Source organism: Telmatherina bonti (genome assembly GCF_933228915.1).
Source record: "Telmatherina bonti genome assembly, chromosome: 7".
NCBI lineage: Eukaryota > Metazoa > Chordata > Actinopteri > Atheriniformes > Telmatherinidae > Telmatherina > Telmatherina bonti.
In genome coordinates, this window is record NC_136625.1 from 35,550,588 (window position 1) to 35,694,766 (window position 144,179).

The window sequence follows — 144,179 nt, forward strand, 5'->3', positions numbered from 1 at the left end:
ATTTTAAGGCAGAAAGGTGCTGGAGAAGCGTGAGAAAAATCAAACGTGTAAAAAAAAATAAAATAAAATGAAATGAATAAACTGTCCACTGTAACTATGTACTATGTAATCTGTATATCTATCCGGGTCTCAAAGATTGTCTGTTAGTTTACTCTCTTCTTCAGCCTGTTTATCTGATTGTCTGCCAATCTATTACTCTTTCATGTATATATACATATGCATATATATATACACTATCTACCATATTTACTTAATTCACACTGTATTTTTTGTCACAAAAACACAACGTGTGTGCACTGTAAAGAAATAATCATTTAAGCAAAGATTTACAGGAAATGATCTTATTCAAAGCTATGTTTACACAGTCTTAAAAGGAGCCCACGTCTGAAAGAACAACATGTGACATCTCTTCAGGGTGCCTTAAGACCTGATGAAATAAAATGTGGAATAAAAGTGATTTTGAACAATTAAAATGATTTTCTTCTTCTTGATTTGGATCATTACGATAAAAGGGGTGAAAATCCTTTTTCATTTCGTCCTGCGGCCGAGTTTAACCCCCAGTTGCTGTTAACCAAGTCGCAACATAAGAATTTAATCAGTCTCGGCTGTTTCAGGCTCTTTTCTTTGCTATAAAACTTGCTTGTAATTATAATTATAAATGATGACGGCAAAGTGGAAACGTTCAAACACTTTCAGGTTGAATATTTCTGTGAAATGAAGCAGCTTCAGCTCCAAACATCCTGCAAATCGTAGTAAAATGTACGAAGATTATCTGATAAAGTAAAAACAAAATTAGAAGAAACTTTAACTGTCTTAATAAAAACAGAAATTGACATTTTGTCTGGGCTGCTGAAAGGTTCATATTAGTTTGCTCGATTAAAAGTAAAGTAGTTTATCTGCATTAAAACTAGTGGTCGTGAAAACAGATGAGTTTATGTGGAAAAGGGATGAAAAACTTATGTTAGGTTTCATAAATCCATCACATGACTCACCAGGACATCCTCAAACTCCTTCAGGTGTTTAATCAAACCTCTTTTTTACCTCTTTGTGTGAATTTAACACATTAACTCCGATTTCTGATCTGCTTCCAAAGGAAAAAATAGTTTTTGCTTCGTAAGAATAAAAACACATATTGAGGAGGTTTGTAGCAATCAGTGATGACCAATAACTTACCATTAGTTTAATCATATTTTATGAACAAACTGCACAAAATAAGTTGTCTTATTTATGTGTTATTGCATAATCAGCTGCAGTTGTTGCATTTTTGAAGCATTTTCTGCAGACTTGGCCTGTAAACCTGAAAATAAATTTAAGTGGGAATGAGACGATTAGAAACATAAAAGTGTTTCATTCTGCTGCTGTGCATCAGACAGAGATCCCTGTCTCCCAACATTCAAGCTCAAAAACAGCTTAATCCAGTTTTATTAAGTCTTTTTTTTTTTTAGCTCTGTGCACATTTAACGTGTGTAACCACGACTGTCAGGTGTGAAAGGAAAAGCTGAAAGTTTATTTCCTGGAGCTTTAATGAGACGATATGGAAGAGTTCTTCATGGTGGATGTGGACTGCAGCAGGAATCTGTTGCCACATGAGGGAGCCAGAAACAGCAGCGTGGCTCCAACATGGCTGCGAACAGAGGAAGAGATAACCTTGGTGTGTGTGATGCACATGCCGGGACTTTTCTTCTCCGCTCCATCAGCAGGGGACGACAGACTGAACCATGTTCCAGCTGCAGTGCAGCGAAGGGAAGGAAGCTCTGCAGCATCCGCTGCAGGAATGAAAGAACTCCTAATGTAAAGTCTACATGCGCTGAAATGGCTGCTGAAGCTGAAAACACAGGCGGTGTTTTCAGCAAGTCTGATCACACCTGTCTGCTATGCGTTTCCAGCTCCTCCATCTGTGCAGTTCCTCTGAAGCCCTGAGGCAGCAGCAGCAGCTCTGCCCTTCACTGGCAACAGCAAGGCCTGCTAAATGTGAGATAATCTCCTGGGGTTTAGCTGCAGCAAGAATCCACCTTAATGTCTTCTAAGCTCTTACCGTCCTTGGGTTGGACTGCAGTAAACAGGTGAAGCGATGCATGGCAGTGACAGGCTTGTAGAAATGACAGCTGGAGCTTCTCCACCTGCCAGAGATGCCACCAGCATCCTGAGCATGTTGCTCCTTTCTGCGTTTCTTTCCACTAAATTCCTCCTTTATTCATCCATTCATGCAAAATAATAAAACGTAGCTCTTTGTCCTGCAGGGAGACATTCAGGAGGCGATTTAAGCATAAAAGATGCCAAAAGGCTAATGCTGATTATCACCTTATGAGCTAAGAGTTGAAGCTGCCAGAGTGTGGTGGAGTCCAGCCTGCAAGCAGCAGTCTGCATGCTGCAGGCCTCTAATGCAACCGATATTCTCAGGTTTTACTCCGGAGCCTATTAATAACCCAGAGAACATACGTAAAACGCCACATTAGTGGGCTTCTCGCTGGAAGGACTGTCTGGATGCCTGGAGATGACGACAAATCACAAACACACACCAGTAAGAACAAACACGGGTTTTAAAAGACATGTTTTAATTTATTCCAATGATTGAAGATTGAAGGAAAATCCTGATTTACATCTGACATTCCTATGTTTTTTACCTCTCATATTTACAAGTACATGATCATACATACATTATATATATATTTATATATATATAATAGCAAGATTACCTGTAAAAACTCAACTCTGCCGAAAATCTGTCAGTTTAGAAACTTTTACCCTGAGACAAGTAAACAAGAAGAGTAACTTTATTTTATTTTATTTTGAACTATTCCAACAGACTCTTATGGCTAGTTTGAGTTTTTCTCTCCCATCTCTAAGAAAAGATCCCTGAATTTGCTGTTCGCTTTCAGGGCCGTGCACAGAGATTTCCTGGTGCAGGAATAAGTTGCCCGACTCCTCTAAAAGTTTGTTCCTCCATCTGGTGCAGCGTTGAGCTGCTGTGTCTGCTGTCGCGTCTTCCTCCGACATCCCAGGGCTTCAGACTCCGTTCTTCTGCAGGTTGGGCTGCCAGAGCGCCAGTAGCCGAGGGACTCGTTGGGAAGGTGTTTCTGTCATTCATTTGTCTGTAAAATTACCCTAAACCTCATATTACTTACATGTTTACCTTTCCTCTGTGCGTAGATATAGATATATTTCTTTATGTACAATACATACAGTTGCTTTTTATTTCCTTATAAAACTAAGATACCAGGCGGATGAGAAGCCGACTGGATGCAAATGCTGCGATGCTGCGAGGTTTAGGTTCAAAACGTCTGCCAGATGTGGTTAAAAAGCACTTTTTCATCACAGAAACAAGCGTGGCTTTACGATGGCATCAAGAAAGTGCTACAAAATTCCACATTTCACTAAAACTCATCCATTTTATAATGTTTTTTTTTACAATATAATCCTGAATAAAACGTTGCTTCAGAGAGCAATCCTGCAAAAACTGGGCCTAGATTTTCATTTTTTAAAATTTAATTAATCTTTATTTAAACCAGACGAGCCGTTTTGAACAACGGCCTGGTAAAAACTCCTCTAGCTCTAGTTTCTGACTCCTAGCAGTCGTTATTTGGTCAAAGCAGTTGCAGGTCTACAACATGAGATACGCATGTCTTGAAGAGAAGCTGTGAACCAGGAAAGATGTGTAAAAACGCCTCACATCTTCCGTATTTGACTGAACCTTGGCTTGAAAAGCAGGTGACCTGTAAGCCGCGAGCATCGTCACACAGGAGGGGTGGTACTTCGTCCTCCTGGAAGACGCTCGTCTTCGCCTCTCACCAAACGCGATCCATGTTCTTACATCAATGTTAACTGGGACTGAGAAAACAAATTACTGAGTGTGAGCGGGTGTGAAAAGAAGGACAGGAAGCGCCTTCACAGCAGCGTACACGTGCCGGACTTCTTCTCGTCGTCGAGGCCGCCGCCGCCCTCTTTCCTGTTGGGGTCGTTGAGCTCGTCGAACAGTCCAGTGTCAATCATCTCCTGCTGCCAGGGAATGGGGACAGCGCCTGTGCTGAACTCCTTAAAGAATTTGTCGTCCTTTGCGTCAAACTCGATCCCCTTGATCTCGGAGAACTCGGCGATGTCGCCGGTGTCCTTGGCGTAGACCACATTGGGTTTGGGGACCCAGGGAGGATCCACCAGCCCCGCCTCCAAACGGGGAAAGTTGATGGTCTTGAACCATTCGTGCTTCCTGGGATCCTCCATGTTGTTCCTGTTGGAGAAGAAGAAGAAGACGATCTGACACTCTGAGATCTGAGACGACAGCTGGTCACCATAGAAGAAGAAAGCAACCTCACCTCATCCCCAGACGTTCCTCTATTTTCTTCTTGAGGAACAGCTGGATGATATCCTTGGTGGCAGCGTCAAAGCACTTGTGTTCCCACTTTGGCTCCTCGTTGAGAATGCGGCGCTGCACCTCCTCCTTCTCCACCTTCTCCTTTTTGCTCTCGGGTCCTTTGAAAGGCGTGTAGCCGGCCACCATCTCGTAGATACTGCAGCCCAGGGCCCACCAGTCCACCGATGTCCGGTACGGGGTTTTGCTGAGGATCTCAGGAGCCATGTACGCTCCTGTTCCAGCCTGCAAAGAGAGGAGGGTGATGGGAGGAGGGACGAAAACCGAGCGAGGGACGCAGCGGTGAGATGGGATGGTACAAAACGCCGCTTGTTGTTTGACTTCAGTAACTTTTGTCATTTGTGGAACTACAAACGTTAATCAAGACTTTCTCTTCTTCTCACTTTCTCCCTGCTCTTTGTCCTCACCCTTGCCCCATCATATCCTCCCTCTCCCTGTATGACCCCACCTGCAGCCTCAAACCAGAAGCTTAATCCTAATGCTAAGCCTACTACCTGTCAAGAGTTGTGTGTCTGCACACTGAAAGACCTCTCCAGTCTCTTATATAAGGCCTGGAGCAGAAATACCTTCCAGACATCATGTACCCGCTGGTGTCCAGCTACCAGGAGGTGTCTGTCGCCTCCTGCCAGCCACAGGGAGGATCAGATTCTCCTTGCATCATCACACACCTCTACGAGCTCCTGTCTGTACTCTGCGCTGATGAATCTGTCAGTGTGTGAAGCTGTGTGTGATGCAGACATCTCTCTCATCTCTGCAGACTGATGGTTGGGATCAGCACATCTGTCCTCTCACTTCAGCTCCTCTTTCTCATTTCTCTGTTTCCTTGTTTGCAAATGATCCGGTCTCAACATACACGTTGCAACTTTTACCTGGGCCTGTCGATCTAATCAGGGACAGACTTGTGTAATGCCAACTAAGAGGATTACGCGACCAAAGCCAGCCTTGCCTGTAGGAGGTTAGCCCAGTCACTTTGGCTGGCTGAGGAGCATTGGAGTGCTGGATAATGAGCTTACTGGACTTTCAAAGAGCCGAGAGCTTACTCTTTGCTCCTGCAGGCAAGTTCCGAAGGAACCGTGCTGCAGAATTCTTCATGCATATCTTTGTATAGGTGAGGTGGTAATAATGCTTCCAGTATTATGACAGAAAACACAGTGGAATAGAACACATTTCCGCCAGAACGGGACCATTTAAACCATTTTAAAATGACCATTATGAAAGAACCGTCTGAAGACTGGGAAGGTATCTTCATCCTGAGCAGCCAGTGCGACCTTTTCTTAAAGAGATGAAGAAGAATCATGTCCCTGGATATGGGATATGATGGATGTTACCAAGACTTGACGGGGAAAAGCTGCTGATGCGCAGCAACTGGCTCATCCCTGTTGCAAATGGCGGCCTATTAATGGCCGAGCTATAAACTGACCGCTAAAGGCTCAAATGAGTTATATAATGGATCCAAAGACTCTCATTGCAGCGATCTTTAAACAAACCAGTAATCCCTGTCCGGATTTAAAGGAAAAACCTCACCAGAGGGTGACAGTATGTCCAGAGCCCCAGATCAGCTCAACCTTGTTTCTAAGTCTCCCTCCCATCCAGCGGCCTACACGTACTCCAGGTTGTGTTTGTGTGTGTGTGTGAGTGTGAAGATGATGAATTCATTGAAACATTGGTGGGTTTAAGCAGAGGAGCTTCCTTGCACTCACTTCTGTGTTTAACTTTAACAACATTTTACCCAACCTGGAGCAAAACCTGCAGTTGTTCGTGGGGTCTACTCACCATCTGGGTGACGGTCTTTCCTGGAGTGATCTCTATCGCCAGACCCAAATCTGACAGTCGACACTGGCCTTGACTGTCCAGCAACACGTTCTCAGGCTTCATATCACGGTAAACAATATCCATGGCGTGCAGATGCAGGATGCCGGTGGTGATCTGCGCCGTGTAGTGGATGATGCGCTTCATCTCCACGCCCTTGTCCACGCCCTTGCCGTCGTAGCCGATGTTGTAGATGTGGTACTTGAGATCTCCTCCATTCATCAGGGTCATGACAAGGCACAGGTGGGTCTTGGTGTCGAAAGCGTAAGCCAAGTTGACCAGAAACAGGCTGTTCACCTTCTCCAAGATCTGCTTCTCCAGCAGGGCCATCTTCTCGCCGCCCTTCTTCTTCAGCCGCTTTTTACACAACTTCTTGCAGGCGTACATCTGGCCGGTGTTCTTCACCTGAACGGCACATACCTGGAGGGAGAGGCCGTGTTAAGAAATGAAAGAGGAAGATGTTTTCTCAGATTTCTTTCATATCTTTAGACGGTCTCAGTCCAGGCCGACAGCTGAAAACATGTCCTTTAGGAGAACATGGAGGTCTTGTTGTTCTTCATCATCAGTGTATAAAACGAAATCTGACTGATGCTTTGAATAAGGGGATAAAAGAGAAATCCATGTTTGATTATGCTAAAGAATCCCCACCTGGGGGGGGGGATTTGTTAGCCCTGGTTCTGACCCGGATATAATCACTGGTGGCACTTATGCAAGGAAATTAGATCAAGAGGTCAACTTAGCTTGACTCTTGCCAGTGGTGCCTTGGTATCCAATTTACCATCTGTCTCACTCACATCTTTAACTAACACTCAGTTTTCATATCAGCCATTCTCTGCAGAAACAACCAGAAAGTCTGATTCCTTGTTTCACATCTCAGACCCTGACAGTAGACAGAAAATGAAAAATAACATCATTATAGCGAGCAGCTCCAGCAGTTTCTTTGTTTTTAGGATTTGTGTTCGATGACAACCCATTGAATGGAGGAGTCGCCTTCTCTCTCTGCACGTAACTCAGTTTCTGCATGATCTTATGCAAGACATTAGCCGCTGTACAGAACTTTATAATCAGCAGAAACTCACTGTTCTAATCAGAGTGTGTGTGGAAACCTTTGCAGCTGAGTGGGTGCCGAAACATTTCTCAGATAAAAGCCGACCAGATTGGCGTGCTTACCTCTCCAAATCCTCCTTTTCCCAGAGTTCTGAACTCATAGAAGTATTTCTCACCGATGGGCTGTTTTTCGTACTCCTTCCACTGCAGGAATTTATCAAAGAATGGACTGGCCTGGAAATCTGAGAATGGTTTGCCTTGCAGGAACTCTCTGACACCCTCCTGGACCTTGGTCTTCATCACCTCCTCAAAGTTGGCATCTGTGACGGACTTGCATTTCTCAGCAGGCTCCCCGGTCAGAAAGGTCAGGAAGGTCTTGGAGTCGGGTTTGCAGTACTTGTTGATGATGTTCTGACGTGCCTTGTCTTTGGCTGCGCCTTCGGACAGATCCCAGTCGTACAACTCGTCCAGGAACTCGGCTGCAAGCTTAAACTCGGAGTTATTTGCCAGGAAATCACGGAAAAACTTTTTCCCTACAGGCTGCCTTTCACAAATCGATGTGAAGTCCTTTTCAATGGAACTTCTCACGGCGGTACACTGCTCCGGCTTGGGGAGAGACAAGCTGCGACGGCGCTTTTTCATCTCCTTGTCATCGCCACCTTGAGCCTTCAGGTAGGCCGTGTTGGCCACCAGGTTATCCAGTCCCCCCATGTCACACATCTTGGCGGCTGTTTGTTGACTGTCCCCTCCTAAGAGACTGGGATCTTCAACAGCTTCCTAAGGATTCCCACTCACTTTCAGATGGTGTGTGTCTGTATGAGAGTGCAATTCCCTCCAAAGCCAGTGTGCAAATGAGCTGCTTCACCCTGCCTACCTGCAAACCTAAGACACACTGACACACCCAGTAATTACTCATTTAGAATTAAATACCAGGGAGGGATTTTAGCTTAAGGATCTTTGTGTGGTCTATTCAAGGATGCTGTGCACGGAAAGGGAATCGTAAGCGGGCTCTGTCGTAAGAGGCTTTGAAGGGCTCTGTATTTGCTCCTGATTCTCAATAGTCTGACAGTGGTCCATTTGGTTCTGTTGACTGTGCATTTAACCCTCCTGGTATGTTGCAGGGCAAACTGACCCATTTTAAAGCTTCATAAACCTTTAAAAAAGAAGATTAAAAGTTTTTTGTTGTCATTTCGGTTTGGGTTTTTTTATTTTCGGTGTGAAACTTCTTCTGCTTGGTTAGGTCAGTGTGAGCAACGTATGAAATGAACATGGATCGTTATATTTGCAGCTCTTGTTGCTTCCTGGTTCAGTATTAGAGGTGTGTGAAGGTTTGGCTGCCATGTTTCTGCATCTGCACACGTGGTTTCACGTTTTTCCACCAACGAAGAGTGAATATGGAGATAAAATAAATAAATAATTCATGGAATTTATGCAAACTGCCTTAAAAATGTTGCATAGCCTGAACGTATTCTTCTTGGTCTTCTTACTCTTTTTCTTGTTATTATTATTATTATTATTATTGGTGTTTATGTTAATATTTTTAAAGGAGATCATGTATTCAGTGGTGCTGGTTTGTCCGTCTGTCTGTCTGCAACATAACTCAAAACGTTATGGACAGGTACTAATGAAATTTTCAGGACAAGTCAAAAATGGAATGAAACACAGGCGATTATATTTTGGCGGTGATCCAGATCACCACCTGGATCCAGATGTTTTACAAAAGGCGACGGGGATCATTTCGCCATTTGAGATTCTAACTAGAATAAAATGCAATAATGTTGACTATTGTTGGACAAAACATCACAGTAGCTTGATGGACGTCTGCTTTGTCTTAATGCTTCCAACTGTTCTGTGTGTGTGGGTTTTCCGAAGGTTCTCCAGCTTCCTTCCACTGTCCAAAGACATACCTCCTAGGGTAACTCAGCGGTTCCCAAACTGGGACATGGCAGGTTGGGCTCAGCAAGGCTAAATAAAACCTGTAATTTGGGCACTGGACAAGTTTGTGAAAGTACTAACAGGCAACAATGATAAATCAACAAGAGAGACTTCACCCAGAACATTTCACCCAGACTGTCAGACCTTACAAAGCTAAATTACGTCCCTCTACTTAAAACAGTTGGGGATGATCTCAATCGGTGGAAATCTTTACTCATATCACTGATGGGAAGAGTTGCCACCATAAAAATGGTGATTATCCCAAAAGTCAATTATCTGTTTTCAATGATCCCCATTAAACCTCCATCCACCTGGTTTAAGTCGCTGGACTCTCATGTCACTAGATTTCTCTGCAAAGACAAACCACCATGGATTAGTCTAAAAACACTCCAAAAAACTAAAAACAGCGCTGGCTTAGACTTGCCTAATTTCCAAAATTACTTTATAAGTAACACACTACACTACATCTCTAAATGGTTTAAACCTAGCTATCTAGATGAACCATGGCTTAATATAGAAGAAGCTATATGTGAGGATATGGCAATTTCAGACCTGCCATTTATCAGCAAAGCTGTCAAACGCCAAAAATGCTTTAAAGCATCAATATCAGCTCTTCTCTGATGGCCTGGTGGGAATTTCTTAAACTAACCAAGTCCTTGCTTATTCCATGCAAACTTACACCTATTTGGAGCAATCCCGACATCCAGCAAAACAGGAAGATGATAAACTTCCCTCAGTGGAAGAATAAAGGAGTAAAACAGTTAGAACATTTCATAGGAAATGGAAACTTTCTCCTTTTTAATGTAATTACTTCACAATATGAAATCAGCAGCACAAAATTCTTAGAATACCATCAACTTAAATCTATTATAGGCAAGAAATACACCCCCGATCAATTAAACTTGCAGCTACCTATTAGGATTGCAGAATTCTTAAATCTCAATGCCTTGGAGCTGTCATCCAAAATATATAGATTACTATGAATGCTGGAATATTCCATACGTCTCCCAACTTCTAAATGGGAAGCAGACTTATCCAGTAACTTAAATCAAAATGAATGGTCACAAATCTGTTCAAATACATTTACAATGACTAAGAATTCAAACATGCAACTAATACAATTTAAAATTCTGCATAGAACTCATTACACAGGACACAGGATGTTCAGGATGGGTCTGTCACAATCAAATATCTGTTCACACTGCACTGGCAACTGAACTGACAGCTACTATCATGCTTTATGGTCTTGCCCACCTGTCCAGGAATTCTGGATTCACTTATGTAAAGATCTGTCAAAATTGTTTAAATGTAATATCCCTGCAAACCCCATACTGGGCCTACTGGATCACTTGGGTGAAATTAACACAGGATATAATTCTGCAAACTTAATCCTCGCCAGTTTATGCATCGCAAAGAAAACTATCCTTGTGAACTGGAAAAGCAAACAGAAGCTGTGTATTCAGCAGTGTAGAAATCTATTATTAGATTACATCAGCGTAGAGAGGATGTCTGCCTCCTCAAAGGATCAATCAGCTGAATTTCATTCTCTCTGGTCCCCTGTGATCAGCTCCATCACTTAGTATGGGGGGGAGAATCTGACCTCATTGCACTCGGGGTTGGTGGCCGGTTGGGGGTTTCTGGTGGCTACAGGTCTGTGGTGGGCTCATAGATCGTATATGAAAGATGGACGGAGTGATTAAAAGTGAAGCCTATACGGAAGTGTATCAAACTGCAGTTCCCCCTTCATCCACTAGGGGCTGCAAAACAGCGCAAATCCCCAAAGACTCCTATGTTAAAAAGACCAACTTCACAGCAGAAATAAACATGTTTACAGCCTGGTACAAAAATCCATATTAGGTTTAATAGGTCAGGTTTACCTTCATGACAACTGTAGGGGAAGTGAATTTTTTTCTAACTCGTCCGTTTAAAAGTAATTTAACCTCGAAGTTCGGCATATTTAGGGGCATTTCCTTTTGATTGACAAGTACCCGATCTCTGGCTTCAAGTCAGAGGAACGTAGAACAACCACAGTTTTTAGCCGGTTAACAACATGACTTAGCTTTAGCCTGCTTACCTCTGTTAGCTGGTTTAGCTCCTGTTATCTCCGGGTTAGCTTGGTTAGCTCTTAGCTACAGGCAGGTAGGAGTTCGCTCAATGTCAAGCATCCACTATGACGCACACAGCCCCCCTCTCAGCTCCACCTCTTTGTCCATATTTGTATTTTTCCATATTTGGATTGGGGAGGGGTGTGTGGATTGGGGTTGGAAGGGGAGTGCGTGTCAGGGGAGGGAGGGAGTGTATGCGTGTATATGTGTGTGTGGTTTGGGGGGAGGGTGTCTTGTGACCGGTGAGTGCGGCTGATGCACTGGGATGGGGTCTCGCTGCCACTAGGTGGCAGTCTGGAGATCCTGGCCCTCCGTTGGTGTGGGCTGCGCCCTCTGCCTGTGGGGGTGGGGGGCTGCTTTCGGGGTCTTGGGGCCTACGCTCTGTCTGCCATGGGCGGCTGGTGCCTGGCGGGGTCGGCCCTTGCCGGCCTGGGCCTGCTGGAGCCTGTTCCCTCTGAATACGAGGGACTGGGGCCCTCCTTCGCCACCTCCTGGGCGGATGCATGGCTGGCTCCAGAGAGGGGTGGTTGCAGTCTGTGCCTGGGGTGACTGCCGGTTGCCCAGGTCTCTGGATTCTCCTGCCAGCCTCTTGCCTGTGGGTGGGCGGGGTCACATTGGCATAATCACTCTTCTCTGAACACGTTCCACTCTGAATGTTCAGCATTTGTCACAGCCACCGATTCATCCAGCATGTTTATTCATCATAAATATATATATATATATATATATATTTATTTTCTGTTTTGTTGTTTCTAAAGCAGCTATGTATTTGACAGAAATTATTTCCATACATACCAGTGTTGTATCTTTATTAAATGTACTGCATTAATACAGTGATATTAAAACCCTAATATGTGTGTCTTGCTTATAGAAATGAAAAAATAAGTAGCAGGGAATTAAATTATATATTTGTATCTAAACTGGCGAATTTGTCGACATATTGATGAATTAACAGAGAACCAATGTCCATCAATTGATGATCAATTAGGGGTCAAGTAATCACATGAATCATCATTGAGATCATCATTAGTTCATGATGAGCAACAGGAATTCATGCTGAAGTCTTTATAAATTAATGCATTATATTGCATTATATTATACATACCCACCCACATACATATATATATATATATATATATATATATATATATATATATATGCTTTAGAAACAACAAAACAGAAAATAAATAAATAAATAAACCAACAATCGACCTTTATTAATAGTCACACAAAGCACTTTTATATCTATGTTCACACAGATGAACCTCTTTGAGTGCATCTTGCATAAATAAAAATGAAAGAAAAATGTCAGTAGAATGGAGATAAATTATATGTTTCTATTCAAAATGGCAAATATGTCAACATATTGATGAATTAACAGTGAACTAATGTTCATTAATTGATGATCAATAAAGGATCAAGCAAACATATGAATCAACATTGAGATCATCATTAGTTCATGATGAGCAAAGGGAATTCATGATAAAGTCGTCATTAATAAATCCATAAGTTCATCATGAGTTACATTTTACCTAAATATATGATTTGTACCATTATCGCAACTCTTTTTTTAAAAAAGAATGAATAAAAGAAAGTAGCCGAGAAAAACGCTGTTTCAGGAAGAAAAAATAACTTGCAAGACTACTTTGTTTCGAAAAAAACAATAATATATAAAAATACATCAGTATATTTGCTCATTGTAACATAACTTCTGTTCTTCGGTTTCAGGGAGGAAGAGTTATGAAATGACTAAACCAGTACTGGCACAAAGACCGGTGAGAGACTGTTTCATAGACATATATCTCTATTATATCTATGTTATAATAGCTGAGGGCTAACTGCACCAGTGTAGCATACTGGTAAACCTTAGCTGAGCTGCTGGGAAATGTAGCTACATGTGTAGGGATGTTTTTCATTGTAAAAGCAGCATCTCAGGGGGGTTATTAGTGGGTATACTCAATGCTGACTGAAAAAGAAGTGTGTATACCCTGTATATCCTGGACGACACCGCTGATGACTTGGAATTGTTTAGATAAGCTTCTGTCATGTCACAGGATTTATTTCCATCCACTGTTGCATCACATTTTCACCAACATCTTGTTTTTAAGATGGGGAGTAGGACCACTGCACATCCAGGTCTGGACTCTGTGCAGGCTAATCCATGTGTAAAACTCATGTCTCCTGTTTCCTCTTTCACTCTTTCACAGTCTGAGTACCATAAATCCTGGTATTGTCATCTTGGAATATGTCCATGCCATCAGAGAAGAAGGAATAACCTGCTTATTCAGAACATACAGGTGTCTGCTGACCTCGTTCGTTTGACACATGATGTTGCTGAATATAGAGCCGACCGTATGTAGCAAACCCAGGAACCCAACACTTCTAGTTTATAAAATCTGTAGGGTGGCTTTTAACCCAGTTTTAATAGTTTCTGTAGCTCCTTAGATGTTTTCTCTGCTTAATGCATGCAGTCAGGTCCTGCCTCAAGTGGAGGAGTTAAAATATCTCGGGGTCTTGTTCACGAGTGAGGGAAGGATGGAGCGTGAGATCGACAGACGGATCGGTGCGGCGTCTGCAGTAATGCGGGCTCTGCGCCGGTCTGTCGTGGTGAAGAAGGAACTGAGCCAGAAGGTGAAGCCCTCGATTTACCAGTCGATCTACGTTCCTACCCTCACCTATGGTCATGAGCTGTGGGTCGTGACCGAAAGAACAAGATCTCGTATACAGGCGGCTGAAATGAGTTTCCTCCGCAGGGTGGCCGGGCTCTCCCTTAGAGATAGGGTGAGGAGCTCGGTCATCCGGGAGGAGATCAGAGTAGAGCCGCTGCTCCTCCGCATCGAGAGGAACCAGTTGAGGTGGCTCGGGCATCTGGTCAGGATGCCTCCTGGACCTCCCTGGTGAGGTGTTCCAGGTACGTCCCTCTGGGAGGAGACCCCGGGGAAGACCCAGGACATCCCCCCCCGCAGAGTTGGCAAATGTGGCTGGGGAGAGGGAAGTCTGGGCTTCCCTGCTTAGGCTGCTGCCCCCGCGACCCGACCCCGGATAAGCAGTGAAGATGGATGGATGGACGACACTTCGGCACATAGTCAGGGAAAGCCTGGAATCAATCCCAACTTTCAAGTTGAAAGACAGCTCCTCTTCCTCCTGAGCTACAGAAAAAGGTTGCAACTCATTTAGAAGGGAGGATTGAACCTTTTTCTACATTAAATAAATAAATAAATAAAAACATGCCTGAAGTAAAACTGACCCTGGAAATCTCTAACTGTTACTCATAAAACTATTATAAGAGGAGGCTTAACGCCCCCCGTGTTTTCGTATCTTGGAGACTTTGCTCCTAATCTGTCTGCGTCTTTAGTTCTATCATTCTGGTTATTTTCTCTCTTTCATCAATAATCAACCCTTAGCCATAAACTCCAGCTTGAATATTTCATCCTATAAACCCAAGCTGATATATTTTCTACATAGTTTCAGAGATACTTTATGGATCTATATTTATATGTGTGTGAAAATCCTTTTGGAGACTTGTTTTTCAACCTCTAATAAATACCAGAAAGCAGAAAAATTACATTGTAATAATTTTGACAATTCACATGTTAAAAAATGTAAAATTCCCCACAAAAAATTGTTAATTATTTTTTTAATGGGACAAATAAAAAAATGTGACTTTTCTCATCATTTTATTTATAGTCCTGATTATTCATGGCAAAAAAAAAGAAACATTTTTTAACGTTTATAAGTAATATTTATGAACAAAATATTGCCTCCACATGGGTGTGAATCCTCGTTTGGATGCAAACAGATGCTCACAGATCATATTTAAACTGAGCTTTGATGTGTGTGTCTGGATATATTATTTGGTACATTAGTACTACAGCTACAGAAATACACATGGCTTTTATTAGTCAGGATGAATTGTTAAACACAAAGCTAAAAAACAAATAAATTCCCTTCTCTTGTTGGGTGTTTGATTGCACCGAGTCAACCCAGAGACCAGATTAGTGGGAGGTGGTGCCACAAGTTGATTAGTGGTTCATTTATAAAAAGCCTTGGGAGTAAGACCTCATTCATGTGACGGACTGCGGTTAGACAGAGGCCTGCGCAGACATCTGATACCGCTGGTGATACCACACACAACATAGAGGAAATGAAGGTCAATGTATTTTTACAACATCCACCAACAACACATTCATCCTTAAACTTTATTGCTTACATCTTTAAAAACTGGACTTTTCTCATCTCAGACTTTTAAAGCCAAATGTGTCGTAATTGACACATAAAGTTTCTGAGACCTTTTCAATCACTCAACGGTAAAATTTGTTTTAAAACTCTATTACACAATCTGAATTTTATCTGCTGCCCCCTGGTGGATAGAATCATAACACAACAATGTGCCACAGTCAGTTTGACATATAACATGTTCAGAAATGTATTTTGTTAAATAACCAAATAAAAACTTCAGACTAACACATTTTGAATTATCTCTATGGTTTTTCTTGGACAAGGCTTTAAATGATTAATATCTAAATATATATGTTTAATGTGGTGACTGGCAACCTGTTTACCTGCATTTCGCCTGCTAGTTACTGGGACAAGCTTCTGCTCCAGGGACAGAAAATGGATGGTTGGATAAAAGGATCTGTTTTCTTTCCTCGGCTGCTCCTTGCAGTAACTATATGATTACAGACTACAGCTATAATGATGTGTTGGCTAATTCAGTACGATAAACCTTGGATAATATTAGCTAATCCTTTCTCAAATAGTCTCAAGCTGTCACTGTCCTGCAGAAGATCAAGGACTTTGCAGTCTCATCCGCCGGGCTCACAATCTCAAAACCTTTGACCCACAAAAAGCCAAAGAAAACCAATAAAATAACAACAAAATATGCCTATAAATGTAAATGTTATCATGTGACCATTGTTTATATTTTTCCAGGAAGGAAAAGAAGACGCTCCTCTAAAACCGCCCCTGCTTCCTGTCTTACCTCTTGTCGAGATTTAAAAGAAGTTTTTTTGTTACAGATGGTGTGAACTTTTACCACGAAAGATGTCGCTCATGCTGTAAATGGATCATAGTGTCAGTGAAGCGCTCAAGCCTCCTGAGTGGATGACAGGAGGCCATAAGTTTCATTTGTTTCCAGGTCAGGGAGGGCTGAGGGAGGTAAGCTGAGCACTCACAGATCGCTCCACAGGTTTCACATTCACTCCACGGAGGATTCCCACTAATCTAAGTAACAGTCACAGAGTACCTCTCTATGGTACATGGCTTCATTCAAAACATGTTTATGATACAAGGAAAGTGTTGGAGAAGGAAATCTGATTAATCAAGAGTGGAAGAGAATAAAGCATGCATGCTATTCCTGCTCTTCTTCTCTGTTCTGCTCATGCATGTGATCTTTTCTGGTTTAGATGTTTAACTCTGAGCTGCCTGGTGCTTTAAACTTGAGATGATCAGCCTAGGCTGCAGCCAGGGTTAGAGAAGGTAAAGATAAAGGAAGCTTTCTCCTCCAGTAAACCACATGGTCCATTATGAGGTCTTTACGTTGTCAATCCTCTTATGGCCTCTCCTAACCTTTCTACAAACAGAGGCAGGGAAGAAGTGGGAAGAGGAGGCAGAGAGTTCAACAAATATTTATTTCATTTTGTTTTAAGATACAAAAGACAAATAAAAAACTAAAGAACAACTAACATAAACCCAGGTGCTAAATCTGGAGAGAAAGTTAACAGAGAACAAAGGTCTGTGGGGAAACAAAGCAGAGAACCATCAGGAGCACCTGCATGTAGACGGATCAACAAACACCAGCAATGAATTTATGAAAGCATTACTGTCTACTAGCTGTGCTTCCATTACAGTTTATCTGAAAATAAAGTGATATTTCTCAAATTTTGGCAAAGTACAGTTGAAATTTGTGAGTGTTTGAATGGTGTGAATCTTGTCCTGCGAGAATCTGCTTTGAGGCGGATGGACATGAAAAAGATTTTGTGTTTTTGTCATGATGTGATGTTTCTTGTTCCCTTTAGTTCTTGGTTTCCTGCTTCATTTTCTAGTTTAGTTCTCTTGTGTCTTGTTTCGCCTTTGTTCTTGTAAATTAGATTCACCTGGTCTCGTAAGTTTTATCCATCTCACCTGTTTCCTGTTCAGTGTTTCAGTATTTATATGATTTATACCCACTGATTTCTGTTCCCCATTGCTGGTTCATTTTGTTAGTCATATGTTAGGTTCTTGTGTTTTCATGCCACCTGTGTTCTCTTGCTTCAGTTCTTGGAATAAACCGTCTAGATTCTGCATTCCTGCCTCCCGTTCTGCATTTGGGTCCACACCTCCACCACTCATCATGACAGTTTTGGAGCAAAAAAATGGATGTTACATTTTTGTCTTTATCTGTAAAAAGATTTCCATCTCCTCCTTAAAACATCCACATGCTCTAAATGAATGGATCACATGACCTCAGTACGCCCAATGATGTGCAAATTTCTATTTCATTCATTCATTCATTCATTTTCCGAACCGCTTATTCCAATTCAGGGTCGCGGGAATTTCTATTTCACTTCAGTTCAATTAAATTCAGCTTTATTTGTATAGCGCCACTTCACAACAATGTTGTCCCAGGACACTTTACATACACATAATTTCAAAACAGTTCATACATATCCTATAATAGAAACCAACTGATTGCATCGAGTCGTGACTTGGATCCAATCCCCCATCCTGAGCTGCATGCGGCGACAGTGGGAAGGAAAAAACTCCCCTTTAACAGGAAGAAAACCTACGGCAGAACCCGGCTCAGGGAGGGCAGCCATCTGCCTCGACTGGTTGGGGTGGAGACGACAGGAAAGACAGAACAACATGTACAACTGCACTTATTCAGGAAGACCTGCGGAAAAAAGGAGAAATACGTTAGAGATGGCAATATTGTTATATATTTAAACATTAATACATTAGAGAAATAGAGTGAGGTACTTCTCAGTGCATCAGGTAACATCCCCATTGCTACAAAAGTAAAGGTTGGCTAGACTACCCATAACTATAAGAGCAATGAGCAGAACCTGGACAGTTGGGTCCCGTACATGCAGACTCCAACTCAGGAGATGCTCATATCCTAACTATAAGAATCATGGAAAAGAAAGGTTTTCAGCTCCATCTTAAAGGTGTGGAGGGAGTCAGCCTCCCGAACCCGCGGTGGGAGCTGGTTCCATAAGAGAGGAGCCTGATAGCTAAAGGCTCTTCCTCCCATAGTACTCTTTGAGACTCTGGGAACCACCAGTAAACCTGCAGTCTGAGAGTGAGGTGCTCTATTTGGAATATATGGAAGTACAAGATCTTTTATGTACATTGGAGCTTGGTCATGGAGAGCTTTATATGTGAGGAGAAGAATTTTAAACTTTATCCTGGATTTAACAGGGAGCCAGTGTAGAGAGGCTAAAACTGGTGAAATATGATCTCTCCTGCTCGTCCTAATCAGAACCCTCGCTGCAGCATTTTGGATCAGATGGAGACTTTTCAGGGCTTATTTGGGACAACCCATAAATAAGGAATTACAGTAATCCAATCTGGAAGAAATAAAGGCATGGACTAATTTTTCTGCATCTTTCTGAGACAAGATGCCCCTAGTTGTTGCAATATTACGCAGGTGGAAGAAGGCGGTTCTAGAAACCTGTTTTTAATGTGAGCTAAAAGACAAGTCCTGGTCAAGAATAACTCCAAGATTTCTCACAGTGGTACTGGAGGTCAGATTATTGCCATCCAGATTAATTACATAACTGGATAATTTTGTTCTAAGTTTTTCAGGCCTGAAGATAACGACCTCTGTCTTGTCTGAGTTTAAAAGGAGAAAATTCAGTCATCCAGGTCTTGATGTCTGTAAGACATCTTTGTAATCTAAGAAACTGATTGGTTTCATCTGGCTTCATGGAGAGGTAGATCTGAGTGTCATCCGCATAGCAATGAAAATTTATACCATGCTGCCTGATGATATTTCCTAAGGGAAGCATGTATAATGTGAAAAGTATTGGTCCAAGCACAGAACCCTGAGGAATTCCATGACTTACCCTGGTGTGTGAGGAAGACTCATCATTTACATTTACAAACTGAAATCTATCAGATAAATATGACTGGAACCCGCCTAATGTGGTCCCTTTAATCCCAATAACATGTTCCAGCCTCTGTAGCAGAATATTGTGATCAATAGTGTCGAATGCAGCACTGAGATCTAAAAGAATGAGTACAGACAGAAGTCCTTTATCTGAGGCCATGAGAAGATCATTAGTGACTTTCACCAGTGCTGTCTCTGTACTATGATGAGCTCTAAATCCTGACTGAAACTCTTAAAACAGATTGTTTCTGCGTAGCCCTGCAATGGACCGGCGAGCTGTCCAGGGTGTACCCTGCTTTTCAGCCAAAGACTGCTGGAACAGGCTCCAGCTTCATTGGATTAAGCAGTTAGGATAATGAAAGTTTTGTGTTTGCTCCTATTTCTGATTATTGCACTGGTGTGCCTCAGGCTGGCAACAACAAAAGGCCAGTCTAAAATGTGTGTTTTTATCACACAGCACAATGCCGCAGATGTTCCAAGTGTTGAGGGTGCGTGCAGTTGGCTTGCTGACTGCAGGAATGTCCACCAGAGCGGTTGCCCCTGTTCAACCGTAAGCTGTCTCCAAGACGTTTCAGACAATGTGGTAGTACATCCAACTCACAACCACAGGCCACGTGAAACCACAGCAGCCCAGGACCTCCACCAGATGGTCTGATACCAGCGGTAAACCCAGACAGCTGCTGAGACAATCTGTTGAAGTTGGTCTTTTTAACATGGGAGTCTATGGGGATTCGCTTTGTTATGGAGCCCCTTGTGGATGAAGGGGGAACTGCAGTTTTATGCACTTCCGCATAGGCTTCACTTTTAACCACCAGAGGTTCCATCCATCTTTCATATGCAGTCCATGTGGCAACCCATGGCCCATAGTGGTGGAGGTGGGGAGGTTATGGTATGGGCAGGCATATGTTATGGACTACTGACTAATGTGCATTTTGAATGCACAGACACACCATGACGACATCCTGAGGCTCATTGTTGTTCTGTTCATCCACAAGCATCACCTCATGCTGCAGCATGATAACGCACCGCCCCCTGTTCCAAGGATCTGTACTGGAAGCTGAAAACATCCCAGTTCTTGCATGACCAGCATACTCACTGGCATGTCACCTATTGAGGAGGCTCTGGATTGGTGTATACAACAGCGTGTTCCGGTTCCTGCCAGTATCCAGCAACTTCACGCAGCCATTGATGAGGAGCGCACCAACGGTCCACAGGCCACAATCAACAGTCTGATCAACGTATTGCTCTGCAAGAGGAAAGTGGTGGTCACACCAGAAAATTGCTACGTTTACATGGGAGTTTTAATTCCAGTTTAATTTAGAATAAAAGTTATTTTCGCTTTAAACTGATGAAAAAAGTCCATGTGAACACTTAATTCCTAATGCTAATTTCTATTCGGGATTAAACTTAACTCCGATGTAAGTGTCTGGTTTATTCGCATTTTAATTCAGAACTATTTAATTCCTCTGTTATGTAAACCTTCATTCCGCTGTAAGTTAATTCTGGTCGTTCTGAGCATGCTCGTTACCTTGTCCTGTCCCGATGACGCGCGTTGTTTTACCTCCCGTGTTCGGTGGTCTATCTTTCCTCTCCTTCTCAGTTGCTGCAGAAAGTGAAGTAGTATGCTGGTGTTTAGCTGCTACTTCACATTTATAATAAAAATAGCGGCGAAACTGGTACTTATTATGTAGTTTTTACAAGTTATGACTGAAAAGACGAGAAGCTGGGAGCCAACTTTGTTTCGGTATACGTCATACGTCACCTGCACCCTCTGTCCAATCAGAACCCTTCCCAACCCGCCGCTCTAAAGAGGAATTAAAAGAGGACATGTTTCATGTAAACCTTCATTCGGAATTATTATTTTCATGTAAACTCGTAGGAGAATTAAGTTAATTCTGAAAATTTTAATTTTGAATAAAAATTTAAAAAAAAACATCATGTAGCCACTAACAGGTTTTCTAACCCCCCAATAAAGAAAAACTGCACATTTTAGACTGGTCATTTATTGTTTCCTGTGCAATAATCATGCTGTCTAGTCAACATCTTCATACGCCACACCGGGGAGGTGGGATGGGTTATCTCTGCAGAGGAGAAATGCTCACTAACACACATTTAGACAGATTCCTGAACAATATTTGAAGAAAATGTTGTTTTGTGTTTGTAGGAAAAGTTTCAGGTCTTTGAGTGCAGATGGAACAAACACAAAAGTGTTGTGTTTATATTTTGGTTCAGTGTAGTAAATATTTTAACGGTTTTGCATATTTATCACAGCATCCAGATCCCATGAATCCATGTAACACCACTATAAAGAACTGGACTGAGTTAAAGTGGCTTGAGATGAGACTGAGCTGGACTGGTACAAACAAGGCTGATAGGAATCCATTTTCATTTAAAAGTTTCTACAAATTCACAGTTTTAACAAGAAGTGTTAAAATGAATACAGCAAAGATACTATCCTCTGCTACATACTTTGTCATGTTGTTGGAAAATTCTGACATTTAACCCTTTCATGCACAGCGGCCATATAGCGGACACCTGTTTACAAGCTTTATTCTTGCATATTCATGAATAAAAATGGTATTTTTTGTAAATAAACCACTTCAGTGGATGTTAGTGACTCATCCAATATGTTTCCACTCACTGGAGAATCAATAAATATGTGATATAATGGAGCATTATGTAATTACACAAGTTTGTCTTTGTCTTATATTTTATAGAAGGTTTACATTATATGATCTTGATTATATATTATTTTAGAAATTATATGTAGTATAAATTAAATCATAAATGATGATAAATTCAAAATTTCACTCAAACAAAAAAAGTATAATTGCATATGTCTGCAGAGATAAAATACTGTATTTAAAAAAATGTTGCATTGTTTTTCATTAATTCATGCATGAAAAGGTTCAAGTTTTACAGCAGATGATTAAAAAAAACTGCTTAAACTCTAAAACTTAACATGTTCTTGTGTCGTATTCAGATATTTCCAATATGTGCTTTAGTCATCTCCAGATTTATTCAATCGAATCAAAGACAAACGAATGACATGAAAATGAAAATGAAAATAAAATAAAATAAAATAAAATTGCTGCCATCAGATCTAGAATGGTTTTTATTATATGACAGATATTATATTATATTTTACATTTATTATAGAGCATAGAAGATGGTCAACATGTAAAAGTCTGCAGAATAATATTTACTTCCAAATAATTTTCTTTAGTTTGTTGGGAAAAAATAGAAGTAAGAGTGAGAAGAAAAAATGGGTCAAGTATTTTACAGTGATGCATACTTAGACAATCTCATTATGTACAAAAGAAGCGCTTCGGTACATATAGCGGAAGGATTTCTGGGAAGAAGATGAAAAGGATGATGTCAGCTACCCAACCGAGAGCGGAGCGTTGGTGTGAGCAGCTTGTGGCCCCTGGACGACTCTCTCTGAGTTCATTACGCTCATAATCCCATCAAAACTCACATACACTATCTGTCCATCCTGAGGATCCAGATCATGACGTAACGCTAATCCACTTATGAAATACAGACACGACCGAGCTGCTCCTCTCACACCTCCATTTTACAGTTGTGTTCATATTTATTCACCCCCTTTCATTAAAGAAGAAAAAAAAAGAGCTGTCTGTAAAATAAGTTGAAATTGACAAAAGTAATAATAAATAAAAATTTGATAAAAATCATGACATTATTTTTTTTAATTCTGGTTCAGTAGAAATATCTTTTTTAAAAGCAAACAAATAGGATAATTTATTACATATTCCACCAGTCATAAAGTAATATTTAGCTGAAGAATCCTTTAATGTTTCCGCTCCAGTCAGGTGTTTTCTGTTCCTCTCAGTCAGACTTCTGCACCTGTTGACAGGTATTTTGTCCCACTGTTCAACAGAAAAGTCTCTCATTTGTCCAGGACCCTTTTTTGTTCTTTCTTTCTTCAACTCAAATAAATGAAAAAACAGTGTCTTATATTACTAAATTCTATTTTTGGAAATTTTAAGTTATTGTTCCTTTTTTAAGTCTCCAGTTATTTGAGTGACTGTTGTAAATTCAGCTTTTCTTTAATGAAAGGGGATGAAGACATATGAGCACAACTGTGTGTGTGTGTGTGTGTGTGTGTGTGTGTGTGTGTGTGTGTGTGTGTGTGTGTGTGTGTGTGTATATATATATATATATATATATATATATATATATATATATATATATATATATACATATATACATATTTACATATATATATACATATATACATATATATATACATATATACATATATATATACATATATGTATATATATATATATATATATGTATATATATACATATATGTATATATATATATATATATATATATATATATATATATATATATATATATATATGTGTGTGTGTGTGTGTGTGTGCATTATGTTGAAAGCAGCTGGAGATGATGTGAGCTTTGTGACATGGTGCATCATCCTGCTGGAAGTTTCCATCAGAAGATGCTCCACTGTGCTCAGAAAGGGATGGACATGGTCAGCAGCAGGACTCAGGTAGGCTACGCTGGTTAAACCATGTCATGTTGGTACTAAGGGGACCAAAGTGGGACAAGAAACTACGTCTGACACCGTTCCACCCTCAGCAGGCTGAACTCTTGGTGCTTCTGTGGTTTTTAAAGCAGATTCAGACCCTTCCATGTGAAACAGACTCATCAGACCAGCAATGTTTTTCTTCTCTTGTCCAGTCTTGGTATTTGTTCTGTGGTGGAAAATACTCTGGTCTTGAGAAGTTGTAATACATCTAAGAGTCAACTGTCTTCTTACAATGAACATTTTATTATAAACTAATACAAGCACACGCTGGAGCTTGGAGAGAGAACTCTCTGCAGATGCTGAAGTAACACCCAATTATAAACCATGCTTAACTCCTCCTAGTTGCTGAGCACACCATATGAAACAATCATTATCTCTTATTTAAGACTAAACTGAACTCACTAAGCATCAATCACTCACTATATTACTTTATTACCTTTAACCTCTAACCTTTAGACAACTGGTCAACCAAGCAGTTGACAAAAACCGATGCCCTGCAGGAAACTCTTCCTGTCTCAGACTTTGTCTGCACATTCCAGACAAGGATCATATAACTTAAAGAAAGCTTTGTGCATAGACACAAAACACAGCAGGATCACAGCAAATCAATGCATATATGTCTAATACTTAATACAAACCAAAGTCATAACAATTTTCCCCAACACATTCCCTCCTCTTGGTCCTACAGGACCAACAATAAGAAGAGAAATTGTTATCAGAACGCAAAAATACATACAGAAGACAACATTCTCAAAACATCAGGAGCCTCATGCCTATCAGGTTTTAAAAGAATCTTTCAGAAATTACAATAGTGAGGAGCCATTCACTTCAGCTTCAAAATCTCAGTCTAACAATAAATGTAAGAAAAGTGGAAACAAATCATTCCTCTTAGGTGGTGACAGAGGTGTAGTGAAGACACTGTCGGCGTTCTGGTGGGACTTGGCATATCACAGTGGCAGTGGAGCGCTTCTTTCACCTCTCACTGATCTTGCTTGAGAGCGAAGGCTGGTCTTCAGGTGTGAGAGTAGACTATCTCACTTACCCACGCAACCACAGGGATTATTCTGCCCTTTGTTGGGTGGTGCGTTATTCTTCTGTAATTTCAGACTGAAGAGCTTCAGGAGGTTCAAGCAATCTGTAGTGCCAAGCAGCTCACTCTGCGACCTTTACCGCTGTCTGGGTCGTCAGGAAAACCTGAAATGGCCTAAACCATCGATGTTGGTTCCAGCGCTGATGTTTAAAGCTTCCCATCAGGACAAAATCTCCAGGCTGAAGTGAATAGAGCTGCGTAGATGCTGATTCATGAAGGGCAGCTTTCACCTGTGTGCAAATGCCTGAAAAGGGTTCTTATGAGGTTAGGACAGTATGTTAAAACATTACTTTCACACAGAGCTGTGTCTGAACAGGCAGTCTTGGAAGGAACCACGCCCACTTGGGTGAGGGTCCTGCAAAAAGAATCACAAAAAAGCCCATGTTTCCATGTTACGCATGCGCATATACATCAGAACCAGAAAAAGTACTTTTGGTCCAAGGAAGACCTGAAAAGAGAGCCAGAAGGAAATTTCCCCGTCTGCAACCTGTGGGAGGAAAACATTCAGGAAAATGGCATCCAGAAAGTCATTCATAAGAGAGCGCCAAAACATGGACTTGTTTTCAGCTAAAGAGTAAGCTCAAGTAATGAGAACTGAGACGGGAGAGCTGCAGCCTCCACCATGTCACAGTCAGAGCAAACAGCATCAAAAGGAAAATCAAGTCAGGGTCAACTAGAGGTCGGTCAGGGGCCAGGCCTGGGGGGTGCAGAGGATAGTCAGTTTCAGCTAAACAGTCATGGAGTAAAACATGAACAATACAAAGCAACAGTTAGGGCCACTCAGTTATCTGGTAGGTAATCATTCAAAGTAACCAAATTCATTTAATTACTTATTGCAAAGTTCCTATCAGGTAGTCTCATCTTAACCAACAACCAGAAAAAATCCTCGAGCACTGCATAGCAGAACATGTGTCAAACTGGACTCCCAGCAGTCTGACCAACACTTATCCATGCTGGAATTTCCTTTCTGATTTACTGCTCGTGTTGTTTATGTCATGTCTGCTAAATGACAGAAGCAGAACCACACTGAAGAATCTCTGCATATATTAAATAAAGCTCATTCAGAACTGTTGATTTAATCAGTAATGTAGTCTAGTTTAGTCTCATGATTTACTCTGATTTGTCTCTCTCAGACTCCAACAGACCCATTCAGGAGCAACACACACAAAACTGAGATCATAATAAGACTGGCTTTCTATTCCAAATATATTGTAAACATAAGCATAAGCATAAAGCAACAAGATGTAAACCCATCTTTAACAGCTGGACTTCAGGTACTGAACAGCCAGAGACCTTCAGGTCATAATAAAGCTGTTTGTTTTCTATCTACATTTGAACTTAAGCAGCATTTAGAAACAAACTTCTAATACTGATGGTAAAACTGTTTTCATCTACAACAACACGACGCACACATGCACGTACACACACTCACAGCAGCACTTCTTCCTTAATGATTTTAATGCAAACGTGTGTAACAGGAAAGGCCAAGGCTAACGGTTTAGCATAGTTAGCTTAACTTTGGAAGTATCAATACTGTTACAAATAATCTGCCTCATATTCATGTTATTTTGAGGACATACAGGGCTTAAATGACTTGTTTGTTTACTTATTAAGCGTGTTAACTAAGAGACTGGTCTGTTTACTGGCAGCCATCGCAAGAGTTGGTTCTACTCTTTAAACAAAAATCATCTGATGTGTATTTTAACCACTGAGCATACCTGCTTTAATTCAAAATAATGAATTCAGATTAGGGATAAAACACCAAGCTGTCAGCAAATAAAACACGGAGATTGTTGTACTTGTGTTGCATTCACTGAAGTCAGGAAATTACAAAGCTACCTTCTTATTTAATGTCATATAGCGGCTTATTTTTTCTCTTTTGACATCTATTCTGTCTCAAACATTAAAAACTTAGTATTCATCACTTTTTTTTTTCTTTTTTTTTTTGAAAAGGCGACAGAATTTCACACCTTATTTTTGTTTTTTATAAGGCACAGCGTGCCAGAAGTTGACTAGTCTGTATGAACTGTTCAGCTTCCCTGCAGCAGAGCAGAGATGTCTGTGTCATTGTTCAGTTGCAGAAGTCTGCAGGAGTGCGAAATTTTATGCATGCTCATAAATGTGGTATAAAGCTAAGCAGAAACAGTGAGTAAATGTTTGGTTGTAAGGCCTCATTCCTTGGCCTGGTCTTGTGGATAATCATTCAGCTCGTATCACTCGATCTGCTCAGGAGTCAGACGCGCCACAGCCACCATGCTCTCCTCCAATCAGCATACAATCAGAAATTCATGCCAGGAAGTGCCCGACACATGTTCATCAAAGCTTCCTGGTAGATAAATCAGATTCATATGTGTAATTAATTAAGAGTAACATGTAAAGGATCAGAAAGTAGGCAAAAGTTCAAGGAAGGAGATCCAGGTTTTCCACAGAGAACTGAGTGAACCGAACAGTCTTTCTGACAGAATCAGGGTGCAGCTTATTCCAGAAAACATCATCTGATTCTGTAGTCGGGGTGGGATTTGTGCTGCCTGCCGGCCACATCCGTTAGTCTTTTACTTCCAGAAAATCCCACAACTGAAACACAGTCTGAGGACAAGGAGGATCCATCACCTCCAGAGGTCAAAGGTGAAAATCCAGCTCAAATGTCCACCATAGAAGCCATATCCACACTGTTCACAGTCACAACCAACAGGGCTCTGCCAGACCCTCTGGTTCTGGGATCCCCAGGCCATCAGCAGCGGCCGGGTCCATGCAGCCACATCTGCATATCAGGTTCTGCTCCAGGACTTAGATCGGTCACAGAAGGGAGGTGGAATGATGCTGTAGGTTGTAGGGACCGTTTCTGCTCCAGTCTCCTGACTGACCACGCGTGTCACCCAGAACTCTGCAGTGACCCGGATCAAGAACTCACTCTCCCCCAGCCCCTCCTCTGAATCCCCTCAGGCAGGATAGACAATTTTAGGTCCCTGTGGACCAAGCTGCATGCTGACAAGGGTTTAGAAGGGAACGCTGCAATGTGTCCAACACCATACAGCAGACGAGCTTTTGAGACTGAACCATTTGGTCATGTGGTGTATTTTCTTCTCCAGTAAGGGGAAACTAAAGATCATAGCCTCATAATTATAATAGTTTTCTTCTGAATCCTGTGGCAAACATATTATGTGGACCATGTTCTGTGCTGTGAACATCGTGTAACTTGAATATTACATTGTAATTGTGTGTGTGAGAGACTATATTATCAGTGGATTCATAACTCAGTTCTCTCCTGGGAAAGCTGAACATGATCTTGCTAAGAAGATACACTTGTTCTGAGAACTTCTCTTCTCGCCATTAGCTCACATTTAGCTAAAGTGAACTTATTGCAAGGGAAATTTACTCTAGCAAAGTTACGTTGGTTCACCATTCCTATTTTAAGGTCAAGAATTTTCTTTTTTTCCTAACATTATGCTTATTTTCAGCATCCTTCAGCTGCATTATTTATTTCCAGTCTATCTAGATTTATTTAGACATGCTAGGCATAAATTAATAATTGCAGTAGTAAAGGAATAAAAATCACCTTATGAATGTCTGAAAGGGAACAGACAGAAACCTAAGCTTATTGCCCACACAATGTACAGTAATTTAACATAGTAAGTTCCTAATACTATAAATCAAATCTCTCACATTTCAGATTTTTCGTTCTTAATATGTTGTTGCTCTTTAAAATGTTCTCAGGTGATAATAAAGAATGCTTTTCCTCAGGAAAAGGTTTCCACATTCATACAGGGAGTGGCTTTTATGCTCTTATAAAAGCTTTAGGAAGAAAAGCACAAGCAGCTATTTTACACAGGATTTATATGTTTGTTTCTGCCTAACATGCTATGACATCATCTCCTTCAGTGAGCAGAAGGCCTTTAATGAACACTTTTTTCTCACTTCCCTCTCTGGACTCCTTCATATCTGAAACTCTCTCATACATTTTTGTTGTTTGTTTTTTTTCTTTTTTTTTTTCTTACTGCAGTAAATTAGATTTTACACAAACAATTCACTTCAACAGTTGGATGAATGCATGTGAATGGGTCGTGCCCCCACGTTTGTCTACCCCCACACAAGCTTCTAGGCTCTCCTGCGAGAGTCCGGTGTGGCTTCACAAGACGTGGTTTTAATTCTCCACACAATCAGTCCAATCAAGTTTAACACAGGAAATTTTACACAACCACCCCAGTTTCCCCTCACATGAAGACAGAGATTTCAGCTATTTAATGGTGCTGTACATCAACCTCCTACTGCAAAGGAACTAGTTCTGTTTGCAGCGGATGTACACAGAGGGTCAATCCCACACCTTTGTAGAATTATCAGGCAAAATTCTCAATGTCTCCAGAAACCAGCCCACACAGTTTCTTCTCTGTTCCTCCTCACTCAAGATGGCTTTCCTCTCAGTCTTCTAACTCAAGGTTGGCCTGGTCTTGCTTCTCGAGCTCACAGGACTTACTGACTAATTTACTGGTCTCGGTCTTGTAACTCACAAGATTTACTGGTCTGGTCTTGCTACGTCTAGCTCACAGCACTTACGACTTGGTCTTGTTACTCACGATTTTTAACTTAAACTTTAACTTAAACTTAACTTAAACTCACAGGATTTTATTTATGACGTCAACCTGATCTCGTCTTAAGTTATTCTCTTATCCCTTGAGTTATTCTTTCGATGAGGAGGTGAGGAGGAGAATCCCTGTCACAATGAGAATAATGAAGACAATTGACCACAAAACAGAAAAATATTGTGATTATTAATTAAGATATTGATTATTAATTTGTGATAAATTTCTAGTAATGTTTGACTCCAGTTTGAGTCTGAAAATTAATGTAAATTTAGAATAACACTTCTCACCATTGTCTTTTCACACTGGTTCAGAAGGAGTCCTGGCGTAGTCGACCACGGGTGGGAGAAAGACGTCCTGTCCTCTGAAATTCTCTAATTGAGGTTCTTAGGATGAATCTGTGGATTCAGGTGGCCAACCCGTCTATCCCCAACCTGGGCGGACTGACGCAGGATCCCGGACGAGCCTCCAAAAACTGTGGTGGAAAATACTCTGGTCTTGAGAAGTTGTAATACATCTAAGAGTCAACTGTCTTCTTACAATGAACACTTTATTATAAACTAATACAAGCACACGCTGGAGCTTGGAGAGAGAACTCTCTCTGCAGATGCTGAAGTAACACCCAATTATAAACCATGCTTAACTCCTCCTAGTTGCTGAGCACACCATATGAAACAATCATTATCTCTTATTTAAGACTAAACTGAACTCACTAAGCATCAATCACTCACTATATTACTTTATTACCTTTAACCTCTAACCTTTAGACAACTGGTCAACCAAGCAGTTGACAAAAACCGATGCCCTGCAGGAAACTCTTCCTGTCTCAGACTTTGTCTGCACATTCCAGACAAGGATCATATAACTTAAAGAAAGCTTTGTGCATAGACACAAAACACAGCAGGATCACAGCAAATCAATGCATATATGTCTAATACTTAATACAAACCAAACTCATAACAATTTTCCCCAACAGTTCCCTGACTGGATATTTTCTCTGTGAACTCTGTGAGACGGTTGTGTGTGAAAATGTCAGTAGATCAGTCGTTTCTGAAACACTTAAATCCCCGTTCGTCCTGCTTTTATGCTGCTTGAACTCTGATGAGAACATTAACAGATTAATCCAAAACCAAACTGAACGGACCGACGGGGATTTGGTGGCACCTCCTTCATGTCTGTTCCACTTAGTGAGATAACGCTGAACTTTTGGCGCTCACTCAGTACTCCAGTGAAGGATTCAACACCAGCATGACCCAGTTGCTCCATTCAGTTGTAGGTCATCATCAAATCTAGTCTGTTGCTTCCCATTCTGTCTTTGCTTATTGTCACCATGTTTATGTGACTGGAAACGAATCATCATCCTCAGTTAGATAGAATATTTTATTCAGTCTGTTAACATTAACCAGACAACATGTGGTGTATGACACACCTCTAAAAAACCCACACAGTATGCTAGAAGTCGTACATTACAGAGGACCGTGTGCTGTTATTGTGCTGACTTGGCATTTTTGTTCAGTTAAATAACAACAGGGAGCTTTTAATGAAAGTTATCAACTAAAAACAAGTTTTATAAAAAGTGAAATACAATCAATCCCAAACTGGATTTTAAGTCAAGTATATCCATGCTGGACAATCCAGTAAATAAATGGCTGCAGTCCAGTGATAAAAGGCTTAACGCAGCTCCTTGGCTGGCTCTGCACTGCAGTCTCCTTCACCACTGGCCTCCAATTCACACACCTTCAGGCCAGTCTGGAGCTGCTCGGCTACCAGCTTGATGGAGTCACAGCCGGGCTCCGCTTCGAGGTCAGGGTCAGGGTCATGGTCAGGGTCAGGGTCAGGGTCATGGTCATGGTCATGGTCATGGTCAGGGTCAGGGTCACAGCAGGAGCAGGAGCCGGCATCGGTGCAGAGATGGCAGAGCATGGCGGAGAGAGAAGCTGGTTTCTCCGAGTTATCCTCGGCTTCTCTATGCGGGTCGGAGACCTTCAGCCTCCTGCGGTTCAGCAGCTTCTGCAGATGTAGCTTGTTGCTGAAGAAAACGCTGCGCCAGCCTAACTCCTGCGCCAGAGACGCCACCTCAGCCGGCACTGTGGTGCAGCGCTGGAGCACCGCTTGCTCCCAGAACTCCTCTGACCCGCAGAGCTGCAGAGCAAACACACACATGCTGGTAAACATCAACGCTGACTGGCCTCTGTCACCGGCGCTCATCCTGAAGACGTTTGGGTCGGGTTCCACCAAGCCTGTAACACACAACCAGTTACCCTGCTGTTTTCCAGATCAGATCAGATAACGTTACCAGTGTAAACAGACAAACTGAGGCTGTTTTGTGTGTTTTTATCACTTCATCATAACTTTATAAACAGTTAGCGTGTTCACGGCTAACTGGCTTATATGGTCCAGACTTACTGGGTTTAATGGTCTCTCATCTGAAAACAGGACGACAGTGAAGCTGTGCAGCTTCCTGCATGTTCTACAGACGACGACATCATCATCATCATCATCCACCGCAGCTGATGAAGGGCTTTTTGGACATTTAGACACGTTATTGTTTTAACTGTGCAGGTTCTCGGTGCTTCCTCTCAGTTTTCTCTCCTCTGTTTTGACAGAAGCTGAATCCCCTGCTGCAGAACCAGATGGGGTGTAACATAGACATAATATATACATAGACTCTGCATCGTATCACGCTGTCTATACGAGCTGACGTCTCATCGTGCCGCCATCTTGGATGGGTCTCCAAGCTCCTCCAATGCATTTATTTGTAAGGTGTAGGTCCAAACACAACAATAACTTCACTAATTTTCACCTGATTTTTCTCACCGTTTGGTTTGTTACAAAGGACAGAGATATTGTTATGATACAGATCACTGTAAACATTAAAAACGATGTGCTTTTTATGCTAAAATATGTTTTATAATGCTATTTAACTAAGACATAAGGTAGCTGCAATATAAATAAATGTATAAATGAATTTGATACTAACATGTTTGATTGTTTATTGATGCATTTGGATTTATTTATTTTTATCTGGTCAAATAAATTATTATTCAACCTTGTGAAATGTAATTCACCGGTTATTACAACCGTATGCTGAACTAAATACAGGAATAGTTGCTGCTTTCTATTGACTACGGATGACCCTTTCTTTTATTTACATTTATTAATTTATCAATATAGAGATACAGTTGTACAAAGTCTGAAAATAAAGTATTGTATCAAAACTGTGCGATTCAGAAGTTATCCAGAAAATCACCAATGCCAAGGCCTTTAAAAAGTTCCCGGATCCAAACGGTGATCCGGATCACCACCAAAACTAAATCAGTTCTTCCTTTTCACGTTTCCAACAAGTCCTGAAAATTTTATGAAAATCCGTCCAGAACTTTTTAAGACAAACAGAGAAAGCCGGTAAAAACATGACCTCCTTGGCGGGGGTCATTATGCCTCCATATAAAAGTCTCTTTGTGAAGCATTTTATATTATATTTGTCTTTTATTTATATTTTTTCAGCGTACAATGAGGCGTCTACATATATATGATGTCTATGGTGTTTAAAGTACCAGACTGGTTCAGGCTGGTGTTCGTTGCCGAATGGATGAATTATACTCAGAGAAAACGGTGTTTAAAGACGTCAGACTCCAGTGTCAGCTGGGCTGCTGACATTCAGTGTTATGTACCAGTCAGACCAGTAAATAAACTGTGTTGGCCCAAAAACACCTGAATCCACAGAGAAAACACTCGGTACATCCGACAGCCAGTCTGCTCCGGCTGTAGGCAGATACTTCTGGTCCCTTTTAAGGCTTCATATATCAGAGAAGGAACGGAAGTTTTAAAGTTCAGATGGTTGTTTGTCCATTCAGAGACACCGTAGTAAAAAAGTGGCATAAATCTGTGACGACTCATGACAAGTAAATATAAACAAGAGAATAAAACATAACGGTTGTTTAGTAAAACGATAAGATAGCAAACGAAAAAGTCATTAAACTTAGATTTTTATTGCTTTTAATATTTCTTATCTGAAAATAAAGCTGAATTGTTGACTGAGTGTTTGTGAAACTCACCTTCTTGAACCTGCGGGAGGTCCGCCCCAGCTGACCCACATCCTCGAGTTCTAGGTGTCTTATAATCTGCAGCAGCACCGAGTCCGACAGGCGCTCCAGGTAGTCATAGCGACCTTGGCACAAAGCTTTGGCGTACCAGAAGATGTTCCGGCCGAAAACCATCCTGACTTCGCCTGCAGAGAAACACGTGTTTGTTCATATTAAACCTCAGCTTAGTCTGATATCTAATATCTAAACAACAGGATTACAGTATGGAGCGACAGCTGAAACGCTGAGTGGTGAAGAGCAGCAGGAGCCAGCAACCTGAGTCACGCTGTGGAAATGACGGTCATGTTTGCAGCTGTGACCTGCCACTGGGAGGCAGCTGTAAGCTACTGGTGGATGGAAGAGGAAGAAGTAATCAGGCCCAGTTGGAACATGTAGGGGCATCCTTTCAGCTTGTTTCTTCTTCCTGCTGATGGCTGCCTTGGCGTCTGCAGCACCTTGCAGAAAGTCATGATCACGTCTCAAACTGAGCTCTGATCGAGAAACGAATGCCCCCCCCCCCCCCCCCCCCCAACCCCCAACTCCTGACCACGCCTGGTTTTATTCTTCCTCTCCTCCTCCTTTTGCTTTACCCCCTTGTCTGATCTGTCTAGGAGGTGGATGTCTCCATAAACTGTTTAAATTCCTTGGGGACTAAATAAGCGCCCTTGGTGAACGAGGTGTGGCACGTTTTATTTGAGATCTTTTGTTATATTTTATTGTTGGATTGTGTGGTTTTAAGTCTATTATTGTTAAATTTGTCTGATTAGTTGTCATTCTATTTCCTAAGGGTTACATGTAGATAATACTCCTGACTGTATATTTCTAAGACGTTTACTTTCCTCTTTTGTCATTCTTTTGTATTTTAGTTTCCACGGTGTACAATAAAAACTAGCACCAGTATGGGAATTTCCACGGCCTTTTATTGTTAAGCCAAGTTTCAGCTACACCCTGTTACCAACATCTGCAGCTGCTGGATCACCACATTTGGCCACAAATTCAATAAACTGCAAATGATGATTTTCTCTTTTTAAACTCTTCATTTTTATGCACAACGCAGGTTTTTGCTGTTAAAGGTCTAGATTTAGGAAGGTTAGAATGTTTTTTTGTTAAATCTCTTATTTGCATGTACTCCAGGTTTTTAGAGTGGGTTGTTTTGGACGAACTTGTCTTGTTTGGTGCGCTTTTTATTGGCGACTGATCACCAGAAGCCTCAGCTGTCCTGAAGAGCCGCCCACACCTGAGGCACGGATGTAAGCTCATATCAACAGAGATGCAGCCTACAAGGTTTAAGGTTAAAGGGGTCTTTTCTTTGTTTTGTTTTTTTTTACCTCTGTGAGGTATGTCACTGAGCAGCAAGCTGTAAAACAGTCAATCGGTGCAAGCACCACACAGACACATCAACAAAGAGCAAAAGGACAATAAACAGGAGCTACTTGTTCAGCAGAGGTTTGACCTGCTGGCTGGTCCCTCTCATGGTTGGTCTGCAGGACTCAGCGTTCCACAAAATTATTTTACACTTTGAAGCGTCTCACTGCAGAACAGTTCTGCCCAACGTCCCCAGCATCCAGCTTTCATGTTCGTTATTGTCCCGTACATACAGAGATTCCTACCTAAATCTTTTGATGGTAGTAGACCCTCTAAACCAGAGTCTCCAACTCTGGTCCTCGTGAGCTCCCATCCTGCAGTGTTTACCTTCAGTGTTTACCTGATACAACCCATTTGATTCAGGTGAAAAAGTTCTCCAACAACTTCTTCTGCACCTGCCTGTTAGTGAGCCATGGATTTGGGTCAGGTGTGTTGCAGCAGGGAAACACTAAAACCTGTAGGATGGTAGCTCACGAGGACCGGAGTTGGAGACTCCTGCTGTTGACGGTGGGATCTTCAGTATCCTCACAATTTTACATTGAAGAAAATTCCTCTGAAATTTTTAGACCCAGTTTGTCTCGGATTGGCATTTCTGAGAGACTCTGCCTCTCTGAAATGCTCCTTTTATACCCAGTCATATTACTGACCTGCTGCTGTTTCAACCTCTTTAGCTGTCAAACGCCTTTTCCAATTATTTTAGATCAGTGTCCTTTTTGTTTTCCAGCCATTTGTTTCCCCTGTTCCAACGTTTTACAGATCTGTTGCATCAAAGTAAGCTAATATTTTCTATGAAACTGTAAAATACTTGTTTAATCATCTGATATGTTGTTTATGAGTTGTTCTCCTGAGTTTATAAAAGTTTTAATTCTATTCTGTTCTAGTTTTTGTTTTAATTCACATCTTACCAACTATGTAGAACTGAGGTTATAAACTGTTAATCCTGGTTTGATCCTTCCTAATTTTTACCCGCTTGGTGTGTATTTGATGTTTAGTGTTTTCCTGCCGTCATTACTTGGAAAATTAGATTTTGTCTTTATATCAAAACCACAAATATTTAATAAATTTACTGTATGTGCTCAACACCCAGTATAAAAAAAAAGTCCTTACTCTGTAGTAAAGCATCGTTCAAGAAGTCTTGGTGAGAGGTCCTCTGCTCCCCGGGCCTGGAGTACCTGTAAACAGTTCTCAGAGAGATCTTCCACCATCTCCATATCACCTGGAGATGGCCAATAAGGAAGAAATCTGGTTTATATATACATGCATATACAGTATATATAAATATATATAAAACCATAACGCCCGTTATAGTTCCAGTACATAGATCTGATCATACTCCTCGTATCACACACACATACTCTCACACACACCTACATAGTACACATAATCCACCCTCTGCTTATAGATAAGTGTCTCTTCAACCAGAACATCAGTCTAAACCGTAATAGATGGTCAACATCTATGGATAAACATCTGGTTTGACACTGAAGTGATTGTGTCCACTACAGTAAACACCTATTTAAAGGCTGTTTTCTAGCATATTCATAAGTGAGGATGGTAAATTAGTCATTCTGAAACTTCAGAGGACATTAGGAGAGTCAACCAACACACTGCCACTTGCTGAAGAATAAATATAGTAGAAAATTTCTTTTGTACACAAACGCAGAATTACTCTGTTTACCTCATTGATAAACATCACAAGAAAATTATACTACTAAATTTTTTATAATAGATAAATGTTATATTTATCTTATGTTATATTGATATAGTCATTTTTATCATAACTATATTGTATTTATCATTTCATATTTTATCATTTTGTTATATTCATTATAAGTTTTTATATTATATAAATAAGACATGTTACTTTATAAATATTTCTATAGAACAGGTAAAACAAATTAAAGTCAAATATTAAAGACAAAGAAAAGCACCTCTGTAAGTTACTATATCTACAGATATATGTGGAAAAAATGTGGCAGTGATTTTGTTTTTCAATAATTATTGGATTAGAGGGTTAAAAATATTGTTCTGTGGCTTTTTCTTTTAAATGTTGTACTATTTCTAAATGTTATACTATCCTTTTTAGGGTTGCAAGTTGACGCATCTTCTGTTCATAAACGATCTTTGTCATAGTTTCGCAAACTTTGTAGCTGCAACCCGCGCGAGACTGTGCCGTTTAGTTAAAATTAGCCACTCGACCTGCTAAAGAGAACTCGGCCTCTATCGATGCCTACTCGGCTTAAGAGCAGTTTATAATTAAAGAAAGCATTACTTACTTCTGCTTTGCTGATAGAAAAATGGTAAAAGTCTTTATTAGGCGGAGGAGCCTGTCCAGATATTTCAAACAACGGCTCTGACAAAAGAGACGCCATATCAGTTTGTGTGTTGTCATGGCAACATTAAACTTCCCGTTAATGTAACCGTTTCACCGATACGACAAAAAGAACATCACATTAACACAAAATTGTAGTTAAAAATCTTTTAATTTATTTATACATGTATTTATATATCTACACATTTACTTACCTATTCTTGTAAAAACAAGAACCACATGTCAAATTCACTGTTAGTCATGGGTGGCACATCTGAGACCAAAGTTCTCTTAAAGTCACGGGAGGATCCAGTGATTTATTTAATCCCTGAATACGTGTTCTTTCCCTATGCCTTATTTTAAAAGCAGACCAGGTCAACACTTCTCCAAGTTCCGACACTTCAAATAACAAGGCAAATAAGAGGACAGATCTCGAGGATGGACGGGGAATAGAACATTTAGAGCTCAGACATTTCTCTTTTGTTTGTTCAAAAAGGAAAAGCCAACCCAAACCAAATAACCACAGCTGAAAACAAGCCTGCGGCCTCCATTACCTTTCTTTCCATTAATATTTTTCCATGTAAAATATAGTGAATATCTTAAATATGCTCCAACAACAAGCAGAACTGAGGTTACTAGTGTATACTAAACATTTTCAGTTATGACATCCATTAGACAGAGTAACAAGTCTAAAGAAATATTCCTTTCTTGCCTTTCATCCATTTGTGCTCTGAAAGACTTAACCTGTTTGGCCAAGAACCTGTCTTTGTTGGCCTCATAGTTACATTACTTTAGTTGCACTTGGTTTAAAACTTAAATACAGACTAGACTGCCACAATTTCATGTCTGTAGCCAGTAATCTTGTAGCCAATGAACCAGGATCAACCAGCTCAGGAAGTTCGTTTACATTAAAAAGATTTGGATTTAGTTGCTTTGGGTGATAGCAAACTTCCATCTTCTTGGAATAGCAATCTAGAGTTTGTGGGTTAATATAGGAAGTTCTGTAGTGCCAGTATAGTAGAGTTTATTTAAGCCTAAATAAAAAAGATAAACCCCTCTTTTGTAAATGAAACGCTAGTGTCAAACAACAGCCTGAGACTGTGGATCTGAATGAAACCCTGTTAATCTTAAATATCAACTCTTATCTAATTGGTTTCATTTTTTGTTGGTATGTGAACACACATCCTTGTTAATTCAGTCCTTGTTATACATTATATGTACTTAATTGTGAATACAAATAGTGATATGCACAGAGCTTACAGTTATTAAGAAAAGAACACACAGAAAGCATTTTAAGTCCTGTATATAGTCCCAACAGTACATTCCCCCCATAACAGTCCCTTAGTCTTTAATATACGCCTTTGTACTCCTTCATAGTGTTGTAAACTTTTATGAAAAAAAGAAAAATAAATCATACGTCTTTTTTTTTATGAAGTAAAGTACTGTCACTAAGAGCATGACAGAACAGGTGCGTTGAGTATGTGCTGCATGCTGCCCTCTGCTGGTCCAGGAGCTGTGCTACAGGAAGGGGTTTGTGGATGAACCTCCTAAAGGGAATGACCCAGCCGGCGCTCCCGCCTGGAATAACAAAATGTCTGAGGTAAGACAGAAAACATCACAAGTTTTGCCCTCTAAACCTCAGGACGTTTTTTTTTTTGTTCATCTGCATGTATATTTATACTTTCCCCCCGAAAACATGTAGTTTAAACATTTTAATCCCAGTCAACATGAACAAAATTATCTTCAGGACAGCCTCACTGGTCAGATTAAGGGGCTAAAATGACATTAAGTGGATGAACAAATTGATATAGCACCTTAAGATCAACTACAACAACTAACCAGAAGTTATTACTAACAGAAGTTTGTAGATCAACAGGGACTACGCCTTTTCTCACCTGCACATCATTCTCTCACATCTTGGCTTTCAGGAGAAAAAATCTTGGTATTGAAACAAACACAACAGAAACTATATATTTAAACTTGTTCCTCCAGATGTTTTCTGCTATTTACACTTATTTATGCTACTTTTTACAAACTATCCTCACCAATTCAGATGGTTTTAACCACCAATGTGCATCAAAAACATCTTCTTGGCTGTATTCCAGCCATGACAGACGGATATTATTATTTTCTGCTGCCTTATTTTGATCTTTCCCTGCTCCTGATTTGACATTCCCAACATTTAAAGCTCTCTGATTGGTTGATTTTTTTTTTTTTTTTTACAGGAAGTGTCTTCATTACAATTTCCAGGTAAAAATAAAGACTTTAAGTTTTTTTCTATTATTAAAATGTGATAAATAGGGTTATCATCATGGATTACTTATTGTAGGTAAGTCTGAATAAAAGCTGCATATTGTAGCTGGGTTGGAAATCTCCTGATGGGATAAAAATGTCTGGAAAACTTCGCTAGACCACCTAAAGAATAAGTTACCAATCAAAATTTAGCCCACAGCTACACACTGCTGTTCCTGGGAGACAGAAATAAAGACGTCCAGGTTTTGGAGGAGAGCTCTGAAAAGAGTAACCAGCCTTGATTTTCAGTAAAATATTTCTACCTGACAGTGAACTCACCATGAACGGATTATTGGATATGCCGGGGACAGCCATGGGCTGCCCGAAGGGCGTGATCGAGGGCTTGTTCGGCCCATAAACTGGAAATGCTGGACCTAAAGATGACGGAGGAAAAGGCATTGACAACAGGTTCCGGCTGTGCTATCCAACCATTACATCATGATGGTTAATTAACTTCCTGATCTTTAAGGAATGGGGAATACAGAGAAGACAGAAAAGTCAACAAAAGAGCCAACAACCAGCACGTCAGGTTGCATTCAGGAGTGAACAGAGCTTCATGAGTCGCATCGGTGTTGGGTTTCTGGACCAGAACAGAACTCTACAGCTTTGTACCCTGAATGCAACCTTTTATTTCTGTGCAGTAGCTGCCACTGGACAGTCGCACTCCGGTGAAGAAGACCAGCGTGAAAATACCAACTCCCAGCAAATGTCTTAAACCAGTGGCAGGTGCTGCACAGCTGTAACAAGGTCAGAGGATGGAGGACGGGTGGGGTAGGGGCACTAACCATTGGACTGAGGATGATAGGCCCCAGGCTGAGAGTAAGGGATGGGAGCCTGGCCGGGGAATTGCTGCTGGAAGTTTCCGCTGAAACTGGTCGGGAGGCAGTACGAAGACGCATTCCCAAAGCCGGCAGGCATGCTCATAGAGCCAGAACCAAATGAGGCTACGAGACACACGCAGCATGTGTGCACAGTGAACGCACACACATCCCCACAGACACAGTCAATTCTACACACAGAACTACTTGGCAATGTAACTGGGTTACATTAAAGTTACATAAATCTCTGAGAAAAAGCACAAATTCCTACAGGCCTCGAACCTGCAGCATACTCACCTGCAGCCGGACCTCTGCCGTTGGTCTGGAAAGGGTTGGTGTCCGGGGCGATCGCCGCGGCAACAAATGGGTTTGTGGATGGAACGGCTAGAAGGAAATTAAGTCGCAAAATGAGGTTAAAGATAAAAACGAATAAGAAGTCGTTTCATTGTGAAGTCCTTCTAACCACCTCCATAGCCAGGCGGCATGCTGGGCAACACAGGCGGATTCTGAGCTGGAGAAGAACCGAGGACTGGTCCAAAGAGGTTCCTGTGGAGAAAAACACATGAAATGATCCTGTTTGTTCAGAGCAGATGGGGCTTTCATTCACATAAACCTGTTCCTGAACGGAGCGCTGCTTGTTGCAGAAGCAGGGATGTGGAATGCAGACACATAAATGCAGAGTGTGACGCATAGTGTATCCCGGTGGCACCGGCGGGCCGAACTCTTCTCAGGTCCAAGTGTTGAACTTTTATCTCCCTAAATGTCTCTCTGTGTATTCTGTGTTCATTCCTTCCTTACTAAAGCTCACAGAATGACCGAATCAATTTCCATGACACAACCTCCTGAAAGGACTAAGGAAATGGTCTAAAGCTTAATAATAATAATAATAAAATAATAATAATAATAATAATATTAATGATAAATAAATAATAATATTCATGATATTAATAACTACATAATTAATAATGGTATTAATGATAAATAAATTAATAATAATAATGATAATGATGATAAATATTAGTGATAAATAAATAATAATAAATAAGATTAATAAATAAAATAATAAATAAATAGTAATATGAATGATAAAAAATAAATATTTATTAAATTAATTAAATAAAAATGATATTAATGAAAAATAAATTAATAAATAATAATAATAATGATATTGATGATAAATAACAGTGATAAAATAAATAATTATGAATAAGAAAATAAATAAGTAAATAAATAGTAATATAAAGGATTAAAAAAATTATGTTAATTATCAATAAATTAAAAAAATAACATTAATGATGAATAAATAAATAAAATGAACGTATGACCGTTGAACATCAGACAACCAGTAGGATGAGAAACGACAAACAAGTCAAATAATACTTCAAGAAGTCAAAAAAAGTGTCTGATTGTAATTTTAAAGACAAAAAAACTTTTAAATCAATGTTTTCCTGATTTCTGACAACTGGCATAACTGTGGAAAATATCCACGCAGCAGTACGACGTCACAATTTCCACGATGTGGAAAAACCAGATGGAACTGCAGAGTTAAACATTGAAACTATAATTATTTGTAAAACATGAAATACTGTGGAACTTGCTCATATGTGGGTGTTATATCCACCATTTGAATCCTCTGGGTCCACCGAAAGCATCAGCCAGACTGTTCCCACCAGACCCTACACGCAGCATTTAACAGTCCCTGAATGCATCATGACTCCGCTGCCCTCAAAAATACGCATAAGTCTGTATTTTGGAAACAATCTAAAGCAGAACGTGTTGTTCAGACAGGAAGTAAGTCGATGAAAAGCAAAGTGGATTCCTGAGGATTGGGTCGAGGTGACGGATAGTAAATACGTAACGGAAAAGGTCGACACATTTCCAAGATAAAAACATGTCAGACTTTATGTGAAATCTATATTAGAAAATGAAAACACCTGAGTTTAAGGCAACAGAAGCTGAAATAAAAATGATCATTTTCACAATACTGTTCCTGTGTAAATCCAACAACACACTTATCAAAATGGTTACCGGAGGATACAAATCACTGTCCTGAAGTGGAATGTCTTCTGTGTCTGACTAGATATGATCAGCTGATATTTTCATTTAAAGCAAATGTTACGTCAAGTTTAAATAAAACTGGGAAAAGGACAAAAACACTGTTTACCAGATGTGGAAATGTTCAGTAGAAAGAAAAAAAAACTAAAAAAGCGGATCCAGTTGATTTTAAAACGTTGTTCAGACTTTGGATCAGTTTTCCACTGAAACATCAAGTCTACGTCAGAACAGACATCTTCTGCACCAAGTCATCAGGTCTCACTTCTTACTTCGCACTGTGGATGGCAAGACGTTTATCTTACAGGTGGAAAAATCACACCAGTTTGTGCGACACCATACATCCCTGTTATTAAGCATGCGAGCCACTGGTTGGACTGGAAAAAGAACCTTTTGCTGGTTTATTGTTCTCTTTAAATGCCAGGATGTTGTGTTCGAGTTAACTGGAGAGTTAACTCCAGTTAACTCCGGGGTGGGAAAGCTCGGCGTCGCACCTCTGTTTCACTGTGACAACGACTTCTTCATGGTGTTTCAGCTAAAAATATACAAGAGTTGAATGAATTTAGATTCTGCTGCTCCGTCTGTGTGAGGTCATCTGAACTGATGGAGCTCAACCATAGACTGTATATAAAGAGATGGGCGGAGCCTCCGTGACGTCACCCGTAGGTTTCTGAAGAGCTGAATTGAAGCTCGGAGGGCGGTTCCTACCATCGCCATCTTGGCAGAGGCATGCGTGTCGTCTCACCCGGAAAATACAAATATGGGCAAAGAGGTGGAGCTGAGAGGGGGGCTGTGAGAGTCATGGTGGATGATTGACATCGAGCGAACTCCAAGCTTTCTGTAGCTAGGAGCTCACTAACCCGGAGAAACAGGAGCTAACCAGCTAACGGAGGTAAGCGGGCTGAAGCTAAGTCATGTTGTTAACCGGCTAAAAAAAAAACGCGGTTGTTTTATGCTCTTCTGACTTGAAGCAGGAGATCGGGTACCTGTCAATCAAAAGGACACGCCCCTAAATATGCCAAACTTAGAGATTAAATTACTTTTAAACGGTCGAGTTAGAAAAAATTCACTCCCCCCACAGTTGTCATGAAGGTAAACCTGATCTATTAAACCTAAAATGGATTTTTGAACCAGGCTGTAAACATGTTTATTTCTGCTGTAAACATGTTTATTTCTGCTGTAAACATGTCTATTTCTGCTGTAAACATGTCTATTTCTGCTGTGAAGTTGGTCTTTTTAACATGGGAGTCTGTGGGGATTCGCTCTGTTTTGCAGCCCCTAGTGGATGAAGGGGGAACTGCAGTTTTGCCACTTGAGCATAGACTTCACTTTTAACTGCTTGAACTGAAGGCTTCCAGACGTTCAGCAGTGACTAACAGGCCAACAGAAAATAAATTCAAGGCTACGCGGCTCCAGAAAAGTTTAAAAAGCTGCATCTCTTTGTGGTGAAACATCAGGCTGAGAAAATGCAGGCTGATAAGACGAGGAACATCGGCAGAAAGTGAGAGTTGAGCGGCAGCTGAAGGCTGGCATGGAGAACCCCACAGAAAAAATATCCATGAAACTGCTGATGGGAGAGACCACTGTGCATTTAATATAAAAACAAAAACACAAAGGTTGCAACCATAAAACAGACTTTTGGTATCACCACAGGGAAAACTTCACAAAATTCCAGTTAAGAAGATAAATCTTGAAACAAGATTAAACATAAATACATGGAAGGAAATTCACCAGAAGCAGCGCAGCCTCGTCATCCATGTAAAAGCCAGAAATGTTTGCTTTAACTCAAGTCAGCACTTTAAAGTTTTTTCTACTTAACATTTACATAAAGAGAAACAATTCCTAAACCTCAGTTCTCTGTCACATTTATCTAAATAACCACCAGTGTGTCTGGGTAATGGGTAAATCGTTAAAAACGGAGCTGAGCGTGGTGCTGGGGAAGTTTGAGGCCTTTATGTTTGAATCTGAGCCTGTTTGCTCGGAAAGTCTGCTTCGTTTGAGGGGAAATGTAAATGCACAAAACGAATCCTGATTTGGATCAAAGTCGATCCGCCTACAAACGCAGGTTTTAGTCTGTTTACTTCCTGTATGTGGTCCGCTTTAGACTACAAAGCAAAGTGCATTGTCGGCTGAGGACACACTAGCTGCAGGTAAACACAACCAAAACATTCACGCATGTGTGATGACAGACGTCTCTGGACGGGAGAAACAACCCTCGGTGCAGACGTGGAAGAATTTGGTCGGAATGAAATGTGATCAACCAGACCACCAGGACCTGGTGCTGCTCCATGTTTTCTTGCCTCTGGCGGAAGTGAAACAGGTTTCTTTGTTTTAAAAAGTCTGTTGTTAGAGACAGTGGGAATAATGTTGCCCCTCCCCAACTGGAGCGAGTCTATCAGACTCGGGTCAGTCTGCATCGCTGTGAGGCGCTGTAGGGAACGTCTGAGGGGTGTGTGAGCGTCTCACCCTTGCACGCTGCTGCCTGTGGTGACCGAGGAGCTGAGCTCGTTGTCTAACTCCGCCAGCGCAGCGTAGCGGTCCTCCATGCAGCTTCCCGTCTGAGCAGCAACGGCGCTGGACATCGACGGAATCGGCACTCCTCCACCTTTCAACAAATAACAGCAAAAACCGTCTATAAACCATCAGGATAAAGGGAGCACATCCAACAGGTTGTTTCAGGATAAACTCTAAAATGAAATTATAAAATTATGACAAATATTATAATCACGATTATTTTGACTGAAATTGAGATCTCGATTATTTAACACAATTATCCAGTATTTATAAACAACGCTGCGCATCGTGGTGTTCTAGACTCCGTGTTGTACATTATAACCGTCTAATGTACGGTTCCGAGTTGTTTAATCCGCTTTTACCACTTATATAGGAACTATTTTATGTTGGCCTGGATGTACGTTTTATACCAAACAACCGCTGTCAGGCTGCAGTGCGTTTCTCTCATTCACCTGTTAAAAGACGGCTGATCTGAACCAGCCGATTAACGCGTTGCTATGGTAACGCCCCGTAACGGAGGGATATTACAGTGTTTAACTGGCCGAACTCTGTATAGGAAACTAATGCAGCCAGTTGTCACTGACAATGGTATAAACTATGTTTAGGTGAACTTCCACAACCTACTGCAGTTATTCTACATTGACCTGCAGCCGGAGCCGACTGAGACTGGCCGCCTGGGAGTGCTTTAGGACGGGAGAGGCTCCCGCTGCTCCTTCCTTACAGTAACTGCAGAACAATATGTGCCTTCAAGTCAGTCGCCAAAACACCAGAAAAGTCTCTAATAACTCCAGTAAAAGCTGCTAGATTTGTCACTTTTAACAAAAAAAGTCTCCAGATTTAGCAAGAAAGTCTCCAAGTTGGCAACAGTGTCTGAATGAAAGCAAAGCAGCTGTGGGAGGAGTTTACAGCACAGCGCTGCAACGCCAGAGACACTCGATTAGCAGCTGAAGACAGCAGGAGAGGAAACTGCAGAGAGGAAAATTATCACACCCTTTTATTTTTATGATCGTTGAAAACCCAGATCGTAGTTGAGATTAAAATCTGATTAATCGCCCAGCCCTAGTAGAAATAACACAGACTAACGCTGAACAACTCTTTTCTCACCTGCTTAGCATTGAAACAAACACACTACAGAGACATAATTACACTTTTTCCTCAGCTGTTCTCTACAGCTAGTTATGCTAGTATCTACCTAGTCTCGTAACTAAACCAACTCAGTGGTTTTTGGCACCACCGTGGATCAAACACATTTTATTCCTGCCATAGAGGACTATTATTTTTGTTCTTTGCACACACACACAACTTCGTGCTAACCTTGTTGCTCTTTGGCTTCTCCCAATGGGACATTAGTGTTATTTAAACCATTTGACTCGCCATATTTTCCACAGTAAGTGGCTGCTTTACACTCATTCAGTCAAAATAGAAGTCTCTTAGCAACACAGTATTGATAAATTATCTTTTTTGATGAAAATGTGATAAATAATGACATTATAAATATAAACACTAGACTTTGTGGATGGCTTGTAAACCTCCTGGATGGGATAGAAAGACCATGGTAGACCTCCTAAAGGGTAAGTTAGTATCACCATTTTCCCTACAGAGTTACACACCACTGTCCCTGAGATACTGTTGACAATATGAGCAACAGAAAGGACACCTAAGGACGCTTAAAAGTGGTTAAAGACAGAGAGGTTTATTTCATGAGAAGAGTTGATATGAAACAAATAAAACCAATGAGGTAATGGTGAATGTGTGTGGATGGAATGGAGGGAAGGTGATGGTGGGGAGGGTGGTACCTGATGAAAAGGACTTTGAGGGAGGTGACGTGCTCAGATGGGATGGAATTGCAGTGTTTCCAAATGCGTCAAAGTTGGCAAAGTTGGTGTTTGAATTAACCTGAGGTGCTGCAGCCGTACATCAGAACATAGAAAAGGAATGTGGAAATAAAAATAAAAAGATTATGACGGGAAATGTGGGTGGATAATAAAGAAAAAGCAGGTAAATATTTAGCGTTTCCAGTAGGACTGAAGTGAAATATTGGATTTTTGAGGAGATGTCTTACGTGACTGGCTCGGGAAATGTGCAAAATTGGCAAAGTTGGTTGAGCTGGCAGTTTGAGCTGGTGGAGCAGCAAAAATGTCTCCTCCCAGGTCGGAGAGCAAGTCGAACTTTTTCTCCTGAACAGCGCTGTGAGCCTGGGAGCGAGCTAGCCCTGGAGACTGGGAAGAAACATGGACACTATTAGGAAAAACTGATATTGCAATGTTTTGTAACCCTGCGATTTAAACTGTGATTTGAAAAAAATGCAGGAATTTACTAGAAGTGGGAAAATCAAATAAATAAATTTAAAAAAAAAAAAAAATCAGGATTTTTTTGCTTCATAATTGATTTTTTTTTTAATTTAAAAAAAAAAAAAAAAAAGATTTTTCCCCAAATAAATAAATTATTATTTTTTGTCATTTTTATTGTTTTTATTGATCTTTTTACTCGTCTCCTTGGGCATTATAGCAGCAGGATGACGGTCTGGCTTAAAATCTAAGTTTTATACTTTTTTTTTTTTTTTTTAAATCCACAAAAATCAGCAATATAGAATAATTGTGAGAATCGCACTTTAAACTGAATCGGCACCGAAAAGAAAAAAAAAATCGGAATCAAATCGAATTGGGACAAAAGCATATCGTCACAGCTGTAGAATTTACAACAGATGAGGAAGTAACGCTGCACTGATTTTACTACATCTCCTATATTTACATATGTGTTTGAGTTATTCTAACTGTTTGCTGCTTTTATTGTCCCAGGACCTTAGTAAACTTTCCTTCTACCAGGTTTAGTTTACAGCTGCCCACATTTAAGTAGCTGTAAATAAAAATGGACATGATAAGTTCATTTGCTTCCTTCATTGCAGGACTTGCGGTGTGACTACTGCACACACATGATGACGATGCTTCAACATGATATAATGCAGCTTTACTTTTTATCTGACTAAATTTTGAAATAGCAAAGAAAAGAAATGTCAGAATGACGCGGAGTGAGGAACTTTACCTGGCGCAGGGGAGTCTTGTTAAGCTGTAGCGTTTTGAGGGGCTGGACTTCAGGGGTGCTGCCGGTGCTGCTTGCTGAGGAACCAGACACCGAGGCCTGAACGCTTGCTACTGTCCTTGCCTGGTCTGGAGGAACATACCTGGGGATTCACAGAGGAGCATCACCAGCTACAGCTCTTGCTTTTTTCTGCTGTGTTTGTTTTAAATGCTGAACTTTCCTTTCACAAAGTCTGCACCAAAGCATTTATGACACATGAGCAACGCAGGCAGCACGTGGTTAACCAAGTCCACAGCTGCACAACGGATTCTGGCAAAGGTAGGTAACACTTAACTTTCAGCATGTACAGTTTTCAGCACTTTCTGCATCTCTGCAGGCAGTAGCGAGGTTATGCGCGAGGATAAGGACGAGGTTTTAAACATCTACAGGCACAAATCAAACACTGGACCGTCATGTAGGCAGGCTGAAAAAAAGCAGTTGTGTGAAAAAGATCTGGTTTGTAAAGGAATCAACACTGAATCTAAATCTAAACAAATCAGGTTGTTGTGAAGCAAACTGATTCAGGAAATTAGTGGCGATGCCTGGACCAGGTGGAGAAAGACTTCCCAAAATGATTCGCTTTAAACTGATGTCTCTTTTCCATTAGTATCCGCTTTTCTCAACTGGTCTCAGATTGGTCCCGTTTCTTTTCCATTACAGCTTAGTACCTGGTGTAAAAGGGGCGGGTTTTGTGTGAAATCGCTGTGATGCAAGTGTTCTGCACTACAAGCTCTATAACAACGCAGGAACTAGAGGTAATCTGCTACTTGGTCTGCGGTTCGCCGGTCGCTGACCATATATCGTATCCATTTGTTGGAACCACTTCCAGTCTCGTCTGTTTGATCCATTCCAACCATTGTGGTCCTTGACCTGCCGTTGGTCCCTTTTGAGCTTTTTCAGCTTCTCTCGACACAACTGAAAACTTCTTTGCTACCCATAGCCATTGAGTCGGAAAGCTCTTGATAGATTTTTTCATTTTGTGTTGCTCCATCTTGTTCCCTCTGTATCCTTTCCTCAGCAACCAAGCAAATAAATGTCTCCTCCTCAGTGTTGGACCACGGAACACACTTTTATTGCGCCATTGCTTATCACGTAACGTAAACAACTTGCAAGTGTGAGTCGATCTTTCAGTGATATCACTCCCTGACCTCTGATTGGCCGCCTGACCAATAGCAGCATGCAGTCTGGCGTCACACACAACCCCACTCGACTCGCTTAGAAACTGGGCTGAGGGGGCGCTAGCGAGCGAGCAATGGAGTAGGGTGTGTGTTCGGTGAGCTCCGCATAAATTGAATTTAGGTCTTTTTATTTGGCGTTTTCATTAAGAGTGAAACACTACGGACTTATCTAAGACACCATTGCATCATATGGGATGGCTTTCTCTTTGGAAAATGGCGACTAACCTGCGCAAGTACAAATACATAGGCAAGGCCTCATCAAGAGAGACGAATCCTGACACGGCTAGCAATGCAGCTAATGCTAGCGCACCGTCTGGGTCAGAAGAACCAAGCGATACGGCTAGCATGTTGTCCGAGCAAAGTGAACAAACCAACCTGGCGGATTTGAAAGTGGAACTGTTGTCATCTATTAAAACTGAAATGACTGAACTTTTCCAGAGGGAAGTGACAAAAGTGCTTATGAGTGAGATCGAGGGTGTCAAGGCAGAGCTCCGCTCAGTCAAGGAGGAAATTGCTAACAACACGGTAGCCCTCCGGTCGGATTTGGACAATGTCAAGACAACTATTTCAGATATAGAGCGGGGGCTCTCTGGCTGCTCGGACGACATCACGACTTTACAAACTAAGGTTTGCAAACTGGAGAAAACTGTGGAAACGCTGCAGGAGAAATGTGTAGACATGGAGGGGCGTATGCAGAGGTCTAACATTCGCATTGTGAATGTCCCTGAAGCATCCTCATCCGCACCTGCCTCAGTGTCCAGACTACTAAGAGATGCCTTGAAAATGGATAAGGACGTGGTGATTGACAGGTCTCATCGCACTTTACAGGGGAGAAGAGCAGACGGCAAACCAAGAGCTATCATAGCAAAACTTCACTATTACCAAGATTGTGTCGACCTTCTTCGCCGTGTACGAGAAGCTGGTTCACTCAGTTACAACGGCTCAACCATCTTTATCTTTCCTGATTACCCACCAAGTGTGGCCCGTGCCAGATTGGCCTTTAATGATGTTAAAAAGCTTCTCCGCGGACGAGAAGGGATACGCTACGGGCTCCTCCACCCTGCCCGGCTACGGATCACACATAACGGCACGGAAAAGTTTTTCGAAGATCCAGCGAAAGCCAAGATGTACGTGGAGGAAAATATGTGAAAAGAAAGAGACTATAATGACTGGTAAAGTTGCCCCATTTTGATTTTAATATTATTTCGGACTCTTTATATTGATTGTGTCTTTATAGAATTATATTCCTTAAATTTTCTATGTCTGCGTTGCTGGGGCACTGTTTTCTTTCTTTCTGCCTCTTTTCTATTTGCCATTATATCTGTGGTATTCCTATTATTATTTGATTTTTGAACGCCTAAAACATATATTCTTCATTTATACTTTGGTAAAACAAAAGACTTTATTATTTTCATTGTTACTTTAGTTTTATGCGGACCTACTTGGAAAGCTAGAGTTCTGATAAGCACGCAATGTGTGGATTTTGTTGTCAAGGGTTGCTCTGTCACCATGTTCTTGTTGGTGACAATTTGGGGTGGGTACTTGTTGCACCATTTATATTGCAATTATTTTGTGTATTTCTAGTAGTGATGGGATTTCCTAAGGTATGTTCTGATTCAACTGAATATAATCTTGTCAAAACTTATACATCTCAAAACTCATGGTTAATCCATTGCTGACTTCTCCAGCCAATATATGCCAGCTGAATTTTGTATGCTGGAATGTTAAGTCTCTTAATAGCCTGGTAAAACGTAGAAAAGTGCTTTCTCATCTGAATCAGCTGAATGCAGACATTGCCTTTCTCCAGGAAACCCATCTTATTACCTTTGATCATTCTAAACTTAGAGGCGGATGGGTGGGACAGTTCTTTCATTCAAATTTTCATTCCAAATCTAGAGGTACAGCTATTTTAATTAAAAAAACAGTTCCGTTCATTATGTCAAAAGTTGAAGCAGACTTAAATGGGCGGTATGTTATTGTAGTGGGAAAACTAAATAACACTCCTGTTGTCCTTGCAAATATATATGCTCCTAATTGGGATGACAGCGCATTTTTTACTGGACTCTTTTCTCGAATACCAAATTTAGATACACATCATCTCATTTTGGGAGGTGACATTAATTGTGTACTATCATGCTCACTGGACCGTAGTTCACCTAAAAGCATGCATCCAACTCGATCATCACAAGTGGTTAACCAGCTTCTTAAAACGTACGGAATGACTGATGTCTGGAGATTTCGAAATCCTGGTCGTAGAAGTTACTCTTTTTACTCGCCAGTTCATAAGACATTCTCTAGAATAGATTACTTTTTTCTTGACAATAATTTGCTCTCACTAGTTAATAAGTGCGATTATCAGGCAATAGTGATCTCAGATCATGCACCGTTGTTGATGACTCTAAACATGCCAATTTCAGGCAGCAGATATAGACCTTGGAGGTTTAATACACTTTTGCTTTTTGATGATGAGTTTGTCAAATTTATTTCAAAAGAAATAAATGAATACTTGATACGTAATAAAACTCCAGGAATATCCTTTGGTCTGATTTGGGAATCACTAAAAGCCTATCTCAGAGGCCAAATTATATCTTATAGCGCTAAAGTAAAAAAAGCTCAAGAAGAGCGGGTCAGAAGGATTGAAGATGATATTTTACGACTTGATGAAGCCCTGACCCATTCTTCTTCTCCTGAGCTGTTCAAACAACGCATAGCTCTTCAGACTGAATTTGATTTGATTACTACAAAACAAACGGAAAATCTTCTAAATAAAACTAGACATAAAATGTATGAACATGGTGAAAAAATTGGGAAAATCTTGGCTCATCAGTTGCGACAGCAACAGGTTGACCAAACTATTCTTGCAATTAATAATAAGCATGGGGTAAAATTAACAGATCCTTTAGAAATCAATCAACGTTTTGGTGAATATTACTCACATTTATATACTTCTGAGTCCAAAAGAAATGAATCGTTGTTTAGTTCATTTTTTAGTAAATTTAGTCTTCCCACTATAAGCAATCAATCTGCCCAAGACTTAGAGAGGCCCTTCTCCAAAGAAGAATTAACAAATGCTATTGCTTCTGTGCAACGTGGAAAAGCTCCAGGGCCAGATGGATTCCCAAGTGAGTTTTTTAAAACCTTCACAAAGGAATTGTCCTCTATTTTGCTTTCTGTATATGAAGAGTCTTCAGATGCTGGCACATTTCCAGAAACTATGAGACAGGCTGTCATATCTTTAATTTATAAAAAGGGCAAAAGTAAATTAGAATGTAGTTCATATCGGCCTATTTCATTGTTAAATGTTGATAGTAAAATCTTTGCAAAAATATTAGCACGTCGTTTAGAAGTTGTTGTACCTACTGTTGTGACTGATGATCAAACGGGGTTTATTAAGAATAGATATTCATTTTTTAACATTCGCCGGCTTTTGAACATTCTTCATTATCCCACCCCACCCGATACACCAGAAGTGGTTCTTTCTTTAGATGCAGAAAAGGCATTTGATCGGGTGGAGTGAGATTACCTTTTTTATACCCTTAAAAAATTTGGCTTTGGTGTGAAGTTTATATCTTGGATCCGTACTTTATATTCCTCCCCTGTGGCTGCTGTCCGTACAAATAACAATCGCTCAAACTTTTTTACTCTAGAACGTGGAACCCGGCAAGGATGTCCCCTATCCCCTTTATTATTCTCCCTGGTAATTGAACCACTTGCAGCAGCTGTACGCAGTGATGCTTCTATCAAGGGTGTACGAAGAGGTGATTTTGAACATAAAGTCTCCCTTTATGCGGACGACACACTATTATATGTGTCTGAGCCACTTCAAAGCCTGCCAAGACTCCTTGATCTTTTGGATAGTTTTGGAAAAATATCAGGCTATAAGGTTAATATGCAGAAAAGTGAGCTTATGTCCATAAATTGTGCAGTCCAACAAAGTATGCTAAGTTCACTCCCATTTAAATTAAGTGAAAATAAATTTAAGTATCTTGGAGTTTGGATTACGAAAACATACAAACAGATGTACAAAACAAATTTTATTCCACTACTAGATTCAGTAAAACAGGACCTTGAACGCTGGATTATACCGTTGTCATTAGGGGGAAGAATAAATATTATTAAAAATGAATATTTTACCCAAATTTTTATATCTATTTCAATCAGTGCCCATATTCTTAACAAAATCTTTTTTCTCACTCATAGATAAGTTGGTATCATCATTTATATGGAATGGAAAAAGTGCATGCATTTCCAAAGATATCTTACAACGACACAGAGAAAATGGAGGATTCTCACTTCCCAATTTTCAATATTACTATTGGGCATCGAATATCCGTGCAATGTTGTATTGGTCTTTGACTTCAAATAATGGTGGCTCTAAACGGTTGATACTTGAGAATATGTTATGCAGATCTACTTCTTTACACTCTTTGCTGTGCTCAGGATTACCTCTGCCTCAGCCCTTATGTAATTTTTCCACAAGCGTTGTTGTTAAACATTCATTTAAGATTTGGGCACAATTCAGACGGAGCTTCAGTTTAAATAATATGTCAGTTTATGCTCCTATTGCACGAAACCATATGTTTGTGCCTTCCACTATTGATGACTCCTTTACTATCTGGGCCACACATGGCTTGAGGACTTTGAAAGACATGTTTGTCAAAGGACTGTTTGCATCGTTTCAACAAGTGAAAACAGCTTTCCAAATACATGATTGTCATTTCTTCAGATATCTTCAGCTTCGCAGTTTTGTGTCTACTTCATTCAGTTACTTCCCCTCACGACCGCCTGACTCACTCCTGGAAACAGTTTTGGATCTGAATGCTCGCTCCAAGGGACTGATTGGTAAAATTTATTCGGCAATTAATTCTTATAACTTGGAACCACTGGATCGTGCTAGGCGAAAATGGGCGGAGGAACTTGAAATTGTAATCTCTGAAGACGTTTGGAAAACTGTTATAAATAATATTTACTTATCCTCAATTTGTTTAAGACACAGGGTAATCCAATTTAAAATTGTTCATAGATTGCACTGGTGTAAAGTGAAACTGGCAAAATTTAAACCAGATTTGGATCCTAACTGTGATCGTTGTGGAACCGAACTTGCAACATTATCTCATATGTTTTGGTCCTGTTCAAAGCTGGCACAATTTTGGCAATCCATTTTCAAATTTCTATCGGATGCATTTGGGATTAATATCATAGCTGAGGCCAAAACTGCAATATTTGGTATTTCACCACACATTATCAGCAGCCAAAAACATAAAATAGCAATTGCTTTTGCCACACTTATTGCTCGCAGGCTTGTACTGCTTAAGTGGAAGGAAAAGCACCCTCCATCTTTCAAATTATGGTTTATGGACCTTTTTCGTCATTTAACACTAGAGAAAATAAGGTACTCTCTAAGAGGCTGCGTTAATAAGTTCTTCAATATCTGGCAACCTATTTTGGATCAGATTAAGAAGGTGGATCCGTCACTTATCTCACAAGAGTAATTTATGTTTTAAATTATTATTGTTTCTGGGTTTTTTTTGGTTTTTTTTTATGGTGCAACAGGGTGGGAGGGTTTGTTTTGGGGAGTTTATAAAAAAAAAAAAAAAAAAAAAAAAAAAAGACTATTGTATTTTCAACAATATGTCTAACAATATTTTTTTCAATAAAAAGACTTTGAACAAAAAAAGAAACTGGGCTGAGTCATTACAAAGAAAGTACCGGTAAACGGTACAAAAGCAGAGTGGAAAACCCTATAAACCGAGGCGAGGTGAGTTAAACTGAGATGAGCTGATACTGATGGAAAACGGCCATTAGTGACATCTGGTCCAGCGGTCCAGGTGTGAACAGTGGGGTGATGGCGCCTCTGCAGTGGCGGAGGCCGAAACTGTAGAAGTATCTGCCCCTGGAGTTCCTCTTCATTGTGGACCTGCCCCTGTGTAAGTCTAGGCTGCAGATCTATTTATGTAGATCAACCTTTAGCACCTGTAACATGTCCTGATGTGCACAGTTTATAAGTTTGCTACATTTTTTACTCTTGTATGTATCCATGTCCAGCGTTCTGATCAGCGGAGGTTGCCGTACAAAGAACTTTATTGAGGAGCGTTAATCAGAAAAACGTTGGTCCTGAAGGCAACGCTTCAGATAGGGTCATGTTGACAGAAACAACAAGGTCATTTAAAAATCCCAGGTGAAATTAAAAAATTCCGGCAATAAGAAAGGAGCTGTACTTGTAAAACTGGCTGCTACTTTCACACTTGTTAAATGAATCCATAGACACTGATTTGATTCGTCCCTACACTGCTTCCAGCTTCCAATTACAATCTCCTGCCAACATCCCAGCTCCATACAAGGCAGCCTTAGCTGAAGATCTGAGGAAAAACTTCCACCATTTATCCAACATATTCCACAGGAAAAGGTAAACAACTGGTTTACTTGCATTTATGTCTAAACAAAGCTAAATAAATAGAAAAAAAAGAAGCTTAACTCACCATCTTTTCTTTTCGTATTTTTCCTGGAGGAACTCTTTAACTTTCTGTGGTTCTCGGAAATCTGGAACGACTAACGTCCTGTCGTCATAAAGGCCCAACCAGATGTGTTTACAGACCTATAGGGAGAGCGCAGGAATGAGGAGGGCGTAGAGGCAGGGAAAGGGTTGAGGTGGGGGTAGGAGCAGTCGGGATAGAGGTGAGTAAGGGATGGAAAGGGGGGGGGGGGGACAAGGGACGAGGGGAAAGTAAGGAGAAAGGAATGTCCAAACGTTGACTAAAACGCTAAGACAGGAGAACCAAGCCATGACCACGAAAAGTCCAATCTGCGTGGCAGAATGTGTGTGTCGATACCTCATTGCTGTGTTTCTGTAGGAACTCGATTTCCTGCTGTGTGAAAGTGGTCATAGAGATGGATTTCACTCTGTGTGGGGGGTTCAGGCCTCGTCTGTGGGTGGAGGAGGAAAATGTCAGCTAAAGAACGAGCTGGTTGGTGTTAGAAGGTAACAATCAAACAAAAAGCCAAACCCCCCCCCCCCCCCCCCCCCACACACACACACACACACACACACACACACACACACACTTTTCAGAACAAACCAATTCATGAGTGTGTTTTATGTTTTGGACGCGCTGAATGAACATGTGATCTTCTGAAAGACATTTCTGAAGCATTCATTGCTTCTAAGGCATTTTCTGAAAGATAAATACTTCAGTTTTGCTTTAAATCACAAGTACTGTCAGCCTGACGTTATGTTCCAGCAGAAATATTTCTCTGTTAACATGACAGGAATTTACAATCATGTAGAAACCACGAGTCCTGATGCCTTTTTAGCAACAAAATCTGGAGAATCAACATGAGAACGATTTTCCAAGTACTTAAAACTATTTTTTATTCATTCTCTATACCACTTAGTCCAGTTCAGGGTTGCTGGGAAGCTGGAGCTTATCCCAGAAATTAGCAGGCGCCAGGCAGGTACACCCTGGACGGGTCGCCAGTCCATCACAGCACCAGCACATAGACACAAACAACCATTCACGCTGAGCTTTCTGACATTAAATGGTACAGACAAACTAGCATTACATAAAAATACTACACAAAATGTGTGTTATTGTGAGTGGTGCTAACAGGACTGTAAAAGTCAGGAACCAAAACAGGTGGACTGATTTATATTAACAACAATAACAATTATCATTTTACTTCATTAATCCAGGCTGGTAAAAAAAAAGACTGGATTGTGCCCATCTCAAGTAGACACTAGAGCGCAGCGGGACCCAAGTCCACTAGATAGTGTGTACATATGCAAATTTTAACTTTCCTGTCTAACATCCTTCTCAGACTAAGTTCCAGACTTATTTACGGACTTCCCAGATCTCCTCTTTAAATGTTTCTGTTTTCCGTTCTCTGCCCAGATGATGCCACGTTGTTTCAATAATGTTGAGGTCAAGCCAAGCGGCAACCTCATAGTGGTTAAAAGTGAAGCCTATGTGGAAGTGCATAAAACTGCAGTTCCCTTCTCATCCACTAGGGGCTCCAAAACAGAATGAATCCCCATAGACTCCCATGTTAAAAAGACCAACTTCACAGCAGAAATAAACGTGGTCAGGTTTACCTTCATGACAACTGTGGGAGGAGTGAATTTTTTTCTAACTCGCCCTTTTAAAAGTAACCTAATCTCGAAATTTGGCATATTTAGGGGCGTCTCCTATTGACTGACAAGTACCCGATTTCCCGCTTCAAGTCGAACGAACGTAGAACAACCGCGTTTTTAGCCGGTTAACAACATGACTTAGCTTTAACCCGTTACTCTCTGTTAGCTCGTGTTATCTCCGGGTTAGCTCGGTTAGCTCTTAGCTACAGGCAGCTCGGAGTTCACTCGATGTCAATCATCCACCATGATGCTCACAGCCCCCCTCTCAGCTCCACCTCTTTGCCCATATTTGTATTTTCCGGGTGAGACAACGACATGCGCGCCTCTGCCAAGATGGCGATGGCAGGAACCGCCCACCGAGCTTCAATTCAGCTCTTCAGAAATCTACGGGTGACGTCACGAAGGCTCCCAGAGGATCTTTTTATATACAGTCTATGGTCCGACCTGTTGCCTCTTCTGCACAGTCCAGTTCTTGTGGCATACTTCAGCTCTTTCTCCCCGTTTCTCTTCCTTGTGAATGACTTCTTGACAGCCGCGTTTCCATGGAAACCATTTGAACAGTAGATGGATCAACTGAAGGTCCAGATGCATCCTTCAGACCTACAACAGGTCTTCCCTGAATTTGTTCCCATTCCTCCAGGAAGTCATTTCTAGACCCTGTTAACCCGGTGAAACAAGTTTTTTTTTCCTTCTCAGGCCTGATACTTCTCGTGTTCCTGTTACATGTTTTAAGTGTCTTATTTTAAATGAATGATTCGTGTCAGCCTGAATGATTTTGATATTAACTAAGTGTGATTTTTTTGTGACAAATATTCCAATTTGGTTTTTAAATATAATTTTTTTAAACAGAATCTTTCTTTATTTCAACAACTTTGAACATATATTTACCTTAAAAGTCTTCTCTTAAATTTTTCTAAAATTACCATATTACTTGCATTTGACTTAATTTAGATTGTAAAAGTCTATTATTTCAAGCAAAACGTTGCCACAAAGTAAAACAATGGTCTAATGTCATACTGTCTGCAATTTTCAAGGTCTGTATGATAAAGTATGATTCCATATCTTTACATAGCTGTAATTATTATCTTCAGAGATTCAGTGTCCAACGTCTCTACATCCTGACTGTGCAGCTACATTTACACTTACATTTTCCAATGAAAAGCTAAAATACCCTGCTTGGATGTAGGCTTGCAACACTATGCCATGAGCAACACACATTGTTGTTGTTGTTTGTTTATTTCGAACAGTAATTAGATTTTATAACGCAAACATGAATATAAAACGACAAAGCAAACAAAATTAAGAGGTCATACATGTGACGCAAAAAAATATATAATATACAAGGGAACGATCTATATGTTTGAAAAGGAGTAGGAAGAAGAGTAAAACTTATTAAATCCTACCCCTTTTTCTGATTCTCAATGTTGCACATCATATGATCACACTAACTACACAGCATAAAGCCATGTGACAAGTAGGATCTGCACTCAAGTTGCTTCAAGCCTGATCACACAGAAAATCAATCACTTGGCTCACTTTGTTTTTCTAATACTTTCCAAGTTGCAAGACCCCACCCCTAATATAGAGGTGTTTTGTGTGTTTGCTGGTTCTGGGGTTCAGCTTGACCTCAACTACAGGGGAGTCCACGTAATGTGGTCTTTCCACACAACGTTAGCGACTGTTTGACTGTAAGCTGTTGTTCCAGATCTGATAAAATCTATCCTAAAAAAAAATCCACAATTTATTACATAAAATAAAACAATAAAATAATAAAATACATAGTAAAAATACATAAATAAAAATAATATAATACATAAAATAATAGAAAAAAATACATAAAAATAAATAAATAAAATAATAATAATAGTTAATACATAAAATAATAAAACATACACATCAAATAAGATAAAATCCTTAAATCTGATGTTTTAGGCCAGCTAACCTTGATCACAGATAAAACATGTGGTTGCTTCTGAATCTACATGTAAATAAAGCAGCATATCTTATTCTGATGCGTAGATGTAAACAAACTGATCATCCAAACACTGACCAGCCCAGCCTAACCCAATTTAACATTAACCTAACTCTAACCTAACCCAACCTAACCTAACCAAACGAAATCCAACCTAGGGTTAGGGTTAACTTTACCTAACCTAAGCCAACCTAACCTAGGGTTAGGGTTAACCTAACCTAACCTAACCCAACCCAACTCTAACCTAACCCAACCCAACTCTAACCTTAACCCAACCTAAACCAAACCCAACCCAAAATTGACCTAACCCTAACTCTAACCATAACCCAACCTAAACCTAACCCAACATTAACCCAACCTAACCCTAACTCAACCTAACCAAACCAAACCCAACCTAACCTAAGCCAACCTAACTCTAACCTAACCCAACCCAACTCTAACCTTAACCCAACCTAAACCAAACCCAACCCAAAATTGACCTAACCCTAACTCTAACCTAACCCAACCCTAACCTTAACCCAACCCAACTCTAACCTTAACCCAACCTAAACCAAACCCAACCCAAAATTGACCTAACCATAACCCAACCTAAACCTAACCCAACATTAACCCAACCTAACCCTAACTCAACCTAACCAAACCAAACCCAACCTAACCTAAGCCAACCTAACTCTAACCTAACCCAACCTAAACCAAACCCAACCCAAAATTGACCTAACCCTAACTCTAACCTAACCCAACCCTAACCATAACCCAACCTAAACCTAACCCAACATTAACCCAACCTAACCCTAACTCAACCTAACCCAACCCAACCTAAACCAATCCCAACCCAACATTAACCTAACCCCAACCCCAACTCTAACCCAACCCAACCCTAACCTTTACCCAACCTAAACCAAACCAAACCAAACCCAACCTAACACTAACCTAACCCAAACCTAATTCAACCTAACCTCACCATACCCAACCCTAACCCAACCCAACCTAACAGTCCGGGGCTGAACCGGAGGTAGCGTCCACGTTACCTGTCCTGACTTCAACTAGCCAACGTGCTAACGGTACCGGACCTCTAACATACTAGCACCGACAGTTGCCTGGTGGACGAATAAAACGTTAAATATCACACTTGAACTGAAAAGGTAACTCACAGGATTCCGGAGCAGGTGGTGCAGACGAAGGAACCCACTGTCATGTTGACATATGTCGGGCCGCGTTGGTCGCAGTCGAAGCATTTCCTATTCGCGGGCAAGCTCGTCATTTCGCGGAGCATCTTCAGATGAGTCTCCTCCTGCTTTCGCTTCGCGCTGGTCGCCATGGCGGAAAGCAGCGACACGTTGTCACCGGGGTTTAAAAAAAAAAAAAAAAGTTTTATTAAAGAACCCGGCTCAGAGCGGGCGTCTTCAGGGCAGAGTAGCCGCGTACGACGGCGGCGAGCAGGGAGAGACACCTTACTGAGGTCCGGAGGGGAGGCTGACAAACTGCTTCTTCTACATAAAACACACGGACAGCACAGGCAGCGCCACCGCGACAGCGCCCCCTCTTGGTTCATTATGGTGCACTGCATCTGTGGCACACGCCTTTTTCTTCCCACTTTATGACAACATCTCGTAGAGACAATTACAAAAAAAAAAAAAAAAAACAAGGCGAAGCATTTTCCTTATGTAAAATTTATGGAAGAGTATTAGAGAAACTGAATTTTAAAAAAAAATCTGTGAATTCTAACTTTAATCTCTGAATTCTAATCTTTGTCATCTTTTATTTCTATGGTTTTTTTTCTTGTTTTTGTTTTTAGATTTCATTCTGTTCAAATAAACTTTTTTAGTCATTCATTCATTCATTCATGTCTGTACTATCATGGTGCATAAGAGTAGAAATTTGTTTGTTTTCCAGTTTAAACATCACTTATTTTATGAACATATTTTTTAAAAAAAAGTTCACATTTGGAAAAAAATTCCAAAACTTCATCACGTTACAAAACATGTCATTTTAATTGCAAACATATTCTAAATTAAGTATTTTAAAGGTGCAGAATGTAACAAAATTGAAAGTCAATGATAAAAGAATTTAAAGTCATTAACAACTCTAAGAGCCCACAGGGGGCAGAGCCTTTGGCTGTCAGGCCCCTCTCTTATGGAACCAGCTCCCAGTTTGGGTTCAGGAGGCAGACTCATTCTTTACTTTTAAGATCAGACTTAAAACCATAATTTTTAATAAGAATCTTATAGTTAGGGCTAAGCTATCCCTTATGTTGCCATAGGATGAAGCTGAGGGATGGACCATGATGTACTGAGCACTTCCTTTTCATCTCTGCTCCTGATCTTCCATGTAGAAACCTATGTCAGCGCTGGCAACATTAACATATGTCTCCTCTCTTTGCAGGTCTTCCTGGATAAAAGCTGCAGTCTACTATGGTAGAGGTAAATGGACATCCTCCCCTAAAGCTGAATGAACCAAATACATGTTTTAATTCTCTTATAATGAGCCGTTTATATCTAGCTGCTGGTGTCCACATACATGGCAGATGCCACAAGTCTTACTACGGCGTCCCTGAATGGACAAACAGCTGTGTGTGAAAACCTTCTGAGCTTTAAAACTGCAAAACTGACTTTGTCTGATGGGTGGTAGAGCAGGAGAACTCAAGTCTGGTCCCTGAGGTCTACTTCTGCAACTTTTAGAGGCAACCCCTCTCCAACACACCTGAATGAAGAGGCTCACAACCAGGACTCTGCAGAGCTGAATGACATACGGATAACAGAATTACATCATTTGATTCATGTGTTGGAGAAGGAATGCATCTAAAAGGTGTAGAATGGGAGATCTGCAGGACTGGACTTGGTGCTCATTTAATGTCAAAAGTAAAGCAAAATGTGAAAATTTGGTCACAAGTCCTGCAGGTTTTCCATGTTTATTTCTGGAATGCTCCAACATACCAGACTCAAACCAATGAGTCATTGTGTCACCTGATAGGCTGTTGGAGTCATTTTATTCGAGTCAGGTGTGTTGAAGTAAGGAAACACTGAAAACCTCGCAGGACGAATTTAAATAGACATGGCTGACAAAGTTCTGCACAATGACTCGTTCATTTGGGTCAGCTGTGTTGGAGCAGGGGTGTGTTGAAGACCTGCAGGACTGCAGACCTCGTAGGACTGAATTAAGCAGCTTTGATTCAGAGTTAACGGCAGCTGGAACTGAAAAAGAAGGCAGTTTGTATTTAGTCACAAGAACTTCACAAAACCAAACATGACAAATGATTTTAATAAAAAAATATTACAAAATTGTCATGAATTTAGACACAGATGATTATTTTTCCAAACACTTTGAATGGAGCACTTTAGACCATGTTTTAAAATTCAAGCCTTTCGTCTCTGCTTTGGCTCCGTTTACACAACAGGTGCTCATTGAACATCCAGAGCAGACACGCAGCCTGTCTCCAGTTTTGGCTCCAGGAGAGACCGTCCCAACAGGGACAGCACTGTTGTCTTTCAGAGCTCTGCTCCTCCTGCCCGCCTCATCTTTGTGGCGTTGCAGGAAACTGCTTGATGCACCAAGGAGCGGCTCAGTGCACGGCATTGTTGTCCTCAAACACCAGGAGATTATTGTATTTTCATTCGGTGTTTCGATGCCCACTTGCTTGATTTGGTAACTTGCAAATGAGGTCATAAATGAGATCTTTTTAAAAGTCACGGCTGAGGTTAAGCTAACCGCTTTACTGCCTAAAAAACAGCTGGTCCCGCAACAGTTTAAAATGAAATGACAATTTAGTAAAAATACAAAAAAAAAAAAAAAAATCAATGATTTGGGCAAAATATTTTTTTTACAGCTAATATTCAGGAATGTCCACATCATTATCGTTTTCTCTTTTTATTTCCACTGATTGAAGGTGTAACTTCCACAGGCTGTAGGAGAAAAGAAGGGAAAATATGTCAAGACAAATAAAACCCGGTGGCTTCTTAGGCTTTATGTGTCTGAATATTAAGTTTTCTGGTCTTATCAGGTCTCAGAATCAGGGAAATAAAACCTCAGACAAGCAACAACATGTGAAGAATTATATTTTTAAGCCAAAGTGCAGAAGCAGGGCAAGAAAAAATAAAGACTTCCAAGATGCAGTGGCTTGATTTAGCAACAAAGACACGAAATAATCGTATCTAAGCTGTGAATTATATTTCTCACTGTAGAATAATGGACTCTAAATCATCTGACCACAAAGTGTCAGGTTTCCATGGCGGCAAAACGCTGCTGCTCATCCCACAAACTATTTTCTTTACAAACCATTTAACCTTTAAAAATCCAAACTATTTTTTCCGCCCACTGTTTTGTTTGTTTTTTTTTAAATCATCATTTCCAGGTGAAAATAGAGGTTTCTTAGCAACACAGGTGATGAAAATGTGGTAAATAATGGTGTTAACATTGTGGATTTACCATCTAGAACAGAGGTGTCCAAGTTCAGGCCTCGAGATCTTCCATCAGAATGAGAATCAGAAACAGTTTTAACATAAAAGTTAGTAGAAATAAAGTAAATATTAAGACTAATAAGGCATGTAATTAAAAAAAGATCTAAAATAGAGAAGTGCTCTTACTATAAAAGCAAAACATACACCAGTAGAGCAGTATGGTCATATCTGTGTTGATGTTTAGCAGCAGCTAGGTGTGGAACAAACCACACAGTGCAGGTAGCTCCTGCAACTTTAAGCTCTCTGCAGAGCTGGATGTCATGCAGAAGAGGGAACTCAGACATTTGATTCAGGTGTGTTGCATCAAAAAGTTGCAGGATGGTAGATCTCCAGGACCAGACCTGGGCACCCCCGAGTCTCAGATTAAACACTCCATTGTGGGGCTGGATTGTAAGCTTCCTGGGTGGGATATAAATGCCTGGAAACTTCTAGAGATCACCTAAAGGGTCAGATATCCTTCCAAATTCACCCCACAGGCAAGGACCAAGTGATTTTTCTCCACTCTCATTAAAACTGAAATGACATGAATTTAATATGAAACCTATAAAATCAAACGAATTTGATACAAAAAGTTTGAGATATTTAGCATCACTTTATAATAAAAACTCAAAATCCCACTGAACTCAATGTGAAACTTGTCTTCTGCCTCCTAAAAGATACCAGGAACCAGAAGATTGCGCTATAATAATTTAGACATATCACATGGTAATAAATAACAAAAAAATTTTGATATTTTGTTCTATTTTATAAAACGGCCAAGTAAAGAGCTCATATCTTATAATATAATCTGGAATTTTCTTACTATTTTGTCCTGAGTTGGGCCTTAAATGGTTAACATGACTGTAATTGTACAGGTGTGATTTAATGCAAACAGTAAAAAACTTTTCATGTTCACTTTGTTTCACTTGACTCACATGATTCCTCTTCCTGGTAACTGTGTAGAAGTCCTTTATGCGAGTCTGCTTGCTGCCTTCAGCTTTATTCTCTTTCTTCCTTTCGTTCCGAATGTTTTCCCGCTTCTCACGAAACTTTTCCATTCGCCGACGGACCCTCTCCTCTCTAAAAACAAGCGTCACACATGAAGTTTTAGAAAAACCATGTGAAAGATCCACACCACCACCAACCATGATGAGTACGTACTTTGTGCGTTTGATGTGACAGAGGAACCCAACCAAGGCTTCTTCATCTGGCTCAGACCACACCAGTTCAGGAACTGAGGTTTTAGCTGCATCCAAGAAGATTTTCCTTGCTTCTTTGTATTTCCAAAAATGTGGAACAGGATAGGTCTGAAGGTAGGCACACATTTTTTTTCACTTATAATTTTGTTGTAGAACAGAAACATTAGCGGCATGTACGTTTTACCTCTCTGTTAATGTGCAAAACCACGTTCTCAATAGTTCGATGCTTCTGGATCAGTGTTAGAGCTCTCTTAGGACCCAAACCAGGTATTTTGTCACAGTAGTCACAACCCAGCAAAATGCAGAGGTCAACAAGCTGAGAGGAAAAAAAAATGAGGGGCGGGGGGGGGGGGGGGGGGGGGTTCTTTGTGATTATGTCACTAAAATGATGGAAGAAATGGTGTGAAGATTTTAGTCCTACCTCCTCATGATTAATCTGGAGTTTTTCCAAGATCTTGGGTAAGGAATATTCAACCACATCACTGCAGAAGAAGAGAAGAAAAATAAGAATATCAAAGATTTAAAAAAAAAAAAAAAAAAAACTTCCAGGGGTGGTCTTCAAATGCAAATACATCTTACTGGGCTTTTGTAAAAAAAAAAAAAAAAAAAAAAAAATGTTGCACAGAAAGTTTTCTTACAGAAGAACCATCAGAGTTAGACTGAAAGTTGGAGTTCACAGGATGATATGCTTACAGCAAAGCTGCGATCACGTCGCTGACAGATTCATCCCAGCTGCGATCACATCGTGACGGATTCAGCACAGCTACGATCACATCGTGACGGATTCAGCACAGCTACGATCACGTCGTGACGGATACAGCACAGCTACGATCACGTCGCTGACGGATTCAGCACAGCTACGATCACGTCGCTGACGGATTCAGCACAGCTACGATCGCGTCGCTGACGGATTCAGCACAGCTACGATCGCGTCGTGACAGATTCAGCACAGCTAGGATTACGTCGCTGACAGATTCAGCACAGCTACGATCGCATCGTGACGGATTCAGCACAGCTACGATCGCATCGTGACGGATTCAGCACAGCTACGATCGCATCGTGACGGATACAGCACAGCTACGATCACGTCGTGACGGATTCAGCACAGCTACGATCGCATCGTGACGGATTCAGCACAGCTACGATCGCATCGTGACGGATTCAGCACAGCTACGATCACGTCGTGACGGATTCAGCACAGCTACGATCACGTCGTGACGGATTCAGCACAGCTACGATCACGTCGTGACGGATTCAGCACAGCTACGATCACGTCGTGACGGATACAGCACAGCTACGATCACGTCGTGACGGATTCAGCACAGCTACGATCGCATCGCTGACGGATTCAGCACAGCTACGATCACGTCGTGACGGATTCAGCACAGCTACGATCACGTCGTGACGGATTCAGCACAGCTACGATCACATCGTGACGGATTCAGCACAGCTACGATCACATCGTGACGGATTCAGCACAGCTACGATCACATCGTGACGGATTCAGCACAGCTACGATCACATCGTGACGGATTCAGCACAGCTACGATCACATCGTGACGGATTCAGCACAGCTACGATCACGTCGTGACGGATTCAGCACAGCTACGATCACGTCGTGATGGATACAGCACAGCTACGATCACGTCGTGACGGATTCAGCACAGCTACGATCACGTCGTGACGGATTCAGCACAGCTACGATCACGTCGTGACGGATTCAGCACAGCTACGATCACGTCGTGACGGATTCAGCACAGCTACGATCACATCGTGACGGATTCAGCACAGCTACGATCACATCGTGACGGATTCAGCACAGCTACGATCACATCGTGACGGATTCAGCACAGCTACGATCACATCGTGACGGATTCAGCACAGCTACGATCACATCGTGACGGATTCAGCACAGCTACGATCACATCGTGACGGATTCAGCACAGCTACGATCACATCGTGACGGATTCAGCACAGCTACGATCGCGTCGCCGACGGATTCAGCACAGTTACAGAGGATGAAGGTGGGATGAACACAACAAAGGTTTGTTTAATAAACACGCTCCTCATCTGCAGCTCTGTACAGACTTGGTAATCTTTCAGAAATCATCTGATTTTTCCTGAATTGCCACTAACCTCCATTAAACTGCCATTAATTATGCACGCTTCGTGGTGCTGATGGCTGCAGCGATCACAGACAGGCTGCTCTGGGATCTGCCAGATTATAAAGGAAAACACTTTTCTCCTTTCTTTGGAACATCGTGGTTTAAAAAAGGTCCAGCTGGCAGCGTGTGCTCTGGCCTCGTCTCCGATAAATATAGGATTTTACTAAAACAAGCAGTGTCAAAAGCACAATTTTCCCTTAAATCAACAACTATATGTGAACATATGTGTGTTAAGAGGTTTGTTTAAACATCAGGAAAAGTCACAAGTCTATTTCTCTCTGGTTTTAAAGATTCTGAACAGAATTATAACGTAAAACCCACAGAACACCCTTAAAAAAATGATCCACTGCGTTACAGACATAAACCTGTCATGATGATTATCACACAACTGCAGAAAGCATGTTCATCAAGAGTGTCTGCAGGGTGGTTCTGTCTGCACCGACATGAGCGGAAGGAAGTCACTCTATTCCCATATGCAATTTAACAGGAAATGGAAATAATATGTTTATTATCGTTTCCAGTTCTGAAAAGAGGAAGGTCAATTTATCCTCTGAACTCTTTGCGACACCAGGCTTTCCCGGAAGAACTGTGTGGATGTTAGAGTGTTCTGCTTTAAAAAACACTCACGTTCATCGTTACCAGGTCCGACTTCTAGCACTATGTCAGATCCTTTTACTTCAGAACTGCATTAATTCTTTGTGTCAAAGTGTTGGATATCCTCACAGATTTTGCTCCATGTTGACATGAAGCTTCACACAGTTGCACCTCATCACCATGAGAATCTCCCGTTCCACCACATCATGATGAGAATCTCCCGTTCCACCACATCATGATGAGAATCTCCCGTTCCACCACATCATGATGAGAATCTCCCGTTCCACCTCATCACCATGAGAATCTCCCGTTCCACCTCATCACCATGAGAATCTCCCGTTCCACCACATCACCAAGAGAATCTCCCGTTCCACCTCATCACCGAGAATCTCCCGTTCCACCTCATCACCATGAGAATCTCCCGTTCCACCACATCACCAAGAGAATCTCCCGTTCCACCTCATCACCGAGAATCTCCCGTTCCACCTCATCACCATGAGAATCTCCCGTTCCACCACATCATGATGAGAATCTCCCGTTCCACCTCATCACCGAGAATCTCCCGTTCCACCTCATCACCATGAGAATCTCCCGTTCCACCTCATCACCATGAGAATCTCCCGTTCCACCTCATCACCATGAGAATCTCCCGTTCCACCTCATCACCATGAGAATCTCCCGTTCCACCTCATCACCATGAGAATCTCCCGTTCCACCTCATCACCATGAGAATCTCCCGTTCCACCTCATCACCATGAGAATCTCCCGTTCCACCTCATCACCATGAGAATCTCCCGTTCCACCTCATCACCATGAGAATCTCCCGTTCCACCTCATCACCATGAGAATCTCCCGTTCCACCTCATCACCATGAGAATCTCCCGTTCCACCTCATCACCGAGAATCTCCCGTTCCACCACATCATGATGAGAATCTCCCGTTCCACCTCATCACCATGAGAATCTCCCGTTCCACCACATCATGATGAGAATCTCCCGTTCCACCTCATCACCATGAGAATCTCCCGTTCCACCACATCATGATGAGAATCTCCCGTTCCACCTCATCACCATGAGAATCTCCCGTTCCACCACATCATGATGAGAATCTCCCGTTCCACCTCATCACCATGAGAATCTCCCGTTCCACCACATCATGATGAGAATCTCCCGTTCCACCTCATCACCATGAGAATCTCCCGTTCCACCACATCACCAAGAGAATCTCCCGTTCCACCACATCACCAAGAGAATCTCCCGTTCCACCACATCACCGAGAATCTCCCGTTCCACCTCATCACCGAGAATCTCCCGTTCCACATCATCACCGAGAATCTCCCGTTCCACCTCATCACCGAGAATCTCCCGTTCCACCTCATCACCGAGAATCTCCCGTTCCACCTCATCACCGAGAATCTCCCGTTCCACCACATCATGATGAGAAGCTCCTGTTCCACCTCATCATGATGAGAATCTCCCGTTCCACCTCATCATGATGAGAATCTCCCGTTCCACCACATCATGATGAGAATCTCCCGTTCCACCACATCATGATGAGAATCTCCCGTTCCACCACATCATGATGAGAAGCTCCTGTTCCACCACATCATGATGAGAATCTCCCGTTCCACCTCATCCCAAAGCTGCTCTGCTGGATGTAGATCTGGTGACCGTGGAGCCGTTGGAGGACAGTGAACTCATCGTCATGGTGGAGATGATGTGAGCTTTGTGACATGGTGCATCATCCTGCTGGAAGTTTCCATCAGAAGATGCTACACTGTGCTCAGAAAGGGATGGACATGGTTAGCAGCAGGACTCAGGATGTGGTGGTTAAACCATAGTACTAAGGGAGCAAAGTGGGACATGCAAATCTCCCATCAGCCTGAAGCGTTGATCCTGACAGCAGGATGGATCCATGTTGTCATGATGTTTCCAGCAGATTCTGATCCTACCATGTGAATGTGGAGCTGAACTGGAGACTCATCAGACCAGCAACGTTTCTCCATCTTCTATTGTCCAGTTCTGGTGAGTCTGTGGGAATTGTAGCCTCAGTTTCCTGTTCTTACTGACAGGAGGGAACCCGCTGTGGTCTTCTGCTGCTGGAGACCATCTGCTTCCAGGTGTTCTGCATATCATGGTTGGAACCAGTGCTTACTGGTTTTCCTGTTGTCTTTCTATCATCTCCAACCAGCCTGTCCAGTCTCCTCTGACACCAACCAGACGTTCTGGTCCAGACAACTGCTGCTTGCTGGATATTTTCTCTTCTTCAGACCTTCTCTGGAAACAGTGGAGCTGGTTGTGTGTGAAAATCCCAGTAAATACTCAGACCAACAACGTACTGCGTTTACAGTCACTATAATCTCCTTTCTTCCTCGTTCTGATGCTCAGTTTGACCTTCATCATGACTAAATGCACAGCTGCTACCATCTGATTGGCTGATTAGATAACAGCTTCACCTGTTCAACTGCTTGTTCACGTCGCTGGTGAGATCGTTGGGGGGGGGTTATGATGTATGATACACAGCAAACTAAAACTGCTTCTATTTCCAACAGTGATCCGGTTGCTATAATAAACTTCAGACAATATATCTGGCTGAAATAAACTGCAGTCTGGCTGAAGAAGAAGTCTCATGAGAGATGAGTTTGGCAGAAAGAAACCTGAAATCTGAGCGTGAGCAGAGTCCGCTCTGGGACAACCGGGACAGAAAATGCTCAGCTAGCTGAAACTAAACAGCAGGTTGTGTTTGCATGTTTCCAAATTATGGTCGCAAAACGTTAAATCACACTCTGCAGGTCTCGCTTGGTCTGCCTAGGAGTGTGTGTGTGTGTGTGTGTGTGTGTGTGTATGTGACATACTGACTTTGTGGCCAGTTGTGCTCTGAATGAACAAAACACTTCAATACTTCAAAGGTTTGTGATTGTGAAATAAGATGCATTTGAAAATTGTGTGCGGCTTCTGAAAGTGCTGCAATAAAACATTCAGATGACAGCAGCTTCTATCGCACACTAGAAAAGCCCTCAGAGAGGTCAGACCAACACCAAACAGCTCGTGTCCACCCATCTTCCACCAATGTTCCAGTCCTACATCCATCTTACATGGATCCACTAACAGATTCCACATCCAGTGACTCTTTCCAAGCGTTCCGGCTGCAACACACCTGATTCAAATCAATGTATTTATGTATTCATTTAGCAGACATGTGCAGAGCTTGTCAGAGTCAGAATCAGATGTGTTGCAGCAGGGACACTTGGAAAACCTGCAAGACACCGGCCCTCTAGGACCAGGATTGAGGATCGCTTATTGATTCGATGAAATACCTTAAAAAATGGTTAGCCTCCTGAGGCTAGCCTTTCTTACTGCTAGCAATGCTAACAAGTACCGCATGGCAGATTGTTTTGCTACCCACAAAATTCTGATACAATTCACTGAATTAGTCTTTTAGATTTAGATCTGGTCCTCATCCAGCCAGCACAGCATGCTCTGTGTTTCAGGACACACGGTATTAGGCTACTTATTAGTTTACAGATTGTAGCTACTTCCATTAACTTATTTTAATCCCACTTTGGAAGGTGGTTTTCACCAGACAACTGCACTGGGATGCAAAATCTTGCAGAAGCAGGGAGTTTATGCATGCTGTGAGAGACAAGTTCACACACCTTAATTTACAGCGACAAAAGATTCTGCACTTAAAACTCTGAGCTTGTGACTCATTTTGATGAAAGACTTACATTTGTTGTGTTTATTCCTGCAACGGCTGTCACCCTGCAGCGTCCCGAGGCTAAACCAGCGAGGCCGCAGTGGTAACCACTACGCCACCGTGTTGCCATACTTTTATGCTGTTCTGTCTGAAAACCTAAAAATCACAGCTTTTTATGTGTGTGACTAGTTTATTATGAGGTGTGTGTTTTTATTTATTTATTTTTATTTTTTTGTCCTAACCAGCATTTAAGCAGGCAGAATGATTTTCTGGATGCTGTGTTCTGCTGGGCAAATTTACTTTGCCAAGGGAAGCATCATAGATATCATGCTCCCCTTGATATTCAGGATTTTTATTTTATTTCTTTCTATTTATTTTGCATAATTTTTTGCATTACAAAGTTTGTATGGCTGGACCGGACCGGAGAGGACAGAAGAGAGACAGAAAGAGAATAAGAAGAGAAAACAGAAAAACACCTCGTAGAGAAAAAAAAAAAAAAGAGACAAAGAGAAGAAGAAAGAAGGAGAAAGAGAAGAACCTACATACATTTGCATGTACATAAGCACACATACACACCAGACTATATATATACACACACACATCCATACACCAATACACACTGGAGTCATGCTCCCCCTGCGGGAGGACGAAGCCATCAACTATCAGGAAAACCCAGAGCTCACAAGCTAAATCAGACACACAAAGAAAACCAGCTGCTGTTAGTAAATAAACCTGCAGACAACTCAGTGACTGTGTCACATGCAGAACATACAGAGTGGAACGTGTTCAGAGAAGAGTGATCATGCCCATGTGGCCCCGCCCACACAAAGGCAAGAGGAAGGTCAGGAAAACCCCGGGTCCTGGGCAAGATGTGCATTTTTAAAGTACTATGATATTTACTTGCTTCTATTATGTAAAGCACTTTTGTTGCTCCTTGCATGAAAAGTGCTTTATAAATAAAGTTTCATTTGATCAAACAATCATTACATTCTGTTCCTGGTCACATTTTGCATGGTGTAACCACAACTTTTGTCCACAGCTCCTACCTGTCCTTCTTGGCATTGAGCTGGCGAATGAGAATATTCGCTCCAAAGGGCAACGTGTCCATGTCTTCCGATGCCACGGCGTCAACAATCCTCTCTTTCACCAGCCGGGCGCAAAGGCCCTCGGCGTCCCCTGGAGCCTGAGGGAGAAAAATCAAGTGCACAAAGTGAGATTTCTGAGGAGTGGAAAGGAAGACTAAATGATCCAGATAGCAGGCTGCACCTGGATGACAGGCACACCCAGAAGCTTCAAGAGCTCCAGGCAATCTTTGGTCTGGGAGGACGCTGCAGAGAACACAAAACAAGCCTCAGATTCAGCTGAAAACGTCGGTATTTCTCATCTAATCAGGAATAAGTTTAACATCTGAAGCTGATCCCTCACGCCGGTGCATAGATACCTGAGCCTGTACATTTGGGGGCGTTCCAGCCAGCTGCTTCAGCTCGCTTCTCAAGCTGCAGGAAGAGAGAACGTCAATCTGCAACAGCGTCAGTCATCTGTATTCCATCAGCATTCACTCTGCTGACATTACCATCAAACACACGCCTGCTTGAGACCCTCTCTATCTGTCAATGGCATCGACACCAAATCTACAGCATTTATTAGCAAAAAGGGAGGGGGTAAGTTAAGCTGGAGTCTCTTTCACAACACAAGAATATGGAGTAAAATAAAAAGGATGTTAAAGGTTTCTTACAACAGCGGTTTTTTCCACAGGAGGCTTTCCGTCAAACACAAAGACAGGCTTTATGTCATGTTCCAGGAAGGTGAGTGTGCGGAAGAAGAGACCAGTCAGGGGGCTACGGAGCAGAAATCATGGACATTTCACACAAACACAGCCATCGAAACAACAGCTTTATAAACAGATTCTTAAACACGTTTCTCGTATGAAAAGTGCTGCCGTGGAAAGCCACGTCACACCAGATCACAAGCACCAGGCTGGACTTCCATCACACATGTGGCTCTAAGCATGGGAACTGATGAAAGGAGGAAAATATGTGAAATTCTGCAGAGTCAGTCAGTATTTCTCATAAATTTCTCACCTAAGAGTTGGTGTTGCTGCTCGGAACTGGTTCATGACAATGGAAGTATCCAGCGCGATAACTTTTCCTGTAAAAACAGCACAGCTGCTGATTCATGAAGGACAAACAACACATTGACAGTACTTTTTCTCACAATTCCTAGAAGTTAAACAAAACTAATATGCAGCAGAAACACCAGAAGCAAAACTTGGTTGGTTTTTAAATGATAATACAACCCCAATTCCGAAAAACACTGAGTTTAATGAAGATAATAGCAGAATGCAATTGTTTATAGACTTCATCAACTCATATTTTATTCCGAAAAGAACATAAACATCATATCAGATGTTTAAATTGAGGTGTTTTAAACTGTTTATAAATTATGAGCTCATTTTCAATCTGAAGGAGGCAAAACATCTGTAATAAGTTGGAACAGGAGCAACAAAAGGCTGGAAAAGTAAAAACAATTAGGAGCATTTAACAACTATTTAGGTTAATTGGCAACAGGTCAGCAACATGACTGGGTATAAAAGGAGCATTGCAGAGAGGCAGAGTCTCTCAGATAGAAACCTGGTAAGAGATACACCAGTCTGAGGCAAAATGAGTCTAAAAACAGTTTCAGACGTGTTTAGTCTGCAGGCGTGTCCTGCAGACTAAAGAGGAGAGGGAGCATCCAGCTTGTTATCAGCCTGCATCTCTGATGGGATGGGGTTGCATTAGTGCCGATGGCGTGGGCAGCTTCCACATCTGGGAAGCTCCATCAATGCTGAAACATCTGCTCCCATCCAGACAACGTCTCTTTCAGGGAAGACCTTGCAGGTTCCACCATGCTGAACCACATCCTGATGGTGGAACAGGAGAACTGGTCCAGACGGACCATGCTGGAACACATCCTGATGGTGGAACAGGAGAACTGGTCTGCTGCCGTCCAGTTTCACCAGTACAAACATCTGGAGCATCATGGAAGCAGCTGGAATCCTGTATCAGACAATATTCCTCTCCTCAAACTCCATCCGGTCTCCACACTTCCCAGATGTTTACAGATGTTAGAGGAGATGCTAACTATGCTAAACATCATCTTGTTGCAACTTTTTACAGATGTGTTGCTGCCATCAGACTAACAATAAACTCATATTTACCATCAAATGTATCAGTCTCATAATCTTATTTATCTTCTATTGGGAATAAAATGTGGATTAAAGAAAAATAGAAATAATTGTACTTAGTTTTGAATGACATTTATAACATTAAATTACTTTAGGATTGGGTTTGCATGCAGTCCCTCCTACACAATGTTACTGTACTTTATCTTCTTTTCATCTGTCATTTACAAGTTCTCCGAGGTATCATAACAGTTTTATTTTTTGTTTGACTAGAGTGTTACAGTTTTACTTCAAATAAATGTTTGCCACCTTGGACAGAAAGGTGGATGATAAAGCTCCACGATGCCATCTGGGAGTTTTGTACTGAGCTAGCAGGCTCCATGCTAACGTTAGCGGCTAACAACAACAAACACTGCTAACATGACAATAACATTCAACATGTCCGTAAAATTAAAACAAAATCCTGCGGATGAACTGATGTATTACCTGTGTAGGCGCTGATGTCCTTGTGAGAAATGGCTTCAGGAGCATCTGATCGGATCAAATCAGCCAGTTTAGTGATCCCCATTATGACTTCAGTTTATCAACACTTCCGGGTTTAATTTCAATTCAGTTCAATTCAACTTTGTTTATATAGCGTCAAATCACGGCAATGCCATCTCGAGACTCTTTACAGACAGGAAAAAAACATAATGAAAGCCAATTCAGAACAGCCTATATAAGGAAAACCAACAGATTGAGTTGGAAGCTTCAACTCAATCTCCCATCCTGAGCAAGCACACGGCGACAGTGGGAAGGAAAAAAACTCCATTTTAACTGGAAGGAAATCTCCGGCAGAACCGGCTCAAAGTGAGTTCAGGTGAGTTACAACGATTGGTCGCTTTCTGAAGAGGTTCATGGAGTATTTTTTCTGTTTGATTACACAAAGGAGCTTAAATAAAACCATTGATCTCCAGAAAGCAGTCCAGTTTGAAGCGGTCTTCCTGGTGCTTTAAGCCATGCATCAGCGGGGGTCAGTACCACACACAAACATGGGACTGGGAAAGATTCACATCCATCATTTATTACTGAAAAATATGTACAGACAACAATTATGCACATATGTTACAAAAGAAATAATAATTTAATATATTCCTGTTTAAATGATGCATGCAGGGCTGCTTTGCAGGATGTTGATCAATGCAACAATGTGATAAATAAACTGTCAGGAAATAAATTATTTATTCATTATGTCAGAAATAACCAGAATAAACAAGAAAACTTCACATTACATTGTTTTTTTTCCCCCTCACCTCGTCAAAAAAAAGAGAATCTCTAAACGTTTAAATGGCAAACAGGTGTATAAAAATAAAACTGAGAGTATAACATTTAAGTTACATCAGAGCAATATACTATTCAAGTTCTTTACACAAATGTTCTGAGTGATGAAGAGCTGAGAGGACATTCAGGGAAAGAGTTTACTCGTTAAGATTTGGACACTTTACGAATGAGAGTTCATCACCAAAATAAGAAACCTTCCGTTTCAAAGTTGAGGTTTAATCCAGTAACAATAGTCCCAGCTCCAAGCTGCATTCCCAAAACATTTGTCACTCAAGTAAATCCTTGTTCGCCCCGATTAAAACGCTTCTTTTTACACGTTTTTTCTGTGCAGCACTTTGTGATTTTATCTGGGAAAAGCGCTTGAAGGATAAGCTTTACTCACAAACATCACTAATAAAGACAAATCCAGTGTGGTATCATTCATTCATTCATTCATTCATTCATCATCCGAACCGCTTAGTCCAATGAAGGGTCGCGGGGAACCTGGAAGCCTATCCCAGCAGTCTCGGGGCGAAAGGCAGGGCAGTGTGGTATCATCCAGCTTAAAGCAGCCTTTTTTTAGTCAACTGCAAGATGAAACTCAAATGAGAGGATGAGGCTAAATTACAACTCATCTACAAAACAATCGAACCCTCAAACACACACACACACACACGCAGTCAATGACACAAAATGAACTTATTGGGCCTCAATTACAGACATGTTTTAGTGGTTCCGCCCTTTTTCGTACACCAAACAAGGCATCTCTTCATCGCAGTCCTGCTCTCAGAATATCTTAAATTCACCTATGGAGGGCAGCAAACATCCATGACTGTTCAGATTCCTGTGCAGAGTGATGGGGACTTATCTGGACGTTTACGCTACCTAAACATTTTTAATTTCATTTCATCCAGAAGCTGTTCTCCTGAATGTCTGCGATCATGTGACGCCACAGACAACGTTCTAACCCTGACATACCAAACGCGCAAGTTGTCTTTTATTTGCTTTTTGGCCAATGGGACGTTTCCGTGGGAACTGGGACACACAGTGGGACTGTCCATTAGCCATGAGTCGTGTTTGGAATAAATCAACTGGTTGCAAAATACATCAAGTTTTCAGAAACAGCTGAAGGACGAGTCGGCATGAGGAAGAGATTTAACCTCTTTTTACCTCCATTTCTTTCTGCCTCTGGTCTGACATGACGAACCAAGAACAAAGGGTCTGAATGTCCGATCGCAGTCTCTACAGAAAGCTGAGACATGTGAGATTACCACAGACGTGTAAGGTAGGTGTTACCATGTCAGAGTAAATTCACCTGCACAGCGGAAAAGCTCTGGAAACCAGAGAACAGCAGCCCAGTTCATGTAAGACTAAAGTCATGTCTGACGAGCTGCGATGGACTGGCGACCTGTCCAGGTGTACCTGCCTCTCACCCAGTGATTGCTGGGATCGACTCCAGTTCCCTGCGAGCCTAACTGGAACAAGCGGTTAAGAAAATGAACAAATGAAGGTCTGATGAGGAACTGTGCAAAAGCAGAAGCTCAGTGAAGCTGAGCAGCTTTAAACATCTCAGGAAGTCGTCAGCCGATGAGGATGATGATGATGGACACCTCTATCAATGGTCAGGGTCCGGAGAATCCAGGGACAGACCCCACATGAAGCGCTTAGAAGGATCTAGAAATGAAGCCTGAGATAGTTTAAGAATACTTCACTATAAAACCTCCTTCATCTCCATGGCAACTAGCAGGACCTTCATGATTCATGACAAACAGAAACAGAGCCAGAGGAGACACGTTAGCAGAGTTTTTAGAGCTGGAATCAAACTTTTTACCACAAAACTACAACATAATTTCTGACTGTGGCTGCTAGCTGACAGAGTTTCTGTCCCACAGTGACGAGACGGACATCTTTATAACCAGCAGCTTCTCTGTGTTGACATGGCGCCTCGTCTGTGTGGAGGAATGATCAGAAGCACAGAGCTGCTCTCATACAACTGCTTGGGGTTTGAACTGTGTTCGTTTCGGATTCCAAGTCTTTTAGCTGAGTTTTTCCACGTCATTTTAGCATGTCACGTGTTAGGAATGCTGCTTCTTGTATCTGCAAACAGCTTCTGTACTGCACGTGTCCTATGCTGCGTCCTCTACAGGGAAGCTGCAGTACAGTAGGGGTTAGTTCTATTGTTGGTCCTCTGACACCATGATGCAGGAGAATGCATGCACATTCACATTAAAGCAGCCTCGCCTGATCTATTGCTATAACCTGGATCTTTCCATAAAATTCCAATTCTATTCTATTCAATTCAGCTTTATTTGCACAGCGCCACTTCACAACAATGTCGTCTCAAGGTTTTACAGACGCATCATTTCAAGCTAATTCATAAACAGCCGAGCGAATAGAAACCAAGTGATTGCATTGAATCTTGACTTGGATCCAATCCTCCATCCTGAGCTGCATGAGGCGACAGTGGGAAGAAAAAACTCCCTTTTAACGGGAAGAAAACCTCCGGCAGAACCCGGCTCAGGGAGGGCAGCCATTTGCCTCTCTGGATGAGGTGTCCATCACCCTAAGAGACGCACGCGACTCCATCCTACAGCTTCAGGTGACAACATTAACTCCACAGCCCGAGAACATGCAAATGAATCTGACGGAGGTTTTCTGGAGAAATTTCTTAGAAATTAAGCAGGAATTTGATCAAATTCTTCAGAAGATATGGGTGAATGAGGCCTTTTGTGCTCATTAATTTGCATGGTTTTTGGTGGTTTTGCTAAAAGATGGAGGTGCCGGGTAGACTGATCCTGTGCATTCTGGGTTACTTCTTGGTTTTTTCCCACAGACTTTAAATGTTTTTCATAAACTGGTTTGTAGATGGTTTCAAATCCGGCTTGTCCATCCATCCATCCATTTTCTAAACCGCTTAATCCAATTCAGGGTTGCGGGGAAGCTGGAGCCTATCCCAGCTGGCTTTGGGAGACAGGCAGGGTACACCCTGGACAGCTCGCCAGTCCATTGCAGGGCCACACAGAGAGACGAACAACCACTCATGCTGACACTCATTCCTAGGGGCAATTTAGAGTAACTAATTAGCCTAACATGCAAGTCTTTGGATGGTGGGAGGAAGCCGGAGAGAACCCACGCATACACGGGGAGAACATGCAAACTCCACACAGAAAGGCCACTGACCAAACCCCTCTCCAGCCAAGGATCGAACCAGTGACCTTCTAGCTGTGAGGCCACAGTGCTAACCACTGTGCCACCGTGCACAAATCCGGCTTGTGACTCTGATTTCAACACTCTCTCAGAGATAATCATAGATTTCATCTTGCAGCTAGGCAACACGTCAAATCTAAGGTGGTAGTTTGGAAGCATCCAGCTGAAAGCTTCTGGATTTTTCTGAGGCTTTTAAGGGTTAATTTTCTGTGGTAACGACGGCTTGCAGACAAGCCACTGAGGAACTTTTTAGCATTAACAATATTTACTAAACAAGACATTCTGCTTCAGTTTCAGTTTTATTATTACCGAGCCTGTAATCTGGTGGTGCGAGAGTGGTGAGTCACTGGGATGCTCCTTTGTTAGCTGTAAATAAAGATGTGCTGTAATTCACTGACTGAAGCTTTAACAAGGAGTTGCTTTGGCTTCCAGTGTTTTGGGGGACTGCTTTTCCCGGTTTAGCGGCGTAACCAGATCCAGGTGTTAATAAGCCAGAAAGCTACTGTGGCAGAGTACAGGATCACCTCCCGCTTGGAGCGTTCTTTGTTTTCTTCCTCCAGCAGCTGCAGACGCCGGTTGAGCTTCACGATCTAGATGGACACAGAGAAATAAAGACTGTAAGAGCTGAAAACGAACACTCCTGCAGGGCTTCAGCGCTGATAATACCAAATAAACGACACAAAGGACTGTTTGTAGTTATTTCATATAAACCACAAGCACAGCGGTGAACAACTGCAGCTCTCACTTTTTTAGACCATTCCTGATTGTTTGGTTTGTTTACAGGAGAATATATAAAAATCTCCTTTACAACTAAATGTTCAGTGTTTTCTCACCAATCAGCAGCCCCACAACACTCATCAGGCACCTTATTAGGTCTATTAGCCAATCAGCCAATCACAGGGCTCAATGCATTTAGTCAGTCAATATTGTAAAAAGATCAGTTGGTTTAGATTGTTGATGTGAGCATCGTACAAACTTTCAGAATGTCAGAGCACTTCCGCTGTGTGAGTGAATATGCAACGTTTTCCTCTTGAAGTTGTTTTCGGGCATGCAGTGTGCTTTTATATATGAAACATGTTTACACCTGTGGGCCACCGTACTCAAATCATCTCCAGCTGCTTTATCCACCATGACGATGAGTTCACTGTCCTCCAACAGGTTCCACACTCCCCAGATCTACATCCAGCAGAGCAGCTTTGTGATGAGGTGGAACGGGAGATTCTCATCATGATGTGGTGGAACGGGAGATTCTCATCATGATGAGATGGAACGAGAGATTCTCATGGTGATGAGGTGGAACGGGAGATTCTCATCATGATGAGGTGGAACGGGAGATTCTCATCTTGATGTGGTGTAACGGGAGATTCTCATCATGATGAGATGGAACGAGAGATTCTCATCATGATGAGATGGAACGAGAGATTCTCATGGTGATGAGGTGGAACGGGAGATTCTCATCATGATGAGGTGCAACAGGAGATTCTCATCATGATGAGGTGGAACGAGAGATTCTCATCATGATGTGGTGGAACGGGAGATTCTCATCATGATGTGGTGGAACGGGAGATTCTCATCATGATGAGGTGGAACGAGAGATTCTCATCATGATGAGGTGGAACGGGAGATTCTCATCATGATGAGGTGGAACGAGAGATTCTCATCATGATGAGGTGGAACGAGAGATTCTCATCATGATGTGGTGGAACGGGAGATTCTCATCATGATGAGGTGGAACGGGAGATTCTCATCATGATGAGGTGGAACGGGAGATTCTCATCATGATGAGGTGGAACGGGAGATTCTCATCATGATGAGGTGGAACGGGAGATTCTCATCTTGATGAGGTGGAACGGGAGATTCTCATCATGATGAGGTGGAACGGGAGATTCTCATCATGATGAGGTGGAACGGGAGATTCTCATCATGATGAGGTGGAACGGGAGATTCTCATCATGATGAGGTGGAACGGGAGATTCTCATGATGAGGTGGAACGGGAGATTCTCATGGTGATGAGGTGGAACGAGAGATTCTCATGGTGATGAGGTGGAACGGGAGATTCTCATCGTGATGAGGTGGAACGGGAGATTCTCATCATGATGAGGTGGAACGGGAGATTCTCATCTTGATGTGGTGGAACGGGAGATTCTCATCATGATGAGATGGAACGAGAGATTCTCATGGTGATGAGGTGGAACGGGAGATTCTCATCATGATGAGGTGGAACGGGAGATTCTGATCAGGATGTGGTGGAACGGGAGATTCTCATGGTGATGAGGTGGAACGGGAGATTCTCATCATGATGAGGTGGAACGGGAGATTCTCATCTTGATGAGGTGGAACGGGAGATTCTCATCTTGATGAGGTGGAACGGGAGATTCTCATCATGATGAGGTGGAACGGGAGATTCTCATCATGATGAGGTGGAACGGGAGATTCTCATCATGATGAGGTGGAACGGGAGATTCTCATCATGATGAGGTGCAACGGGAGATTCTCATCATGATGAGGTGCAACGGGAGATTCTCATCATGATGAGGTGGAACGGGAGATTCTCATCATGATGAGGTGGAACGGGAGATTCTGATCAGGATGTGGTGGAACGGGAGATTCTCATGGTGATGAGGTGGAACGGGAGATTCTCATCATGAGGTGGAACGGGAGATTCTCATCTTGATGAGGTGGAACGGGAGATTCTCATCTTGATGAGGTGGAACGGGAGATTCTCATCATGATGAGGTGGAACGGGAGATTCTCATCTTGATGAGGTGGAACGGGAGATTCTCATCATGATGAGGTGGAACGGGAGATTCTCATGGTGATGAGGTGGAACGGGAGATTCTCATCTTGATGAGGTGGAACGGGAGATTCTCATCTTGATGAGGTGGAACGGGAGATTCTCATCATGATGTGGTGGAACGGGAGATTCTCATCATGATGAGGTGGAACGGGAGATTCTCATGGTGATGAGGTGGAACGGGAGATTCTCATCATGATGTGGTGGAACGGGAGATTCTCATGGTGATGAGGTGGAACGGGAGATTCTCATCATGATGTGGTGGAACGGGAGATTCTCATGGTGATGTGGTGGAACGGGAGATTCTCATCATGATGAGGTGGAATGGGAGATTCTCATCATGATTTGCAATAACTCCGTGATGCTTCATGTCAACATGGAGAAAATCTCTGAGGAATGTCTCTAACAGCTTGTTGGATCTGTGACACCAAGAATTAAAATGCTTTTGAAGGAAAAAGGTGGAACAACCTGGTACTAGCCAGGTGGACCTGATAAAGGGGCTCATGAGTGTATACTAAAACAGTTTTTATTAAACCTCAGACATATTACCTGACGCCTCAGTGATGAAGCATCAACTAATCCAGACTCATCCGGGTTCAAATCCAGGGCCAAGTCCAGGTGTGTCCTGTGGAGATAAATAAATATTAAGTTATATGTAAGGATTAAACATTGAGGAGGCGTGTATTAGACGGTTATAATGCACAACGCGGAGTCTAGAACACCACAATGATCAGCGGAGTTCCTCCACGGAGTGCATTATAACCGGCTAATGCACAGATCTGAGTTGTTTGATCCGCTAAGACGATGGTCCCACACTCCAAATTTATTATAACTAATTTATATTTCTTTTATTCAACACTGGCTAAATATGCTGAAGTATCGGAACTATTTCATGTCGGCCTCCATGTATGTTTTATGCCAAACAACCGTTGTCAAGCTAAAGTGCCTTTCTCTCATTCGCCTGTTAAAAACCAGCTGATCTGAATCGTTTGATTAACGTGTTGCTATGGTGACCACCGTAATGGAGGGATATTACAGTGATTTAACTTGCCGAACTACGTGTGAGTATATATGAAAATAATGCAGCCAGTTGTTATTAATTATCACAGACCATGGTATAATTATGACTAAAGCAGCCTGCGCCATGAAAATAGCACAACTTAGAAATTTACATCCATCGTACTCAACAGACTGCCTGAAGACATTCCTTTCATGAGTGGGCCTACAGTAGTCTTTCCAGATGTTACTGAAAGAGACTGTTCCTTTGGAGAGGCATCCTGCAGCGATCCTCTATCAGTGGGATTAAATTTCTCCCAATAAAATCTAGACGAATCTCTTAGACAGCAACAAAAATATGACTGAGAGAAAACCAGTTTCACTTCAGTAAAAAGAAATGACTTGTGTGACTGGAAAGTTTTTGTTTTGTACTGGATTGATAAAATATGTTGATCAGTTTCCGGTGTTTTATTCTCAGTAATCAGACCTGTTCTCCAGCTGCTATCTAAGCCGTGCTTTGGCAAATATTGGTCGTCTCAGACAAATGGGGGGCAAATATGTGGGGCAACTCAAGTGAGCTGACAGCGAGCGGCTACAGCCAATCAGAGCACAAGAGACGAGGTCAGTGGAGAAAGTACCTTCTGTTCTGGAAACTAAACACTGGTCCTGCGTGAGTCTACCGGAGCTAAATGTGTTGTACCGAAACCTTAGTTTAACTTGTATAGCAGCAATTCACAATGAACTCATTTCAAAGCTCTTCCAGTCGGGTGACTTCCTCAGACGAGGTCCTAAAGGCAGTGGATGCTGTGGGGGGTTGGCATGCCTCTGCAGCATCACATGGACATCGTGTCACGCTTCATACTCTGTCAGGCCTATTAAACAAGTTCATTTTGCTCCACCTGAACCTCCCTGACTGCTGCCTCTCCTAAACCTGCCAGATGGTCAACACCACCTGTCTGGTTGATATCCAGCGTCTCTCTATGTTCCTGTTCTCTAGTCATCGACCAAGTCAGCTACCTGGATTATCCCTGCCTTGCCTTGCCCACCTTCTAGCCCTGTGTTTACCTGGACGACGACGGATTCTCTTTGGATAAGCAGTTTGATCTCTGCGTAAGACCACTGCCTGTCTCCTTTAATGGATCCTGGACTTGTTCCCTGCTTGTTGGAGTGTTCACAGATTCCAGAGTAATGTTACCTCGGACTGCAATTCTGCTCCACGCCACCAGGCGGCTCCAGGCTCTCACTCACAACCTCCAGTTTTCTATAAATCTTTTCCTGTTAAAACGTTTACACCTGTATGAGGCTGAATTTCAGGGTTTTTTCCTTACACACCAGGGACGGTGCTTCCAACAAGGCAGATTAGGTGATGTTCTCCCTCTACAAGTCGCTGGACCTGAAGAATGTGCTCGAACTACAAGGAATTGGCACTCCTCAACCTCCCTGGTGGAAAGGTCTATTCAGGGGTCCTGAGAGGAGGTGTGGAACCTCAGATTGAGGATGAACAGCGTGGTTTTTGTAGAAGTTGTGGAACAGTGTCCCTGAACTTCCACCTAACCAGTCTGTGCTTTGTGACCTTGGGGAAGGCAATGAACGGTGTCCCCCAGGGACTTCTGCAGGGGTAACGGGCCCCCTGATGTGAGCTGTCCGGTCCCTGTATGAGCAGTGCCAGGACATGGTCCGCATTGCCAGCAGCATGGTGGAGTAGTCTCCAGTGAGGGTTGGACTCTGCTAAGGCGTCGGCACAGTGCAGCAGTCAATCAGGATGACTGTGATTGTTTGGAACAAAGTTATAGCGCTGCACGGAGTTGGAGCTCAACGTGTTGATAGAACCGATCAGATGGTTCTGATAGCGATGCTGGTTGAGCTGACTGTGGTCCGGGATCAGCAAAAACCGGTTGAGATGTGGGACACGTGTACTTGTAGAACTGATCAGTGTTTGCAGAGGTATATTAATCCGTACTTGTAGATCTGACGTGTTTCATGAAGATGCAACATAGAAAAGTGTTTGATCAGGTTAAAGAACAGAAGTCACCTGCGGTGGCCGTCGTCCAGGACATCAAGGATCTGCTGGTACGCGCGGCGCGTTGTGGACTGAACGTAGGTCAGGAACCCTGCAGCTGTGAACAGGTTGATGTTTGCATCTTCAGGGGAACAGAGGGGGGGACACAAACGAACTGGTGGTGCGGAGGGGGACGGGGTCACACTGGTGAAACGATGGACGGAGACAAGGATGGAAAAAAAGGATTAAAAAACAGAAAAGAGTAAAATCAAAGTTGATAAAGGAAATGGGTGTTTACCTTACATCCCCCCTGCTGATCTGACTGCTCTGACGTGCCGATATGTTCTCACTCGCGCTGCGTTCCCTCCGAGATCGAGCGTGAATGTTGGCCTGTTGCGGATGCAAAGATTTTCATTTAAAATATCGTCCAACTTTCAAGTTAAAATAAAAGAAAACACAGCAGACTGCTGCTGTTTGGAAACATGACACTGAACACTGAGCAGTCCTTCCTGGTTTAAAGCGTGAAATATGTCCAACATTTACTTCAGCTTTATGTGGGACAAAATAAGCCATCAGAATTTAGGCTCATTATTCTGGGATGATTTAGGACCTGCTGTTTGACTCAAATTTAGATGACATGAAACATTAAGAAGCACATGGACACTAAAATCTGCTGCTCATTAAATGAATACAATCAATAAATATCAACAGCAAAATTCATAAATAATCATAGATAAGGCTGCTAAATGGAGCCATTACCAGTTAGCAGGTGTTCAACCATAGAAAAGCGTCTTATCATGACATTATCGTGTTTTCATAGGACAAAACTTGTTTTTTTTCCCTAAAACTTTAACGTTATACAGCAGCGAGTGGTCGGTAGACTCAGCTTTTTATGCTGAATACCGATGTCAGTGGAGTAACTGGGACGCAGCTTGATCTGTGACTGGTGTGGAGAACTCAGTGTGGATCTAAGATTTTAATAACAAGCATCCAGAGGCTTTTTGTGTTAAATATGGTTATTTCCCCAATAAAGTGTTAAAAATAAGTCAATTTCATTTAAAATGAGTGGCTTCTTCTGGAGAAAAATGGGAAGAAATAAACATATTAAATTGGAAAACCACCAACTGCACAAAGAAAATATGTAGATACAACATGTTGGAGACTCTGTGGAGAAGATAGAGCAGACCACCATCACATCCCCACAGATAAAAAGGGGCTTTCGTACTGTGTTAAAAGTAAACATCCCTCTCAACTTTGAAACAGTTTATTTAGGAACTACAGACTCTAAACTTAGAAAGGTCAGAGGATTATAAAATGCTGAGGATCATGCTGGTTGCAAGCAAAAAGACAATGACCAGGAGATGGCGAAGTGGAGTGGTGCCGAAAGGAGAGGACTGGGTGGAAACAATGATTAGCATCTGTAATATGGAGAAACTGACTTTCTCACTCTGACTGGAGCCATTTGGGGAGGAGGGTTTAATATGTGAAAAAGCTAAGAAGGGAGTTGGTATCAGATTGGTATGAGGAACCTACAGACAGTGGGATCTGATATCTGAAGGTGGCTGATGTGATGTGCTTACCTGATCTTCTATTGGTTTATTTACCTCTATGGAAACTAAGAAGATGGATATACACCTTTATTCAAAGCCACACTGTTACTAATGTTTCTATCTGTGATTAGTTTTATTTTACCTTTAAAGCTACTTTGTGTTCAATATACTTATGAAAGATCAAAGATTGATGACATTACTTACCGAGTTATCATCTTGTTATTGTCGATTTTTTGTTTGTCAGATACAATGTACCTTTTTGTGTTTTAAAAGCTTCAATAAAAAAGTAAATATTAAACAAATGAATGAGTGGCTTCTGTAAAAAGCTTAATAACTGAAGATAGGGATGCACCAGCCCAATACCAAGTGTGTGTACACGTACTTGGTATTTAAAAAAGTATACCGATACCACACTAGTCAAGCCAGCGCAGATGTGTGTGACGACATGCTTCTGACATGTTTTAAAGAAATAAATGCCTTGATGTTAAAATGTGACATTTTTTGTTCCACTAAAAGCCAGATCTTTGTTTAAAAACCACACATTTATAGTTGTATTTAGGTAAAATGTGCCAAAAAAAACAAAAAAACAAACTTGTTGAAACTGTTAGATCTGTAATGTTATTATATTTGTATTGGTGAGGTAACTTCAGAAAGGATGGGTCATTTATTACAACCTGATGACATCTTACACAGTTATAACAGCAGTAATAAACATAGTCACAATAATGTTCACATAAACAGGTCTGGTATTGGCAGATATTCACGTTTCAGATATCAGTATCGGATCAGAACTACCAAAAGGTGGATCGCTGCATCCCTAACAGAACATTGTAACATTGTGACTCCCAGCTGTGGTGATGAAGTGTGGGTTGTGACTGTGGACACGACAAACCAGAATACGCTGCTCCAGGAGTTTGTACAGTCTGATGTGGAGTGGACCACCATCCTGCAGCACCAGACACAGGAGCATGTAGTAGGATTGGGACAATGTGCACTCCCTAAAGTGTGTTGTGTCATGTTTTTGGCTTCTGGCCGCAGTGGATTTGTGCACGTTGTGGGCACGTTGTGGGCATTTTCTGTGCATGTTGTGGGCATGTTGTGTGCACGTTGTGTGCATGTTGTGGGCACGTTGTGTGCACGTTGTGGGCATGTGTGCACGTTGTGTGCACGTTGTGGGCATGTTGTGGGCACGTTGTGTGCACGTTGTGTGCACGTTGTGGGCATGTTGTGTGCACGTTGTGTGCACGTTGTGGGCATGTTGTGTGCACGTTGTGGGCATGTTGTGGGCATGTTGTGTGCACGTTGTGGGCATGTTGTGGGCATGTTGTGGGCATGTTGTGTGCACGTTGTGGGCATGTTGTGTTCATGTTGTGTGCACGTTGTGTGCATGTTGTGTGCACGTTGTGGGCACGTTGTGGGCATGTTGTGGGCATGTTGTGGGCACGTTGTGTGCACGTTGTGTGCACGTTGTGTGCACGTTGTGGGCATGTTGTGTGCATGTTGTGGGCATGTTGTGTGCATGTTGTGGGCACGTTGTGTGCACGTTGTGTGCATGTTGTGTGCACGTTGTGTGCATGTTGTGGGCATGTTGTGGGCACGTTGTGTGCATGTTGTGGGCATGTTGTGGGCATGTTGTGTGCACGTTGTGTGCACGTTGTGGGCATGTTGTGTGCACGTTGTGGGCATGTTGTGTGCACGTTGTGGGCATGTTGTGGGCATGTTGTGTGCATGTTGTGTGCACGTTGTGGGCACGTTGTGGGCATGTTGTGGGCATGTTGTGGGCATGTTGTGGGCACGTTGTGTGCACGTTGTGTGCACGTTGTGGGCATGTTGTGTGCATGTTGTGTGCACGTTGTGGGCATGTTGTGTGCATGTTGTGTGCACGTTGTGGGCATGTTGTGGGCATGTTGTGGGCACGTTGTGGGCACGTTGTGGGCACGTTGTGTGCATGTTGTGTGCATGTTGTGGGCATGTTGTGTGCATGTTGTGTGCATGTTGTGGGCACGTTGTGGGCATGTTGTGGGCACGTTGTGGGCACGTTGTGTGCATGTTGTGTGCACGTTGTGGGCATGTTGTGTGCATGTTGTGGGCATGTTGTGGGCATGTTGTGGGCATGTTGTGGGCATGTTGTGGGCATGTTGTGGGCACGTTGTGTGCATGTTGTGGGCATGTTGTGTGCATGTTGTGGGCACGTTGTGGGCACGTTGTGGGCATGTTGTGGGCACGTTGTGGGCATGTTGTGGGCATGTTGTGGGCATGTTGTGGGCATGTTGTGGGCACGTTGTGTGCACGTTGTGTGCACGTTGTGGGCATGTTGTGTGCATGTTGTGTGCACGTTGTGGGCATGTTGTGGGCATGTTGTGGGCACGTTGTGGGCACGTTGTGGGCATGTTGTGGGCACGTTGTGGGCACGTTGTGGGCATGTTGTGGGCATGTTGTGGGCATGTTGTGGGCATGTTGTGTGCATGTTGTGGGCACGTTGTGGGCATGTTGTGGGCACGTTGTGGGCACGTTGTGTGCATGTTGTGTGCACGTTGTGGGCATGTTGTGTGCATGTTGTGGGCATGTTGTGGGCATGTTGTGGGCATGTTGTGTGCTTGTTGTGGGCATGTTGTGGGCACGTTGTGTGCATGTTGTGGGCATGTTGTGTGCATGTTGTGTGCACGTTGTGGGCATGTTGTGTGCACGTTGTGGGCATGTTGTGGGCATGTTGTGGGCATGTTGTGTGCATGTTGTGGGCACGTTGTGGGCATGTTGTGGGCACGTTGTGTGCTTGTTGTGGGCACGTTGTGTGCATGTTGTGGGCATGTTGTGGGCATGTTGTGTGCATGTTGTGTGCATGTTGTGGGCATGTTGTGGGCATGTTGTGGGCATGTTGTGTGCATGTTGTGGGCACGTTGTGTGCATGTTGTGGGCATGTTGTGGGCATGTTGTGGGCATGTTGTGTGCATGTTGTGGGCATGTTGTGGGCATGTTGTGGGCACGTTGTGGGCATGTTGTGGGCACGTTGTGGGCATGTTGTGGGCATGTTGTGTGCACGTTGTGGGCATGTTGTGTTCATGTTGTGTGCACGTTGTGTTCATGTTGTGTGCACGTTGTGGGCACGTTGTGGGCACGTTGTGGGCATGTTGTGGGCATGTTGTGGGCACGTTGTGTGCATGTTGTGGGCACGTTGTGGGCACGTTGTGTGCACGTTGTGTGCACGTTGTGGGCATGTTGTGTGCATGTTGTGTGCACGTTGTGGGCATGTTGTGGGCATGTTGTGTGCATGTTGTGGGCACGTTGTGGGCATGTTGTGGGCACGTTGTGTGCTTGTTGTGGGCACGTTGTGTGCATGTTGTGGGCATGTTGTGGGCATGTTGTGTGCACGTTGTGGGCATGTTGTGTGCATGTTGTGTGCATGTTGTGGGCATGTTGTGTGCATGTTGTGGGCATGTTGTGGGCATGTTGTGGGCATGTTGTGGGCATGTTGTGGGCACGTTGTGTGCTTGTTGTGGGCATGTTGTGGGCATGTTGTGGGCATGTTGTGGGCATGTTTTGTGCATGTTGTGTGCTTGTTGTGGGCATGTTGTGTGCATGTTGTGGGCATGTTTTGTGCATGTTGTGTGCTTGTTTTGGGCATGTTGTGTGCATGTTGTGGGCATGTTGTGTGCATGTTGTGGGCATGTTTTGTGCATGTTGTGTGCTTGTTTTGGGCATGTTGTGTGCATGTTGTGGGCATGTTGTGTGCTTGTTGTGTGCATGTTGTGGGCATGTTGTGGGCATGTTGTGGGCACGTTGTGGGCACGTTGTGGGCATGTTGTGGGCATGTTGTGTGCACGTTGTGGGCATGTTGTGGGCATGTTGTGGGCATGTTGTGTGCACGTTGTGGGCATGTTGTGGGCACGTTGTGTGCACGTTGTGGGCATGTTGTGGGCATGTGTGCATGTTGTGGGCATGTTGTGGGCACGTTGTGGGCATGTTGTGGGCATGTTGTGTGCACGTGTGCATGTTGTGGGCATGTGTGCATGTTTTGGGCATGTTGTGTGCACGTTTGTGGGCATGTTGTGGGCATGTTGTGTGCACGTTTGTGGGCATGTTGTGGGCATGTTGTGTGCACGTTGTGGGCATGTTGTGGGCACGTTGTGGGCATGTTGTGTGCATGTTGTGTGCATGTTGTGTGCACGTTGTGTGCATGTTGTGGGCATGTTTTGTGCACGTTGTGTGCACGTTGTGTTCATGTTGTGTGCACGTTGTGGGCACGTTGTGGGCATGTTGTGGGCATGTTGTGGGCACGTTGTGTGCATGTTGTGGGCACGTTGTGTGCTTGTTGTGGGCACGTTGTGGGCATGTTGTGGGCATGTTGTGGGCACGTTGTGTGCATGTTGTGGGCACGTTGTGGGCATGTTGTGGGCATGTTGTGGGCATGTTGTGTGCATGTTGTGGGCATGTTGTGTGCATGTTGTGGGCATGTTTTGTGCATGTTGTGTGCTTGTTTTGGGCATGTTGTGTGCATGTTGTGGGCATGTTGTGTGCATGTTGTGGGCATGTTGTGGGCACGTTGTGTGCTTGTTGTGTGCATGTTGTGGGCATGTTGTGGGCATGTTGTGTGCTTGTTGTGGGCATGTTGTGGGCATGTTGTGGGCATGTTGTGTGCACGTTGTGGGCATGTTGTGGGCATGTGTGCATGTTGTGGGCATGTTGTGGGCACGTTGTGGGCATGTTGTGGGCATGTTGTGTGCACGTGTGCATGTTGTGGGCATGTGTGCATGTTTTGGGCATGTTGTGTGCACGTTTGTGGGCATGTTGTGGGCATGTTGTGTGCACGTTTGTGGGCATGTTGTGGGCATGTTGTGTGCACGTTGTGGGCATGTTGTGGGCACGTTGTGGGCATGTTGTGTGCATGTTGTGTGCATGTTGTGTGCACGTTGTGTGCATGTTGTGGGCATGTTTTGTGCATGTTGTGTGCTTGTTTTGGGCATGTTGTGTGCATGTTGTGGGCATGTTGTGTGCATGTTGTGGGCATGTTGTGTGCTTGTTGTGGGCATGTTGTGTGCATGTTGTGGGCATGTTGTGTGCATGTTGTGGGCATGTTGTGTGCATGTTGTGTGCATGTTGTGGGCATGTTGTGTGCATGTTGTGTGCATGTTGTGTGCACGTTGTGTGCATGTTGTGGGCATGTTTTGTGCATGTTGTGTGCTTGTTTTGGGCATGTTGTGTGCATGTTGTGGGCATGTTGTGTGCTTGTTGTGGGCATGTTGTGTGCATGTTGTGGGCATGTTGTGTGCATGTTGTGGGCATGTTGTGTGCATGTTGTGTGCATGTTGTGGGCATGTTTTGTGCATGTTGTGTGCTTGTTTTGGGCATGTTGTGTGCATGTTGTGGGCATGTTGTGTGCATGTTGTGGGCATGTTGTGGGCACGTTGTGGGCATGTTGTGGGCATGTTGTGTGCACGTTGTGTGCTTGTTGTGGGCATGTTTTGTGCTTGTTGTGGGCACGTTGTGGGCATGTTGTGTGCACGTTGTGTGCTTGTTGTGGGCATGTTGTGTGCTTGTTGTGGGCATGTTGTGTGCACGTTGTGTGCTTGTTGTGGGCATGTTTTGTGCTTGTTGTGGGCATGTTGTGGGCATGTTGTGTGCTTGTTGTGGGCATGTTGTGTGCATGTTGTGGGCATGTTGTGGGCATGTTGTGTGCATGTTGTGGGCATGTTGTGGGCATGTTGTGTGCACGTTGTGTGCTTGTTGTGGGCATGTTGTGGGCATGTTGTGTGCATGTTGTGGGCATGTTGTGGGCATGTTGTGTGCTTGTTGTGGGCACGTTGTGGGCACGTTGTGGGCATGTTTTGTGCTTGTTGTGGGCATGTTTTGTGCTTGTTGTGGGCATGTTGTGGGCATGTTGTGTGCATGTTGTGGGCATGTTGTGTGCACGTTGTGTGCTTGTTGTGGGCATGTTTTGTGCTTGTTGTGGGCATGTTGTGGGCATGTTGTGTGCTTGTTGTGGGCATGTTGTGTGCTTGTTGTGGGCATGTTGTGTGCACGTTGTGTGCTTGTTGTGGGCATGTTTTGTGCTTGTTGTGGGCATGTGTGCATGTTGTGGGCATGTTGTGTGCTTGTTGTGGGCATGTTGTGGGCATGTTTTGTGCATGTTGTGGGCATGTTGTGTGCATGTTGTGTGCTTGTTGTGGGCATGTTGTGGGCATGTTGTGGGCATGGAGTGTGCACGTTGTGTGCATGTTGTGGGCATGTTGTGTGCACGTTGTGTGCACGTTGTGGGCATGTTGTGGGCATGTGTGCACGTTGTGTGCACGTTGTGTGCACGTTGTGGGCATGTTGTGTGCTTGTTGTGGGCATGTTGTGTGCACGTTGTGTGCACGTTGTGGGCATGTTGTGTGCTTGTTGTGGGCATGTTTTGTGCATGTTGTGGGCATGTTGTGGGCATGTTGTGTGCTTGTTGTGGGCATGTTGTGGGCATGTTGTGTGCTTGTTGTGTGCTTGTTGTGGGCATGTTTTGTGCATGTTGTGGGCATGTTGTGGGCATGTTGTGTGCTTGTTGTGGGCATGTTTTGTGCATGTTGTGGGCATGTTGTGTGCTTGTTGTGGGCATGTTGTGTGCATGTTGTGGGCATGTTGTGGGCATGTTGTGTGCTTGTTGTGGGCACGTTGTGGGCATGTTGTGGGCATGTTGTGGGCACGTTGTGGGCACGTTGTGGGCATGTTGTGGGCACGTTGTGTGCACGTTGTGTGCTTGTTGTGGGCATGTTGTGTGCATGTTGTGGGCATGTTGTGTGCATGTTGTGGGCATGTTGTGGGCATGTTGTGGGCATGTTGTGTGCTTGTTGTGGGCACGTTGTGGGCACGTTGTGGGCACGTTGTGTGCTTGTTGTGGGCATGTTGTGTGCACGTTGTGTGCACGTTGTGGGCACGTTGTGTGCTTGTTGTGGGCACGTTGTGGGCACGTTGTGGGCACGTTGTGTGCTTGTTGTGGGCACGTTGTGGGCACGTTGTGGGCACGTTGTGGGCATGTTGTGGGCATGTTGTGTGCATGTTGTGGGCACGTTGTGGGCATGTTGTGGGCACGTTGTGGGCACGTTGTGTGCTTGTTGTGGGCATGTTGTGTGCATGTTGTGGGCATGTTGTGGGCATGTTGTGGGCACGTTGTGTGCTTGTTGTGGGCATGTTGTGGGCATGTTGTGGGCATGTTGTGGGCACGTTGTGGGCATGTTGTGGGCACGTTGTGGGCATGTTGTGTGCTTGTTGTGTGCACGTTGTGGGCATGTTGTGTGCTTGTTGTGGGCATGTTGTGGGCATGTTGTGGGCACGTTGTGGGCATGTTGTGGGCATGTTGTGGGCACGTTGTGTGCTTGTTGTGGGCATGTTGTGTGCTTGTTGTGGGCATGTTGTGTGCTTGTTGTGGGCATGTTTTGTGCATGTTGTGGGCATGTTGTGGGCATGTTGTGTGCTTGTTGTGGGCATGTTGTGTGCTTGTTGTGGGCATGTTGTGGGCACGTTGTGTGCATGTTGTGGGCATGTTGTGTGCTTGTTGTGGGCATGTTGTGTGCATGTTGTGGGCATGTTGTGTGCTTGTTGTGGGCATGTTGTGGGCATGTTGTGGGCATGTTGTGGGCATGTTGTGGGCACGTTGTGGGCATGTTGTGGGCACGTTGTGTGCACGTTGTGTGCTTGTTGTGGGCATGTTGTGTGCATGTTGTGGGCATGTTGTGTGCATGTTGTGGGCATGTTGTGGGCATGTTGTGGGCACGTTGTGTGCTTGTTGTGGGCACGTTGTGTGCACGTTGTGTGCATACCGTCTTTGCAGGGGGAGTGTCGGTTCCAGCAGCTTACTGTCACAGCTGGGGAAGATTTCCTCGTTACCTGCACAGCATTTAAGCTCTGACTGGATCACACACCTCTGCCGGATTGTTGTTTGTGTGGTAAAGTGCTTGCTCCTGAAATAATCTAGTTGATTCTTCCCTGTTTTTTGTGCGAAACTAACCTTGTTTAAACTCTGTCCAGAAGTTCCCTACCTGCCTGCCAAACTGTCCGGACACCAGAACTACTCATTTATATTGTCAATAAATCTTTTGATCTGGCAACCTTCATCTGCTATTACGTCCTCTCAGCTTCATCCGTGACACGTTGTTTTTGTCCGGATAATAAAAGAGGGCAGGAGTGGCAGGAAATGCCTGAATGTTTGGTATGTCATATCAAGGAAGGAGCAAACTAGCAGCAACATAATACGTCTCTTGTGCTTTATAAGTGAGCGACATAGCTGTATAAAAGTGTGTGAGTCTTCGGAAGAGGGATCCCGGATCCAAAGGGACACATCTGCTCCAGGGGAATCAACTATACTAATTTAGTTTTCACAGAAGAACTAGCTTATAAATGGCCAACTTGCCTTCAGTTGCCGTAAGTTATGGATGAAAGGAGACGTCTTTACATAAAAACATCTAAAGTATACTTACTGGTTTAAGAAGGGAAAAAGCTGTGGAGGGGAATGAACACACTGGATATGTGTTTTATTCATGTATGTTCCTGTTCATGTACTACTGCTCCAGATAAAGGGCTTCTGAATGTCAGAATAAAAGTTTGAAATCATAAACAATATGATATGCAAAGTTTAATGTTGTCTTAAATAACAACACAAAACAATGAAGTACTTTTTCTCTCAGTACTTTAGTGAAAGTTTTTTTTAAATAAACTACTTGTAATACTTAAGTAAAAAAAATGTTGAAAACTTTAGTACTTCTACTTAAGTGAGGCATTTCAAGAACACTTCAGCTTCTATTCAAGTAACTTCATTCATAGAGTACTTGTACTTTTACTTGATTTCCTGATACTTTCTACGTGTCTGCAGATGGTTCTACATACTAGCAGGAGATGAAGGCAGAATTTTTAGCCAAACTAACTGGACCTGAACGTTGTCTCCTCTGGAAATAAATACAATAAAAAAATAGAATAAGAGAAAAAAAATGTAGATTTTTTTTTAGATATTTCAGCACAATACCCAGCAGTTACATTGACTTACTTCAATGTCAAATTGGGTGAATAAATGAAAGTTGTTAATTAAAGGGAAGTTTAAGAAAAGACTTAATAAAATGTTTATTCTTACTCACCGCCTGGCTGGGATTAGCCTGCGAGTTGGCAGTTTGGTCTGTTTCGAGAGAGTCCAGAGGTTGTTCCGTCAGGGTGAGGACTCGTGGAGGGGCCTTCATGCTCAGCAGGTCCACAGGTGGGACAGACTGAATTAGATCCAAGTCTCTTGGACGAGTGAATCTTGCGTCCTCTTCATCGCCTGCAGATAACGGGACATTTGGTCAGGGTTTATACAACATGCCGACACGGGTACGGTGGCAAGTTTCAGCCTTCCACGGCTTACAGGTCTGAGCAGTTCAGGTTCTTGTTTTGTTTGTTTTTTTTGTTTTGGTGTTTTTTTCAGATCCAATCATCAAACATCACTACAGACACGGTGCTGACCGCGGCATTACTCCCTTTTCAGAACAGAAAATAATCACAGAATATAATATATTTCTGCATTTTTGTTCAGCATCCACACCAACATAACAAAACATAAATGAATGAGTAAAACTTAAAACATAAAAAAATGGCAAAAAAATTTATGATTCACTTATTATTAAAGATAGTTGTGTTACAAATGAAAGAAAAATGTAGTAATCATTAAAAAGTGAGTTTTTAATTGGTTTCTAATCAGTTTACCAAAATAACTTTTGCTTTTATTCTCCTAGAACGAGCCGTTTCCACCCACCTACATGGCAGCTTTAACTACGGTGTCTCTGAATGGACAAACAACTCTGTGTGAGAATTTTAAAAGTATGTTAAAGCAGAGTAACTGCACTGCAGTAAGACTTAGTTTGCTCGATGCGAAGGCAACGTCAGGGAAAAGTAAAGCCAGAGAACGCAACAGATGGAGAAGGTAAGAGAAGATCACAAGTAAAAAAACACGCTTATGTCTAGAATTTTGGCCACTGAAGGCCACCGTCCATTCACAGCCGTAGGTTTAAAGTAACTATCATGTCCATCTTTACCACAGTAGTGCTCAGTGATAGTTATACACAGTACCTTTAACATGCTCGTTACTTTGGTCCATGCTGCACCAGAGACCTTTCATGCATAGTAATCACGACTGAACACATATTTACAAGCTTTTTTCTTGCATATTAATGAATGAGGAAGATGTATTTGTAAATTAACCACCTCAGTGGATGTTAGTGAATTATCCAATACATAATTACTCACTGCAGAATAAATAAATATATGGCTGTACATAAAATGTATATATTGTAATTAAGCAAGTTTGCCTTTATGATATAAAGAAAAAGAAAATTATACACGTATATTTTTCAAAATATTACATCATATGATTATGATATTTTTATAATTATTATATGAAATAAATAAAAATAAATCAAATACATTTAAAATATCGCTAATGAACAAAGTATCATGACACATGTCTGTAGAGGTAAAATACAGTTTTACTTGTTTGTTTGTTTTTTATTACTGCATGAATGAATGGACTATAGAGCCAACATATTTCATCAATATAATGCAGAAAGTGTTTTATATAATAAAAACCTTAAATGATTTGTCCTTCAGCCAAAAGGTGATTACTTCTAATCGAATGAGATTCATGATTATGATCCAATACGGAGTGATAGGTACAGTGTCCACTCCAGTACTGAAGAAGAATACGTCTCCTGGCACTACATGGGGTAGCTTCAGCGAGGAAGGAGTATCTTTTATTGATGTGTTCTGAGCTCATAAAATGTATAAAAAGCGTCCAAGGACAATCTCTTCTTAAAGAAATGATGAATTTTCTTGCACGCTATGCACGATAAACCTTCACAATTTTACATTTCTTACAGTAAAGCTTAACTTAATAACAGTAGTGATAAAACTGCACTCTTGCAAATACCTCAAAAAGTACTCGTGGGTAGACAGAAGACATTCAATAAACCTCCTACACTTTAAATACTTTATAGGAGCATTTTCTTTCAGTTTATTTGTCAAATATTCTGGTGATGTAAAGGAAGCATCGCACCTGCAACAACAATCCTTTCAGGAACCTGCATCAGAGTCGTGTGAGGCGGCAGGGGTTGCTGGAGCGGAGCGGGGCCTGTCTGGTTCTCCGGGCCCACTTTGAGGGTCTCAGGTATTCGCATGCGCTGACTGATGCCCTCTGTGTACTCCAGCTCATAATGGATGCGGTTCATCTCAGCCACCTCTGCAGAGGGGGGGAAAGTTGGCCCACTCATCCAGCCTGCAATCACATTAAATGTACAAATACACACACGTCCCATGAACATGTAGAGTCTCAGAAGTTTAATGTACCAATTTTTTTTTTTTTTACTATTTTACGTCTATATTAATTGAAGCATGATTACTTCTGTGACTTGAGACATCAAACCTTCAGATTAGAGTAAGTCAGGGGTGCCCAAAGTCGGTCTTTAATGGGCCGCAGTCCTGCAAGAAAACCTGCAGGTTTGTAGCCATCGAGGACACGAGCAGGGCACCCCTGGGGTAAGTGAAGTAATCAGACTACTTCTTAGCTTGGAGTTAAGCTTAGAGCCAGCATAAAGGTTAAAATCTAACAGCCTGGACTGTAGAATATTCTTCTGCCCAACCTTATCAGGCTAAGATGTGTTTACATAGAGGAAAAAGGAGAAGATGAGATTGTAATTAGGCTTCAGCTACATCCAAGCTGACCGCTGTGCCTACATAACAGTCATTTATCCACGTTCAATGTACTGGTTTCACTGGGGGGGATGACAAATAACAAAGATCTTAGGTTAAATACTCCTTAGTGTATTATTAATCCAACCAATCCTTACTTACTTATTCTCATTATGAGAAGATGCACTTGTGGTGTTTTGTTGGACTCTCACAGGAAAATTTTTTTTTTTTTTTTCATTTAGAAAATAGCTTATTTTGCAGTTTATGTTCATATAAAATCACGATACAATGCTAAATGTATATGATGCCATGTTTTAAATGTCCCAGTGGCTTAACATGCAGGTAGAAGGAGGATAAGTAACAGTGAATGAGAAACGGCCTTTTCATGTTGTTACATGAAATTACGTAACTCTGACACGCGTGTAGCTGCTGCTGACACCCTGACTCAATGTCACTGAATGAAATCCCTGTAAGACGCCATGTTCAGCTTTGTGTACGCTGGAATATAGCTAATTACTAAACAACAGTCTTTGTTTAACATGCACTGGTGGTGGTTTTTATTCAAGCCCAGTTCTTTAGCTGAACATTGCGCTGCAAACCGCCTGACTGTTAGCGGTACCCGGATGCCAGACCAGAGCTTTAAACCGCCCGGACGACTTACCTTTCAGCTTTTCAGCACCAGGGGGTTTAAAATGTCATGTGTCAAAAACGCTGCTCGGGCTGTGATATAAACAGCAACAACCGGAGACGGCCAGCTAGAGAAACCGAAAGACGTAACCCGCTCCAAACGCGTGTACAGTAGGAGGGGCTTGTTATGGTCTCCTGGTGGGACTGCAGGGGCGGAGCTTATAACTGAAACTGTACTAACACCCGCACGTCGCAGAGCAGCAGGTGGCACTTTGGAAGGAAAACGAGCGCATGCATTTAGTACGCTTAAATTAGCTGTTTCCTGATATAGTGGCCTGATTAACTGGTCATTATCTATCTATCTATCTATCTATCTATCTATCTATCTATCTATCTATTTAGTTTGAGGCTAAATTCTCCTTTTCTATTGCCATAATAGATTATTATTGTGCGATTACCATGTGTTGGTGCTACTAAACATGCCCAAACTGCCTAAAAATATCCACTTTCATTTTGAGTATAACTCCAAATCCAGACCGCCATGGGTTGATACACTTGATTTTTATTGATAATTTTTTTGTGTGATTTTGTTGTCAGCACATTGAACTATGGAAAGAACAAGGTATTTAATAAAAATATTTCATTCATTCAGATCTACAATGTGTTACTTTAGCGTTCCTTATATTTTTTTTTATATATTACCAGGATATATTATCAGGAAAAAGGAGCATGAGAAGCTGGAGAAGTACCAAGGCCTCAAGGAAGAATTGTAGAAGGCCTGGAGAGTGAAAGCAACAGTAGTACCCATTGTGATCGGAGCATTGGGGGCCATGTCCCCCACACTGGAGAAGTGGCTCCAACAGATACCTGGTGAAACATCAGACATCTCTGTTCAGAAAATTTCAGTCCCAGGAACAGCCAAGATACTGCGTATGACCCTCAAGCTCCCAGGAAAGAACCAGAACTTGAGAGACAAACAGCCATCCGCCCTACGGGGTGGGTGAGAGAGGAGTTTATTCATTTATATATGTGTGTGTGTATATATATATATATATATATATATATATATATATATATATATATATATATATATATATATATATATATATATATATATATATATATATATATATATATATATGCTGGTTTTATTTCTTAAAATACAAAGGTGGCAACACGTATAAAAGGCATTCAATTAGTTTCCCAGCAATGGCTAAAAAACATTCAGCTGTGAATAACACCAACATTACGCATTTATTACTTTAAAATAATGACATAAATTATTGCTATTTTGGGCATAAGTTGTTTTGACCATTTTTGCATAAAACATAACAGCGGAGTTTGAAACTACAACTCCCACAATTCCCTGAGCTTACCAAAGCATGCGCATGCGTATTCGGTCTGGGCCATTATTTTGTCCTCCCCAAGCTTCAAATGAACAACAGGCTAAGCTCTTCTTGAAATGAATTAAATATTAATTCCCGGAGAGATATTTTTTCCCCCTCTTGCTCTTCACCCTCGGCACACATGGAGTGTCTTGGTCAGTAGCTTGTTTTCTCGCCGGGCTGTTCGGTCCTCCTTTTGGACTTGGAAGGCCGAAAACAGTGCTCGGAGTGACAGCCCCGTTAAAGCTAGCTTCCTAGACAGCTGCGGAGGGAGGAAAAACACTGAAAGCAGCATTTGATAAAACTTTGGAAAGAGACTGCCGCTCTGTGCAACCTACAGAGGAGATGGCGCACCTTCGAGACATGCAGAACCAGGTACAGAAAACCTGTCATCTCCCTTTTATTCTGGTCCAAGACAGGCTGAACCCCCATTGCTGACAGGCTTTTCAGTAATAGGGTGGGTGGGGGGGTCCAAGCCATCTAGGTAATAAAACATTGTGTACGTTTTATAAACATCTTATATGTCATGTTGTTGTTATTGGTAACATGATGAGATCAGGTCAAAAAGCAGGTAAATGTATGAAAAATATCAAAATGTCTTCAATGTGTGCAGTGATACTTTTAAATGATCTGTTTTGTTATTTATAATTAGGATATTACACATGAAGAGAGGTAAACATTGAACTTTTAAGTGTCTTATTTTTTGGATTATGGGTTGGCATACAGTTATATCACGAGTTTAGGTGATTATATGAGCTATGACTAAATAGATTGGCATTGCCACAGATAAGAAAAGGTTAATTACCTTTTTAGCTTCTGGACTCTGTAAGTGATACACTCAGTTATGGACACAAATATGAAAGGAAAGATGATGAATTACTGTCATACTCAACGGTTCGGTGTTGATTCGGTTTTTATTGACCAGAATACCCGGCTGGACCCTGAGGAGTACTTCACCAAGCAGGAGCGGATCGGAAAGGGTTCTTTCGGAGAGGTATACAAAGGCATCAACAACCGCACTAAGGAAGTGGTGGCGATTAAAATCATCGACCTGGAGGAGGCAGAGGATGAGATCGAAGATATTCAGCAGGAGATCACAGTATTGAGCCAGTGTGACAGTCCATTTGTTACCAAGTATTATGGATCATACCTGAAGGTGAGATCATAACACGTTTTCAACTGTGAAATCCTCAATGTAAACAAATTTCTCCAAACATGTTTGTTGTTGTTTTTGTTAGGGGACCAAACTATGGATTATCATGGAATATTTAGGCGGAGGATCTGCTCTGGATCTTGTAAGTAGTTTTCAAAGCTGTGACAAACCTCACAAAGTGCCATACTTCTCTCACCCAGCTGTTACTGATACATTTGTTGAATTTGTCTTCATCCCAGCTCCGCCCGGGACCTCTGGAAGAGACATACATCGCTACCATACTCAGAGAAATACTTAAGGGGCTGGAATATCTACACTCTGAAAGGAAGATTCACAGAGATATTAAAGGTCAGGCATCTCGCAGAAATCAACTCGCAACATGCTGACATTGTAGAGTGGACCCGATTAAAAAGGTTTTGATGTTAAACTCTTCACACTACATTGTCGTGGTAAGAGATCTGATGGCACATTTAAAATCAACCACATGTTGGGCAGAATAAACCTCCGTAGTGATACATGCCAGCAGCTTGTGTGCATTTATTGGCAGCCTCTGTGAGCGTGTGATCTCACATCACTGTAAGTGATGCATTTTCAGTATTCCTATGTTTAAAGCTGAGCTTCTTCTGCTCTGTGTAAGTTAAGCTTGGCAAAGTGGTTCTTTGCTTAATCATGACAGAAAGAGAAATCCTTTTAGATGTCTGGTTAATTTCTTGTGGGTTTGTTGTTGTAAAGATTTTGCATCAAAAGCACCCCCCATCTCCTCATGTCCAAAGATGCTTTTGGGTGATCTGTGATTATGAGTTTGTGCTACTTTTTCATCACTATTGAGAGCAATACTTTTCCCTCTTGTGACCAAGCAGCAACCTCAGGCGGTTAAAAGTAAAGCCTATGTGGAAGTGCATAAAACTGCAGTTCCTCCTTCATCCACTAGGGGCTGAAAAAAAAGGGAAAAAAAGAAAAGAAAAAAAAAAAAAAAGACTCCCATGTTAAAAAGACCAACTTCACAGCAGAAATAAACATGTTTACAGCAGAAATAAACACGTTTACAGCAGAAATAAACATGTTTACAGCCTGGTTCAAAAATCCATTGTAGGTTTAATAAGTCAGGTTTACCTTCATGACAACTGTGGAGGGAGTGAATTTTTTCTAACTCATCCATATAAAAGTAATTTAATCTCAAAATTTGACATATTTAGGGGCGTGTCCTTTTGATTGACAGGTACCCGATCTCCCGCTTCAAGTAAGAAGAACGTAGAACAACCGCGGTTTTTAGCCGGTTAACAACGTGACTTAGCTTTAGCCCGCTTACCTCCGTTAGCTGGTTAGCTCCTGTTATCTCCAGATTAACTCGGTTAGCTCTTAGCTACAGAAAGCTCGGAGTTCGTTCGATGTCAATCATCCACCATGACGCTCACGGCCCCCCTCTCAGATCCACCTCTTTGCCCATATTTGTATTTTCTGGGTGAGACAACATGCATGCCCCTGCCAAGATGGTGATGGTAGGAACTGCCCACCGAGCTTCAATTCAGCTCTATGGGTGACATCACGGAGGCTCCGCCCATCTTTTTATATACAGTCTATGGTTGAGAGACATTATGATGGCAGCCATTTCACGCCAATGGACCCATGGATACGTCAGATTGTCTTTGAACCGCCAGCCTTTTGGTCATCAGACAACCCGCTTTACCTCCCGATCCATTTTCTAAAACTCACTAAAAATCATGTGACATGTTTTGTATCCACACAGTGGCATGTTGATATTCAGAAAGGTATTAAATGTAATATTGAGGTATCGACTACAGAGTATGGATATGGCCATCGCTAAGATGACCCTGTCATCTGATCGCGGTTCATGTGTCCCATTCTGCTGATTAAATTTCAATAACTACTGAGGGAATACTTGATTATGAGCGAGAACCCTCCTCGTGTGCTGGTTTTATGTTTGTCACAGCAACCAGAGGTACCGCCAGCTTATTTCCACCTTTGTTTTGACTGTTTTTCAGCTGCCAATGTGCTCTTGTCAGAGCAGGGCGATGTGAAACTTGCAGATTTTGGGGTAGCAGGGCAGCTGACAGACACCCAAATCAAGAGGAATACATTTGTTGGCACACCTTTCTGGATGGCTCCAGAGGTCATCAAGCAGTCCGCATATGATTTTAAGGTGAGGGGAGGTCCATGTTCAGGTCTCTGGTTCTGCTGACCAGGTCTGGATGAGATTAGTTCATTGTATTCAACGTTTCAGATGTCAGCTACTGTTTTCCTTCCCTTTCAGGCTGATATCTGGTCCCTGGGAATCACTGCCATTGAGTTGGCCAAAGGAGAGCCCCCTAACTCTGATTTACACCCCATGAGGGTCCTGTTTCTCATCCCTAAAAACACTCCCCCCACGCTGGAAGGTCCTTACAGCAAACCCTTTAAAGAGTTTGTGGATGCTTGTCTAAATAAAGACCCTCGTTTTGTAAGTAAAACGTCTACATGTGTTTTCAGAAACATAACTGGATGAGGAATTTGCATCTGAGCTAAATAAGATCAGTGTTTCTGCTTTGAGTAAAGACGAAGTAAAACATGAGTCTTTTATCCGGCCAAATATTCAGTGATTGGATTAGCACGCCCGTTCTTTAATTAGGAATTAAGAGTCTGTTCTGTACTTGGTCAAATGTCCGAGCATGATCTGAATCCCACTTTTCTTTCCGAGCTTTGTTTGTAGAATTCAAGTAAAATTAGGAAAGTGCACTTTAAATAAGTTGTCCATGAATGTTCATTAGCTGTTCCTGATCTGCAGAGGCCAACAGCCAAAGAGCTCCTGAAACACAGGTTCATCACGCGCTACACCAAGAAGACAGCTTATCTCACCGAGCTGATAGACCGCTACCGCCGCTGGAAATCGGAGGGACATGGGGAGGAATCCAGCTCCGACGACTCAGATATGTGAGTCCTAACTTATCGATTGTATTCAAAACAGCGTTGGACTCGATGAAAAGATTAATCTAAATAATTACAGGCTTTCTAATAATTATTCTTGATTAATCACATTTTAATTGCATAACAATTTTTGCCACAAAAAGCAACATTTTTTCTCATTTAATTGTATTTTGGTGGATAACTGAATCTAATCATAGACGCATTGTAAACTTCTATTAATGTCTAGAAAAATATATTTAATTTTAACAGTAAAAAAATGAAAAATACCTCACAGTTACTTTAACAGCTCCAGATGTTTTCCAATTATAAATCTACAACATGTTAAAGTATATCTGTCAAATTTTGGATTTTAAAATACGAGAAGTTCTCTGCCAAGCACCCAGAGGGTCGTGGAGGGAGGAGTAGAAGTATTTTCCCCCTATAAATATGGGAAGATAAAAATACGGGACGACATCGGGAAACAGGAAAAATACAGTAAAAAATGGGCCAAAATGGGATACCTGACAGCTATGTGTTAAAGTAATTTTAACTTTTTAAAATGTTTTTATCCACACTCATTAATAAACATTAATATCTGACAGTAAACCAGGACGAGATCGGTCAGCAGGAACTTCTGTCATGATGTGATGTTTCATGTGTTTATCTTAGGTTTCCTGTTTTAGTTTGTAGTTTTCCTTGTTTAGTCCCCTTATATCTGGTTTCCTGTTCGTTAGTTCACCTGGTCTCGTTTAGTTCATTCACTTGACCTGTGTCTCGTTTTGTTCCTGTGGGCGACAGTGGGAAGGAAAAACCTTGCTTTTAACAACGAGGTAAAATCTCCAGCAAAACCCAGCTCAAAAAGTCAGATGGGAACCAATGGGGACCAGATAAATACAAGTTAATAAAGCCAATCGGTCCATGGGAAATAAAGAGTAGTTCTCAGTGCATCATGGGATGTCTCTAAGCAGTCGAATCCCATGGCAGCAAGATGAAAGGCATGACCAACCGGCCTTAACTACAGGATTTATTAAGAAAGAAGACTAGCTGTAGCTTGATCTTAAAGGTGGAGAGGGTGTTTGTCTGCCAAACCCAACCTGGGAGCTGGTTCATCGGAGATGGTTCTGAAAGCTAAAGACTGCCTCCCATTTGACTCTTTGGGCACATCATCATCAGCCTTTTTGATTTGAATCCAAGTTTGTTTGCTCGGAAAGTCCACTCCGTTTGAAAAGCTGTGAATGCGCCAAACAAATTCTGATTTGAACCAAAGAAGTGGACTCAGTCCGCCTACAAACCCAGGTCTTGGCCCATTTCAAGCGGACCAAATACGTGAAGCGGACTACAAAAACAAAGTCACTTCCTGCATTTGACGTTGTATTGCATTGTGGGTAAATACACATCGATGGCGCTAAGGGTCCTCTGCCTCATCTGGTGTTCATACTGCGTCCATTGTTGCAGTGTGTTTCTGCTTTCATAAAACGGAATAAAAACCCAAAAACGGCCATAGTTTCGTCTCCATGTTTAAATCGCAGGTGGAGGAAACAGTTTTCCTCTTCACGCGGGTCTTGTCCTCTCTTTCGCTAAATACTAGTGCAGCGCCACCTCTGGTGGGAATGGGGATATATTCTTCTAATGGTTTGGCTGGTTTGACCAAAGTGCAACGTGAACATGATCTCGGTCTAAATGGATATATCCCCCTACAACTGAGCCGAGTCCCCAATAGGACCGAATTTCCAATCGGACCGAGTCAAGCAGACTATCCTGATGAGAATGCACCCTTAGATCCTCTAGGAACCATAAATAAACCTCTAGTCTGAGTGCAAAGTGCTCTTTTGGGAAAACCTAGAATTTACTGGTATGAACACCAGTTACACATTCAAGCAAATATCAGTATTTTACTCTATACTTTCGCCTCTTGAGACCAAGCGGCAACCTCCGGCAATTAGAGTATTTTACTCTGGCTTTTCGGGAAGAACTGCTCGTGATGCAGACTTTTCATTTATCCTGCATATCAGTGTTTTTATCTGCAGGACTTCAAGTTGCCTGAAATGTCTTTCTTCTGTTTTACTAAAAGAAACGAGACGATTGGCTGTAAATAAATTTTTTTAAACTTCTTCCTCTTTTTGTCCTTTAGGGATGCTGATGGTGACGTAGATCAGTGTCCCATGTGGACTTTCCCCCCCACCGTCAGACCCACCACTATGAATAAACTGCAGAAGGGCTACACACACACAGATTCAGAGGTAAGAGGGATGTTACATTGCAGACAGCACCACAGAGACCCTCAGAGGTCACTTTTTAATTCAAATATCTAGTCAGCTGATCACATGGCAGCAACTCAGCACGTCTGGACTGGTGGACATGGTTGAACTGGGCATCGGAATGGGGAAGACAGATTTATCACTATGTTTAGCAGACAATGGTGGCTATGCAGTCACTTTTGTCCATATGTGACCAATTTCTGGCCTTTTTATGATACTGAACAGCATATATCTTATTAGGCCCGAGCACCTTGGCGGTGCGAAGGCCTATTGTATTTGCAGTGTTTATTATTTTTATTCGGACACTTCGCGTGCTTTTTTGGAGGCCTGAACGTGCTCGAAAACTCACCAAATTTTGCGTACCCCCCCAAGGGAATACGAAAAATTTGATATTTTGAGGTGCTCCAGAATGTTTGGGCGAAACTGAACGAGAGCACCACCTATTTTAGGTGCCCCGCCACTGCATGTCGTTAATCTTTATGAAAATTCATACACATGATCTACATGACAGGACGAACAAAAAATCCTCTTAATGTCATGGTGAAATGTCGACAGGAAGGCGGCCATTTTAGGTCAAAGTCAATATTTTGGCGTTTTAGCACCTCGCATTTTAACGAACTCGTCCTAGAGCTTTTATCCCACTGAGCCACAAATTGCTCAGGATATTCAGGAGACATGTGTGATTAAATGTTGTGTTATTTCTTCTAATAGGAGACTTAGTTTACGAGGGGCAGGGCCTCAAAGTTTGATGTCTCGCCATGAAAAATTAAACGGATATAACTCCCACATTTCTGCACCAAATTTGCTAGATATGATGGCAGTCCCCTCCTACAGAGTTCTATATGCCAATATTTTGATTATGAAATAGCCACGCCCCCTGGAGGTCAAAAGTGTTGTTTTTTGCTCACACACCCATAACTCTGGCTTGGTGGACACCACATGGCCCAAATTCACTCAGGCATCACAAAACATGTTGGTGAAGAGATCTGGTAAAGGACGTTGCTCTACGCTGCACGGCGTGCCCGTGACACCATGGGGAAGTTCCATGCGGCGGCGTGACATCATAAATCACTATAAAATTGTCTGTTTTGATCTGATCACCCTAAAACTTATAGGGATTAATAAGGGATCAGTCCTGAACAGATTAATGTGACCATTGCTGGTCTAGACCTAAGCCCCGCCCACTTACAACAGGAAGTGGTTTTTTCCACATTTGAGGGTCATGCTTCTAAGCAAATGGTCCCAAACACTTGAGCCTCCTCCAAAACATGTCAAACCCTTTCATGATGCCACAATAAAAACCTCAAGTCGCTACGCTAAACGGGACATGGCGAATGGCGGTCCAACGCCATGAAAGAGGAAGTACCTGTGACCAAGCCCTGGAACCTTGGACCGCCACCAAACTTGCCATGACTGATGACAGTAAGGCCCTGAACTAAGCCCCATTGAAACATTATGGAATAAATGCAGCATGCCTCCATAGCGCCCCCTACAAAATTTCAATCAATCAGCCCCGCCCACTACATGGACCGACATGGATAAAATTCAGCACAGTTGTAGAAGCTTCCAGTACCTTCAAAAAAGTCTCTTGGACATATGGGCTAAATCATACAGGAAGTCGGCCATTTTGAAAAAGGTGCCATTTTTGGGGTCATTTCTTTGCCATGCATTTTAAACAACTCCTCCTAGGGATATTGTCCAACTGACACCCAACTTGCACAGGATGCTCAGGAGGCATGTGTGATTTAAAGTTGTGTTATTTCTTCTAATAGAAGATTTAGTTTAGGAGGGGCGGGCCCTCAAAGTTTTATGTCTCATTAACAAAGACTTATTGCTAAAACTCCCACATAAAACAACATATCAGCACAGGAATCAACACATTTGATGCCAGTCCCATGATGAACAAAATATACAATGGAATAACATGACTATGAATTAGCCCCACCCCTTGGCAACAACAAGTGTCTGATATCATGAACCAGGAAGTACCTGTAACAAAGCCATGAAATTGTTGATCTTCACCATACTTGCCATGAGTCATGAAAGTTATGCCCTTAATAGAGTAAAATTACAATATAGTGGAAAAGATAGTAAATGGCTCCATAGCGCCCCCTACAATATTTCAATCAATCAGCCCCGCCCACTACATTGACTGACATGGATAAAATTCAGCACACTTGTAGACCATTCCAGCACCTTCAAAAAGGTCTCTTGGACATATGGGCTAAATCCAACAGGAAGTCTGCCATTTTGAAAAAGGTGTCATTTTTGGGGCAATTTCTGTCATTTTCTTTGCCATGCATTTTGAGAAGTTCCTTCTAAGAATTTTGTCCAACTTTAACCCAAATGAGTCAGAATGCTCAAGAGGCATGAGTGATTAAAAGTTGTGCTATTTCTTTTAATAGGGGATATCATTTAGGAGAGGCGGGGCAGCAAAGCAGATGTGATGCGATGAAAAGGAAAACTGACATAACTCCCACAAAAAACAACCAACCTGCACCAAATTTACTACAGATGATGCCAGGCATATCCTTCACATTTCTGTATGTCAATAATTAGATGATAAGTTAGCCCCGCCCCTTGGTGACAGGAAGTGACCGTTCATAAGGCCCAAATGGCCTGAAGTGCAGTCTGGCTGCACTTTAGGTTGAGAGAGGCATGGGAAGGATGTTGCCAGGGGAGGCGGTGGCATTATGCCGAGCGGCGCCATGGTGCGAGGGCCTATATCACCGCTTGCGGTTTTAATTTTTATTTGTTTTTTCTAATTGAACCCAGATCATTTTAATATTATGAACTAAACCTGTTATGGACCTGTTGGATCTTTTAGAAAAAAGGACTGAAGGTCTGAAGTCTTACTTCACTGAAGTGAAGCAAACGTCATAATTCAGCGTTGGCAGAGGCAGTAAGATGTAAACAATGGACAACGCATGTGTACCATGATGGCATGTGTAGCATCCATATTTACCTTCTAAACACAGCATGCTGTGTGTGACGTTACTCTGCACGTGCAGTTCTCGTCAGGGCCGTAGTCGGCCCCTCATTCTGGAGTCTGATGGAGCTCACATCCAGTTACAGCATAATGTAAACAACAACATTAACAAATCCAAGCTAGTGCCACATGGGCTGGTCTGAGTATTTCAGATCTAAAACCTCCTCCAGTGTTTCCAGAGATGGTCTGGAGAAGAGAAAATATCCAGCAGCAGCAGTTGTCTGGACCAGAACGTCTGGTTGAGGTGAGAGGTCAGAGGAGAATGGACAGACTGGTTGGAGATGATGGAAAAGCAACAGGGAGTCCAGTAAGCACTGGTTCCAACAAAGATATGCCGAACATCATCTCTGAACACACAACACGTCCAGCCTGGAAGCAGATGGTCTCCAGCAGCAGAAGACCACACCGGGTTCCCTCCTGTCAGTAAAAACAGGAAACTGAGGCTACAATTCACACAGACTCACCAGAACTGGACAATCGAGCAATGGTTCCCAGTCTGGGGTTCCTGACCCATCAAGGGGGTCCCAAAAAGCTGAAAGGGTTGTATGAGAGAGCCTGAAAAAGCTCTTTTTTAAAAACAGGTCCCAAAATCTGCCATACAACCCAATTTTAAAAGACAAATCCTTAATCCGCCAGAAGAAAAGCTACTCGGCCTGTAGTGGTCCATGTTTACACTGGAAACCTGGACTCTTCCTGAAACATGTCAGAGAAACACCACAGTGCACATGACTTGTTAAAATAAGGTTAAAACAGGTTAAATGTTGACAGTTACTTTGTTTTTATTAAAGAACAGTACTCAGCCTGGATAAATGCAGACGGTTGCTTCAGGAAGGGCATCCGGTGTAAAACACGCGCCAGTGATTCGCTGTGGCGACCCCTTCAGGGGGAAAAGCTGAAAGGAAACAACTCAACCATCACTTGTGATGGGAAGCTAAGCTAATGACAGCGGGGTCCGTGACTTTTTGCAAGTTGTATGAAAGGGGGTCCTCAACGACAATAAGGTTGGGAACCACTGCTCTGGTGACTGTGGAGGCCGTTGGAGGACAGTGAACTCATCGTCATGGTGGAGATGATGTGAGCTTTGTGACATGGTGCATCATCCTGCTGGAAGTTTCCATCAGAAGATGCTACACTGTGCTCAGAAAGGGATGTGATGAGTCGTCTTTCAGCTCCACAGTCAGGTGGTTGGGTCACAAACTGGTGATTAAAATCTGTGAGGAACACTTCCAGCATGTTGTTAAAGGAGGTCCAGTCTGGTTCTAGCAAGGCAGACCTAATCAAGTGGCTGTTGAGTGTTTTATCTCCTGTTTTTCTAACATCCTCTTTCTGTCTTTGCAGTCAGGAGATTCTATGAAAAGGCAGCCCAAGTCACAGTGCTTATCAGCTTTGGTAACACCCATTTTCAGAGAGGTAGGCCACCCTGTTCCCTTTCCATTCTACCTGGAATTCATTTAGATAATGGCCCGGTGCCGCTATGACTTGCAGTGGCTGGTGTAAATTTAACTTTAGACGTTGGAAAGCTGCCTGGTTCACAATGAAGCTTAAAAATGTACAACTAGATTCTCATTCATCTACTTAACTAATTGGCTGCCGGACGTGGTTATAGCAGAGAGCACCGACTGCCAGCGTTTCGGAGCATTATGGCTCATCTTTCAGGACCCAGTTCAGTTCTGGGCCGATTGCATGCGTTGGGGTGTCTTGGGGTGAACGTGTCCACTCGGAGCAGACATTCAGTCTGTTGGCGTCTTTGGCATTAAACAGATTGGAAAAGATATCAAAAGATGTGTTTAGCAGCCAGTGACTTAAATACACACTTCTACTGGAGTTTTTTCTACTTATGGTTAATAATTAAAAAGTTAAGGTTCATTTCTTACTTTTTCATAAGAAGCTGCTAAACCACATGTTGTCTGTCTTATCTTATCCTATTAATAAATGACGCCTGAGCAGTAGGTGTGTGAGCATTATTTCTTTTATATTTAAAAGATTTAACAGGTTTAAAAACATAATGTTGACAGCAGGGGACACCGTCCACCGCAGGAACATCAATTAAATACATCAGTGTGGATTTACTCTGTCTGTGGTTTATAAAAATAAGTCTGTTTAATGTATTAATATTTGAAGCTTCCTGAACTGTGGTGGTTTAATAGCAGAAAACCTTTTGCGTTTGGTTTTTTCCCACCACCAGTTGAAGGACAAGCGGCGGGCCAGTGGGGGGGGAGTAGGAGCCATCGAGGAACTGGAGAATGCCTTCAACCTGGCGGAGGAGTCCTGTCCGGGGATCTCTGACCGGCTCGTCACACACATGATGGAGCGAGTGTGCAGGTGATCCACCGACCCCGTCAGCTGTCACGCAACTGTAACGGCACTTAAACTTTACTCTGCTTCTACTTCCTCTACTCCAGGTTTTCTTTAAACGGTAACACCACGCCGTCTTCGCGGTGAAACCCCCGACTGGACATGACGTGCCCTGCCCTCTTTCTCTGGTTCTTTTCCTGCCACCCAGACCCACCCAACTCTCCAGACAAGGACCATCAACTCCACCCACCCCTCCTCGGCCTCTGCTGCCTTTCCCCATCCCACCCCCTCAGAGATCTTTTAATTAGCTATGATTAATTATTTTTACAGTTTTCCTTTGAGAGCGGAGAGTATTTAAGACAAAAGAGCCATGACATGTAGAGCATTGTGTATAACTGTCAGTACAGCTATAATAAAGTCTATGGAAAATGCTCCATCGTCTTATGTGTGTTTGATCCGGCTTGTCCCATCACATTTCTGTTTCCTGTGTCCGACCCACTGACATACTGCACCCACTGCGTTTACACTCCTTTATTGTGTCATAAAAGTCCAAGTTTACTGTTGCAGTCAGAGCAGCTTTAGTTGTTTCTGACTTTAGAGACGATCAATTAAAGACATAAGAAATCATTAACTGTGATATGCGCTGAAGAAGTTGGATATTAATCTTTTTATGTGATGTTAGAATGAACCTAAATCCAGTCTAACCTTTACAGGTGGACTGGATTTGACTTTCCATAAAACTTTAAAAGTGCATATAAATACTCATGTTCTCAACAAGGACATCAAACACAAAGCAGGTTCAAACCCTCATTTAGACACAAGATGAGACGTCACATCAAGTTCAGTTTAAGTGTTTGGGATTTATAAATTAGTTTTATGTCAATGGCCTACCTTTGTGATTTCAGAGTCAGAAAACTTTATTGCTATTGTCTGTGAACACATTTCAGACTAGGAACTTGCTTCGGTGAAAAGATGCAACATAAAAACACTAATAGTAGAAATACAACTATTTTATAAATAAAGGGCATGTAGAAAAATTTAAATTTAAAATAAAAATATATCTAATCAGTAAATGTAAAAAAATTAAAAAATCTTGTGTACATATATATATATATATATATATATATATATATATACACATACACAGACATGAACAGCAGCATCCAAACAACTGTGCAACTGTGGCAGTATAATAGTGTTTTTTTTTACATTTTCTGTAAATTTCACCAAGTTAAAAGTCTTGAACTTAATGTGAGTTGTGTGTGTTCATTGGCCTCTTTCTGATCCATCTCCGAGCCGTGTAGCATCTTCTGATGGAATCTTCCAGCAGGATGATGCACCATGTCACAAAGCTCACATCATCTCCATGACCCCTAATTTATTCACTTTGGGACCCGTTTTTAGATGTTCCAGGCTCCCAGGACACCTGCTCCATGTGAACACATCGCCAACATGATAAAAACTGCAGTAGATACAGCTCAACTTGCCTCTATGCAGATATGCCTTAGTTACACCATCACACGGGGGTCTGTGCATGGTTGCAGGTTGGGAATCGTGTAGAACCAGAGATTCTCATCATGCCTAACCCCAACCACGGAGCAAAATCTCAGGAATGTTTCCAATACCATGTTGTATCTGTGGCACCGAGAATGAAGGCCGTTACGAAGGTAAAAGGAGGCCAATCAGGTACCAGCAAGGTGGACCTGATGAAGTGGACGGTGAGTGCACATGGTGAGCAAAAAGTCTAAAAATATTTACAGTTAATCAGAATTCATTCATAATGGAAAAAAAGTCAACCCAGATGAGATTGCTGAAGTTTAATAAAACCTTTGTATTACAATAAATGCATTAAAAAGAATATTTGGTACTTCAATGTTGGGTAAAAACAGCACAAAGAGGAATGTCAAGACCTCACATGCTGGCTGGTGAGGGGAACGTTGGCGACACCAACCTCATTGGGTCATCCGCTGTGGCCACAGACACCACAACCAGTTCCAGCACTGGTACATAGAAGTTTACTCCCATTAAATCCCACTGCATCAACCCAAGTAAAACTTTATCACTGCTCCCATCACGTGACTTCACAGCAGAGGAGGGGTGGAAAAAATGCACCTGGTTAACTGTGCTGCGCTCGTCCTTCGCTTATCAGGCGTACAGGAAGACGGAAGAGGTTGGGGTCACAGTTTAAATCAGAGCTTAACCACACTGAAAGGCAGTTTTACACGCTAACACTTAATGAGATGCTAATTTGTTCACTTTAAATCAGAAAGGCTCATGTGTTTGAGCTGGGCGACATCAACACATCATGGCATGGTTACATCGAATGGTCAAAGGAATTTCTGAAGATAAAATATATATATATATATATATATATATATATATATATATATATATATATATATATATATATATATATATATGTATAAAATGGCATATTTATGTAACAATAGAATAAAAAAGGTTTTTTGTTTGCTTGTGCTACACGATTTCACCAGAGTTGGTTCTCCCAATGGAAGTTTTTTTTCACAGAATAAAAGAAACTGAAAACAAGCAGCAATAACTTTGGTTTTGTGAACAGAGAAAAAAGGAAATAAACTAGTAACAGATCAGTCCAATAACAGATGGGTCACATGACTTCATTTGGTTTGGTTGTTCTAAAAAAGAATTTTAAAAAAACAACAACAAAAAAAGAACCATTAAATGTATTTATATAAACAGTGTGTGAATACATATTTAAATGGATTTAAAAATAAAAACAAAGAAAAAAAAACATGACTTCAGATGTCACTTGAAGCTGAAATAAAATAGTGGCAAGCAGCGAGGGCTGATAACCAGACAGCTTTTACACTCCTGCAGTCAAACGTTGTCAGAGGCTCAAACACCTACAGGAGGAAACAACCAAACAAACCAGGTTAGTATCGGGTTATTAAAACCACAGAAGAAGAATACAGGGTCATAAAGAGGTGGTGGTGGGGGTCAAACATGCGAAGCCTCACCCTCTCCTTCTCCTCGCTTCTGCATCTGAGCCTGCATCTTGGCAATCATCTCTTGCATCCGTCTCAGCTGCGTGACAAAGAAACAGCTTCATGAAGCCAGGTGCGTTTAGGAACTGTAACCTGTCGCTCCGTTTGGAAATGTAACAACTACACAAACACGTCAAGCACGATAAATTCTGCAAGGCAGAACATGCAGGTCGGTTTTATACAAAGACTGTATAAAAAGATGGGCGGAGCCTCGGTGACGTCACCCGTAGGTTTCTGAAGAGCTCGGTGGGCAGTTCCTACCATCGCCATCTTGGCAGGGGCATGTGTGTCGTCTCACCCGGAACATACAAATATGGGCAAAGAAGTGGAGCTGAGAGGGGGGCTGTGAGCGTCATGGTGGATGATTGGCATCGAATGAACTCTGAGCTTTCTGTAGCTAAAAGCTAACCCGGAGATAACTGGAGCTAACCAGCTAACGGAGGTAAGTGAGCTAAAGCTAAGTCACGTTGTTAACCGGCTAAAAACCGCGGTTGTTCTGTGATTGGGAGATCGGGTACCTGTCAATCCGTGTTAGGACACGGTCCTAAATTTGCCGAACTTCGAGATTAAATTACTTTTAAACGGGCGAGTTAGGAAAAAAATTCACTCCCTCCACAGTTGTCATGAAGGTAAACCTGACCTATTAAACCTAAAATGGATTTTTGAACCAGGCTGTAAACATGTTTATTTCTGCTGTGAAGTTGGTCTCTTTAACATGGGAGTCTATGGGGATTCAATCTGTTTTGCAGCCCCTAGTGGATGAAGGGGGAACTGCAGTTTTGCCATTTAAGCATAGGCTTCACTTTTAACCGTCTGAGGTTGCTGCTTGGTTTTACAGCATGTGGGGGCGGGGGATTAACCCACACTTGTACATTTGATGTTTACCTGTACTTGTTACAGAAGTTACACGTTGAAAAACTTGAAATACAAGTTATGTAGTTTGCAAACACACTGACGTTGTCTCCTGTCACAGCTGAGGGAAAATCAGAAGGATATTCAGAAAAACTAAAAGCACTCAGAGAGTAAACCTCCGCTTTGGCCTTTAAAAAGTTCCTGGATCCAAATCGGGATCTGGATCACCACCAAAATTCAATCAGTTCTTCCTTTTTTACAGTTTTAAGAACTCCTGAAAATTTAATTAAAATCCGTCCGTAACTTTCTGACTTATCTTGAACACAAACAGACAAACAGATAAACGTCGGGTAAAACATGACCTCCACGGTGGAGGTAAATATCTCAGGAACCACACAACGAAACTTAATGTGGGAAACTGCTATCACAAGCACACGGTTTGGTTGATCTATTGTGAATTAGGGACAATTCCAGCCTTTCTAGGTCTTTAATCCAGCCGTTAAGAGCTGCGTTTTTTCCGGGAACTTTGAAGGTAAATTCCACCGCACTTCGTTTTATTGTTACATTTTATGATTAAAAATGTGAAAATTATGTTCGCGGACCTCCACAGTGAAGCTCGTAGTGAACAGTGATGACTTCCTGTTGATTTCTCGACCAATAAGAAGCTCACATTTCTTCTTTTGTTTTTATGACGGTGACGTCCAATCCGAGTTGAAACGGTTATCTTCCAGTATCGAAAACAAAGTAATAACATAAAAAAAAAAAAAAGTAATACCACCAAACTTAAATCAGTTCTTCCTTTTCACATTTCCAACAACTCCTGAAAACGTCATTAAAATCCATCCATAACCTTTTGACTTGTGTTTCTAGTTCTATTACATTATTCTGTGTGAGACTGAACAACATACTCCTTTTTGGAGGTATTCATTTATTGATTATTGTCTTTATTTTTTGTTATCATTGTTGTAATGCTGTTCATCTATAATCCCTAGGAGTGTCATAACTTTGTGTAGCGGTGAAACCAATGTAGGTAAACAAAAAAAAAAAAAAAAACCTTTAAAAAAAATAATCAAATAAAATAATGAGTAAACATAATTTATTCTCATATTGCCCTTACATTACTGCCTTTTTTTTTTGCTTTTTTTTTTTTTGCAATTCTGTGACATGTTCAATAATTACTGGTTCCGACATCCCTAGCTGTGTAATTTTTGTGTCTTACATCTGTACATGTGCAGGATTGTGGAGAGGTGTAGGAGTGAGCAAGTTTGTCTTGTTTTGTCTGTATCTTAAAGATCGTTTTGCGTATAATTTGTGTAATTGTTGATTATAACGTATTGTTTAATATTTTTGGATCCCCCTCGAAAACACAATGGTACATCTCAAGCTGCATTCCATAAAATAAATAAACAAAATAAACAAACTGATCTTGAACACAAACAGATAAACGGCGGTATAAAACCTAAGCTCCTCGGCGGAGGTAATAATCAGGAAACGTCTCACCTCAGCCTCCTTCTCCTGCAGGATCATGTCCTTGTCCATTTCCTCTGGCTCCGGGGCCTTCCTGCACCGGGGGACACAACTACACTTACTTTGAGCATTACCGTGGCGCTGAATGCTACAGTACCAACCTGGAATATGTCTCCTCGACACGACCCAAACAATTTATGATCATTTATGCAGAAGCAGCTAAAGAAGGCAGAATAGTGCAATGGTTTTGCGTGATCTTTATCACAGAAGTCAGAGCAGACACTGGAGCGAGTAGCAGAGAGAATGTTACGCTGTTTTAAGCAGCATTAGGCAAACGGGACAAAAAGCAACACTGAGGAAGTGGAAGAGAAGGCTAGTGGGTTAGTTTGTCACTGCAGAGCAGTAGCTTGTGATGGGGAAAGTGGGTGTCTACGACAAACCACTACAGAGATGAAAGGAGAAGATTCAAGAGAGGAAGCGGTGAGTGCGACAGGTCAGGGGAACAGCTTGCCTCCCCCGGCTAACGGAACATTAAACAGTACCTCCAAATGTCCTCTCATGGGATCGGACAGATTGACAGCCGCCATCGTTGGACAGATGGCAAGGCAATGGGGTGACAGTAAAACCAGTCCCTTATCCTGGGTTGGCTTTAGAACAGAGACTAAAGCCATCTTCTGGCTCTACATGAAGGTTAAATGATGATATAACCACACTATGTTAAATGACACACACAGTAATCCTGTTTCCATCCCAAACAAAGACTCCAACTACTCATGCTTTTTCTTCTCCTTTAGCGTCTACCAACAACTAAACTGGTAAAACTAGGCTCCCAGTAAGAAGCCCAGCTCCACCTACCAGACAACTGATGGAGTTTAACATGCAGACTGATGATGTCCAGCTAACACACCTAGCATCACTACCGTACAGTTTCTGTGTGTGTGATGTGTGTATTTCCTACATCAGTTTCACTGTGTGAGGTGGGGGGAGGTGCTGAGAAGCAAGCTGACAGACAGGTACGTACGCAGGAGACAGAGGCAGAACGTAACCATGGGAGGACAACCTGCCACCCCGTTTCAGGCGGTCCGAGCGGAAGTTCTCATAGTGCAGGTCCTGCGTTACTTCCTGTAGATCCTGCATGTGGGTTCTGCAAGGGAGAGAAAAGGTTCAGAAATATGCTTTTAAGAGCATGTCGGGTGTTCTGTTGTCACTGTAAACCAGGAGCAGAAAGTGTCTTCAATGTGTGTGTGTGTGTGTGTGTGTGCAAGAGAACATGGTGAGTGTTTTTATATGGTGGTTTTCATGCACAGTGGTTTACATTTTTTCATCATCACAGTTTCCAACAGTCCAGTCTGACATGTCAGCATTTAACTGGGAATAAAGACGTGATATTAGATGTTTTAACTGGATTCCACCAGATTCAGCTGTTCAGCGTTATAGGCAGGTTCAGGAAGCTCTTGTATTTATGCCAGTTGCGTCACGGAGCAGCACCTCCTTCAGCTCCCTGCAGCAGGAAAACGGCTGAATCTGGAGAATCCAAGAAAAGAAATATTTCCTACAAAACGAAATGCTGACATTAAAAAGGAATAGTTTGAAACTGAAGTGACAAAGACATTAAAACATGGAGTTGTAAGTTAACGAGACTTACTGAAGAGAATAACTCACACTACATGTAAACACAAACGCAATCTAATCAACTTACTGCCAAGCTTTGACAGTAATAATTCATAAATTTAAAATATATTCAATAAATAATTAATATTATCAGACTGGCATTTAAATGTTTAAAATCCTAAAAATTAATTAATGTTTGACAGATTTGATCAGGCATTCTGTTGTTTAAGTGTATTTTAAAAAAGTCTAAAACATTGTTGCAGAATCACTAAAGATTTTGAGTTAACACTTTTTTTTTTTTTTTAGAAAGTTTAGAAAAATGAACCAAAATAAACACGTTCTCGAGTTTTGTGAGCACGTTACTTCTTCCTGAGTTAATAGTAAAATTGGTTTTTTACACCCATGCTGAATCGTATGACTGACTCTGTTTGAGATTATATTGTTATTTCATATCAAATTTTAGTTGTGAAAACATGTTGCAAGACCTCCCAGAACCAGTTTAAAGACCATTTCCATCAGCTTTGGAGGTTTTATGAGCACCTTCCCATATGCAGAGCTTCACCCCACCTTGTCACCACTGCTGGCTTGTAGATTCGCTGCAGACTGGATTCACACACCGGTGGTAAAAGTGGAGTGAATGAATAATTGATTAATTGTGCCTTGAAAGCTGTTAGAAATACGACTGATTTCATTAAGTGTAAATGTGTTTCAGACATCATTAAAAAAAAAAAAAAAAAGTTATTCTTGTATTCAGACCTTTAGCTTGTTTAGTTGCTCGTTTTGAGATATTTTCTCTAAAAGATGAGAAAGAAACTCTGACAGAAGTCCGTTTTGAGAGATATTTGACCACATAAAAGACTGGATGAGTGTTTCATGACCATTTGTTTTGAGAAACTTCTGATTTTCTGCTGCTTAAATGTTTTATCTGATACAAGCGTTCGGCGTTCGCTTCTCTTACATCAGCATTGTACGCAGCTTGAGGAAGTCGTTGTGTTCTGGGTTCTCCACTTCCACCACGCCCCACGGGTACAGGCGACCCCTGACCTTCTTCCCTTTGGCTTCAATCTGCTGGTTGGATCCTACCACTGCAAACGGGATGCTGGCCTGGAGAAGAGAAGTTCATCCGTCCAAAATGTGTCATGGTTATGTTTGTATGTAGAAAGAGGCCGCCCTCTTCAGAAACCAGACATTGTAGCTCTGCAGGAGCGGATCTGTCTCTCATGGGATCATGTGACCTGGAGCGCTTTGCTTTACGAACCCCTCTATAAACACAGAGGCGCTGCTTTCTGCTACTTTTTCTTCCAACCAAAGTCTGTAATGAATGAAGTCAGAAGGTGAGAACGGTGTCTGAGGAGGCCAGAAAGAGAAAGCGGGAAAGGGATCGCTCTAGAGGAAAGACACGAGTCCACCTGCTGGTTGGAGTCTGATGGAAGACCAGTGTGGATGTAAAACTCTCTTAGCATCAGTGTTATCTGATAAGCTAGCTCTCAGTCTGTTATGCAAACGTACCAAACTGTTTCACATCTTCCAGCCAGCGTTTATTCAGAACAACGGCAGTAAGTTCCTGAGGAGCTGCAGAATGTTGCAGGATACGTCTGTCTTTATTTTGCTGTTTAGTGGAAGCTAACTGCAGCTAGTTGAAGCTAATGCTAATGTTTTCATAACAATAACTTATTGACATGAGCTGTACAAAAGTTAAAGTTTAATTTAATACACTAAACTATCTGTAGGAGATTTCCCAATTATTTGTATATGTGTGTGTATATATATATATATATATATAAATATAATGTTTGTACACTAGATGGCAGCACTGTACATTTATGGTCAACCGATTTAACTAGGAACCTTTCTGCAGGTGACAGGTGCTGCTTGTAAGAAGGTGAACACAGTTTTCTGACCGTTCGTTGTATGTTCATTCTTTCTGGACATCGCCTATTATGGACAATATACTGACAATAATCGCTAACAGATTTGTTTCATGGTACGCACGGTGGACAATAAAAGGTAAAAACGCATCAGTGTTTGAATTTGACATTACTGGACGCAATATCAGCGATCAAAACACGTCAATTACCGTATTTTTGGGACTATAAGGCGCACTTAAAAGTCTTGTATTTTTTCCAAAATAAACAGCGCGCCTTACCGAGTTCCAGTATCTGTAAATATTGTTGTGTTACTTTGATGAGAGCTTTGCTTGACTGTCTGAGAGCGTTTCCGACACGCTGCTCATTTAGATAAAAGGCAGACATAACAGAGGGCAGCGTGAGAACGTTAAAGGGGGAAGTGTGGCGGGAAAGAAGACGCTAAAGGGACGTCGTCAGTAGGTATGTAGTACCGGTATTTGCAAAATGCTAAACAACATCGGTGTGACTAATGACCCCTTATTAAAATGGCTCCTGCGAAGACACGCTTACGAAGCACAGTTCAAACTGCAAGCTATCAGCTACGCGGACAAACATGGGAATCGAGCAGCCGGGAGAGAATTCAAGATCAATGAATCCATGGTTCGCAAGTGGAGGAAACAGGAAAACAAGCTTCGCCAAATCAAGACCACGAAGCTGAGTTTCCGCGGAAACAAGGCAAGGTGGCCCGAATTGGAAGACTGACTTGAGCCAATTCGGGCTCGACGAAGGAACTCCAACCGCTGGACATTGGTATAAACACGGCGTTCAAAGTGAAGTTGCGAACGGCGTGGGAGCGATGGATGACAGATGGCAAACACAGTCTTGAGGCAACGCCAGGAGAGTTATGCCACGATTTGTTAATGGATGCTTGGGCTACCGTTGTTTGAGCTTTCGCAAAAGCCGGCATCATTTATGAGGAGCCACGCGGCAACAAGACTGACTCAGACAATGACGAGAGGGAACCCGACATGTTCGATGGAGAACTAGCCCAGCTGTTCACTTCGGATACAGAATTTGTGAATGAAGATTAATCAAAAAACGTGAAAATAGCTAAAATTCTTCAACAAAGTAACTCAGTTTTTCTTCAGCTGCTTTTTTTTTTAAGAACACACGCAAGCATGTTTTAAGCTAGAGTACCGGTCTGTTTTACCATGTCCGCGCCTTTTGTATGTGTTAAATACAGAAAAAGCACCCGTAACTGAGAGTCTGCCCCTTAATATGGTCCGCCTTAAAGTCGTGAAAATACAGTAGGTGTTATTGCAAGCAGCACTTCAGGCGCTTTACGTTTAAGCTTAGTACCTTTACACTATCATACAGTCATGTTTTTGGGGCGGTTTTTGCTTTGTGTGAGGGTTTTCTTGGATGAAGACGTTTCATTTTACGACAGTGGGGAGAGTTACAGGTTTAGCGCCCCCCAGTGGCCAAAACTTACAAGGCATCCCTTTAAATAAAAAAGAGAATGGACAGAGGATAACCTTGAGAATCCTGGTCTGCTCCTTGAAGTCTTCATCTTCATCAGACTCAGCATCAGGAAGGTGGTAGATCTTGATGCCATGCTCATCAATCTCATCGAGAATCTTACAGGTATAAAAGCAAGAGAACCGCAGTTAGGATCTTTGTTCTGATAAAAATGTTGTTTCACACATGAACTTGACACAGAGCAGAGTCCGAGTCGGGAACTGGAAGGTTTCCTGAACAACGGAGCCAGCTTTCCTCACCCTTCGCTTGAGCCGCTCCCTCTCTCTGAGGGTAAGTGTGTCGGCCTTGGCAATGACGGGAACCACGTTGACCTTGTTGTGAATGGCCTTCATGAACTGGACATCAAGAGGTTTCAGGCTGGTTGGGAAAAGGAAATGAACAAAGGGTCAGAGAAGGAAAACCGTGGGTATTCACACACATAGAGAAGGACGTACCCATGGCCGAGAGGGGAGATGAAGTAAAAGCAGCAGTGAACTCTGTTGTCAACGATGTGCCTGCGATTCAGCCCGCTTTCATCGTGGAGGTAGCGCTCAAACTGGTCGTCAATGTAACTGATAATGGTGCTGAAACTGGATGAAAAGTAAATTTTCCTTTAAAGAAATCTAGTTAAAAAAAAACTTGCTTTTAAAAATCTTTTTATGCAAACAGAAAAAATCCACAAAATATCAGAATTAAACACAGGATGAGAGAAGAAAAACCTTAAAATGACGCCCTACCAGTCCTGGCTGTTGATGGCGTCTCCGTATCCGGGCGTGTCTACAACCGTGAGACGCAGCTTCACCCCTCTCTCCTCAATTTCTACCGTAGACGCCTCAATCTGAACCGTCCTTTCTATCTTTTCTATCAATCAGACACATGGAACCAGTCGGTCCGAGCACCTCTAATCACGCCCGTTTGTTGGACGATAAACTGTGGTAGGATGTTTTACCTGCGGCTCCTGGGATGACTCTCTCAGGGTAAAGGTCGGTCAGGAAAAGGCTGTTGATCAAGGTGGACTTCCCAAGTCCAGATTCACCTTTAAGCAGTGAAACAAACGAATGAATGAATCCATGCTAAAGAAGATCAGGCGAAGCTGCTTTTCACACACAGACCAGATGCAAAACAGCAAATTAGATCTTCTAAATTTTGTCTAGGGCTGTGACAATATGCTTTTGTACCAATTCGATTCTGATTTTTTTAGGTGCCAATTAGATTTAAATTGCAATTCTCACAATTCTTTGATATTGCTGATTTTTGTAGATCAAAAACAAAAAAAAATGTATACAACTTATTTTTTGCTCATTTTTTCTTATTTCAATTAGGAAAAAAAACCCACAGTAGCTAGACCTTCATTTTGCTGCTATAATGCCCAAGAAGATAAGTAAAAAGATCAATAAAAACAATAAAAATGAAAAAATTTTTACAATGGATTATTTTTATTTTTAAAAAGAAAAATCAATTATTTTAACAAAAAAAAAAACAAAAAACAAAAAAAAAAAAAAACATCGATTTTGAAATTGTAAAGCAAAAACTCCTGATATTTGATTTTTTGTTTTGATTTTCCCACCCCTATTTACCTCTTTGTCAAATTCATCTGTCTTTAACCTAGAAGACTCAGACGAGCCATTTTTTTTATTTTTTGGTCTGATAACTTTCATTTTCCTTTTTTTTTAAAAACATAAAATAAATGCAGAAGCTCGTCCATTTTAACCCCAGTTCATTTCCAGACATTAATTTTCCTCAGCTGTCAGATTACGAAGCTGAAATTATGTAAAATGAAACAGGTATAGCACCATAAAAACAAACCAATCAAGTCTTGACTTTCAAAGACAAGAAATACTGAGACTGAAACAAACAACAAACTATTTATACTTCTTCCTCCAGCTGTCTTTTTACACATGTTTATGCTTTTATTTACCCATCAACTCAGCTGGTTTGAGCGCCACCGTGTATCAAAAACATGGCATATGGCTTCATTTGAGCCATAGAGGACCATTACTTTTCAGACAGGGTCCGCTCCTTTACCAACAACCGGGCGATGACCCCGGAAGAAGTGATGACAAGTGAGGAGTTTTCTGCTTAAATGGAGGGTAAAGTGTTAGGTGGTGGAAGGAGGCTTTTCCAAACCAAAAGAGGTGTGGATTTTCCAACGTTAAGAACAAAACCATAAGTTTGTACATATTTCTTTATGGTTGGAGTTTGCAAATGCAACAGTGTCCGTTGGAGGCCTCTTAACAGATAAGGACAGTAAGTTTGTTTCAGACATCACTGCATCGGGCAGCTGAAAAGAATCATAAAATCAGTTGCAGATGTTTTAGAGACTATGTTAATTTGACACTATCTACTCAACTTCAATAAAAGGTCACGAATCAACATTATCAGGCCGGAACAAGTTCTAAGTTTATCTCCAAACCAGCTGATTAGTTTGTTCCACCCATGTGGTTAAAGGAGGTGTTCACAGCAAACAAGCCATCAGCTGAGGAGGTCGCCCAGCTGATGGCCCGGATGACAGTCTATTTCAAATTGCGTAAAAACTGCCCACCCGGCTCTCCGTGGGGTCACCCACGCAGTAAATCGAGCAGACCTACAAATGTAGAACTTTCTGCTTGCTTGTTGATCTTTGGATGCTCCTGATTGGACATTGCCAACAATTTAAGCTCTCTGATTGGTGGAAAGTTTGACAGGAAATGGCTTCTTATCATAATCTCTTCCAAAATAACAGAGAGAGTTTTTTTCCCTCCTCGTATGAATGTGATAAGTAATGGTGTTATTGTGGATTTACCATACAGATAGTCACTGAAAAAACATGACAATTTGTGGCTGGACTGTAAACCTCCTGGTTGGGACAGAAATGCTGGAAAACTTCCATAAATCTTAAGAAAATATGAGTGATTGTGTTCGGGACGCCAGTGATCTAGAGGTGTTAAACCATAAGGTGCCTGTTAAAAAGATCCCACAACATGAAGGACTACAAATGCTAAAAAAAAGACCCACAAAACATTTATTCTCCTCCAGCTTTAGTCTGTGCCCTCAAGGTGAATCGTTTCTAGAGTGGAAACTTCAAAACTCACAAGTCTGTACACCTGTATGCACACATTAGGCTACAATAACTACAAGCCATAAGACAGATTTAAAAGGGTCCTATGAAGGTATTTGGAGTTTTCTGAGCTTTCTACAGTGTTGCAGCGTTGAATCCTCATCAGACATGTGAACAGCACTGTTTTTTATCACCTACCGCATGTTTGAGTTTGAGTTCCAGCACTCTCGCTGCTCGGTTTCCATGGCAACGAAAAACGCGTCGTTTTAGAGTTTTTTCTACTTGGAAATCCTTGTGACGTCCCGGGGGATAAGGTTCGGTGATTGGTTACCTTCTACTGGTTAACAAGGGCATGTACAAATACATCAGGCAGGTGGAAAACGTGGGATAAAGTTATTTCCAACGATGGCTGGTGAGTTTACCAAAGAGAGACATCCTGCTGCATTCGTTGCTGTGGGTTGCTGTTTTCCACTTCGTTTTCAGGCTCTGATTCAGGTTCCAACATGTAGGGCTGGATGCTATGTGTTGACATGGTATTTTGTTTTTTATTGAGTTCATATTAGCCTAATCCTTCTGTTTATGAGATGTTACAATGACGGCGAAAGCAGGTGTGGTGCGCGCTCCCGATGTAGCGCGGTGGCGGGAGGCGGGGCTTAATGCGGAAGAGTCTCAATCCACTTGTTTTGCCCGCAGGCTGATCTGACAGCCTACGGAGAGGGTCGGTCTGAGAAATAAAGCGATTTGCGACAATAACTCGATCAATCCAGCCCTTCTGGGCTCAGAAATAAAAATAAATAGGCCTGAAATGCACATATTTGTTCCACTTTAACATCCATAGTTAGATACAGTTAGAGTAAAATTTTACTCCAGTTAATAACAAGACAACAAAATGGCACTTTTTTCAGGTGCTATAAAATATCTTTCCAGTCCAGCACTAAGACTATTACCTCTGTAGGAAGTTAAAAACCACAAACAGTCTAAAACTTGTGAGAATTACTGAACCAGTGGAGAATTCCAGTACCAGCGCAGCGAGCCAGCCGTTCGGTCCTTCCTGAACCTGACAACATCAGGAAACACAAAGCTTTTCATCACCAAACTATAAACCTACTTTGTAAACTCGGTTTTTATTTGAATTGTTTTTCATTTCTACCTCAGTCTGGTTTACTGAAGTATTTTAATGACTATTTTATTCCATTTTTAGCCTGGTTTTATACCTTTGACATTTTTATTTGTTACACTTTATTTCTTTTATTTATTTGAACCTATTTTAATCTGTTTTGATTAATTTATTTTTTAAGTAATTGACCTTCACTGTTGCATTTCTTCACAAATAACATTTCAGTTCTGCTTAAGCAGAGAGAGAGAGAGAAAACAACATGAAAAACTTTTTGGCTTATTTCTATTTCTGTTGTGTCTGTGAAGCACTTTGAGCTGACAGATTGGAGGAAAAATGCTTTAAATTCAACTGACTGTTCTTTGATTCGGCTACTGCTGCTGCCATTCAGACATGTGTCAACTTCAGCCCGCGGTTCCCCTCCAAAAACATCCGTTTGATGCGAGAGGCATCAAATGCTTCAGCTTTGAACAAGCAAAATATTTTAAGAAGCTGAGTCAGTTTGTGTGCTGAACGCAGGTAGGCAGTGCAGCAGTTCCCACCAGGGGCTTTAATCACAATTCCCAAAAATATCTTTCACAACAAAAGCCAAACGGACACATAAATAATGTACAAACTGCGAGGTAGATGCATGAGGGGACAGAAAATAAAGGAGGAAAATCTGCCTGTGTCGTCTAGAGGTGACTAATGATTTTCATTTGGCCTCATTTCTTCTATCAGCGAAGCAGAACATGATCAAACTCATCACAAAGCAAAACAGATTTATTTATGAGCTGGACTCAGAGGCTAAATAAATGCTCAGCGAGTGATCCTGCAGTAGGAAAACCAGGCGGCCTCACTGTCCAGCATGTGAATCAGTCCCTGGAGGCACACAGGCAACATTCCTCTCTGGTTTATTTTAAAGCAGAAGGATGAGCAGTGTTCAGGGTAGCTGCTACCCTCCCCCTCTTCGCCAACAAGCACTGAGATTCACAAACCGGGAGTTTACTCTGCTGCCTGAACCCGCTGAGCAGCCACACTCATGTCTACTTCATCTTGGTCCCACAAAAAGACCAAAATCCATCTGGAGATCCATGCAAACATTTATCTCCATTATTTAACAGTCATGGTGCAATCCAGTCTGAGGTAGACTATCACTTTAAACAGCAAGAAGAGGAGAGAAAATGCGAATAAAACACTCACCGACTACCATCAGAGTGAACTCAAAACCTTTTTTCACCGACTTGCGGTGAACCTGATTGGGAAGGTTGGCAAATCCAACGTACCCCGGGGTCTCCGGGTTGGTGAACTGTCCCTGCTGTAGAAAACAAAGAAAGTTAAGGTCATGTTTTTGTTGCAGGGTAAATTCAAACATGTTTACGTGAGCATGATACCAATAACAGGATGTAGAAGCGAAAACACGGAGCACTTCTGCTTATGGACAGTCTAGCTGTTACAGGTATTTATAACTTCTTATCCAGTTAGATTAAACTTCTTCACCACAGAACTCCCAGTATGAAGGTCAGGTGGGGGGGTTCAGCATGAGATCCAGGTAGCAGTGAAGAGGCTTGCACACACTAGGAAGCATCAATGCTAGTGTAGCATAAGAGAATGACGAGGGGGAACTCAGCTAAATGACTATATTTACCTGTGCAACACCTGCATGGAAATATCTGCTCAGGTTCATGGTTTCAGCTTCTACTGTAGCACAGTTCCTCATCTGACACGACTAACTCAGATTACCTGAGCTGTAGAAAAACCTGTTCTGCTGTGTTTCACCTAAATTTAGACTGATGTAGTAAAACACATGTTCATTCCGGCATGATTCTTGTACTTGTGAAGGTAAAAGTAATTTATTTCAGGTATGTCATCTCAGATAAGAGGGAGAGAAAATTAAACCATGTGAGGAAGAGGTTAATACCCCCAATAAACTAGAAAGATACATATTCTTTAATTTCATTTTCAGTATCTATGTTTCAGGGAAGATTAGGACTGATAAGATCAATAAGCAGCATACTCCTGCAATGCTTTTAGCGTTGATAACCACAGAAAACCACTTTACAGGGTCACAAAACTTTACTCTCACAGTAAAGTCTAATTTCTGGACCAAACCTGTAAATAATGTCTTTAAAAAAGACGATTATGCTTCTTAACCGAGCCACACCACCCATAATGTATCAGTATATGCTGTGCATAGCAGAAACTGCACCTTAAGGTTTAGTTTTCTTATTCTTACCTTCATTTTGTCAGCCTGAGACATTTTTTTCTTTTTGATCAACCTGAAATGCAAAATAAACTTAATTTAGATTGAGCATCTGTAGACATAGATTACATAGAGAAATGCATAGATTCAAGAAACCACTAATGGAAATCTATGTTTTGTAGCTTTTATGTCGTGTTTTGCAGAATAAATCCATACTTGCAGATCTAAATTTGAGTCTGTGTTTGTTACAAGTTACAGAAAGCTATATGAAGTCATGGTGGTGGCTTGTTTTCAGTTTCTGCAGAGATGATGGTTGAAATAAAGGCCTGACTGACAGAGACAGGAAGTCTGCGATGTGCTGTGAATGCTCTCAGTCTCACCACAAAAGCTGCTATCCTTCTCTACAACACTATGATTTGGGGATGAGACTGCGAAATGCTTATTATGTTAATCCCTCAGCTCTTTAATTTCATTCATTTCCTCAATACTTTGTTGCTAGCAGCTCCTAGTTTGCAGGTTTTAGCTGAAACAAAAAGGAATTAACTTGAAGTTGTAACACAACCATAACGAGAAAGAAAACTACTTTGTGTATTTGAACTGTTTCCTCATTTTCTAAGCATTTGTTTGTTTGAAAAGTTAGAAAACATTTGTGGTTAATTATGTTTAATTAGGCTAGTAATGTAATGCTAACTAGGGAGCATTACAAGTTAGCTTCATCCGGCTGAAACTGACATTAGCCAGTTAATAAGCTGCAGTTATTTTCATGAAGGTAACAAGCCAACAGGGTATCAGAAAGTCGGATTAAACCCTTACTGCCAAGCTATTAGCTATTTATACTAGTTAACTTAGCATGACGTTAACTAATACTAACAAACAAGCCGGTGTGTCGCGCGACGTTAACTTAGAGCAGCTAACGCTAGCGTCCGCGCTTTTAAAGTAAAACCTGATCCGACGCAACACCGGGACACTTAGCGGTAAATAAATGATGAAGAGCGCCGTGTTAACTTACGGTGAGCCCGCAGCAGAGAGGATGGTGAAGATGGAGGAACGGAAATACAAGCTGGAGATGAACAGTAGGCTTGGCGGACACCTCGAATTCTTCGGATTCCGATGCAGCAGCAGCGGCTTCCTTTCGCACACAGTAGCCCACAATGCAGCGGGAGAGGCGGGGAACAGTTTTCATCACAACCGCGACAGATGGAAATGAGACTTCAGTTTCTGCTCGCGGAAGTTACAAATACTTTTCTCCTTTGATGGACTTGTTTATGTTACTAGACAGAGACTCCTAATCGATTTCTCTCTCTTTTTTTTGTGCGCGGTTAGGTTCTCATTCCTATCAGACTACCTTGTTGTAAGTTACCTCAACACCTATTAAATGTATACGACCAGGGCCGGATTAAAAGTGCACAGTCCCCTGGGCCAAGAGTGTTCCAGGGGCCCCCTTCCCCACCACAACATTTTTAAAATTGTGAATGATACACTGTGAAACGACGTTTCTAACATCTCTCAGCCAATGGTACCAATAGCAAGACACTAGACCAGGCCTCTTCAAATGGTGGCCCACGGGCCACATGCAACTTCTATGTGGCCAACCTTATTCATTCATTCATTTTCTGAACCGCTTAATTCAATGAAGGGTCATGGGGAAGCTGGAGCCTATCCCAGCTGGCTTTGGGCGACAGGCAGGGTACACCCTGGACAGCTCACCAGTCCATCACAGGGCCACACAGAGACGAACAACCACTCACGCTCACACTCACTCCTATGGGCAATTTAGAGTAACCAATTAACCTAGCATGCATGTCTTTGGATGAGAGGAAGCCAGGGTACCTGGAGAGAACCCATGCATACACGGGGAGAACATGCAAACTCCACACAGAAAGGCCACTGACCAAACCCCTCCCCAGCCAAGGATTGAACCAGTGACCTTCTTGCTGTGAGGCCACAGTGCAGTTGTGCTTAGCAACATAACCCCAGCATATGTTGTTGTGTTGTGAAGTTGTAAGAGTGCTAGCGCAGCAAGTGCTAGCAAGCATGTCGCTCTCTGTCCCATAATGCAAAACTGACAACAAAAACCGCAGATTTAACCCCGCCTGGACTGATAAGTATTTGTTTATTTTGCCGTCATATTCAAGCACCAAACTGATGTTTAATATGCAATGAGTGTGTGGTGGTGTTTAAAGATTATAATGTGAGGAGGCACCACAATTGCAAGGAAAGAAATGTATAAAATATTCAAAAACATCAATACTGGGAAGAAATGTCTTTAAAACTATAATAAATTAGACTTGTGAAAGATAAAAACAAGATTTAAAAAAACCCTAAAAATGAATTTCAAACATAAAATTATTCACATTAATTAAATGAAAATTTAAAATATTATTTTAATGGCATTGTGATAAATATGATAAAGCATAATGTGTTATAACATGCATTGAATGAGCAAATATCAAAGCAGAACGTCATCATTTTTAACAGTAGCAACATCATCATGACATCTGACAGGCTACCATAATCATGTGACACAGAAGGAATGGACTGTGGTTGGGCTTCACACAGATTAAGCAGAGTGGTATTTCGATATTCAAAAAGTAAGAATCTAATATTTTGAGTGACAGATATCGATGTATGAACTCCAGATTACTGATACACCAATCCCTGATTTCTGGAAGTCTTCCTAAACCCATGCAATGGTTTCTGGTAAAGATCATGTCTAGTTTTAGTTCATTGTTACTGGAAGACTCGGACATCATCAGCATTCAGTTTTGACCTTTGGCCTCGTCCAACCCACACAGAGATTCCTGCTAATTCTCTGAATATTTTGATGATATTTTACACTGTAAATGGTAGGATCTTCATAGTCTTACAATTTAACTTTAAGAAACATTTTCGAAAATTGTTCCACCCTGCTCCGGCTTCCTCCCACCGTCCAAAGACATGCATGTTAGGTTAATTCATTCATTCATTCATTCATTTTCCGAACCGCTTATTCCATTCAGGGTCGCGGGGAAGCTGGAGCCTATCCCAGCCGGCTTTGGGCGACAGGCAGGGTACACCCTGGACAGCTCGCCAGTCCATCGCAGGGCTGTTAGGTTAATTGGTTACTCTAAATTGCCCCTAGGAGTGAGTGTGTGTGATTGTCTCTGTGTGGCCCTGCGACGGACTGGTGTACCCTCCCTTTTGCCCAAAGACTGCTGGGATAGGCTCCAGATTCCCTGTGACCCTTCATTGGATTAAGCAGTAAGGAAAATGAATGAATGAATGTTCCACCCTGTTTTATTTTTAATTGATCCACTTTTACAGCTGTGAGACTACACTTTTCTGAAATACTCCTTTTACACCCAGTCATGTTCCTGACCGGTTGCCAGTTAACCTAATTAGTTGTCAAATGCTCCTCTAGTTGTTTTTATTTTGTGCTAATTATTTTTTCAGCTTCAGATCTATTTTTTGTAGACGTGTTGCTGGTCAAATTCAAAACTAAACCCATCCAGAGATAACGAGGCCTGTTTTCTCTTGATAAAGATGTTCTTTTTCCTGTTATGTCGAGAAAACTGCATTTAACAAGAACACGCAATCAGTGCCGCTCCCGGCTTCCGTACGAATCCTTGCAGTCTCTATTTCTAAAATCTAATTATATTGTTTACTTTGCGGCAAGTTTTTTTTGGAGCTGGGGAAAAACTTTACTTATTGTTGAGAGAAGTTGGGGTACCAAAGATGTACTCAGACAGTTTAAGTTAGTGTTTAGTAGTACATATTAAGTTATATAAAGTGTAGGCGTAGTGTACAAGTTGAGTGTTTGGGGGGATTGCATGACTGATAAAAATGTATTTAACCGTAGACACAACACTTCACACACCGTTTTGTACTGTAAAGTACACAGTTTCACTGTGGCTCGTTGGTCTAGGGGTATGATTCTCGCTTTGGGTGCGAGAGGTCCCGGGTTCAAATCCCGGACGAGCCCTGTATTTTTTTTTATTGGCAATTTAAATTATTATTGCCAGTATTATGTCACTACTGGCTTGTGTTTTCTAGTTTTTCATAATAATGTATTACAATGAAGAAATCCTTACTAATTACCAACTTGATGTGCAGGCTTGTTATCCATATTGTGTGTTATACTGATCTCTTGTGGCCTTTGCTGGTATCACAGCTACATATTGTTAATGAATGTTTTATTAGTGGTATATATTGTATTTGCACAGTATGCTGGGACAGGACATTTTTACAGGAACAGCCTTTCATCAAAAGGCAAAAGTGATTAATATTATGTACTGGCATGTGACGTGCAGTGTGTATGGAGAAAATTAAGTCAGATTCCCTCCTACAAGTGCAGAAGCGCACATTCTCTGTGGTTTAAATCTTGTTTCATTGTTTCTCTTCCTGGACTTCTCATTGCATAAAAGGACATTTTTCACATAAGCATCAAACATCTCTGTGAGCCTTAGCCTCCTGCCTGTAAATGTTTTGTACAAAATCTGTCTCCAGTAGCATCAGAGGACTTAGGAAAATGCTCACTTGATGCCGTCCTGTCCTTCCCCTGTAGGAGCTTATCTCAGCTTCCCATTGTCACAGCATCTGTGCTCCCCTCCCTCCAGCTTTGCTAAGGACAGTTTCTGCTCTGCTTAAGACCAATCCAGGAGATATCTTGGTAAATAGCAGCCTCCTCCCTTTCTGTTACGGCGAGCATATCACCTCCACAGGAGCGACACTATTTCCATTATTTCCATAAGCTTCTTAGTGGAGCCATGCTCTGTCAATTGTAGAGTGGCCTCATAGTGTGAAACGTGGGAGTTTCTGTATATTTTTAAGTGCATCTTCTTTGTAGCCATCCTGCTAATGTGGCAGAGAAAGTTGCTGATAAGTCCTGTGTTTCACACAGATGCTCTAATCCCATCTGCAGCCAGAGAACCGAGGGATGCTTTTCCTCCTTTTCCACAACATGCAGTGTTTCACAAGAGGATGAAATGTTTTTTTGTTTTATTTTGTTTTTTTGTGTGGTCACTTTCAAGATTACATTACATTATTATTATTATTATTATTATTAATAATAATAATAATAATAATAATAATAATAATACCAGTTATTTCAAATGAACTGATAAATAAACTTATATTAAATGTTCCAGGTTCAATGTGAACCTAAGCAGTTAAGAAAATGAATGAATGAATTCTTACTCAAAAGTTAGTGAAAACATAGATAGATAGATAGACAGACAGATAGACAGACAGACAGACAGACAGACAGACAGACAGATAGACAGATAGATAGATAGATAGATAGATAGATAGATAGATAGATAGATAGATAGATAAAACAAATAAATGAATGGATAATTAAATAAATGTCCACTCAAAATTGGATTCCCTTCCCATATTTGTGTTAAATTTTTTGTTTTGTTTTGTTTACTTAGTTCTTTGTTTAAAAAACACAACTGATTTAAACTAATTTGTCCTTTTTTGTGTTAATTTTGGTCCACAAAGACTCCCTAACTGAGGACCAGCAGACTAAAAGTCTTCTGTAAGTCATTTCAGTGATACTTTGTGTCTGCAGGTGAAAGAGACCTGGAGATACTGGAGACATCAGAGATAATGTTTCATGCAGGAAACCTCACACAGAGATCTTCTGAGCAGAGCTGGCATCAGGAACCCACTTCAAGCCCCTGGTTGGGTTTTCTCCCCTCCACCATGATCACTCCATAACCAGCGTGTCATTTAAAGTAAGCAGCTGCCTGCTTAGCCGGCACCTTTCACTTTTCAAGCAGCACTTAATTTCCTGCAGGATGCTGTAAATCTCCTGCCTCGGTGGCGGCGAGTCGCTGACAAATGCCTGCTTGCAAATGGATCTCATTGACTGCTGACTCGGTTGTATTACAAGCTGGCTGATAGAGGCTGCCACAGTAATGTGGCCTTCAGGTTTATCCTCAGATGTTGAAGGAAGTGCATTCATGTCGTTTAGATGTGGCCTTATGAAAGTGTGCTGGCAGTCAGAGACCCCCACCGCCCCCCCCCGCCTTGGATTGAGGCTATCAGCCACAGAGCCAAAGCATATTCCACCATCAATGTGTCAGGGGGAAAGCTATTAAAACCGCTTTACTTTTCCTAAGTATCATGAGAATAAGCACAAGATTTAGTAAAATCCCAGAGGAGTGAAAATGTGGGGGATTTTCCCCCTGAAATGCTTCCTAATGGACCGCTCAGAAGTGTCAGAAACTCTGTTGGACTTGGATGTTTTGGGGTTTTAGAGGGTTTTTACTCGGAGCTGAAGTGACAAAACACTGAACTGCGTCTGAACTTTTCCTATCAGATGGAAATCGATCCATCAGTTTGTGTTCGGATTAACATTGAAGGTACTGCAGGTTGTAGTTTTACAGGGATGTTCTGCAAAACAAAACAGACTGAAATGAGCAAATCAGTCATAAAAACTGATTTGGTGTCTCAAACCGGTTTAAACCCCTTAAATGAGCCCTTTCCATTATAAAAACATAAACTGCTTACAGACTTTAGAGAAATTATTTTACATGATGTGAACTGGGAAAAGGCACTGATAATTTGACAAAAAACTCTTTATGTCGTGGAGGAAAGAGGGACTTTAAACGTGACTTCTACTACAGAGTGAACACACAGCTGCAGGAATCTACTGTCTCATGTCTGGATCTGTTTTTATGGCTTACACACCCCGCGACCCCGGTCCCTGTCAGCCCAGACTTCCAACACTGGCTGAGCCACATATACAACATTAAACAAGTACATCTGCAGCACTTCTTCTCACCCTCCATCGGTTTAAAATGACACATTTATATTTAACATACCAGTACTTTAATTTATATAGAATTTTATCAAATGTGTGAGAACAACCTGAAGTGATTTAAAGGTAAATAACAAGACAAAAAGACAAAACAGTTCAAACTATTTAAATAAAGAAATTAAAATAATAGATTATAAACTGCAGGGACAGAATCTTTCAGACACGACCAAATATCCAACAAAGACCATTAAAATGGACCCATCAGTTCCAGTTGCAGGACTCAAGTACAACAAAAAGTAACGGTAAATAAAGAATGATTTTGTTGATCTAATGATGGATGTCATGATACATCAGGGGCGAAGAGTTGAGAAAGTTTTACTAAATCAGGCAACAATTATTGAAAATTTTTATTTCAAGTTAGTCTGATGGCAGGAGACTCTTGTTGGCTTTAATGTCCATGGTGTTTGTAAAATTTATATATGTTTAGGGAAAAATATTTTGAAGAATTTATTTGTTATTTATTTTATTCATGTTATAGTTTGGCTTCTATATACATAATTATAATGTATGAGACTTTTACTTCAGTCTAATTTGTACTTCACATACTTCATATGTAAGTGTGCAGGTTAGAAGGGTGTAAACTGTTGTCTTTGTTTTGTTTATGAATAAAAAATCAATAAAGAAAGTTGGGGAAAAAGAAAAAAGAAAAATTTCTAGTATTAATACCACATTAAAACATGCATTTACTTTATTGGGCAGTAACATTTTGGATGTCTAAAATCAGCTTTTCTCATGGAGGTCAAGTAACATTTTTTATTTGTTACATGTACAAAATTAGTTGTTTATAAGTTAATGTCTTGAGAAATTTTAGCAATACTTTAACAAATTTATCTTTACATTATTGGTTTCATTTCAACAGCAAAAATCCCACTTTATTTGACTAATTTCAGCCTAAAATTTCTTTTACAATTATCTTGCAACCCCTTAACCTCCTGACTACCAGGAAAAAAAAATGTGTAACAACAAATGTCCACATTGCTTAAACTTTTAAATATTGTGGTAAAATATCGTTACATTTATCTAAGAAACTATTTAATGTGTTTATAAGATATTCAATGAAAATATAACTACAACATTTCAAGTAAAAATCAGCACAAAGAAAAGTATTATGTACTGTTGTCTTCCCAAGAAAGTTCACAAAGCCCCCCCCCCCCCCCCCCCCCCCCCCCCCACACACACACACACACACACAAATGAGGTACCATTTAAAAGCACTAAATGTCCTCTTGAAAAACCAAAAGGTGTTAGTTCAGTAACATTCAGGGAGATGAAAATATTTAGGTTCACAAAGGTCCTCCATAGAGGACAAATTGAACTACTGGTAGTCAGAAGATTAAGGAGGGGAGGAGTTTTTAGTCAAACCTACTGGATCAGTTTAAATAGCCATAATATTAACGCCAATGTTTGTATTAACATCCATCGTAACTGGTGTGAAAAGCTTAATACTTTAGATTCAGGGCTGAAAACTTTAACAAACGTGGCCTCACACACACGCACACACACACGCACACACACACGCACACACACACACACAAACTGCTATAAAATCATCATACAGCAAAATATCTTCTTACTTTTCTTTCCATAAATCATTCAAATTACAGGCCTGCTCAAATATATCAACCATTTAGTCATATTTTCATTCATTATTCATTATTTTATTTAGGTCTTTAACAGGAACACTACACATTGATTAGCATTTCTACAAACGTGTCCCTCTTAGATGTAAAGTTAATTTTCATCTGTTGTCCCTGGAAAAGGTGTAAAATAGCAACATTAATAAAAATCCATAATTTAAAAAATAATAGTAAAAGTTAAGGCCACCTGCACACATAACAGCATTTCACACAATACAATAACTACAGGGAAAAATATCAACACTGCTGCATGGCAGTGCACTTCATACATATAATGATCCCATTTATATTTTTGATTTTTATTTTATTTTTTTTATTTATTTTGCATGATTGTTCATATTACAGAGTTTTTACTGCTGGACCAGACCCGAGATGACAGAAAAAGGATAGAAAAGGGACAGATAGACAACTCAAAAAAGAAAAAAACCAGAGAAAACACCTCTGAGAGAGACAAAGAGAGATAATGACAGAGAAAAAAAAAACCATACATATGCATATACATGTGCATATATACGCATACTCACCTGCCTATATATACACATACACATATAGATATACACGTACAAGCCAGCCACAGATTCATTGTCCCTCTGCGGGAGGACGAAGTCATCAACTGTCAGGAGAACCAGAAACTAACAAGTTAAATCAGAAAAAAATCAGAAAAATCAGCTGCTGTTAGTAAATAAACCTGCAAGACGACTCAGTGACTGTGTCACATGCAGAATATACAGAGTGGAACGTGTTCAGAGAAGAGTGATCATGCCAATGTGACCACGCCCACACAAAGGAAAGAGGCAAGGCAGGAAAACCCCAAGCCAGGATTTTGTGCTTGTGATGTTCTCACTCATATGTAGGTCACTTTGGATAAAAGTGTGTAATGACTAGAATAGAAAAGAACAGAATAGAATAATTGTTGCATTTACACTATGTATCATATGAATACGATTATAAATTAGATGCAATTTGTGTTTGTTTTGATTGGATTGTAATTAAATTTGACAGAAATCAGCTCAACTAATAAATAGGCAGACAGTTAAGTGAATAAATAATAAACATGCGGATTTTTTGTCCAACATTCAGTTGACTTATGTGTTTCCTGCCTGTCAGACCTTGTAGGACTTCCCAGCTGGAGCGCCTGGCCTGCCTCTTTGTGTCGTCTTTCATTTCTTCTCTGCCCCCAGGTCTTTCTTTACCTGTCAATTTCTTTCTACAGTTTGACTCCTTAATCCACCTGAGTGCATAGAGGACAGTTTTGACATAAGAAGAAAAGATAGACTCCTAAGGAGTGGACCAGTATCTTTAGAGCCTGAGGGATAACCGGATTACGATGTCCATTTTGAGCTGCTGGCAGTTTTTCTTATTACCCATTTCTCCCCCCCCCCCCCCCCCCCCATCTCTCTGGAGTTGAAATGCTGCCCTTTCCTAGAAGTCTCTCCAAACACTGACAAGTACAGAAAACCCAACACGTTTTTCCCCAAACAGAAACAACTGCAGGCTTTGTGGGGGGGATAAAGGGAAATAGATCCTTTCTCTGTGTGGCTCTTTGCTTTGTCCACCTCTGACGCTGCCGTTGTCCAGTCCTTTAAAACACAGCCCCTCTGTAGAAGTTATAATTGTCTCTGTGTGGGAGTGTGTGCCTCCCGTGTGGAAGCCTGCCTGAGCCCACAGTAAAGTAGATAACGGCACAGTTTTAAGGAGACAGATTAGCCGTCTTACCCCTGCCGCCAGTCATTTCATCCCTTCAGCCCGTCTGCTGCGAGGAAACCCAGAGCAAAAACACACTTTCTAAAAGCATCTTATCACCTCCAACACCGTTGTCTTGTGCACCACTGGATCTTTTATGTCCATTTATCTTACCTTGAAGATGCCTTTTGTGCCTGTGATTGAGGGAGGTAAATGAAATAAAGCCCCCCCCCCCCCTTGTTGCCGAGACCCTGATATTGAAGTTTATCACTGCAGCCAAGACCTGAACCCTGAACCACCATGAACTTGTGTACAGAAGACCATATATTGGGGTTTTGCAGGAGCAAAAGAGGTGATCTGGAAGTTTCCACTTCAGAAAGTTGGAAACTTTCTGAATGCATTTAGCCATGTAGACATGGTCAAAACGACTTTCTCCAGCAGCAGAAGACCACAGCGGGTTCCCTCCTGTCAGTAAGAACAGCAAACTGAGGCTACAAGTTGGACTCACCAGAACTGGACACTAGAAGATGGAGAAACGTTGCTGGTCTGATGAGTCTCCAGTTCAGCTCCACATTCACATGGTAGGATCAGAATCTGCTGGAAACATCATGACAACATGGATCCATCCTGCCGTCAGGATCAACGCCTCGGGCTGCCTAATGGTGAAGTCCCGAAGGGGACCAAAGTTGGACAGGAGCGACAAGAGACAAGATGTTTGTATTTATGGTACACACAGCTGGACAGTCTCATGGTCTCCAGGCCGACTGAATGTTCTGTTTGTCCTCAAACATGATAGATGGACACATAAACGATAGATTTAGATTTTTTTTCTTTTAATACCTGAATGATTTTCTTGTGATAAAATGTAAATAAAAAGTGATATATTAACCTGTCAAAAATTAAATCACTCCTTTGTTAATCAAAACAAAATTAAAGTGAAAACTGATCAAAATTAAATGAATTTTCCAAGTTTATAAAAAAAAAACAAAAAAAACAAAACTGCATTAATTCTAATTAGGGTCTTTTTTTTTTTTTTTTTTTTTTTTTTACCATAGAAGAGCGTAGGTGTTTGTAGGTCATGTGTGAAGTTTCCATTAGTCCCTGATTTGTTCCTCTTTGTTTTCTCTGATAACTAACCAGTTCCCTAATAAACCTGGCCTTCCGGTCACCAGTAAGTACTGGTTAATTACCCATCAGTTCCTGATTCAGCACTAAGACGCTCCCTAAAAAAGCAAATTTGTGTCCAGCTCTGTAAAATGTTAACAAAGCAGCTTTTTAAGGAAACAAGTTTACCTTTTGTAAGTAAACTGTTGTTATAGCACACTTTTAGTTATCGTCATGCTGTGTGTTTAGTTTAGTTCTGGTCTTCCCTGTTTAGTTCCCGTGTGTCTTGTTCAGCCTTTTTTCTGGTTAATTAGTTCACCTGGAGCTTCCAAAAGTTAAGAGAGACATACAATCGCCCAAATGGTGATTTGTACAGATACCTGCATCTGCAACACTTTGTAGGAAAAGAAATTAAAAAAAGCAAATTTAAAATCATCGATGCCAGCCGTCTTAAGAGTCATAATTGAAGCATATAAATCATTGGTCATAAAAAAAAGTTATTTCCAAGTTGTATAACATACTCCAGGATTTATCGGAAGATAGTACTGAATATGTACAAACCGGATGGGAGAGGGAAGCAAACATTAGGTTAACAGGGGAAGAATGGGAGGAAATTAATGAACACCAATGTAAGACAACAAAATGTTTGAGCTGGAAGAACACGATGAGGTTTTTTGGAACTCCAGTCCAGAGAAAGTACGGAGATCCCAAATGTTGGAGATCTTGTGGTGAAAAGAGAGCAGACCACTTCCACCTCGTTTGGGGATGCCGCCTCCTTAAACAATGTTGGATAAAAACACAAAAAGTAATTGAAGAAGTGATGAAAGTCCAGATCCCAGTTGAGTTTATAGAACTATGTATCTGGGAATAATAAACATTAAAAAGAGTAAAGATTACAAAATGCTGAGATTATTGCTGATGGCTGGCAGAAAGGCAATCACCAGGAAATGGAGAAGTGATCAGATACCCACTGAGGTCCTTTTATGCATCTACAACATGGAGAAAATAACTGTCTCAATTAAACTAGAGGTCAATAATTTCAACCATCTGGAGTGGTTGGTTAATGTATGGACGACACAGAGCGGATTTTGTTTGAGACAACTGAATTACTTTGTAGATTTTGGTTATGTGAAGAGAAGAGAGTTTACCACCCATAAAGAAGGGAGAGAAACACATCCCACCCTGGTTTGATGCTAAGTTTGTCTTATTTTGTACATGTATTTATTTCTAGCAGTGCAAATGATCAAATCTTGCAAATGTACCTGATATAAAGTTGACGTTGAGAAAATAACAATAAAATACTAAATTATAAAAAAAAATAATTAGCTCACCTGGTTGGATTTTCTGACTGATTTTACCTGTTCCTAGTTACTCCCTCCATGTATTTATGTTCCCAGTGTTCATTTACCTTCATGCTCTTGCATCTCTATGTTTATTTGCCTTCAGTTTAGTTTTTTGGGATTAAAAACGTCTTGTGCATCTCTGGCTCCTGTTCAGGTCGACACCTCCACCACACTCGTGACACTTGCCTGTAGAGAGAAGCATGTAAATACCTTGTGCATTAATTATTGTTCTTTTTTCCTTGTTTATTGTGTCTCCTCCTCCACCCCTTATGGAGTTTCTGCCACTTTAATGCATAACTGTTGCAAATGAATCTGTTCAGTGTTTTATCAGGTGAAGTAAGAACTAAATTACTGAATGAATTAATAAAACAATAACCTGTTGAACTAACCTGCAGAAAGGAAAAGCAGGAGATGTGAAGTCATGTTGTTTCCAAGCAGACAAAGTAAAGCTGCTGAATGAATAGTTTTTACAACATGATACACATGAAACAGCCTAAAATCGATCACCGTGCTGGGAGGAAAGAGTTTTTTCTGGTTTTCTGCAGAAACTTTCTGATTTCCTGCCTCCTCTCGTCTCAGTGGGAATTTGGGGGAGAGAAGATGGGTGTCCCTCTCCAATGTGGTCGGCTTACAGTCACGCTTTCTTCTTTTAACGGGATTACAGAGCTCCCTCTCATTCCCATTGGTCTGGCCCGCCGTGACAGTGGTGTGGTGATGAGTGGATGACATGCCCTGCATCATCCATAACAAGCCTCTGACTTGGTCCCGTGTGACACCCGTTTACGCACTCATTCAGGCTTTTGCCTTTATGTAGTTTTCACCTCCACTGTGCAAATTCTTTAGTCAGTTTGGACTTAAGTCAGGCTTCTTTACAAAGACAGAAAAAAAATCCTCCTGGAGCAAAAGCATGCTCCAGACGTTTTCACCACTTCTCCTTTTACGCACAGGAGCGCGAGCCTGATGAGGGGCTAAAGTATCCCTGACTCACTTCTTTCATCATTCCTTTGGTAAAAACCTGAAATGGCAAAACCTTTGGATCACATAAAGAGACCCATGAATGCCTTCATGGTTTGGTCCAGGGGCCAAAGGAGGAAAATGGCGCGAGAGAATCCGAAGATGCACAACTCAGAGATCAGCAAGAGGCTGGGCGCAGAGTGGAAGATGCTCACCGACGCAGAGAAGCGACCTTACATCGACGAGGCGAAGCGGCTGCGGGCTCAGCACATGAAGGAGCACCCGGACTACAAGTACCGGCCCCGGCGCAAACCCAGAAGCCCCCTGAAGAGGGACCGCTTCCTCTTCCCGCTGCCGTCGCTGCTCGGTGACGCAGCGGAGCACCTGAAGGGGCTCTCCATGGACTCCTTTCTCCTCCCTGGAGAGAAAGACAGAGCTCACCTCGCTCCCTCCTCCTCATTTCCACTCTCGGACCCGGTTGCGCAGTTCAGACCCGGAGCCGTCCAGCGGATGGCCGAGATTCCGCACGCGCTGGGCGCGGGCGCGCTGCCCTACAGCGCGCACGGCTTTGCCTACCAGACTGCGGGGTTTGGGGGTCTGGCTTGCCCCGGACAGCACGCCCACGCGCCGCCGTCAGGGCCTGGGTACGTGGTTCCGTGCAGCTGCAGCGCGTGGTCCGCAGCCAGCTTCACGCCCCAGGTGGCTTACATCGTCTTCCCCGGAGGGGTGAGCAAAGCCGGCGTGGATTCATACACCCCCCCAGGCGCCGGTGTGTGACAGGAGAAGTTCTGGACCGGGTTGGGAAGTTTGGACTCGGTTCTTCTGCACGAGGAGGAAGTTTCCTCCATAAACACATTTTACAGCAGAAGGAAGAAACTTCAGATGAAAATCATATAATTTTGTAAAGTTTTTCTTAAACAAGCAAAAGAACAAAAATGTCTAAATAGATTTATATAAAATACTTGTCAATACTGACTGATCATAAATCAGTTTTAACAGTTTTTATTTTCTTGTCATCTTCTGTTGCCTTTAAAACACATCAGGGTCAGTGTGTTTCTACTTTCATCTTCATTTCATTTTCTGTTATTTACACAACAACAAAGATAAAATACTACCTTCTTCTTAAAGATGTTTGTTTGACACGAATGTTCAGTTATTTCCAGAGGGACATGTTCATGTCTCTAATTAAATAAATATTTTCCAGAGAGGGACTTTCTTGTTATTCTTATTTTTCTGTGATTGTTGCAGGACTTCTTTCTTTAAACCATAGTGACATTTATGTTACATGTTTCTGAGACATTTGGCATTATTTTATTCTATTCTATTATCTATTATTCTTTTATCCAAAGCGACTTACCTATGAGTGAGAACAACATGTTTATGTTTATGATACAAACTGTTTAAATTCCTGTTTAACACAATCACATTTTTTTGGCCCTTACTGGACACCAGAAAGCAGAATATAAAATTCTGACATGAACAGTAAATATCCCTCAAAAGTGCTGGTTCTTTTTATATTATATTTCATTAAAGGCACATTTAAAGGCCACTGATCATTTTCTTCATGGGTTGGGTGTTTACGGGTTAAAGCAACTGTTTCAAAATAAAAGCATATGCTGTTAAACAGAAAAGTTTCTTTGTGGATGCTTGCGGATGAGCGGCTGCTCAGAGAGAAGGTTAAATGAAACGTCTGTGCTTTCTCGACTCATCGTGCAGCTGTTGCTTCTGGACGATGAAGCCGGACAAACTGTTTACGAAACTTTTAATCAGCAGCGTTGAAATTCTCTTTATTTATCCTCTAAGATGCATTTCCAGCAGCTCCGCAGACCAGAACCTTCTCAGGGTGCTTGGTTGTGACCTCTGACCTCCGTTTCCCTGAAGTTGGAGACTTCATGACCTTTGAGGGGTTTAGCTTCAACTGTGTGACTCAACACATACACACACACACACACACACACGCGATGCTCCATGATGTCTCCAACCTGCCTCGCTTACAGAAGATGAAGGCTGATTATCCTCACTGTGACCATCATCTTCATCATTTCTGGTGTCACTGGGGCTGAACCAGTCCACTTCATTGGGGAAGAGAAATTGTTACAGTAGTGAGGAATGAATTTAGTTAAAATGAATTTATTGTTTGTTTTATTAGTTCAAAAGCTGTTCTGTTCCTACTGAAGCATCTCCACATGCTGCCTTCAGGGGTAACTGGGATTGTAGGAGTTTATGCCACTTCAGATCAG

The 144,179-nt window shown here is 41.8% G+C and overlaps 8 protein-coding genes across 10 annotated transcripts; 2 read left to right on the top strand and 6 right to left on the bottom strand.

Moving 5' to 3' along the window:
• Positions 1 to 3,885: 3,885 nt before the first annotated feature.
• grk7a (G protein-coupled receptor kinase 7a) lies at positions 3,886 to 7,942 on the bottom strand (the record flags this gene model as incomplete). Its single annotated transcript, XM_079244309.1, has 4 exons — positions 3,886 to 4,225; positions 4,311 to 4,591; positions 6,140 to 6,595; positions 7,346 to 7,942. 4 exons carry the CDS (start codon positions 7,940 to 7,942, stop codon positions 3,886 to 3,888), a joined length of 1,674 nt encoding a protein of 557 aa, XP_079100435.1.
• Positions 7,943 to 31,269: 23,327 nt separating this feature from the next.
• fbxo36b (F-box protein 36b) lies at positions 31,270 to 37,417 on the bottom strand (the record flags this gene model as incomplete). The annotated part of the gene is made up of 4 exons (XM_079243895.1): positions 31,270 to 31,740; positions 33,654 to 33,826; positions 36,153 to 36,261; positions 37,322 to 37,417. The coding sequence occupies 4 exons, from the start codon at positions 37,415 to 37,417 to the stop codon at positions 31,270 to 31,272; spliced, it is 849 nt and encodes a 282-aa protein (XP_079100021.1).
• Positions 37,418 to 37,521: 104 nt separating this feature from the next.
• On the bottom strand, positions 37,522 to 60,839 carry agfg1b (ArfGAP with FG repeats 1b). Its single transcript, XM_079243667.1, has 12 exons — positions 60,540 to 60,839; positions 56,119 to 56,212; positions 55,768 to 55,883; positions 48,075 to 48,213; positions 47,095 to 47,251; positions 46,829 to 46,936; positions 44,985 to 45,123; positions 40,933 to 41,012; positions 40,764 to 40,850; positions 40,434 to 40,592; positions 39,928 to 40,022; positions 37,522 to 38,934 (listed from the first exon to the last, which is right to left on the bottom strand). The coding sequence occupies exons 1-12, from the start codon at positions 60,704 to 60,706 to the stop codon at positions 38,875 to 38,877; spliced, it is 1,401 nt and encodes a 466-aa protein (XP_079099793.1). The 5' UTR covers positions 60,707 to 60,839; the 3' UTR covers positions 37,522 to 38,874.
• Positions 60,840 to 63,124: 2,285 nt separating this feature from the next.
• Positions 63,125 to 75,206, bottom strand: LOC306758705 (putative flap endonuclease 1 homolog; the record flags this gene model as incomplete). The annotated part of the gene is made up of 11 exons (XM_079244081.1): positions 63,125 to 63,287; positions 64,757 to 64,901; positions 64,983 to 65,128; positions 65,205 to 65,336; positions 65,442 to 65,502; positions 72,522 to 72,658; positions 72,742 to 72,803; positions 72,917 to 72,971; positions 73,211 to 73,313; positions 73,557 to 73,623; positions 75,125 to 75,206. The coding sequence occupies 11 exons, from the start codon at positions 75,204 to 75,206 to the stop codon at positions 63,237 to 63,239; spliced, it is 1,041 nt and encodes a 346-aa protein (XP_079100207.1). The 3' UTR covers positions 63,125 to 63,236.
• A 480-nt stretch (positions 75,207 to 75,686) lies between these two features.
• Positions 75,687 to 98,934, bottom strand: mffb (mitochondrial fission factor b). Of its 3 annotated transcripts, none has more exons than XM_079243032.1 (8): positions 98,816 to 98,934; positions 97,523 to 97,741; positions 95,577 to 95,755; positions 85,233 to 85,324; positions 84,968 to 85,138; positions 82,489 to 82,564; positions 79,669 to 79,734; positions 75,687 to 77,611 (listed from the first exon to the last, which is right to left on the bottom strand). In XM_079243032.1, the coding sequence occupies exons 2-8, from the start codon at positions 97,734 to 97,736 to the stop codon at positions 77,507 to 77,509; spliced, it is 903 nt and encodes a 300-aa protein (XP_079099158.1). In that variant the 5' UTR covers positions 97,737 to 97,741; positions 98,816 to 98,934; the 3' UTR covers positions 75,687 to 77,506. The 3 variants fall into 3 exon arrangements, with proteins under 3 accessions (XP_079099158.1, XP_079099159.1, XP_079099160.1); XM_079243033.1 differs by having other exon boundaries at positions 75,687 to 77,624; XM_079243034.1 differs by having other exon boundaries at positions 77,498 to 79,734.
• Positions 98,935 to 100,210: 1,276 nt separating this feature from the next.
• On the top strand, positions 100,211 to 112,152 carry stk25b (serine/threonine kinase 25b). The gene is made up of 11 exons (XM_079243994.1): positions 100,211 to 100,541; positions 101,092 to 101,322; positions 101,405 to 101,461; positions 101,559 to 101,667; positions 103,323 to 103,480; positions 103,592 to 103,777; positions 104,102 to 104,247; positions 106,352 to 106,460; positions 110,806 to 110,877; positions 111,653 to 111,789; positions 111,870 to 112,152. The coding sequence occupies exons 1-11, from the start codon at positions 100,512 to 100,514 to the stop codon at positions 111,907 to 111,909; spliced, it is 1,275 nt and encodes a 424-aa protein (XP_079100120.1). The 5' UTR covers positions 100,211 to 100,511; the 3' UTR covers positions 111,910 to 112,152.
• A 2,586-nt stretch (positions 112,153 to 114,738) lies between these two features.
• Positions 114,739 to 129,549, bottom strand: septin2 (septin 2; the record flags this gene model as incomplete). The annotated part of the gene is made up of 12 exons (XM_079244089.1): positions 129,423 to 129,549; positions 128,447 to 128,489; positions 127,414 to 127,528; positions 123,030 to 123,116; positions 122,818 to 122,941; positions 122,536 to 122,670; positions 122,341 to 122,458; positions 122,098 to 122,199; positions 119,674 to 119,819; positions 118,165 to 118,248; positions 117,138 to 117,198; positions 114,739 to 114,825 (listed from the first exon to the last, which is right to left on the bottom strand). The coding sequence occupies exons 2-12, from the start codon at positions 128,468 to 128,470 to the stop codon at positions 114,739 to 114,741; spliced, it is 1,083 nt and encodes a 360-aa protein (XP_079100215.1). The 5' UTR covers positions 128,471 to 128,489; positions 129,423 to 129,549.
• Positions 129,550 to 142,005: 12,456 nt separating this feature from the next.
• On the top strand, positions 142,006 to 143,524 carry LOC306758404 (transcription factor Sox-14; the record flags this gene model as incomplete). Its single annotated transcript, XM_079243731.1, has 1 exon — positions 142,006 to 143,524. The coding sequence occupies one exon, from the start codon at positions 142,006 to 142,008 to the stop codon at positions 142,714 to 142,716; it is 711 nt and encodes a 236-aa protein (XP_079099857.1). The 3' UTR covers positions 142,717 to 143,524.
• Positions 143,525 to 144,179: the final 655 nt, after the last annotated feature.

Excerpts from the sequence above, each read along its gene's own strand:
- mffb (XM_079243032.1), bottom strand. The coding sequence starts at position 97,736 with ATGAGTGGGCCAACTTTCCCCCCCTCTGCAGAGGTGGCTGAGATGAAC. Across the intron at positions 95,756-97,522 it reads TGAAAGGATTGTTGTTGCAG|GCGATGAAGAGGACGCAAGA; the intron begins GTGCGATGCTTC and ends CGTTATCTGCAG. Across the intron at positions 77,612-79,668 it reads AAGAACGCTCCAAGCGGGAG|ATCCTTCTAAGCGCTTCATG; the intron begins GTGATCCTGTAC and ends CTTCATTTCTAG.
- agfg1b (XM_079243667.1), bottom strand. The coding sequence starts at position 60,706 with ATGGCGACCAGCGCGAAGCGAAAGCAGGAGGAGACTCATCTGAAGATG. Across the intron at positions 40,023-40,433 it reads CTATCATCCTCAGTCCAATG|GTCCAGCATTTCCAGTTTAT; the intron begins GTTAGTGCCCCT and ends CGTCATCTTTAG. Across the intron at positions 38,935-39,927 it reads TATCCAATAATCCGTTCATG|GCGGGAGCGCCGGCTGGGTC; the intron begins GTGAGTTCACTG and ends TTGTTATTCCAG.
- stk25b (XM_079243994.1), top strand. The coding sequence starts at position 100,512 with ATGGCGCACCTTCGAGACATGCAGAACCAG. Across the intron at positions 103,778-104,101 it reads TAAATAAAGACCCTCGTTTT|AGGCCAACAGCCAAAGAGCT; the intron begins GTAAGTAAAACG and ends CCTGATCTGCAG. Across the intron at positions 111,790-111,869 it reads ATGATGGAGCGAGTGTGCAG|GTTTTCTTTAAACGGTAACA; the intron begins GTGATCCACCGA and ends CCTCTACTCCAG.